Source organism: Pieris brassicae, chromosome 10, assembly GCF_905147105.1.
Source record: "Pieris brassicae chromosome 10, ilPieBrab1.1, whole genome shotgun sequence".
Classification (NCBI taxonomy): Eukaryota; Metazoa; Arthropoda; class Insecta; order Lepidoptera; family Pieridae; genus Pieris; species Pieris brassicae.
Genome location: NC_059674.1, coordinates 1903316 through 2033941, shown reverse-complemented (window position 1 = coordinate 2033941; position 130626 = coordinate 1903316). Strand labels below are relative to the sequence as shown.

The window sequence follows — 130626 nt, the reverse complement described above, 5'->3', positions numbered from 1 at the left end:
TATTTAATATTATTTTCGGCTTTCCAGTACTTTACACCACATTATGGTAACTTTTACGTATAAAGAGTCACTGGGATGGTCACCAAACGTTTTACTATTGGAAACAGAATTACGAACGAAAGATCCCTTACTAACTAACAATTTTATGAACAGTGGGTTTGCGACGCAGGATTAACGTAAAAGTAACTTAACTGATTGAAGGGTTCTAAATTCTGAGTGACACTTCTGTGTCACTCAGAACAGTGTAGGTAACCCATTGAATATTATCAGAACAGAGAATGTTATATTACAATTTACGAGTGTGAGAAAAACTAAGGCTCCTTTTGGCTTCAAGTGGGCGATGATAGCATTTGGGTTTGCGTTTCTAAATGTTAACTAAAATTTATGTAACTCAACTAATGTTAGGTTACATAAAAATTGACATCAATAAAAACTACAAAGAAATACTTCAATACTAGCATTCCGTAGTAATATTTACATCACTAATACCCCTAATTTTGAAATAAAAGTGCAAATGCGAGTTAGGTCCGGCAGCGAATCCAATTTGCATATTTTATGCAGGCGAGTGATACGACCGACGGTGCATTGTAAGTGCAGTAAAGCCTTAAAATATTTATATTTCCCACAAATTGGGTTACGTTGGAAGTTGTGTGAGCTTTGTCTATTAAATTGATATTGCATTGAAGTTCAAGAAAAAGAAGTGGTGAGAAAGAAGAAGCAGAGCGGATTTCATGAGCTTATATATATCTTGCTCGATTGTACCAGGAAAGCCTGGCAGCAAGACTTGGAGCGAGGTATTTCACCAGGCGCGATGGAGCCTCACTGTGGACATCTTAGGCCCAACTAGAGGTCATATTTAGATAAGCAAGTCAAGCTCTTTTCTTGATTATTGGGTTGGTAAGGTCTTAAACACCAGTGAGTTCTAAACCTGACCAACAATCCCGATCGTATTTGCTGGTACATTATGCTGGAAGCCGAAATGTTGGCAAATGAATATTGGCAAATAACATCTCCGTTGGGCTAGGGGGGTGTAGGTTACAGAAGAGCACCTGCAACATCTGAAGATGAAGACCACATGTTCACTGTTTGTTCTACCATTTAGTCAGACCTAGGCCAGTATACCATATTCAAGCACAGAAGCTTTTAACATTAGGCGGGTATCGGCAGAATATCGATTTATAAAATATGTTGAGAATTTTTTGAGGGTCTTGATTTAAGTTAAAAGACGGACGAACCGTTAGATACTTTTATTGTAACTGAAACTTTAAAATTAAACAAAGTTATTTGGCATTAAAACAAGTCACTTGAGGCATTATTATTGATAAACATCACCGTTCATAGAATACAAATATTTGTATACAATGGAGGAATCGGTTGGATTAAACGAAAATTGCATTGTTCATTTTATTTGAGTGCGGACGTCGGGTCTCGTACCGGAATTATTTACTACGTAACACCACATGCACTTTACTTTTTTTTTGTTTCAAAAACCATTCCCTCGTGCAGGGATTAATGTAGCAAATAATTTAAGCGTACTCACCCGTTCTCTGAGTCGGTAATTAAGAGTTAACTTAAATCTAATTGGCGTCGTAATTTTTCTACGTATACGACAAGATCTCCGACAAGAATTCATCTTTCCACCTTAAGTACCCTGATGTGAGATAGTGTTTTACAATGCGAAACGTCGGAAAATTTTAAATTATCTAAATAATTATAAGTTTATAATAATAATACATAGCTTCAATCCGTTTAAAAAGTGTTTTCTTAATATTATTTATGTGCTAAAATGAACTGCCGTACATGTTCGCACATTGCTACTTCCGAATTTGAAAACATTATTGTGTTAGTTATTGTCGGGGTTAAACTATTAAAACTGATTTAAAAATAAAACATGCCCACTTGTAGTATATTTCTGAATTTGGAACCTAAACTTCTTAACAACTTAATTGGTTTGGAAAAGCTCATGATAAATATTTTTTTTTGTTTTTCGAGCGATGTCAGTGATCCTAATGAGTGGTTTAGGGAGATTTTACTATCAAGACCTTGACAACAGAACAATGGAAGCAAATTTAATTGTATTACCATTTAAATAATAAAACACCATCTCGATATTTTCATTTCTGATAAATTCATAAACAGACAGTTACGAAATTTAGCACATATAAGTCTATGTGCATTACTAAGTATTGTTAAGTAGTGTGTGTATTAAGTATATACAAGTGTATATATAATATCTTGATTCAATAGATGTCTGTTAAAAATAACATTCCAGAGAAATCAGGTGAACACAACAAGCATTTATTTCGCTTTGATAGGTTTTCTATTCAATAAGGACAATGGACTGAAAACATTTTATCGACTGAATTCTTGCATTCACGAAAATCAGCATCGCATTTATTATGGGGAAAAGTTCATAATTGAGATAACTAAGCTTCCCTAATGTAGTACCCTGATGAGTGATGTCATCTGAATCTGAAGAAATCTGAAGGATAATAAAGTAGGTCAAGATCCGCTATGCAGCAGTTGAGCTTGCGTGCGACTCTCAACCCTGAATATATCGAGAGGAATGCTTAGACCCAAAAATTGCTGTCAGGAACTTCTGTAGTGGATGAATAATGTTCAGAGTTGTTCGGATAAATACCTGCAGCTGAGCTTTACCATTGGACGTCGAGGTAGGATGCAAAATTCCCTCCGCATCACTTTGACATCCGCTGTTCCTTTGACATCCGCCTCGTACCTTCACTATGAGGAAAATTAGGGTCCTACAAGAAATTTGCGTACCCATTTTTAAAAGGTCTGCAACGTGAACCTTCTAGCAACAGGAGTTAACATGGGTGGGAGTATCACTAACCATCAGGTGAGGTGTTATAAAAAATGTATGCAATTTATTATGATTTATGAAGAGCAATGCAGTCACTGTTAATACTTGATCAGCCGCTTTATAGGTTTGCCATAAAATATCAAAAGCCTTTTATTAATACTATCATACTTTTATTATTTACAACCAGATTCTATATCTAAATGCTACCAGTCGATAATTGTTCTATTCACATAGTTATATTTTATTTTAATGAGATTCGAACTCAGGTACTCCGTGCTATATGCCATGTGTTCAGCAATGGAGGGGGAAACAATTACTGTACGCATACAAAATGTTTAGAGTTTTCAATGTTCCCATTAAGTTAAACCAAAAATAATACGCTCACTAACACTTAAGTATAAATTTAGTTTACAATAGTGTCTAATACATAGATATCAAAATACAGTTTAAAACTAAAATCGTCGGAGGTTACTGTGATTATGAAGAATAGTAGTGAAATGTAATTTCCTCTGTGTCAGCACCACTCTACACGTACTGCGTCAGTTAACGTATCGACTTGGCTTTGGATCTAGAAATATTATGCAGTTTTTATATTTTTATTCCGGTGTGAATAAAACCTTCGCGCACTAGCCTCCTTGGTTGGTCTTGTTAGTCTAGATAGAAAACAATGACAAGCGTTGCCTAGCAACGGTTTAATTGGAGGCAAAATGTATTACTTTTTTCATAGTAAATTTATCTATTTCACGTATTGTTTTAAAATACACACGACATTTAGACACAGTTTATGAAAATAAAGATTTATCTGTACAAAAAGGAGCATTTTTTTTAGTCCAAACATAATTGTAAATTCTTATAAATGTAATAACGTCTGTGTTTGACCTTCTACTTTAAATTAATAAGAATTACTTGCGTCTACTTGTCTATGAAACAAATTTAATATGCCCCATCCTATATTGTATAGCTTTTTTGGAGCGCAAAAACGGCCCTATACGGAATAAACTGGTGTTGCATCAAGACATTGCTCCGTGTCACAAATGAAAACGATGTTATAATTTCATGAATTGGGCTTTGAATTGCTTCCGCGTCTACTGTATTCTTCTGATTTTTCCCCCAACGACTTTTCCTTATTCTCAAACCTCGTGAGAATGTCTCGCTGGACTTTTGCACTGATGAAGAGGTAATCGCCGAAACTGAAGCCTATTTTAAAAAGACAAACCGTACTATAAAAAATTGTAAGGGTTGTATCGGCTATTGAATAATCAAATCAAATTCTATTAAAAAAAATCTATGTTAGTCTACAAACTTTTCAGCCCTGTTATGGATATTGACGATGTAGATAGCGCAATTTGCATACGAAATCATCAATTGGACTTTGGCATGTCGTAAGTAATGTTTTTTATTTGAATTGCCTTATACTGTTTCGAGACAGGTTTTTTTATAGAACAGGGGCCAACGGGGCCGGAGGCTCATCTGATGTTAAGATATGCAGATGCAAGGGCACTGACGGCGTGTTAAGAATTGGTACGCTCTTTTCTTGAAGGACCCTAAATTGTATTGACTTACAATACTTCAGTGGGCAGCTGCTTCCACTTAGCGATAAGCTTCATCTGGAATACATAAAGTATGAATATTTCATAACACCTTTTATATGTTGCCTTCATTACCTTTATCCATTCCGTGAAAAAGACCTAGAATCTAGAAACCTCAAGTTTATAAGGCGCCAGATTGAATCGCATTGAGGTGACATGGAAATGATTTCAATCGAGCGCTGGCTCAGCATAAAATACGCCTCCAATTGACATCTTTCCATTTGAAAGCCAAGAAAATATCATTGAGCTTAATTCTATAGACTGCAAGCGAAATCTTAGCGGGAAAATGAGTATCGAAATGGATTCCATTACGTCTATGTTTGAATAAAGTTTAGACGTTGTTATAATTTGATGAATTGTTACAGATGAAAAAATTGTGTGAAAGCATTTCACATTATTGGATATAATTGATAAAAATACACCAATTATAATAACTTTTTAGATCTGGGACTCATTGGCTGAATCTGTTTCATGATCATTTGTAGGTGTATCACCCTCCTGTGCCTGACATGCCGTTGACTTTCTGGGTCTAAGGCTTGTCTTACCTCACCATGTTGTCCATTACCGTTTGTGCGAATGTTAAATGCGTATATATACAAAGTCTATTGGTGCACAGCCGGACATCGATCCTACGTCCTCTGGAATGAGTCGCATACTGAACCAATAGGCCAACACAGGACACTTTATATTTAAAAACTTTCTTACGAGTTGGATGACAATTACTTTACACTTTTATTCACGAAGAGAAGGATATGTACAAGCATCAGCCAACTGATACACCAATAGATCCATACATAGAATAAGAGTTTCAAATGAATAACACTGTTACATATGGACAAACATTACATTACATTAAAAATATACTTATATGTCACAATGGTTTGGTTTTTGTTAATAGTGTCCATTATAGTGACTTCTCTTCATGAACTCTCTGTAAGCTGGGTGATATAATGTCTTCGCAAATCCTTGGACTTGCAAGTTTGATTAGACCTTGTACTCGTAAATGTTTACGATCGCTAGATTTATCCCGGATTTTATAACTTACCTACACATTTAAACGGAACATTTCACTGTAACTACTATTTACTGAAATTATTTAACACCAACAAAAATATATTAAGAATTTTCAATACTTAAAATTATTTATTATTGTTTGGAATTAAGAAACACAAAAACTACTGGACCTATGTGATAGCCGAGCCTCTGGAAGGTGCTAGGCTGGATTAGTTAGCCAGGTATTTACGAACAACGAACTATATGAGCGTGTTAGTGCGTAAATTGAATCGACTGGTATAACTGGACCGATTTCAAAAATTCTTTCACCAATTAAAGATTTTGTTCGAGTAATAAATGCTGTACATTTTTTTATAATGTAACGAAACAAGTAAATTAAGTCTAACCAAATCTACTAAAAAGTATATTTACATAAGAAAGTATCCAATAACACTTCATACAGTCTCTATTGCAGGGAAGATACTCTGTTCTTGTTCTTCACTCACAGTTTAGCACTTAAGACTTACGCACTAACACTAATCCAATAGTTGAAAAGGTTTTGCCCTTTTCAGTCTTCTCGCCATTTGACTAGCCTCGACATTCACGTGATGGTGAAGCCTCATGTCCGTGGGCTGCAGTATATACTCTATACTATATGTATGTATAGCATATGCTATACATATATTTATTTTTATTATTAGCCATTTTACATAATAAGCATCTCTAAGAATTCTCCTCAACGATCTGTCTCTTACTATTCAAAACCAAATGTGTCAGCAATTTCATCTCTTTCATATCTAGAATACAGTTTACATGAATCTTTGCCTTTAGTAGTAGTTTAAGTCACTCAGTCCGCCGGATCTTCGACGAATTAGAGTCCTTCAATATAAGAGCATACCAATTCTTAAAACGCCGGCAACGCACTCGCTATCCCTCAGGCCGTTTGCCCCCTGTTCTATGATAATAACCACCTCGACTTCTGTCTTTTATTGAGAATACTGCAATCCATTTAGTATTGATAATAACCATTAAATGTTTACTGTACAGCATTACCTGTTCACATCGTACCCCTAACTCTAGTACTAACTGATCTAACTGAAATTATCGTGATTCATGTATGTTATTTTACTGTCCATTGTGTATTATTTTAACAACTTTGTTTTTTTTTTTCATTATTTTTGTCTAAGTACATATAACGTTGTTGCAATAACTTCATTTTTTTCTTCACTAATGTCATTATTTTTGTTCGAAATACATCATTTCAATTTAATAATTTTTGTTGATGGTGATCGGTGGTCGGCCGACCGTCACATTTATTAGTTGAGTCGTTGTTGAGATTTACTCGGGCTACGTTAGACACATTTTTATTTTGATATATAATTTTTGTTAATTATAATTGATAATAGGTACGTCCACTATTTAGAATTAGCATCAGTCTAACCTCTCTTTGTTCCCAAACTAATAGAATTTCTCCAAATCCTTACGGCTGATAATTTTGTGTGGGTTTCTTCCTGGTAAGAAGATATTGTAACGAGGTACGTACTCAGGACTTATTATTCTAGTATAAGATTGTGTATCGACGGCCACCGAACCGTTCATTGTGGTACAATTTTATTTGTACTTTATTTCTTAAAACGAAGTGTAAATAAATAGATAATATTCATGAATCCCACAATACAGCAACGATAGATGAATTTTCTCACAACCTATTTGACGTGAATAATGTTATTATTAGTTTTAAAAAACAAACCCGCTAAAATCATTGTTTTTATTTATATACTTTTTATAGCAAAAAAGTCCCTATTCAATTAACAAGTGACCTGTTTGCAAATTTATCGGTGCTTTGGTTTCAAGTTATGTAGACATGGTCGAGCGGTCACTAAGCACGACTCACTGAATAGTTCCCTCGATAACTCGTTCGTCAAAAATGTTTGAAGCCTAAATGTCATAGTCTATATATGCTTCTGAATTTTGGTTATAATATTGGAAATATGATATGTTTAAAAGCAAGTCAATCTGACGCAGTTGAATCCACGCTATGTAGAGTGACAGATGTACTCTCGTTTCCTTCTTGTTAATTGCGTTTATATTATAATACTAGCGGACCCGACAAACGTTATCCTGCATGATAATTCAATGTGTGATTAGGATATTAAACAAAGTATCAAAATCCCGACTTCAGCGCCATCTGCCTGGCTGCTGGGTGAATCTAAACTATCCAGGGCTCCACACAAACGCATACAAAAAAAAAACATTCGAATCAGTCGAGCCATTAAAGATTAGTTCAGTGACATACACACGTCCAGTAGAATTGTATATATATGTATGCTATCCTATATTTTAAGTTAGATCAAACTGCACACGGTGTGCCAATTTAATTGTAATCGGATTAGTAGTTTGGATTGTTAATAGCCATATTAGCTTCAATTAACGAATTAAATAAATACCGGAGGAAAGGAATAATTTGTGTAAAAATAGATTTATGTTCAGTAACTAAATGTAAAGTATATATATCTAATAGAAAAATGTGGTATGTATCGCGATTTAATTCGATAAAAATTGTTTAGTATATGCCCTTGCCCGAGTTTCTAGATCGGCGAATGAACTCGTTATGAACTCATCTTCGGATGAACGGAGTTTACGGACCACTGACCGCTTTCAAAGGGCGGTGTGGTCTGTGATTATTAATAATTTTATTATAGATGCCATTTAGATTCATATTAAAAATACATTTTGATGTACTATATACGTTATCGTTAGTTATTTCTGTATGACGAGTTTGACAAAATTCTTATTTTCGACTTATTTTCGCGCGTAAAGTTATTTAAACAATTATTCGAGATTTAAATATTTTTCGGTAAAGCGGTTCATGTATATATGTCCATTCGTAATAAATCTCCTTTTGCGGACTTTTCCTCGAATGTGATAATTGATCCAAAATCTCGAATTGCGGATCTGCTTCTTTTTATAGTAGTAGTAAGATTTTATCTACCACATTAATAAAATCAGCTTTATATAAAAAATCTGATATAGTAAAATCGCAAAAACGTCTTGATGCTACGAAGGGCTGCCCAATACTGGTGCTCAGCTCGCAAAAGGACGCACAACCTCGCTGGATGGAGCCAGAACTAGTCAGAAAATGAATGTCATTAATTTCCCGCTTCCCGCTCCGCCTAGATGGCCTCGTTGGCTGTGGAAAGCGAAACAAATTATATTAAAAGCTCTTTCTTAGTGGAAGACAAAAACTATTATCATTTCAAACCCCGTGCCACCGGTCAACTATTGCTCGCTTAACACTTGCGCAGTGGAAGGCATAAGTGATTCAAAATCGAAAGAGCGAACTATGACTCCTGTCATAATACAATTTGTTTGACATATGGGACTGATGTCCTTAGGATTTATCAACTGAAACTTATGAAAAACACTTTTTGAACGGATCGGCGTGCGTGAAAAGCACGCGAAACGTCGGAAAAAATTTAAAATTTAGAATTATGTAAATAACTATAAGTTTTAATAATAATACATAGCTTTAATCCGTTCAAAAAGTGTTTTTCTTAATGTGTAAAAGCTATTTTAACAAAAGACAACTGAAACTTAATTTTAGATAAATGATGTAGGTAATTTATTCGCATTTATGACAGTTAAGTTTAAAACCGAAGATTAATTACTTTCTTAGAATATTAATCGAATTTCGAAACCTCTAAAATCGAATTAAAAAAAATGTTGACATTTTAGTCTAATTTGTTCTTCTCTGTGGTTCAATGACATTTACTTCAAAAATAAAGACTGACATTATTATGTAGGTTGTTTAATATTTTACCTTTTATTTTACATTTTTTTACAAAAATATTATAATTTTACGTTTTTATATATTTATACAATGGATGATGAAGATGAGGTTTCCAAGAGTCTATACGAAGGTGGACATTGGGTTTGGAATGAGGAGGCAGAGGAATTACAATTTATTAGGTAAGATTGTATAGTCTGTTGGCCTTGTGGCTAAAAATTGTTAAAAGCTAGGTCCTGCGTTTGAATTAGGGATGTGAGTAAAGAATTTTTATTACCATTAATGGAAACAACATGAGGCATTATATACATTAGATATATAGGGCTGGTACAACCCAGAAAAACAATAAAAAATTAAAATCTGTTTTTCTACGAAAAAACAAAAGCTAATGGCGCTGCCCTTGATCTGTTTCTGATTTATTTATAGGTAGTCGATCAGGCCTTAAAAAGAACTAGCTAGAATACATAATTAATTTATCGACAAATAAACAAACTCTTCACAATATTTTGCCAATTTGTTTGTTAAAAAACAGGAACTTCTTAAAAAATACATAAAATTAATTTTGTATTTAAATTAATCAATAGTTTTTGTGTTACAGTGATTTGAGGGTGGTAGAAGAAAGCTTAGAACTGTTACCAACTTCTGTAGCCAATGTGGAATTCAAAGATGACATCGATTTATTGGAACAGGTTTTTTATGGTTTAAGCCAAAACGGAGAGCTTAGACAAGATGCCTTAACAGTACAGACTGTCATATTCACACAAATTAAGTTTTTGACATTCTACATATACTGTTAAATGATCTTGACTAAACCCAGAACATGTCTTTATCACAGAATAGATAAAAATAGTCTTTGACGTAGGTATCGTAAGTAGATTAGAAAAAAAAAGGAATAGATTTTTTTTAATATATTTTCTACCTAATTCCCCTTCTATATTGATGTCGAAGGTATTAAATAACTTACGTATATGTACAACGTAAGTAAATAGTATTGGTAACCCAGATTATTAAGTACTACCTATTTCTTTCAACAACATTTACAGAAAACTCCAGAAAGATGCCTCTTTACCTAATGTTGAACATTATTTCTGTCAGTTTGTTACTTTTATTCCCATAGCTTGTTCAGTGTTATACCTGTCGTATCCATACATCGAACAGTCGGTCAGAACATGTAATACCGTCTCTTCAGCTGTATTGCTACAAGGACAGGCAGCACTTTGTCTAACCTTGAACCTAGGAGTAGAATTATTACGGAAAACAAAATGCTACTTTTAGTACAATTTACGTATATTATATAATATAGTATATTTGTCGTATATACTTTTGTGAATAAGAAGAAGATAAAACTAATGTCGTAACTCGTGTTTTTCAGCAAAAATTCCGAAAATATCTACAAAGGAAAACAGAAGAGATCGATTACGTGACACTTCAGGTATGTGTTATCTATACATCATTTTTATTTAGAAATCTAGAACGTCATGATAAAAATAGAATTATTATAATCAAAAATGGTGTAAATGTTTATCTACAATTAATTTTTTGGATAAGTCTTAATATTATTCAGCACACTGTGCACGCTATCAACCCAATCCAAAAGATATAAAGTCAAGTCAATAATTGACATGCTTTATGTACTGTCGTTTGTCAAAGTCAAAACTGACATTAATGTTTTGACTGTTGGTTAAGGCATCTTGACAGCAGCCAGCTGGCAGCCCATATTGACATAATTGTCAGTTCTTTATACGAAATTGTATCTTACGATTCGATTCGAGCAGTCTTCCTAGTCTGAGCAAGTCCTTACATTGCTTACGTTGAGATTAGAAGTTATAATTATAAGAAACCAAAATAACCAGTGGCACTACAACCATTTTTTAAGTCTGGGTATTAGATTACTGTATCTGTTTCATGGTCATTTTTAAATCTAATAGGCAATGGGATAAGCCTCCTGTAACAGACACACGCCGAATTTTTTGGGTTTAAGGCAAGCCAGTTACCTCAAGATGTTTTCCACCGTTCGAGCGAATGTCAAATCGACAAAAACTCTATTGATTCAGCCGGGGTTCGAGCCTACGACTTCAAGGATGAGAGCTGAATAAATATAATTTTATAAAATAATATGGTTATTTAACTACGTATATATTATTAAATAATCTCTCTTAAGGATGTAAAAGACGTTGTTCTTTTCACTGCGCCACTAACGGTTATGTCTTCATCCCTGATAAAAATGATACATCATTGCACCACGGAACGGTTCTTGAGAGCATTGATCTTATATACGCAGTACTATTTACAGGTAAGTCTTTTTCTAACTTAAGTTAACTTAATTAGGCACTTATCTGTCTCGTCAGCAAATCTTAGGCCATTGAGAAACCAAACTAAGTGCTAAATATGAGTCCTGTATGTCAAAAATGTATTGGCTTTTGACAAACGCTCATTCTTGACCCTTAATGTTTATTTATTTATTTACACACTAAAACATTGGTACAAGAATAATAAAATACAATACTTAATGTGACAAGCACTTATAGGCTAACACAGCAACCATGAAGAGATAAAAAAAAACAAAAAATTAAATAAAAAAAAATTGTTTCAAATTACAATTTAATGTTGCCAGTTTGGTTAATTTAACCGCGCTCGTTGGGAAGTTTATATAAGACAGTATGGCATGTTTTGTTTGATTGTGATTGGTCAAACGGAACGATGGGTTATGTCATGTGTCTGTTTTGGTCAAGACTGATTAAATAATATTCCTACGTTAACAATAGAATGTTAGATTTGTTATATATATTACTTATATCTTGTTACTCGATATCTTTTCGTTCTTCAGTAACATTAATCGGAACACCTCTTTTAGCTGGTCCAATTTCTGTATCCATGACTTTCTTTCTCCAACTGCTGCTAACGATTCTATATCTTCTTTCCATCTTTTTAGAGCTTCCTCTTCACCTTCCCATTGATCTTTTCCATATAGAGGTTTAAAGTCTACCTTTTTTATATCTTGCTGTATACCCCGCCCATTGCCACTTCTGTTTTATGCAAGAATGACATTCAGATCAGTACTTTAAATGTACTGCACGTTGAAACAATAAAGTATATTCTATGTGTAAGATCCAGAGTCTACCCTGAACAAATCAAACGACTGAATATCATAAATGCAATAGGTTTCTGTCATTCTCAGTGCTAAATCTTTACTCTATAGATTATAAATACATTCATAACCTATGATTTGTTTCTGACAAGTCTCAGCACGAGTTCATCTGTCTATCAAAAATCATTTTTATAGGTGTTTGTTTTGTTCAGACTTAGTTTTATAGTGTGAATTTTTGGAACTTCTTTAATAATTTTAGCATATTTTTAGATTCATACAATGCCACATAATTTGTTTAGCCGGTAAGAGCGTCGCTGTCCTGAATATTAGTATTGCCAGTAATTAAAAATTAACCATTATAAAGGGAATAATTTGAAATCGTGCAAGCTAACTTAATAATTTATTGAAATGTCTTAATAAAACAGTGTATACTAGTATCTAGAAAATACACTTAATAAATGTAACACAAACTTAAGAACAACTGATATTATAGGTTTTGTTACCTGTACTATTAATATCATATCTTTTATGATACCAAGCAATTAGAACCGTTCGATAATTAAAACTTTGAAATTGTAATTAATAATGCAAGGAATAAAAATAAATACCTTTTAGTTGGATTTTTATTAGATGTTGGTAGATAATAAAATTCTTTATTGTACGCACTAAGAAATTACAGGAAACAAACAATATTAGTCTGACATTTCAAAATGGCGACGGTAGTATCAATTTCAGCCGCCAAGAAAAGTATGTGCCACTATACATTTATAGAATAATTTCAAACCAGGTTTCAGATGAAATGAGTCATCGTACGTTGGAATTAGAAACGAAAATTCGGACTAAGAACAGCGATAAAATCGAAATGAAATACCGAGAAGACCTAGAAGATTTACGGCTTTTAGTCGCAAAGGAATATTGCATCATTATTTTAGGTACACTCTTACGATATTTAGCAATTGAGACATTAGCTTGTCTTAATGTTTGCATTTTCGTTTAATCATATATTGTTTCTTAGATTCATTACGATCGTCTTCTGTAAAATATATGACAATTAAGGTAAACATAAAAAAAAATTAACTGCCAACTGCTTGAAACCTGCCAGTGTCATATAGACACGTAACAATGTTTTTTTTTATATTGATCCGCCCACTACCGAATATGCCTAGCTCTGTGTTTATTCTATTATATTCGCGAATCATTCGAATGAGAGGTCTGAACTACTAGGCTGTTTTTCTTTTCAGGAGAAATAAATGATGGCAATGCTACTACTAAGATACTAAGTACATTATATATATACATAACATATAGTATTTACTGTAAATAGAAAATAACGAAATATATACAATACAGTAATTTATCTAATAAGACAAAATCGTTTACAATTGTTTCACTATTTAAACATAATTACGGACGACACAGTAACCGTACATTAGACACGGTTTTGACGAGTTTCTAGAACGTAATAATTGATTACCTACCACTCTCTCGTAGAAATATTATGTCCTTGGTGAAACATAGGTATATCATACCAATCTTGTTCCTCAGGGCAAGCAATATTGTATTGTATTTTTCTAAGGTTAATTGCATTTGTATCATCTACAATCTCAGAAACAAAAATATATGTTTTCAGGTGAAGGAAGCCTAGCGAGGTATCACCACATGGGCGTGGCTAAAACAGGTTCACTGTCAAAAAAGGATGCAGTCTTATTTGAGACACTTATACGGTTTTCTATACAAATTGTCTGGATCACCCTCGGGAGGATAAGCTACAATCAAATTGGTATTAAGATTTATGAATGTAATAAAACTAAAATTTGGAAAAACATACACAGTTCAAAGACGTTTATTTCAGGAACTGTAGATATTATTTGTATGTTGTACAGTCCAAAGCATAAGCAGTGGCTTGTACCTTTAATCACGTTACGACTAAAGGCAGGCGAAACCGCTGCCAGCTTCAAATAACAACATATATTTCTTTCAACTAAACCAGTGTTGGCCTAGTAGTTTCAGCGTGCGACTGTCATCACTAAGATCGAAGGTTCGATCCCCGGCTGTGCAGCAATGGACTTTTCTATGTGCGTATTTAACTTTAGCTCGAACGGTGAAGGAAAACATCGTGTGAAAGCCGGCTTGCCTTAGACCTATAAAGTCGACGGCGTGCCAGGCACAGAAGGCTGATTATTTACATAAAACAGATACTGAAATCTGAGGCCCTGACTTAAAAATGTCGTAGCGCCAGTGATTTGTTTCTTGCAACCTATATATGTTCCGAATATGACAATGAAAATATGTGTTGTTTTAATACAAAGCCAAAAAAACAATATACGAGTATATGTATATTTTTTAAATAATTCGAGTCTATCATTTAATTATTTATTCCGTCATTTATCTTTAACATTGATTTTTAACAGAGGTGGAGATAAATCGACTACTCAAGTCCGAAATATTTAATTCAACGGAACATAAACTACATATTAATTATTACAAACACATCAATGAGAGGGAACGACGGGTTTTACTTGGTCATTGTGTGAATCAAGGTCAAAAATTGACGACACATTCGCCATTACAGAACGAGGTGTTTTGCCCACGTGATATAGATTTCCGGCAGTTTGGAATTGGAACTATTAAATATCCTGGGTAAGTTGGAAGCCCAGTTTAACAATTATTCAGGTTCAAAGTTGTTTTTTTTTAAACTTAAAGAAATGCGTCGCAAAAAATATTGTATCATAAGTTTATAGCACTAAGTGTGCCTGCTATACCTGTTATTTTTTTGATAGATATAAAACAAAACACTTTGACAATATACAAAGCCTAAACAGGCAATAGAACAATATATATGAAATGACATTCATAGACAAAAATAAAAATAATGAAAGAAAACTGAAATTTAACATTAAACCAACAATAATTCATACTTAATATTTCAAGATCATAATTAAAATTACTTTATTTGTGTCAATCTACTTAATCAATAAGTACTTTTTTATGTGTGAAGATTTTTATTGGCGCATATAGTTGTTTATATTTAGTACATAAGTTGTAAGCTGCTCGTTTATATATAAAGTTCAGTAGACTAGTTTGTTGCACTTCCCCAGACGTATTCGTCGTGAACATAAATAAGATTCGAAAGGTGAGATCGATATGTAAGTGTTTTTCAAAATTTTGAAAGAAAAAACAAAGAAACGTTAATTTCACTAAAGCAACATACCCAAAAAGAAATACAAAAACTCAATCACTGACGTTTTGTGACCTAATGGGGTCATAGTATATTTATTCATTTTTTTAGTTATCAAACAATGCGTATACATACAATTATACAAGAAAATGTGGCGTCACAAATTTTACACAGATACACGTACACATTTTATTAGAACATAAGCAAACTACCAAGAGTAAAAATTAAACAAACAACCACACAATAAAAAATAAAGACAATTTTACAAATTGTAAATATTATAATAACGAAAACTAAATGTAAACATAAACCTTATTAAGAGCATGATAAACAAAGCTACGTTAAGTTAGAGGATTGTTGCAAAATTTATCAATATTTTCATCAAAGTAAGTAATCAAGTTGTGAGAGCGAGAAAGTGTATTCACTGGACGATTAAAAGTATAAGCGAGCCATAGATACAAGAATTTTAGTTCTAGTAACTCTATTACTAAGAAAGGAAAATTTTGCTAGGAGGTTAAAGATTTTATACAAATAAACAACAACAAAGAAGTTACGTCGGAGTTTTAGATACTGCTAATCGAGTGGGTAAAAATGTAAATAAAAAGGTAATAAAGCAGTCTAGAATTAATATTTTACAATACGTTTTTATTCAAACGTCATGCTGCAAATTGAGCTCTAATTTGTAATAATTATGACAAACTATAAACACAAGAATTCGTCGAACCAGTTGCAAGTGAAATTTTTGTAGGCGTTAAATATCTTTAATAAATGAATACTGAATGTACTGTTTTTAATAAGTCCTAATTACTTAAATGGCGTCGTGTTTCGTTCGTGTCGGTGGAATATAATCGAATCATCGTTCTGATTGAAAGTGGAAATGAATTTGCATACAGGAATTTATAAAATTGGCGCTTTATTAATTATTCATTGTTATCCTTTGTTGGACACAATGCAGGGAAATTTCTATTTTTATACGTATTTCGTTATGACGTAAAAAGCATCTATTCAAATACATAAATACATTTAAAACAATTTCACCTTTTATAACGTTTGCGCGGCAACTTATGCTTTGACAGTTGACACTTGACATTGTGATTGACAGATGCGCGCGCATTATTTGCTAAATAAATAAGTCAGAATATGACCACAGGGCATTGAAAATATAAAATTGCCACAGATTAAATATGTTTTAAGCAGGTATATATAGACTAAATAGACTTTGCAAAAATTTACGATTTTCAGAAAGAACCTTCAAGAAGATTGTTTTTTAGGTTATGTGCACAATACATGTAACGATAATTTATCATTTCAGATTAAACAACCGTCTTCGTCTCCTTGAAATATATTTGACGCAACCAGAACAAAATTTTGAAGAGTTGCGACTTTCGATCGGTATTTTAGGATTACCGAGATCAAAGTTTGATATAATGTTGCGAGAAATAAAGACCACTTCAGCCTCAACAGCAAGTTCTACCTCAGGCATCGCCCGTTACTCTATAGGTCATAAGTAAGAAATTATTTAATTAAAATTATATTCCAAATCAGTTTTCCTACTACTGACATAAAATAAATTAAGCTTTTTAGCTTTGCTGGCACTATGAATAAAAGTTCTCGTTGTTAACTGATAATTGTTAACCACAAATATAAAATCGATGTGGGCCTTCTTGCCTAAAAATAATACTTTAATAATAAAACAATGCAATAGATTCTTCAGTAAAAGAATCGAAGCGCGACTCATTAATCATATAAAAATTATAGTTACATCAAATAGTTTATAATATTTTAATTCAAGGGCATCAAGACAATCCAGAACTTCACGAAAAAGTGTTGGCTCTGTCCTACCTGAAAAATTATATCCAGACATATATCTTCCTGAACAGACTGAAATTACGTGAGTTACAGCACTCTCCGTCCTTGGTTCATATAAAGCATTTAGATTGAGGTTATGCGTTGTTTTAACACTTCGTTCTATTAGTTATATGGCACTATCGCTCAAAGCGATTGTCTCTTGGTAACCAATATAAGGAATAATAAAACAAATATTGTAAGTGTTGAAATACAAAACCATATTCTAGTTAAACCAGATCCTCTGTACATCGCATGATTTTTCCAAGTATGTTATCAGCAATATGTTTGTGCACGCTGTTCGCACCTATTACCGAGGACATGGCAAAGTTTATAACTTTTTCTATCATGTTTTTTGTATTCATAAATAAATTAGATCCATTTATTACAACTAACTACATAGTTATATGAGTTTTAATCATAATATTTATTTACCAACAGTATGGAATACGACACGTTTCCGGAAGGAGAAAAAACGAATGTAGTGAGCCAGAGATGCCAACGTGCGAAATGGTTGAGGTTTGCCGCAGTTCGTAGAAAAAATAAACATAAAAAATGAGACGAGTTTTATTCCCACCTAGTCTAAATATTAGAGCAGTGTTGGCCTAGTGGCTTCAGCGTGCGACCCTCATCGCTGTGATCGTAGGTTCGATCCCCAGCTGTGCACCAATGGATTTTCTTTCTATGTGAGCATATAGAAAGTCCACCTATGCAGACTTTCTATATGAGCATTTAACACAGCATTTTCGTTCACCGTTCGTTCGGATTGCCTCAGACCCAAAAAGTCGAGAGTTACAGGCACAGGAGGCTGATCCCTTACTTGCCTATTAGATTAATCATTAAACAGATACAGAAATCTGAGGCCCAGACCTAAAAATATAAAAAAGTTGTAGCGTCACTGTTTTTTTAGTCTATATTAAATACATGAAAAGAATGAAACTTGCGATTAATTTATATATTTGTGATCAGTTGATTTAATAGAGAATCACAATTTTTCGTTATCTTTTACATTGGTTCGGAAAAAAATAGATGGTCTGTATTATCGTACAATGCGTGTTGATAGATCATATCGACGAATTACAAATTTTATTCCACAATGTGATATGATCTGTTACGTCGTCATTTGTTTTTTTAATAGAGTGACATGCCTATTAAAAAAACAAATGACGGCTTTAAGCGTAAAGCAACTGGCGAAGTCATGACTTACGTTTTCACTTCACGTGTTAAATGCGCACTTAAGTAGTCCATCTCAGTGATGACAGTTGCACGCTTTAGCCACCACTAATCGTCTGCGTAACATCTAACGTAATTCCTTGTCAAGTCGTTATAAATGCGCATTTATTTAAGTTTTGTAGAGAAATAAAGTGAAAAGACTATAAAATTAACAATATTTAATAAACAGCTATAGAGGTAAAATGTAAATAGAAAATTATCTCCCATAAGGGTGGAGGAGCTTGACGAGTCTTGTTTGCCATTTTCGTCTTTGTGTTTCACTGCAGGGCCGGATGTATTCGGGGTCATCGGGGAATGACGGTGGTAATGACAGACTAAAAGCAAATAAGACATTATGGTGCCGATGATTGAAGTATTTTCGAACCAATTCGACTTAGGGTCTGTACGAGCACCACAAAATGTAGGATTCTGGATGGCTCGAAGGACCAAAATGTACGATTCCTGAACGAAACAGTTTGGAGGGGACTATCTCAGTTTCCAGGGTCCAGCGTACACAGAAGGCCATCTATTGCCTTCTGTGTTAACAACCATGATGAATTTCTATAGGTTCTCATCGCCTCCGCGCGTATCATAACATTATAGCTATAGGAAAACATTATATGACTGAAATGACTTATAAAATATACATACATTCTAGACTCCTTCCGCGGAAGAACAATGTCGGGATATATCTTCTGAGCTGTTGTTTGGCTTTTTCTCATTGTACTACTAACACTCGATTTAGATGCATGACTTTGAGATCGTGAAGATCTGAAATTAATCATTTTATAGTATTGTCTTTTGTTAACATAGCTTTTACACATTTAGAAAACACTTTTTTAAGGTATTGAAGATATATATATATATTATTTATAATAATAAAACATAGCTTCAATCCGTTAAAAAAGTGTTTTCTTAATCAATCTTTTTATCATTAAACTTTGCGCCGTTGTCAGTGCAGTTAGCGCAATATTATATGCCTCAATGACAGCCAGTTCCTGAAAACAATTAAGGGTGAAATTTATTTGAGGGTTGTATTGTAAATCTACATTTATTGTTTAGTATTTTTTTTGTAAAAACATAAAACGAAATTTACAGTCCAAGTCTCAAATCTCCAGTTGCTAGAAGCAAGATGAAACTTTCAGGCAAAGTAAAATCAAATTATTCAATATGACGAATTTAATGATTTTAATTTCAATTAAACTTTAAAATTGACTATTAAATCAAACCAAAAATTACAAACTTAAAACTCAAATTGTGCAATGCCTAGAGGCTTAAACAAGCAATTCCCTACCCTGTCATGATGATCATGTTATCGAAGGCTTTGCACTAATAGACTTTTCAATGTGGGTATTTACCACTAGTACTGGAAATCGGAGCGCCTTCGACCAAAAATCGACATGCTTTGTGTATGCTGGTTGATCACTTGCTTAATAAGAAAGAAGAAGATTAAGAAACAGATCGGGTCGAGTGCCATCGGTTTAAAGTCCAAAGACACTCTCCCTCTCTTACTCATCTCTAGAATTTACTATTTCTAAACCACTCACACTGAAGCTTTTGATTTTCCTTCGCTAGCCGTGGGTAAAGGCTTCAACATTGTATCGAATGAGGACCGATGCATTCCAATTATACCCAACACAATGCCAAGTTCTCTTAATCTTTCTTCAGGGCCTGAGACTGCTTCTTTCATGTAATGAAGCCGAGGTGTCAGTCTATTAAAATACTATATATGAATTGACGTCGTAACACACTCAACAAATTTAATGTGGAATCGGACCGGTCACATGCCCGCTGTGATAACAGATAAGTCAAAAAGACCCTGGAATGGCCAAGTGAGAAAGATTGAAAAATAGTTGCGAGATAAGATAAGAGAAAGAATTTGGAGGCCTTCACTCCATCGAAGGTCCTGATTATGTATACGCGTTGAAATGAAGTCGACCGCTCATATGAACGCAGTCAACGGAAAAACTACCGAATGGATTTTCGTAGGAAGGACCGAAGGACCAATAATATGATTTCGAAGGAAGGTTTAGATCCTTAACATCTGGCGTTCCACGACAGAGACGACGACTTTTAAGACGAAGAGAAGAACGTACCTTAAATATCGGAAACGCAGTTACAAACCTGTGTTTCTAATGTCCATGGGCAGCGGTATAGACTTAACTCGTTTGCCTCTTCTCCCGTAAAGAATATATTATTATGTCTCTATATGAAGTGACTGAAATACAACGAAAGCTATTGAAGAGGACACAAAATTATAGAAATCTTACCAAATTAAAGTAAAAAAATAGCAATTTTAACGGGCTTAAAAAAGGAGTTCCCAATTTTAAAAAAATAATAACTTAAGAAAGATAGTGACACTAGACTAGACACCTTATTCATAATAATAATAAATTAAATAATAAAAAAGTCAGTATTATCTACTAACTTCCAATAGCGAACCACTATAGTATTATTGTTACTATAATTATTAGTACTATTACTAACACTTTCGTAACTTTTGTGGAAAACAAATAAGTACCAGGAGATAGTTAAATAATAAATAATATTCAAGTTACAATCCTCAAATCGCATCTGTATTTTGATCATTTTTATAAATAAAGTCTAAAGTATTGCTTGATTTTTAGACATCGGTTAATATAAAGAACGACTAGTGAATAGCCGTGATTAGAGTCCGCCAGTAGACACAGTTTGATCCGATATAGTTATAAAAAAAAATGATCTTACAGAGGACACTTTATAACTCCTAGCCCCATCAGACGATAATCAATCTCCCTGTGGCAGAACACCTCATTCATTAGCGGTGAACATGTATTCAACTTCTTGTCATGTCTCAAACATCTGCCGAGCAACACTGCCCGCTCTTCCCGACTCATTTTATTTATATAGCCAGTGTGAAGGTTATGCTCCACCGCGTTGAATATCTCCGATTTGAATACGCGGTTGACTTCCAGTTCTAGTAACAGATGAAGGGTAGAGTCTCAAATGTTATGTTTTTTATTACATTAAACATTACGATCTTACCTAACTTAAGACTAATAAGTCATTTACCAAAGGATATTTAACATAAGCGTCTAATAACACTACCTAAGGTACATTAAGGGGAAGATACTCTGTTATTGTGTATCTATTTATTTTTTCATTTACGACAATATTTACTTGTACAGTTAAGTTAACATACCAATAATTATTGGCTAATCATTTTGTATACTAGCAGTGTTGGCCTAGTGGCTTCAGCGTGCGACACTCATTCCTGAGGTCGTAGGTTCGATCCCCGGCTGTGCACCAATGTATTTTCTTTCTATGTGAGCATTTAACATTAGCTCGAACGGTGAAGGAAAACATCGTGCGGAAACCGGCTTGCCTTAGACCCAAAAAGTCGACGGTGTGTGTCAGGCACAGAAGGCTGATCACCAACTTGCCTATTCAATTCACAAACGATCATGAAACAGATACAGAAATCTGAGGCCCAGACCTAATACGTTGTAGCGCCATTGATTTTTTTTTAAATCATTTTGTATAGGCTAGATTGTCATATAAAGATAAGTGTGGTAAAAAAACTGATATACAAAAGCATATACACAAATATATCTTGTATAGATGTCTATCTTAACTAATATAGATTAGATTTTAATTTAAAAAATAAAAGTTAAGTAAATACTGTGCCTGACAGGTTTCTCAAAAGCAACGGCTCCTTTGGATTGGGAGATAAAAACTAAAATCCAGTTACACCGTTTTAATTAAAGCACTCATTTGTCTCTTTTTATCACAATGCAAACACAATTTGTCAGAAAGAGACGAAAGAATACTGTTATACCTTAAAATGCTACAATTTGACTTGTCGTTTTTATAAATGATGGAATCTGTTGGTTATTAATTAGTTGTCTTTCTAGTCTATGTATTTTAAATATTTCTATATTATCTTTTATCATAGACTATAGTTAAAATATGGTAATTAAAAAAGAAATATCGGATAGTTTAGGTCACAGGCTATAAAACATTACCGTGTGGCAAAGCTAATCTATATGGAATCTATTGGTTATTAATAAGTCGTATTTCTAGTCTGTGTTTTTAATATTCCTATATTATCGTTTATCATAGACTATAGTTAAGAAATGGTAATTAAAAAGAAATATCGGATAGTTTAGGTCACAGGCTATAAAACATTACCGTGTGGCACAGCTAATCTATATGGAATCTATTGGTTATTGATAAGTCGTATTTCTAGTCTGTGTTTTTAATATTCCTATATTATCGTTTATCATAGACTATAGTTAAGAAATGGTAATTAAAAAGAAATATCGGATAGTTTAGGTCACAGGCTATAAAACATTACCGTGTGGCAAAGCTAATCTATATGGAATCTATTGGTTATTAATAAGTCGTATTTCTAGTCTGTGTTTTTAATATTCCTATATTATCGTTTATCATAGACTATAGTTAAAATATGGTAATTAAAAAAGAAATATCGGATAGTTTAGGTCACAGGCTATAAAACATTACCGTGTGGCAAAGCTAATCTATATGGAATCTATTGGTTATTAATAAGTCGTATTTCTAGTCTGTGTTTTTAATATTCCTATATTATCGTTTATCATAGACTATAGTTAAGAAATGGTAATTAAAAAGAAATATCGGATAGTTTAGGTCACAGGCTATAAAACATTACCGTGTGGCACAGCTAATCTATATGGAATCTATTGATTATTGATAAGTCGTATTTCTAGTCTGTGTTTTTAATATTCCTATATTATCGTTTATCATAGACTATAGTTAAGAAATGGTAATTAAAAAGAAATATGGGATAGTTTAGGTCACAGGCTATAAAACATTACCGTGTGGCACAGCTAATCTATATGGAATCTATTGGTTATTAATTCGTCTTCTTTCGAGTATTTGCGTTTTAAATATTTGTTATCTGTTATCATTTTATCATAGATTATAAGTCTCATTTAGCTTATAAAAAAAATATATATCGGATGATAGCGACAACAGGCTATATTTTATGTTACCGTGTGGTCTGTACCATAAAGTATATGACCGAAATACCACCACATGGGAGACAGATATATAGCCAGTAAGATAAATGGATCTCACCTATCTGATTGAACGACTTACGACCAAGAGCCAGCCACACAATTTGGACACACATACGTAACAAAGTTTCAATAAGTCGTGCGTCTTTGTCCGATAAAGATCGACGCTTCTTCTGAGGTCCCATGTGATGAAATTTTTTCATATCACCGCCACCTGCATAGACACTGTTACTTAAATTTTATACACCAACAGCTAGACTATATCCATCCGTTTTCTTTAACAGCAGTCATTACGATTTCAAAATTATTGCTGTAAAAAAAAGACGCAACTTTTCCATAGAACAAAATATAATTTTTTTGCTAGAATTCTGGACTACCACACGTTTTATAAAAGTCTTTTCGAATTCAAAATGATTGCTGCAAAAAATACAAAATAGTTCGTTCCAAAACAAAATATTTTTATTGTTAAAATCTCAACACTAGACAGTGTTGGCTGTGAGTGCATAATGAACAATTAGAATTTCCATTCAATCACTTATGAATATATAAAAAAAAACCATTACAGTCTCAAAACATATTTATACTAACCAATCAACATAGTACTATATTCCTTAGCAACCAATAATCTTAAGTCGGACAAATTGTCTCGGAACTCGCTCTCAAGGATTTCGCACTGAGGCGTTCTCACTTTAGTCTCTAATTCAATTATACGGTTGGCCATTTCATCTGCAATCTGGAGCAGGAGTTTTCAAAAGACTTGCTTAGAAGAATTTTAAAAATGCAGAAGGTAGAGCTACGCAGAAAGTGATAGAGGAGGCCACAAGAGGGGCCCATATCCACAGGCGACTAACATTAAGCTATTAATAAATGGTGAAATAAAATAGGGCTTTATTACTATTCTCATCCCTGAGGTCGTAGGTTCGACCCCGGCTGTGCGTCGATGGACTTTCTTTCTATGTGCCCTTTTAACATTCGCTCGAACAGTGAGATATAGAAAGGAAAACATCGTGAGGAAACCGGCTTGCCTTAGACCCAAAAAGTCGACAGCGTGCGTCAGTCACATAAGGCTGATCGCCTACAGAACAGAACATATACAGAAATGTGAGGCCTAGACCTAAAAAGGTTAAGCCATTGAAAAAAATAGGGAATGAAGTCTCTCTTCGATGGTGGCGATTCTAAACACTGACGTTATGCGTTCGAATCCTAAGCTGTGCTGGGACTGATTTAACTGACGATAATTATTGTTAATAATAATAATTATCGAACAAAAATTACATTTAATAAGCACACAACTTAAAGTCACTAAGGCAATAATTATTTATTTATTAAAAACTTCGTTAAATTACAACTCAAAACAACAAACATAAAATATTAGCGATACAACGGACTATATCGCTAACATAGTAAAAATGCTCAGGAAGAGCATAACTAAATTACCAAAAATTTACAATAAACAAAAACCAAACAATGTATAATAAAATAAAAAATAACTAAAAGCTAAAAGCAAAATGCAATACAAAATAATAATAATTACAAAAGTCACGATTGAGCAGGATATCGTTAAGAGGTGTTTATGTAGACTTTTCTCTTAGGATTTAGGAGAGTTAACATTACTACTATAATAATCACAAACAAAAGCAAATTTAACAGGATCTGACACGCCAATTTCAAAACTAACCGTTTGCAAGTGTTACGCGCAATCTATTGGTGCTCAAAACACACGCTTACTTATAATTATTAAAGCCTTTTATTCATCTGACTGTAACAATCAGTGTTACAGTCACATAGGCCAGTTCTAACTTTCATTATTTATTACACTCCCGCAACTCTGTGCCACAGAACCCACCCGTGATTTCGAGATTGTCCCTCCATTCTTATATTCTGATCTATCTATCCACATATTTTTGGTTTTTTTTTTTTTTTTTTAGTGAATAGAAAAGAAACAAAAGTTACCAGGCCATAAAATTATTAAAAAAAAAAAAAAAAGAAACAAAATAAATATCCATTTGTAAATAATACTGACATCAGTCATCCCTTATGAACCGTTCAGTAATGGATGAATCCCAGACCATCATATTTCCAGATCATCCCCCCCTCCTTGTCTGAGCTACCTCATTTTTTAAGGAAAAGAAAAGGACCAATATATATACTCACTTGTAAATAATACTGGCAGCAGAATGTAAGAGCCCTAATGAACCTCTCCGTAGTTGGAAGATGTAGTATATTTATTAGTACGGGGCTTAAAATGCTGACTGGGGCTGTGTATATTGCGATATCCTTCACATCCTGTATAACATTAGTACTAAATAACTAGCACCTATTTATAAATGTTTATTTTATTTATTTATTTACTATATGGTGAAGTTTGTATCACCTACATATATTTGTTTATTACAATCATAACAATCTTTTAAACAGGCCAATGAGATCGGGAACTAAAATGAAACACAAATTTCTAAAGGCTATAAATATATGACAATCAAGTGGCAATTTTTTTTATTGCTGTTATTATTTTGGCGCGTTAAGGCTGATTTATATTTGCTATAAATTCCGTGCTAATTAGCATGGTTTTTTAGCATGCTAAACTAAAGGGGTGCTAATTAAGATGCCGATATACATTTGCTATGCTATTTTCATCACAAGTTGTCTCAAAAGCGACGAAAGCACTCGCATCGCAAGTAGAAAATATGGAATCTCTAATTATTTTGCAAGCGTTATCTCTAAGAATTTTGTTTTTTATAAGTTTCACTGCACGAATCCCATAAGCAGGCATGTTTTTCGTATTCTGATAACAATTTAGTTGTCAGATCCCGTGTCCACTTCACTTGCGACGCCATTTTAATAACCGCACTTTTTTAAAACCACAGATAACGATAAAAAATCTGACGGTCAGACAGATTTTTTAGAAAAGAATGCTAAAAACGTGAAAAATTAGCAAATGTAAATCAGCCTTTAGGTAAAAATTATGAGAGTAAATTTTACGATGCGCGCGCGCACCGTCACAAACAACCGACACCCTGATGATAGCATAGTCAACATTTTTAAATAAAAAATGTTAATTTCTTTAATTATCTAGAATTATTTGTTTTGTGATATTTAAATAAATTTTATTTAATTAGATAATGCGTTATAATAAAACTTTCAATGTATTAAATACCTTTTTCTATTGTTAGTGTCGTTTCTTCTACAAACGTAGAAGAAGGCGACAAATATTTTTTTAAAAGATTTTTATCCGGTTACGCCAAAGCATTCTACGCGTATACATAAGTACATACAAATATTTTTTTTCATAAAAGACAGCTAGTAACAGTTCTCATAGGAAAATTCAATTGTCGTCTTTAGTATGTTTCTAATAAGAAAAATAAATGATAATTTATGTTTCCCGTTTAAACCTTCCCAAAACTTCCAAATATTTCAAGATTATAATTATTTCATTCATATATATCACGCTTTTTTCCTGAAGCGGTAAACAGAGACCATGGATCTCCACTTGCTACGTTCCTAACATACTCTCATTTCATAACATTCACCATGCATAGTACGTCCTGGATTTGGTCCAGGCATAAGGGATACCCAACCTGAACTCACCATCCACGTATTCGTAGGCCGCTTCTCATCATCTCTATATAAAATGCATGTATAACACATAAAATTACCGATATTAAATATTTTAGCTAAGTGGTAAATTCTGAAATTTTTATTAGAATTAGTATGGATGTTCTCACTTGAATGGTGATGATGTCAGGCTGTCCTGACTTGAGCTTCCGCTGGTAGCGTCTTCTAAATCTAATCTTAAACGAAATCATAAGGTAAATAAATTGGGAAGATTACGGAGAAGTCGGTTTTAGCAAATAAACAAGTAAAACTAAATAAACGCGAAGTTTTTACGTTTCCAGTGCTTTACAGCAACTGCTATCAGCGAGTATATATACACAGCTATTCTGATATGTTGAATTTTGTAAACAGTACGTGATTATATTAATAAGATATTGTAAAAATTTATATGACATTAGCGTACCTATTTATATAAGGTCTAACCTAATCTAAGTGGATCTAACCACTGAACCACAAATAAACAAATAAATGGCAAATAAACGATTATTATTAAAGCTCGAATCAATACAATTTTTTTACGACTGCAAAACGTGAGCGTAAATATTTTTTTCGACTTATTTAAGGCAAATAGTTACAGATTGTATAATACAGTCCATGTGTTTCCCAAAGTGGGGGGAGCAAAATGCTAAGGGGGGCTATTCAAAAATTATTTGCCAATTGAATTTCAGTTTTACATTATATTTTAAAAAATTACATACCGTGTCCTATAAACCTCTCTTTAAGAGTGTGAGTAGGACATTCTTCAGTATACAATTTTTTTCTCTAATAAAAATTATGTATGTAGATAGTAGGGGGGGAAAAGGGTTGGAAAACAGCTGTATGCAATGGATAGACTCTTGTAATCCATGTGATATAGATAATCCCAAAAATAGAGTAATTATTTTTGCAATTTTTCTTTATATAGAGATCTTACTTGTTCTATGAGGTCTACGTCATCCCTAAATTCTACTGTTCCTGTTGGTGCTTTTATAGGGATGTGAATAGCTTCGACTGGTTTTGGTGGGAGGTCACTGCAATAATTAGTATTAGATATTTTAAATGTATTTTCGTTAAGACATAAATAAACCAACGTAAGGCACTTCGTCGCAGCTATGAGACTCCGTGGCAAGACTAAAGTGTTCAATGAACCATACGTAATTCTTCAGACCTCATTGGGGTGTTACGGGAATTAAAATACTTCTTCTGAAGAACTAATAAAAGCGACTATGCAGTTACATATCTTGAAAACATCGACCCCTATTAATTAGATGAATAATATTGAGCAAATTTACACACTAGACTCTATTGTCAATGTTTATTTTTCTAATGTCATAGGAGAATTGTAGTCATTTAATTAAAACATGTTGGATTAAAAATTACCTCACAAAAACTAAAGCTTCGGTTTTTTCATCCCAAGCCCAATGGCCATCTTCATAGAGACCACCGAAGCCTCCTTCATCATCGTCATCAGCCATCTGTTTTGTTTTCTTTCCATATTACTTATTCATAGTATCGGTACAAGGATTTTTATAGATTAATAAACTTCGTAATAATAATAAACTTACCCCAAATAATACTTTGCGTAAATATTATAAAAATTGACACATGTCCAAAGGCATAGATAATAAACTTTTTTGACCGTAGACTTACTTTTTATTTATTCACCATAGGGTACGAGAGAGTGAACTTCTTTCGCTTCTTCTGTCATCAGTCGCGCCCTTCATTTATGAAGGTTGTGTTAGTTGTACCGCACAACTTCCTCTAATCTGCCCTATCTTCAGTAATCCTCTGCGCCTAGGTGAGGCCCTGTAAGGGCCTTTACTTGATCGGTCCAGCGAGTAGGTCGCCCTCCAAGTCTGGTGATGTCCACTCTCCAAGTCACGATGAGTTCTAAACTTTCTGGATCTCTACGTGTTTCCAAGAAAGCTTTTGTCAAAAGACGATTCTTTACTTATAACCATCTTAGTATGGACACGTATGTTTCCTTAGTTGTCCAGGGAATCCTTAACATCCGCATCCATCACCACACATCAGAGCATCTATATTCTCCTTTCAGATGTCCATATTGTCCAGGATTCGGAGCTATAAAGGAAAATCGGAGTCTCAACCAATTTCTTCTTTGTTTTTAAGGAAATGTTCCGGTCATTCCATAAACCCAACAGTTGTGTCATTACGTCTTTAGTCATCTGGGTTTTTCGCTTCCTCTTTGACTGCTTATCAGGGTACGAGAGATTATGACCTTCCTATCTTATTAACCTTTAACGTTTTTGTTCCTAGATCCTATATTATACGTACCATGGGTCTCAAATAACTACTGAACATTTTGTTCAACACTTACATATTTTTTGCATATGTATTCAATTAGTATGTGTGACTTTATAAACTTATAATTTTTCCTTGTCTTACCATAAAGACCGGTAAAGCACTTGCTTGGGTACATGTGGATAAACACTAAATCTAAGTGCTCGATTGCCTCCTGTCCCGTAAAAATAAATAAAAAATCCTTAGACGAATAAATAAGCATTTCTGCTGTATTTTCGTCTAAAAATCCGCGCATACAATATTTTAAATTTACGATTCAATTTATTTTATTTCCGGAACTTCAAACAACTATTTTCTTAAATCTATCGTAATGCAATTCATGGTCGTAACTTGTGATTCGAATTTTCATCGCCATGTTTGTAAGTTTAGCAAAATTTACGACGTCAACGGTAACTTCGCGACGCCACAGCATATAAAGTGATATTAATTTACCAAATGCATGGAATTTTTATATAAAACCTTAAAGTAAACAAAGTTTGTGTATTGATTTATTAAAAAAAAAAAATTACGGTCGGGGCCACAGATTATGTATCTGTTTCATAATCATTTGTCAATCTAATAGGCAAGTAGGTGATCTAGGCTTAGGCTTATCAGTTTTCTATATATCTTTTCCTTTACGGTATTAGCGAGTTTTAAATGCGCACATACACAGATCGAACTTAGGACCTTAGGGATTCACAGACCTCTAGGCCAATACTGCTCAGTCAATTATTGATAGCATTAAACGCTAATTACAAAACTTTAACATAGATCCTACCGGAAACTAAATAATAATAATACAGTTATAAATTAAACCACTTTAAATACTTGTAAATTAATAAAATATAACATGAATACTTACTTATTTAAAACAATTCATTATTAAACTCAGTACAATTTATGATAATTAAATAATAGGCGGCCTTATAACTCAAGCGACAACGTCCAGCAACCGTTTAAGGAAAAAATGTAATGCTAAATTACATGTAATCATCATAAACATAAAGGAAATTTCTAAGTTATGAATACGATACGGACTGCTGCAGTAGATATTTAAAGGAAGATAGAGAAGGAGCTTATCACTAAATTTTCCTCTCCAGAAATATATGGATGCACATACATCAAAACCGGTGGAAAGAAGTCCACCAAATATACAAAACCAAGAACGGAAAGGAAATTTTTAATTAATTTAATTATGATTGGAATTAAAATTTAAAGATTATTAATAGTAATATTTTAATGATTAATGCATGCACATATTATGTAATAGTTACTCATATGATATACTTGTTAAAAATATAGTATTCATTATGGAAATAAAAAACCTATAATAATGATAACAATATCAACAACTAAACCGATTTTTGTTAAACTTTACATATTATATAAGGTTAAACAGGTTATGTTCCTATTACAATACACCTGATTTAACTATTCTAAGGATAATTTCTATATGAAAAATTCAAGAAACTTGTATACAAACGCACTTACATCAAACCTTTCCCTGTAAAGGTCAAGCAGATTGACGCTTTTTATGAGTTACTCGCTGCCTTTTATTAATCAGCCGTTAACTTGAAAACCTTTTATTTTCGTTTGACCACAATCCCACCTGACGTTAAATGAAATGTCGCTGATTGGAGGGCACGCCCATCCAGGAGATGACTATTTAAAGAACGCTTAAATGAACCTGAATGAAGAAGGAAGGATGGGTTAAACCACTCGTTTGCTGTTTTTACAAGAAGCGACTATCCAGTGCAGTGCGGCACCTGGGGATGTCAACAACGAATGGGTAGAACCTGTCGTTTAGATGAGCGTTATTTGAAAGGGGATGTCTGGATCAATTCTTTTACACAATTTATATTGACACATATAATTATTCTGGTTTTTCCCTTGTTCGGTAATACACAGATGGCTCCGAATTAATTTTTAATGTTGTTTGTCTCGTTGCCCCTTGTATTCAACGAAAGGGGCTTTCGCAAATCAAAATTTCCTTGATAAATGGAATGATTTTCCAATGCCACATGAGGTGGATTCAGAAAAGGATTAGATCAGTGAAATAGAAAATCATCTAGATTAGAATAATACCGCACAGGGACAGGTGCTAATTCATTGAATTCACGTTCACAGCCGATTGCGCACTCCGGCACACAAGGCGCCGTGCCAAAGCCCTTTGATCATGCCCGTTGTGCCATGCCATCAGATCTTTACTTAGCGCAGTGTTCCGGCAAAATTCGACATTTAAGTATATGTACCCAATTTTGCTTTGACGGAAGACTAATGAAATGTTACTATAATCGTCAAACCAATTTTAAATAGTACAAATAATAAGGAAATGGTCTAATGCGTTAATAAGAAAAGATTGCCAACATACTAAACATGGCTAGCGCACTTTAAGATGAAGTCATTGGAGAATCGTATAAAATTGATATATTTAATCATCTACTATCGCTGAAGGAATCAATATGTTCTCCCTGGCCTAGAGGCCCGGGCAACCCGTTGAAACTCCTTCGTGCTGGGGATTGGGGTTTGTAATTATCCCTCATAAACGAGGAATTCCTAGTAAGCGCGAGTCATAAGCTCGCGTTGATTAAGTCGCTGCCCTTAGTACACACCGCCCGTCGCTACACACCTTCATCTATTATCGTTTGCATTTAAGATATTTAGGATCATATTGATTGCCCCAATCTTTTAACTTTCTTTAAATTTCGTGTACCCTCTAGATACCGGCAGGCCATCATCAGACTTTCCTCCTTTCAGAAGAACGAGTTTTGGCCAAAAGTCACCGATATTCAGTTGGAGCATTCTGATAAACGAGCTAGGTCTAGCTTCAGTCACACATTAAAATCAATTTTTCTTTGGTTTTTTATCTCTTCATGTTTTTTTGGTTGCCTATAAATGCTTGTCACATGAAGTATTGTATTTGTCTTGTATCAATGTATCAGTGTGTCGAGCGTTAGCAAGCTTTTATAAATAAATAAATATCATCAACATGTTCGTAACAGGAACAAGTTGAAAAGGGTAAACCTTTTGAATAACTAGTAACGCATCTTTGACACACGAACATAATGTCAAAACGTTAGACTATAATAATTGTATAGATTGTAATTCATGTACAGTCGCACTGTTCTGTGAAATATAAATATAAATCTCCTGTCACGATGTTTGTCCGCGATGGACTCCTAAACTACTTAACCGATTTTAAATTAAATTGGCACACCGTGAGTAGTCTGGTCCAACTTAAGAGATAGGATAGCTTAGATCTTTAATTATAGTCTCAATTTTATTTTATTGCAAATTATTTGTCTATAATTAATTGACAGTCACAATTATCTATTAACTCCAAAAGATTCTAACAGATGTCAATATTTTCGACTGGATTGAGTAAGTAATCAATATATGGCACTGCTATGGTAAACCGACAAACGTGTCATATAAACTACAATTCAATATCATGATTACCACGTGTTATTGAGGCTAAAGTATAAATTAAATTTATTTTGTAGTAAACGAAATACCGTGAAATTCAATTATTTCAACTTTTTTAATTTTTGGTGTTAGCATATAAATTTAATATTCCGTGAGCTCACAGCTTGTTTTAACTACTAAAGCAACGCTAGATCCATGCGTCCAGATAAATACTTGCTGTTTGAAGACCTTTAACCTTCCACAAACTTTGAACTATAAAAAAACTCCAACCAACGCTGGTGATTATGAATAAAGGTCGACCATCTTCCCGAAGTGGGATGGTCGAGTCGGAGGAGGGAGTTGTGATTATAAAAGAGGTTGTGACACATGCGCACGGGCCTTTTCTTTGTACAAGTTTGAAGTTATACAGTTCACGTAAAATCAGTGAAGTAAATTATAGTGAATTAAGTCATCATTGAATTGTTTAATTTCCTACCCTAAGAACTAAATCAACTACCGCTAACAAAATTATAGGTATCGAATCAACGCCTTCATAATACGATCAATTAACAGTATAATCTCAATAAAACTACTCCAAGTAGGTACTATATGAAAGTACACCGTATCAGCTCGAGCCATTCAGTATTGTTGGTATGAAACTCCCTACGGCAACGCACACTAATCGGAATCGTAACGTAATCGCCTCGTCTCGAAACTGGCTCCGAACTGCGATGCGAGAGTGATCAACTTGTAGTTCCCGCGCTCACGTCTATCCGTACCCAAACTCGCGTCTCTTTGTCAACTCTTGCCCCCGTCCCCATCCTCTTCATCAGGCTCTATAGCTATGATAGCCATCTCAAGTATTGTAAACCGGGACGTAACAGTGCGCTACGTTTAACGTTCGTATTCACGCCGAGTTGACGTACAGGAGCTGCTGATACGCTTTAGTTACCTGCATACTTTAGGTTGACGGCGAGGCGAAAGGCGATATGGTGTCGATCCCTTTCCGCGTTAATCTGTGCTTAATCGACACAGTAGACATTTTTGGTAACTTTTCTTTTGTGTACAGAAATTGACGTTTACACTATTATGTATTTCAGTTATACCAATCATTATTCGACCACTTAAGCCGGTTGCAGACCGAAAACTAAGCTATGCCAAGGCTAAACTAAGCTATGCCAAGCAAGCTAGGCTAAGCTATGCTAGAAATAAATAGCGTGCACACAAACAGCTAAGCCAAAGCTCACTTAACGATCATGCGTACAACAAAGAACACTGGACAGCACTGGCGAAGGATGTGCGGGGCAGGGGGAGGCTAAGTTAGTTTAGGGGTAAGCTAAGTTAGTTTAGCTTAGCTCGTGTAGCTGCGCATCGGCATACACAACTAACTTAGCTTCGCATATTTTAGTTAGCTCACATAGCTTAGTTAGCATAGTTTGACTGCACACAAGTATGGAAAAATGCGTCAGCTATGCGAGCTAAGCTAAACTAACTTAGCTTAGCTCTTGGTCTGCAACCCGTATTAAGGGCGGTAAGATTAATAACTTCCAATTTCATATATATATATATATTGATTTTTAAAATCTAAAATACAGATCTGAGTACAGCTAACGAACTATTCCATTTGTTTTTATCAGGTACAAAAATAAAAGACTAGTAGTAATAAACATTTATTTTAAAAAAACTCTCAATACAAATAGCATTTAATTATATCAACTAATAAATACAAATGAGACATAACAATTTTACCCTTATATGTATAAATCAATTAAGGACGCAATTACATTAGGATTTGGAACATTATTTCCCCTTCCTGTGATACCTTAAAGTCCTTGCGGTTAGTAAAGTGGGAACTCGGCTTACGTTAAATGTTAAAAAATAATAATAATAAGTCAGCCAAGAATACAAAACACCGGCCGAACAGTACAACGAGGTTATCATTAGTGGTAAAAAGGGAAATCTTTTATCAAACCCTAAAGACGAATGTAATATATCATAGATAAAAAGTAGCAGAAAACCATACAAATATAACGATTCATACCAATTCAACATTGGCAAAATCATAAAGCCACGCCTCCTAGGCTTTTTGGTCTTCGGGTCGTCGTACAATCTCGGTACGTTGACGAACCCCATTGCACAATGCGTCAACAGTAAAAATAATTTTATCGCCCCGAGATTTTTTGGATACAAAAGCGGAAAGAGCGAGTAATGTCCCACAGTTGACAGTATTAAGTAAGATTTTCCGTCGTCTTCGCCTAACACGGAGAGGAAACTGAAAAATAACATATATATATATATATATATAGTTATGTTTTATAAATCCTAATCCACACGCGTTGAGACCGTACTCATTCACATTTTAACACAGTATATGTCGCAGTAAAGTAGTTAAATCAGAGAGTTAATTGAATCTCTAGACAGTTAATTAAAGATCGATATTCAATCAAGTCGCTAAAGTTCCGTCAGACAAGTGAGTGAACGAAATGTTTAAAGAGTTTCCTAAACGTTATCCGGATTTTTTTAAAGTATTTCTTTTTAATTATTATATAATAAATACAAATCGATATCACGAGCCAAACTATTATTAAGTGTGGATTTCAGAATATTTACGGAGACTAGACTTTTGTAAGTAATTCGTGTAATTAATACCCATGAAATATTCTTTCAAATTCAGTGCATTTGTCATTTTTACTACATATTTATTTGATTGTAAGATAGATTATCGTATTACTAGTAACGGGATGTTCAATTTATTTAACAAATATAGAGAATAAACTTTTCCAAAGCCATCGTGTTCAGGTCGTCGAAATGGTGATGGTGAAGGAATCATCCGTGGAAAAGTAATACCACAGACCAGAGTAAGTAATCGACCGTACGATGTGAAAGTGGAGGTATGTATTAATTACAAATTGAATTCATAGTTGACTAATAATCTAAACAAATATATTAACAGCAACTTTTCAACCAATATATAAACGGAAAATGAAGATATATTTCTTTAAAGAAATCTATATATTGAAGGAATAAGTATTGTTCGGAAATGTGGAACCGATAATAATTTCATTTATTTAAATTAATCACGATTAATATTCTGCTAGTTTTTTTTGTGCATGTATTACTTAATAACATGGAATACCGTCAATACAAAAATGATTTTTGAATACGGCATATTTTGTTTAGCAATTCCTGTTTGTACATACACGTTAGTGTTTGTGTGCCTTTTCCCGCTCTTCCCGTTTTCTTTCCTTTCCTGATTGTTTTTCAAGGCGCGTTTATCGGTTGCAAACATGTAGCAGCGGTCTGCATTTTTATAAATAATGAATGTACGCAATCGAAAACCGATCAACCGCAATGTTTGGAATCAGCCTCGAGAAAGTCAAATAGAAAAATATAAAAAAGGTTGCACTATCGCTCAAATGTTCTCAGGTAAGGAACATCTGTTTGAACATTCAACTGGTTGAATAACGTAAACCGTACAGCTGATCACAAGCGAAACGCCCACGAGTTGCCTAAATCTGCCACAACGCCGCGCCACTAGCGTTATCCAAGAGGCGTATAAAGATGAATCATATATATCTTAATCTGACGCGCCTGAGTTTGTCAAAATGGCGAATTCTTTTAATGACGACAAGTTTGCGTCACCTCCAAATCGGATTATTAGATGAGAGCTTTCTTTTAGGTTCACTTAACATCCCCTTTTTTACGACCAGCCCCACCATGCAAACAATCAGATTAACATACGTACATTACTAAAAATACGTAGGACATGGAAGCTATCAAAATCTGACGCGCCTGAGTATGTCAAAATGGCCAAATTTTTTGCGAATTCTTTTAATGACGACAAGTTTGCGTCACCTCCAAATCGGATTATTAGATGAGAGCTTTCTTTTAGGTTCACTTAACATCCCCTTTTTTACGACCAGCCCCACCATGCAAACAATCACATTAACATACGTACATTACTAAAAATACGTAAGACATGGAAGCTATCAAAATCTGACGCGCCTGAGTATGTCAAAATGGCGAAATTTTTTGCGCATTCTTTTAATGACGACAAGTTTGCGTCACCTCCAAATCGGATTATTAGATGAGAGCTTTCTTTAAGGTTCACTTTTTTCCTTTTTACCTTTTCCACCCTTACGTACAACCAGCCCCATGCAAACAATCACATTAACATACGTACATTACTAAAAATACGTAGGACATGGAAGCTATCGAAATCTGACGCGCCTGAGTATGTCAAAATGGCCAAATTTTTTGCGCATTCTTTTAATGACGACAAGTTTGCGTCACCTCCAAATCGGATTATTAGATGAGAGCTTTCTTTAAGGTTCACTTTTTTTCCTTTTCCACCCTTACGTACAACCAGCCCCATGCAAACAATCACATTAACATACGTACATTACTAAAAATACGTAGGACATGGAAGCTATCAAAATCTGACGCGCCTGAGTATGTCAAAATGGCGAAATTTTTTGCGCATTCTTTTAATGACGACAAGTTTGCGTCACCTCCAAATCGGATTATTAGATGAGAGCTTTCTTTAAGGTTCACTTTTTTTCCTTTTCCACCCTTACGTACGACCACGTCCACCATGCAAACAATCACATTAACATACGTACATTACTAAAAATACGTAGGACATGGAAGCTATCAAAATCTGACGCGCCTGAGTATGTCAAAATGGCGAAATTTTTTGCGCATTCTTTTAATGACGACAAGTTTGCGTCACCTCCAAATCGGATTATTAGATGAGAGCTTTCTTTAAGGTTCACTTTTTTTCCTTTTCCACCCTTACGTACGACCACCCCCATGCAAACAATCACATTAACATACGTACATTACTAAAAATACGTAGGACTTGGATGCTATCAAAATCTGACGCGCCTGAGTATGTCAAAATGGCGAAATTTTTTGCGCATTCTTTTAATGACGACAAGTTTGCGTCACCTCCAAATCGGATTATTAGATGAGAGCTTTCTTTAAGGTTCACTTTTTTTCCTTTTCCACCCTTACGTACAACCAGCCCCATGCAAACAATCACATTAACATACGTACATTACTAAAAATACGTAGGACTTGGAAGCTATCAAAATCTGACGCGCCTGAGTATGTCAAAATGGCGAATTTTTTTGCGCATTCTTTTAATGACGACAAGTTTGCGTCACCTCCAAATCGGATTATTAGATGAGAGCTTTCTTTAAGGTTCACTTTTTTTCCTTTTCCACCCTTACGTACAACCAGCCCCATGCAAACAATCACATTAACATACGTACATTACTAAAAATACGTAGGACTTGGAAGCTATCAAAATCTGACGCGCCTGAGTATGTCAAAATGGCGAAATTTTTTGCGCATTCTTTTAATGACGACAAGTTTGCGTCACCTCCAAATCGGATTATTAGATGAGAGCTTTCTTTAAGGTTCACTTTTTTTCCTTTTCCACCCTTACGTACAACCAGCCCCATGCAAACAATCACATTAACATACGTACATTACTAAAAATACGTAGGACTTGGAAGCTATCAAAATCTGACGCGCCTGAGTATGTCAAAATGGCGAATTTTTTTGCGCATTCTTTTAATGACGACAAGTTTGCGTCACCTCCAAATCGGATTATTAGATGAGAGCTTTCTTTAAGGTTCACTTTTTTTCCTTTTCCACCCTTACGTACAACCAGCCCCATGCAAACAATCACATTAACATACGTACATTACTAAAAATACGTAGGACTTGGAAGCTATCAAAATCTGACGCGCCTGAGTATGTCAAAATGGCGAATTTTTTTGCGCATTCTTTTAATGACGACAAGTTTGCGTCACCTCCAAATCGGATTATTAGATGAGAGCTTTCTTTAAGGTTCACTTTTTTTCCTTTTCCACCCTTACGTACAACCAGCCCCATGCAAACAATCACATTAACATACGTACATTACTAAAAATACGTAGGACTTGGAAGCTATCAAAATCTGACGCGCCTGAGTATGTCAAAATGGCGAAATTTTTTGCGCATTCTTTTAATGACGACAAGTTTGCGTCACCTCCAAATCGGATTATTAGATGAGAGCTTTCTTTAAGGTTCACTTTTTTTCCTTTTCCACCCTTACGTACAACCAGCCCCATGCAAACAATCACATTAACATACGTACATTACTAAAAATACGTAGGACTTGGAAGCTATCAAAATCTGACGCGCCTGAGTATGTCAAAATGGCGAAATTTTTTGCGCATTCTTTTAATGACGACAAGTTTGCGTCACCTCCAAATCGGATTATTAGATGAGAGCTTTCTTTAAGGTTCACTTTTTTTCCTTTTCCACCCTTACGTACAACCAGCCCCATGCAAACAATCACATTAACATACGTACATTACTAAAAATACGTAGGACTTGGAAGCTATCAAAATCTGACGCGCCTGAGTATGTCAAAATGGCGAATTTTTTTGCGCATTCTTTTAATGACGACAAGTTTGCGTCACCTCCAAATCGGATTATTAGATGAGAGCTTTCTTTAAGGTTCACTTTTTTTCCTTTTCCACCCTTACGTACAACCAGCCCCATGCAAACAATCACATTAACATACGTACATTACTAAAAATACGTAGGACTTGGAAGCTATCAAAATCTGACGCGCCTGAGTATGTCAAAATGGCGAAATTTTTTGCGCATTCTTTTAATGACGACAAGTTTGCGTCACCTCCAAATCGGATTATTAGATGAGAGCTTTCTTTAAGGTTCACTTTTTTTCCTTTTCCACCCTTACGTACAACCAGCCCCATGCAAACAATCACATTAACATACGTACATTACTAAAAATACGTAGGACTTGGAAGCTATCAAAATCTGACGCGCCTGAGTATGTCAAAATGGCGAATTTTTTTGCGCATTCTTTTAATGACGACAAGTTTGCGTCACCTCCAAATCGGATTATTAGATGAGAGCTTTCTTTAAGGTTCACTTTTTTTCCTTTTCCACCCTTACGTACAACCAGCCCCATGCAAACAATCACATTAACATACGTACATTACTAAAAATACGTAGGACTTGGAAGCTATCAAAATCTGACGCGCCTGAGTATGTCCATGGCAGTTTTTTTTACAGTTATGAGATTATCTTACCTCAATGGTATAAGTGCCATCAATATCGCTTTTTCATGGACATGCCAACCAAACATGAACGCACATGTTGCACATATTGTCAAACACCTTAAAAAAATATTTCCTTATAATAAAAATTAATTATATTGATTCATTATTATATTTATAATGGTAACTATGTACACATGTGACCGCCTATATTAAGAAAAGGGTCTTAATTTACATTGCGAGTTGCCAAATCAAAAGTGTACAAAAAAAAAGTCTCGGCAACACTTTTTTTTTATAATACGGGAAAAACGGGCAGGGGGCTCACCTGATGTGATGTGACCTGATTAAGTGATATCGCCGCCCATGGACACTCCAATGCCAAAGGGCTCGCGAGGACGTTGCCGGCCTTTTAATTGCCATCAATTAAGAAATGAAATTGCAATTCAAGCTGCTGTTTGTTTATTGTATATTTTAAAATATATATATGAAATATTTGTATTCTTCCCAGAATTCATATATATATTGATATGTACATAGCACTAGTATATGTTGTATGTTTACTGCTGCATGCGTCAATATTAAGACCCTTAAAAATAAAAGAACTTCCCTTTTTGATAGTTTTATATATTACAATCAACGGGACAAATAAAATATACAGAGCAGACTTATTTGCATCAGCCTTCTCTGCCAACCATAACAGAAAATGTTTTGGTGTAAATCAATGCGATAGCAGATTAAAAATGCATATTAACCACTAAGTCCGGGTAGAAAGCAATGAATTACCTTATAAAACTCATATTCCGATACCTCCTATCTGCCCCAAGGTGCCATAGTTTTATCAATGCTGGTAACATTGACATAAGTGTGAATAGAAAAGTGACACTTGGTCTTACTGTCGGCAACACTGAATGTTCAAACTCCTGTACAAGACCGCCAGTCATAGAAGCCACATTACTGGATGATTTGAATCCAAATTTTTTCACTAAAATTAGATTAAAAAATTTACATCTGTAATTGTTGTTTACATATGGCAATAAAAAGCTTTGTTAGGATGGCAGTTATGAATGTAATGCTCCTCTTTGGTTGTGTCTGCTAAGCATCTAAAATATTTTTATGTCTCCTGTATAATGTCTTATATGACTCTATAGTTTTCAAGCATAGACAATGTGCAGATGATATGTGTAAGAAAGTAAGACATATAAAAAAAATCAAAGACTCCCCCCTATAGTGCATATGAAATACTTGAACAGTCGCAATGTTAATCATATCCTGACCTATAAACTGGATTATTATTATACAAATAATAAAACATATTTATACTTACATATAAATAGCAAAACTTTATCAGCAAAATTATACAATGCCCAAAAGTTTGGAGCCCAGTAAGCATGGCACAAGCCTCTTTTGAATGGAAACAACCTGGAAAATAACTGAAGAATAAATGGCATTAAGAAATAATTATTCACATAATAAAATTTCTAGATATTTATCTCTTACCTGTGGTAATTGGTGAATAAAAGGTCCAAATGAAAGTGCAAACACAGCAATTACTGTAGTACCTAACTTTGTTAGATTAGTGAATGAAAATGAGTACCAAGGTGTATGTACACCATCCTTAGAAGATACCGTAAAGCAGTAGGCACGCAGTAAAAATACAACATATACTGGTGCTATGTACATATAAATATGCTTAAAATTTAATAAAATTGCAAACCATAATGCTGTCTGTATAACATTACCCTGAAAATATAAAAATACAAATTACCAAAGTGATGTAATGAAAAATAGATAATGTACATTACATAATTTACTTACTTTAATCATATGTGAAATGGAAATTAGCATAAGTCCATATAAAAATCCATTATACTGAAAATGTATATGGTCAACCATTAATAATCCAGGATTAGCAACCAATAATATAAATACCAGTAGCTTCCCATTGTCTAGCAAGTCAGAACACCTGGAACATAATTATATGATTTTTAATGTTTCTATTAGAACTAGATTAGATTTAAAAACTAGGTTAGTGATAATAACATAAACTTACTGTTTCACGCCGTAAATATAAAATAGATCTAAAACAATAACAGATAATCTCTGAAATATTACAGTCACCTCTGAGGCATAATATAAATTTTCAATCTTCAACATCTCAGGGTCAAAATATTTTGCTACATGTGACAAAGCATACTCCAACCAGGCAAAAAACGGAGGATAATCTAGAGTCCATTCCGAAGTTGATTCAAAATACCACTGATCAATAGACTTATTGTGGGTAATTGCTAACCAATTTCTGTGAACCTCAAAATCTGTTGAACGACTGAAACACGGTAAAAGGTTTAACATAAATCTTCTAAAATATTTGTTAAATATATTATCTATCGATCATATTTTAGAACAACTTACTAAAGCGGCATAAACAATAATTTCACCGCAGTTACCATTAACGTTACTTGAGTTATCATGGTGCACTACTGCATTAGCACACCAACCTATTTTTGAACTCTGAATGACCAAACAATTGTAACACTAAATGTTTCATACACTTAAATTTTAAAATTTTCTACTAATATTTTACATTGGTAAATTCTGTTTATGACATGCCGGTTGGAAAAATCGTAATATTCATTTACGTTTAAGATCCTCAACTGACAGGTATGTTGACACTCGACAGTGGACAAAATTGAACATAAAAAGGTATGTACTCAAGCCGCGCCAAAATATCAACGAAAGAACATATCGGTCCTTTATTTCAAAAGCGTAAAGGCCCATTGAGATGGAAATAGTTTCGAACAGTAATCGTACGCGACTATCGCCAGCAATAATCGCCATAGCATTATCGTATATAAATCTTTACATACAGACAAGAACCTAATTCTCGCCTACGATTATGTCAATCGCGAATCGCTAAAGATTTATCGCTAGGGCATAATTCCCTGCGTCTGTTCACACATCGACATTTTAGTAAGAAGATTATTATTTACGAGAACCTCGACTAGTATAAAGTATAAACACGATTTCGTATGAATTTTTTTATGTTCATGCGAGTATCGTACAAATTGGTTTGAACCGTTTTGAGTGCGATGCTTCATTCCGGTTTAGTGAGTTCCATTAAATTTTATACAAAAAGTTTGTTTTCTGATATTTGCTAGTACTTCTCTATTCTAAGAAGAGATGGTGATCATGATCATTAATATTGATAATTCAAATAAGTAGCCCACACAACAAAAATATTTAATAACGATAATAATAATAGTAATAACTCTATTACAATTAAAGAAATTCTGTTTTAGTCTTAGTAATAAGGGAAAATAAAATAATTGTATTATTTGTATTCATGTCTATGATAATAAAAGCCTTTTGTTGAACTTTATCTTATTTAACTATATTTAACCAATTTCTGTAAAGTTGCATATAGTAGATCATTTTTCGAAAAATAATGCCATAAAGAAGTTTTACCTCCTACGTGTGTACACTAGTGCACGCCCACTTTTTTTATAATGATTGTTTTTTATAATGATGGTATTTATTTTTATGTCGATTACATACATTTTAGGTTTTATCGGTTCGATTCGATATCGATAATTCTATTATTCAGTTAAATCATCAATTAAGAATGTTAACTAATTTTGAATATTAGCTCTCCATATTCTCTGTTAAAAAGAAAAAATACAAGTGAAAGAATTACTTTGGTACGTCGATTATTTTCTGATTAATAGAAGTAAACGTGCGATGCGCACTCGTACTCGATGGCGTGACGGTGTGATGTCATCGCACAACACTGGCTCAGTCCGCTCGCACTCTCAGCACGGTGTTGTCTAATGTTTCATTAGAAATAACAAGTATGTATTTTCAAAAATTATACTACTACTTGTTCATAAATAATGGGCAACCATTACTGCATCTATTTTAGGCAAATTATCCGATTGCCCTTTTTCGAACCCTTCATCCATTTCGTTAATCTAATATGAATACTTAACGTAATGCGAGACTGAAAACAAAACAAAATACTGTGCAAGCTCTAGACTTGCTACTAATCGGAGCGTTGTAAATTGACGTCAATACGGGTACGTGACGGTAAGCGGGATTTGATATTTATCATAAGTTTAATGATGATGATATTAATTTATCCCTAATGGGAAAGGCAAAGGACTTCCAGTCAGTCATAAGCTTAAATACTTTTGAAATCAAAACAAATGGGTATTTTTGACTTCCACAAAAACTCGTGTACACTTTCTTAATTATAAAAATATACCGCTGAAATATAATTCTTTCTTTTTTTTCGTTACGGCCGCTATGGAATTTTAACTATAATTAAGTACATCTTAATGATTTTGTAAGATTTGAGATATGCAAACTTAACTCTGATTTTAATTATAAAGTTTCATCAGTGAATCTTGTGATTATATTGTAATCAAATAACGTTTACATTGAATTGACGACTATTCGAAATACCTACTTTGATGATATTTTAAGACTTAAATTTGATAAATAACCTTTATGCATTAGTCAGATAACTGATTACGATGTAAAATACATTATTTTATATCTGTGGCTCACAGGCCACGGGCTGTGAGTCTTGTACTGTCTATGAGCACTAGGCTGTGGACTGTTGGCCTTATTTGAGTTGTTTCAAGTTTGATGTTTGTAAATTTGTTATTTTCAATTTATTTGAGATTATCATGAAACAAAGATCAACGTTAAATCATGGGTTAATTACAGTGACTTAATAACCTCGAAACATTTAAATATCAAACCCCTTTGTAAAACCAAGGGATATTGTAATAATCCAGTTATGGCGATATTGCATCGGGCTCTTTTTACTTGGTTTATTTTCTTAGTATTTCTAATACTACTATGTTTACGGCTAGAATCAAGAACGCATTGGAATTGGTTCATTGTCTTTATTCCTATGTGGGTTTATGATAGCATTTTATTAATATATGTTATCTTCCACATGGTATCTCACTGTAGGAACGGCATTGAAAGATTTCGTGGAACAATAAACAAAAATGTTTGGTACATTACTGCCATAGGACTGAAAATGGCTGCTCAAATTATTATATGTATTAAATTAGAATATACGAAAGTAAATCTTCCAATCTATGTTGTAATGACACCTATCTGGATGCTGCTGCCTGTTCTGTGTGTGGAGGTTTTCATGCACCTATTAAAAAATCCAAGTAGAAGTAGTAGATACTAAGTTTATCTACTTCCTATTTCTGAGGACAACTGGTATGAAATTATAAATAATTACCATGTGACTTTGAGATAATTTTAAACTTGGCAGAGATCCATTGACATCAGTAAGATGTTTGCACAAGTTTTGGGTGTTTGTGGTGATATAACTATACCAAATAAGTGATTTAATTTGTATTAAATGCCATCAATCATGAGTAATCTCCCTGATGTGAAATCAAGTATGATTAAAGAAGTACCTGTGGGAAGTACTGCGGTTTTGAACTGCAATAGCAATGACTATGAACATAATTTTATGTTCTGGCTATTTGACAAAAATACAGTAATTGGTCCAGGGAATAATCACAACGAAAAGAAGTTCAAATATGAAGTTTTATCAGGACGACTTCACATTGATGTAAGTTTCTTCCAAAATTTATCAATTCAAATATTTTACTTGAGGGCCTTAAGTTAAGCTGTAAATATAATTTCATACTTTATAAATGTGTGAAATGAAATGATCAGGGTGCCAACACCAGTTATTAAGTCTTTGTGGTCCAGTGGAGCTTACAAAAAAATCACTTAATAGATTCCGAAATGTTTGTCTTCACATGCCTACTTTTTATGTTTCGAGCATGATGCTTTCCTCTCTGTACAATCAAGTGTTATATGGGCACATAGAGAGAATAGACCAAAGTACAGCTGAGATTTGAAACTACAACCTCAGGGCTGAGAGTGCCATGCTCAAGCAAGTGTCAAAACAAACAGTAGTGACTCCATGAAAGGTCATATTTCTGTAATTGGAATGAGCTAAAGTTCATTTAAAATTATTTATTACAGAAGGTATCACCAGCTGAGTCCGGTTATTACAAATGTGTTTCCAAGACCCTTGATGGATCTGGTATATCTGTTGGTGAAGTTGAAATGATAGTCAAAGGGTCAACATTCTCATCCATGGATGCTGTGAAATTGGTTGCCATTATTATATCAATCCTTGTGATTATAGCCTGTGCTGTAATCTATTATAGGTTGAGGAAACAGTGGAAACAGTATGATGGCAGAAAGGTTGTACCAGGTTTGTGAAATTTATTATCTTTCTTACCATTGTCTATTAATTTATTCAGTATGACAAAATAATGTTTCTGATATTGGGGCATATGTACGAACAATGATCGCAGAGAGTCCCATAAAATGTAAATGTATGTTGTAATTATAACATAATAATATTTATTTGTAACATACATGAAACGTCTTTCTAAAAGACAAAATTTAGACAAATTAAAATGTGTTGAATACTCTTTATATTTTTTTCGTATTTTTAGTGGATGATGATGAAGATGAAGATGGCGATGAAATTTACAATCGTACAACCACAACAATTCCTGAACCCGTTGCTGGTCCCAGTAGAAATCCATCATCAGAACAACTTTTGTATGGTATAGATAATCAAGGTTTAGATACTGATTTTAATTCAGTGTTTGAAAATATCCAGATAAAATCACCACAAGCCAGCCTAATATAGTTTTATGTATAGTTTATCTTTAAGCCTATGACTTGGATAGTCTAAATATTGCATCTGTTTAACTGATCATGAGATAGCACATATAATATATTAGCATAATATAGTCCTGTCAGAAATATAGATTTCATACAACTTATGGCAAAGTTTTTTAAATTGTAATTAATAAATTATAACTACTTAATTTTAATAGGGGTAAGAAATAGGTGTAAAATTTTTTTAAATTTTGTATTGTTATAATTGAAATTTTAAATTAAAAAAAATTAAGGATACTTCTATGCATTTATTTATTTATTTAAAATGAAATATTTTCCCTTGTAGAGTTCTTATCAGTGGTCTGACTAGTTTCACCTTGTGTAATATTTGATTGAGATGTAGAATCAAAAATATCATCATCTTCTTCTTCACTATTAATTTCCATTTCAAATATTTTCACTTTTCTTTGAATATTTGATAACACTACAGCAACTTTTCTTGCTCCCGAAACAGCAATTTTTTGTCCATAAATTTTTTCCATAACTTTATAAACACTAGGATCGAGAAGTGGAGCAAGATCAGTAGATGGTAAATCTTTATTGAAAATTAAATTTTTACATTTCATATTAAATTCCTCTGCATTTTCCAAAGCTACTTTTAAAGGTAATTGAACAAATAGTGTACTATCCTCAGAAGATGGATGTTTCAAAAGTAGAGATAAATTTTCAGAGGAATAAAATTGTATGTCTAATATGTCTAAATTTTCAGTTTGATCACTATTGTCTTTAAGCAAACTAGTTGAAAAAACATATTGACGTGTTGTTGCAGAGTATCGCTCTTTTACACTAACAGACATGAAATATAGAATTTGAGAGTTACCCTTAGTATTTACTAAAGCCATCATAAATCTCTGTTGCTCTACATCAAATATTTGTGAAGTCTTAAAACTATCATCAACTTCTAAAGGGGCATTTGCATCATAACATTTAATGTTAAATAGGGCCGAGAAATTTTGTGCAATATCTTTATGGTGTATATCAAATACTTCTTCAATGTGTTTTGTCATATGGTTTTGTTGTTGTATAAGAGAATACTTTTTAAATTCATCTATGCAAAATATTGTATCATTATCTTTGGACAAACACAAATTCTCTTTTAAGATTTTATGCCACGGATTGTCATCATTGTCTGGAAGAATTGTCAATTCCTGATCCTGTAGATATTGGCCTAGTCTTTCTAAATTAAACTTAACGGGTTTATCTGTTGACTCCGATGTGTCCACTTGAACGTTATCAAAGTTGTATAAAAAGTCTGCTATATGTGTAAGCTCCTGCTGAGTTATCTTAACAATTTCACTGGGAGTTTGTTCATCTAACAGACGAACAATGACAACAAACAGCCACCGGAAAAATGCTTTGTAGTTTCTCATTGATACATCAATTACTTGCTGCAGTTCAAGGCATTTGTTCAAAAATGCAAAGCAGGCTCTTACTGCAGCGGTCACCTTTTGCTCATCTAAACCCAATATCTAAAAATTTATAGATGTTATATAAATTTTAATAATGTTCCAAGTTTCATTCCAATAAAATAGATTAATATTGAAAATCTATAATGGATTCATTGGTCATTGCAATAAACATATATCAAGCTGCTAAAATATATACAATCTAATAGAATGAATAGTATGCAAATTTTTAAATTCCATATTACAGTTAAAAATTACTAACCTTATATCTATCAGGAATTTTTGCATGACCTCGTAACTCAGACAAATGGTATACAAGATTTTGGCCAATAATATTTAGTTTCTTCAATACCAGTTTTTGAATTGTTGAATAACTTAATTCAACAGAGGTACCAAACTTCTTAAGACCTTTTGCTGTTAAATCTCTTAAAAGAAACCCTTCTAAATCATCAGAAGGTACACCTAGAATTAAAATTGGGCTTCAAAATTTTAAGTATGCTTAGTAAGAAACTGAAATCTATTTTTAATATTTAATAATATTAGCCAACTTATTTGCTCCCATATTCAATTTAAGCAACTAAAATGTATATACCTAACATTAATAATTCTAATAAATCGGCCGAGACACCTCCTTCTGGAACTGTAGATGCATATAAAGCCATTTTGGTATCCATTTCGAGAAGAATATGTTCCCAAGCTTCTGTTACAGCTTTCATAGTACGAGTCAGACGTGACAATAATTGATATATTTGTATCTGTGAATTGGCTACTATTGACAGCTCTTCTGAATATGCTGATAGAACACTTGTGTTGATAATTGACACCATAATCCTATTACTGCATCTCTCTAAATATAAAACCTGCATTATACTGAAGTCATCAGAGAGTTGGATGTCAAGAATTTTGTAGTTGCCTTGGGGATCATTTGTAAATTGCGATAAGTGAACACTTCTATAAGGATGTCTACCAAATACACTTATAAATATCGTGCCTGTACCATATGCAACTATTAACAAATTTAATTGATTAAATTGTTCTGAACTATCTTTGAACTCTGTATCATTTTCATTGGTATTTTGAGTTTTGTAAGAAGTATTTGGCATAGGTGGATTTTGTAAAAACAAGCTGGAATCATCCTGAAAACATAAGACTTATAATATACTTAAATTATAATTTTAAATAATGAGGAAACTCAGTAACTTAAAAAAGGTATTAAACCTCCATATTCTAAGTTCTCAATATTATAATTTTCTTTTATAGGCTTTAAAGAAAAAATGTGAAACAAACAAGAATGTGGACAGTGTCCTGTGGCCAAGAAGTAATAGGGCTTCAGTTATAAATATTCAACATACATAAATATTATATTCTGTAGTGCTTTCCAAAGTACCAGATTTAAGAGCCCAGCATATGCATGAAATACCATATTTCTTAAATTCTGTCTCATCCTTAAATTCCTGTACAAAGTCATATTTATCAATAACTGATTTATCTTCAATATCAATAACACAAACACTTCCATTATTATAAGCAATAGCTAATGCCTGAAAAAGAAAATTATTTATTAATTCTTAAATATTGCCGGTATCATATTATACATTTTTTTTAATTTTTAAGAACACATTTCAATATTTACTTTCCCATCAGGTCTCCATGCCATAGAATCAACTTTTGTGTTTTCTTTGGGTGGTGGTAAACTCCAAACTTTCTGCCAATGTAATCTATGTACCTGCACTTCACCTAAAAATAAAAAGAATTATTTTTAGGTGAAGTGTATTGCATTATATTGATTTATTTAAAAAATATATTTGAAACCGAGTTTTCTTGATATAGGACTAAGCATTTGAGTTTTTATTGTTAAATTTAAGAAACGGCAATTTTAACTTACCTTTCAAATTACTTATAGCTATTAAATCCAATCGGTGACTCCAAATCATAAGATCTATTTGATTCGCTACATGCCTCTCTTCCATTTGTCTCATACCAGGATTATACATTTTTTCGCAGTTATATTTATAACGTAAATATTTCGTAAAAGTTGTAAATGATTTCTTTTTTTAATTCAATTTATACGTTAACTTTTACATACAAGTGTATTATTATTAAATTTACCGGTACCTAAGATCTATAAGATTAACATTTCATAGTCCAAATTCATACATGCATCAGTTTAAATTTTTATGAAACATTGTAATCATTTTTGACACTTGACGTATACAACACTTACAATGTTACAACTTTGTTCAATGATCAATCGAATTTATTATTTTCCTTATATTCACCCTATGACAATTGACAACTATAACCATATGTCATAATCATAAAGTACATTGCCATAACTCGAAATGTGAAAATTCACGACAAAAATCAAAATTGGTAAAATCACAGATATAGTAGAGGTAAAAATTGTGAGTGTGATTTGTGAATGTTTTAAAATGAATTATTGAGCGTTAAATTGTGGTATAGGACTAATTTAATTGCATATTTCACTAACAAGTCTACTGCATTTTATATAAATTCTAGACTTATTAAAGAATGGCTTCGCCGTTGGAACAATTTGTGAACAATGTACGGACCATTTCGGCTTCAGGTATTTGAATTTTTGTATGTTTTTATTATATATTTTTTATTCGTCTACGTGTATAATGAAATGTTATTTTATCAGGAAATTTTCGTGAACTTTGTGATATAATATCAAAATCAGATGAAGTGCTTCAGAGGAATGGTGCTCATCTAAACATAGTTCTTGAAACCCTTGACATTCAACAACATTCTTTAGGAGTTCTGGCTGTTTTAGTTGCAAAGTTTTCATTACATCAGGTAAAGTTTTCACTACTATGCTATGTTTGCTGTTACAATTATTGCATTTTAGTTTTTCAATACTGTTAATTTGTGTAACACATTTCATTTGAACAATATTACTTTAAGATGATTTACAATTATGATATTGTCTCTTATATTCCAGGGTTCGAATGATGTGGATAGATCAGCAATGTATCAACAGATCTGTGATTTCATAAATAACTGTAATGGAGAACAAGTTAGGTTCTGCCCTGAATTATGTAAGTATGTATGGCAGGGTACATTATTATTTCAATCATAACTTTAAATATTTCATATAGATGTGCTAGAGCATCTGCTCTACATATCTATGTACTACCTATTGGTGTGTTCAATATGAATAAGGCGACCTAAAGTAAAAAAAAATCTTTGAAGGTACATTGTGCCTTTTCTTAAGTGCATCTAAATGTTGCTTACTTAAGGTAATCCTTATTATCACCAAATATTAGGGTTTTATATTTAATAGGATCAATTCTTGGTGATGAGATTGAAGTGTTTTTGTAGTTTAGTTTTCAATTGGACTAGAATAAGGTTGCTTATTAAGCATGCCAGTAATATTTTTCTGGCTAGAATTAACTGAACAATGAATTCTAAATATATACTTTTGGTGTACTATGGTTTGTTTGCTGCTTAATCCTCAACAGATTTTGAAAGTTCTATATTACAATGTCATATTTTAGTGTTTTTAAAACTTAGACAAAATTAGTTAATATATGTTTTTACTAGTAAGTCATGACAAAATTTTTGAATATAGCTTGTGTAGAATATACACTATATAACAATGCAATTTCTAATTTTCAATATTAAATCTATGTTATAGAAATTGCATGCATAATAATGAAAACTAATCAAAGTCAAGAAATTTTAATTTTATACTGTGTGTGACATTAAATTTAGGGTTAGTTACTGTTATTTAGAGTGTTGATTAAGGTACTTTATGAAAAGTATATAGTTGCAGAATTATGTCATTTGCTGACTGATCATTTAGTGGAATTGAAGCAACCCATACGAGGAATAGAGATATTGAAGAAAGCAATCAGAAAAATACAACTATTTGATTCTCAACTAACATCCATACATGCAGATTTATGCCAATTATGTCTGCTGTCAAAGTGTATGAAACCAGCTCTTGAGTTTTTAGAAACAGATGTTACAGGAATCGGATCAGAGGTATTTCTATAACATGTAAATTAACTTTGATATATAAGTAAACTTCGTCTCAGATGGTGTCTAAATTTTATTAATTTTTACCCAGTACATTTGGGATAAGTGTATTTCAAATTGCCTCATTAAAAAAACCCTGTGTCGCCCTGGGCCTTAGCTTTTGTAACTGTTTTGTGATTAGTTTTTTTCTAACAGGCAAGTGGCCTTCAGTGTGTTACAAAAATTCAATATAGTGATATGACTAACTTTTTATTTCTTTTACAGCTTGGTGGAAATAATGACTCAAAACACTTTCTGCTATATTATTATTATGGAGGAATGATATATTCAGCTTTAAAGAATTTTGAAAGAGCGTTGTACTTCTTTGAGGTTGTTGTGACTGTTCCAGCCACGGTGGTGTCGCACATAATGCTTGAAGCCTACAAGAAGTACATTTTAATTTCACTTATTTTGCATGGAAAGGTATGTATAGTCTATGGTTTATGCAAATACTCCTTCTATTCTATATGAGCCATAGAATATAATAAATATATTGATGTTTAAAGAAATTGATTTGACTTTGATAATTTATTATAAAATGTCATTTATAAATTTATGTATTGCCATAAGTGAACCCAACATGATATATTACCATTATTAAATGCAAATATTATTATTTCAGATATTATTAATGCCAAAATATACGTCGCCTGTGGCGTGTCGTTTCTTAAAACCTTTATCAGTTGCCTATCATGACTTGGCCACATCACAACATGCAGCGGCGAAACATAGAGAGACCTTTGTAAGAGATAAGAATATGGGACTTGTTAATCAGGTGAGTTTTGTTCATCCATACACACACACACACACACTTTTATTTGTAGTTTAAAAGTTAATTTAGGTTTGTTTAGTGAAACTAGTGGTTTATTCCAAGGGTTCCCATTTTGTTTCCAATATTTATTTTTAAGAAGCATGTGATACACAAATACAATGCCTAGGCTTGCCCTTATCTGCTGATAGGTCACTCTCTTATCTTCCTCCATCATGCGTCGCTCAGCACTGATGTTATCTTCAGTAGTCGCTGTTAAAGGATGTCCCTCATGCGGATCATCATTGAGATTGCTACATCCACGCTTAAACTCGTTAAACCAATTGTAAATAGTAGCACGGAGGGGGTTTCAATAAGAAATGCTAATCACAATCTTTCATAGGTTTGTTCTTGAGTAAACCCACAACCAAAGTCATAATAAATCATTGACCGAAAATTTTCTCGCGTTTGGTTAATTTTCACATGTAACAAGAGTTTTAGATTTGCCGCCAATTCAATGACAAATGACAAATTAATGCAATAGACTACATTAGGGTACCAAAGAGTTTTAAAATTGAAATTTAAAAAAATAGTTTTTTATGTCTATGTGTAGAAACAACTTATATTAAATTTATTATATATATAAAAATATATCAATAAGCTGTACTTTTGGCGCGTTTTGGTCAAAATTTTATTTAAAATCTATTTAGAAATACTATTGACAAAATGGTTAAAATTTATGGAATATACATACCAATGTTTGCCTCCTGGAATCAGCTACCCACTGAAGTATTTCTGAACCAGGGAGAACCAGCCCTCTGGCATTGAAAGTATATATATATGTATATGAATGTATCCTCCTGCCCGTTTGCTCGTATTTAAAAAAAAACAGCTTTGTACAACATTGACCCATCGTTGCTGGGTATTTTAAATTTAAAACAAAAGACAATATCTTTGTCTGTAACAAACAGTCAAAATCTACTTAAAATTAAAAATACTGTTTGGTTTAGCTTGTCTTCTATACAATAATGACACTCTCAATAACGAAAGCAATTGAGTAATAAAATACTTTTTAAGTTGCGCTAATAAGTAAAAACTGCGCAGCTGTGTAAGTTCTTTGGTTGCTACATTCTCCTTAAGCGCAATAAACTTGACTGTCGGCATCATGCATACGTTCTTAGAAATTCGTTATTTTGTTTACAAATTGGGATTGCTTGCACCTGTAAACTGTTGTTGACCATGACTAATAAGTAGGAGTCATGGATTATCTATACTTTTCCTTCTCTCCATGTAACGACAACTCTCTATAACGCCATAAAATGTCGGTTCCTTCAGTGTCGTTATATAAATACCAATAAAGTAGTTAAATCAGAGAGTTAATTGAATGTCGATACTCAATCAAGTCGCTAAAGTTCCGTCAGACAAGTGAGTAAACGAAACGTTTGACGAGTTTCCTAAACGTTCCTAGGTAACAAGACTACCCTAACCTAACCATTTACAATAAATCAATACACGGAATATCCAAGCTCTCAGTTCTTCACGATAACACCGAAATAACAATAACAAATGAAATAATCATGGCGGAGTCTTGTTTTCCATTTTTAATCAACTCGCTGGCTTTCGGTCAGATAGATAGTTAACCGTTTTCGACGCTGCTTTTGATTCAATATCGATCTTTAATTAACTGTCTAGAGATTCAATTAACTCTCTGATTTAACAACTTATATATCCACTGTACACAGCGACATATACACTGTATAAAAAAAATATCTAGGAGATATAAATACTATATTTTTTTTATGATATGTTTATGAACTTGCACTTTTCCAATCACATTTGTTTTTTCCTGACTTGGGTTGCCTGGACGAGATCGCTTGTTAGCGACAAGGCCGCCCGTTGCATCCCTTATGATTTTTATGGATTATTTGTTTTTCTATAAATGTAACGAAATTAAATAAATAATCATTTTTCTTTTTCAGGTCATAAATTCAATGTACAAAAAGAATATACAAAGACTAACGAAGACATTTTTAACTCTGTCCCTGAGTGATGTCGCTTCTCGGGTTCAGTTATCCGGACCGGCTCAGGCGGAGACTTATATTTTGAATATGGTATGTCGTAAGTGTATTTAAAATATTTGACTTTTATTATTTGATATATATTATTGATATTATATTGATATTATTTGATTTGAATATCTCTAAAACTACTGAATCATTTTTTATGAAACTTGAACTGCTTAGTCCCCGTCTTTGAAAATTTTGGTGGACAAACATATGAAAACTTGTACTCATACTACAATCGATTGTAATAATTACAAACTATAGAGAAATTTAATAGAAACAAAATAAATTATATTATAATTCAATCAAAAGTTATAATAAAAATCAACTGTCAGTTGATCCACGCATTCCCTGACATTTATTATGTAAAGCGCCATCTGTTAGATGATTCCATAGACAAAGTCCTCTATAGTATTGTCTTTTGTTAACATAGCTTTAGCACATTTAAAGAAAACACCTTTTTAGTGGATTGAAGCTATGTATTATTATAAACTTATAATTATTTACATAAATTTAAATTTTGCGGACGTTTCGCGTGCTATACAGCGTGCGTGGTCACGGTGACTAAAGACAAAAGGTGTTAAATGTCAAAAGTATCACAACTGTAGAGAAAGTTGTGTTATCTGTATTTATTTCCCCGAAGTTGATATCGACTAAAAGATGACGGGTTTTTTGCAAAAAATGACTCACGGTGTCCTCTATTTTCGCGGATTGTTTGTTTTGGGGTTTTAGTCCTCTATAGTCATATTATTTAGGTAACACGTTTCCTTATAACGCGGAGATTTCTCAAGTTATAATTATTGGGTTCCTTTGCATCTGTTTCAATTGTGTTTAGCGAAATAACTGTAATCACGTGTCGATAGTTTTTGAAATCTAAAAAAAAAACGGTCTTACCGCTACAACGCGATTTGTTATAACGCGGTCTGTATTTGTGGATTTTGAGGTACCGTTATTATTTTAGATTGAAGAAGGCGAAATATATGCTATGATCAATCAGAAAGATGGAATGGTCGTGTTCCTGGATAGTCCTGAGAAATATGCTTCACCTGAGACGTTGTGTGTTTTGGAACAGCAAATGGCTGCTTGCACCAAACTTCATCAGTACATTCAAGAAATGGATGAACAGATACAAGTCAATCCTCAGGTAATATTCCATCAATTGTTTACCAGAAATAGAATTTTGTACTTTGTTAAATAAATTTAGAATTATTGATAATTAAAAACAGATGGCGCTGTACCAAGTTAGCTAATGCAACGGTTCGCAAAGTTCGTGGGCTGTCACATAGATGGCGCTTTTATCAAATTAATATTATTTTATGCTATTTAGTACAACAGGCTTAGTTTGTAAGATAGTATTTTGAGTGACGGAACCTTTGTTTTAACAATGGATAAAAAGTAATTTTGTTTGTTAATAACTGCTTTAAAAAAATACTATTGAAGACGAGGCTTGGGTTGATGAAGTTGTTCGCGACTTTATACCAGAAACATTCGTTCACAAGTGGTTTGCTAAACGAAAGCACCGAGGAAGATGCATTACTCGAATAATAGAGGCTTGGAACAGAATCACTTTGTCACAATTGTGATCCAATCTTGGATCTCTTGCTACACCCTTCCTTGCGTGGGGGGTGTTTAGACCCGTTCGGGGTATATACCCCCTTCGGGTGGTGTTTTTGGTCGCGCCCTGTTAATGGGACGAAAACGGGGACGGTCTAACAAACAGCGTGACAAAGCGTGAGCTAATGTTATTGTGGGCCATGTAAACAGATTTGGTGGTAGTGGGTCATAATTGTTGCAAAGTGATTTCGTCTCGAGCCCCAAATAACGTTTACGAATGATTAAGATGGATTTAGTTCATTTTAGAACTTAAGTTTATGACATTAATTTCTTTGAAATAGCGCCATCTATGTTTAGCGTCAACTAACTTGACACTTCGGCGTTAAAAGTTATGTTTTATGAAACATTCTTGTCTGTTATCTTTGAGTGGTTTAAAGAAAATGTATTTGAACCGGGTTTATTTTGCTAATGTAGTTTTTATTGCCAATATCTTTTAGGGTGTTTGGTATTTGGAAGTCTTTGCTAAACATAAGTAATAATAATAAAAACCCGTTTTATGTCCAATTATTACAAAAATATAATATAGCGCTTAGAGTTGTTATATATGTCACCGGAATATACCAAAATCAGCAAGTTTATAAATTTGCTAGAAATTTTATCTATAATTGGCGACATCTCGTGGTAAATTTATAAACTAACGGATATCCATTCGTAACATTCTTAACGGTTAGGTTAGGTTACTTACTTATTATTTTACGCGTAAGTTCGGTAAGTCTATCAATTTGCGAAAATGTGGTCGTAAGTAATACATTTATTTCCACACATTATTCTACCTTAACAGTTTTAACTAATTCGATAGATCGTTAAAATAATACCTACACCGATTATCGTACAAAAAAACATAAAAAAAAATATATTTATATGCCTAAATATAATTAACAATATAGCAAGCAACTCTTGTAAACTCAGCCAGTGGACAAACGAATAGGTCTTCATCTCTCGTTTAGAATCTAACGGGAAATATAATAAATTTATAAACTTTCGGATTTTGTTATATGCCGGTATACGTTTTCCTGTTATCGTAATATCCTAGCTTCCTTCAGTACCTCAGAACGTTTTCAGCCTCCAGCGTTTTCCAAATGTCTGTTGATATTACGAGCTAGGGGATCGGATAGAAAATGCATCAAGGGTTTATTCCTTGAAAAATCAATGAGGCATTTATGGGCACAAATTAATTGCAGAAATGCACTAATTACACACACCAATCACTAATTACTTCACTTATGCACACTTCACACAGTACTTTATCACTTGTATACACTTTATCGCCTATCGTAGTGGAAAAATCTAGAAACATTGCAGTCGACCCGTCTTCGTAACAATATTATTTCTCCAAACTTACATATAGGAAGTATATTTTTTTAAATTGCCATATATATTTTGGTATTGGATACAAATAGCTATTTATTTCAGTATATTAAGAAATCAGTGGGATGCCACGATGAAGATATGCCAGCGACAAGTCAAAACTCAAAAACAACATATACAATGTAAAGAAATTTATTAATAAATGCTAAAAAATAATCTCTATTTTCTTTATCCCAAAATTATTGTTGGTTTAAATTTATAAAATGTATAAACATAATATTGCTTTTTATATAATTACGTCTGATGTTAAGTGATTCAATCACCCATAGACACTCACATGGTTAGAGGGCTCGCAAGTGCGTTGTCTAGCTTTTAGTAGCTGTTAAGCTAAGTCGAATTGGTCTGCAAATACTTTAGAGGGCAGCTGGTGCCACATAGTGGAACAATGCACGTCTAGTTTGAAACTCAGCTGCAGTTATTACTCTGAACAACTCTTCTGGCAAATGTGGTAGAAGATGCAGATATACCAGACATCTTCACGCAACTTCAAGAGATCGAGCTGCTCACTGGTCGTCGACAATGCGAACCAAGTGGTAGTGCTGTATTTTCCCATAGATTAATAAGATAATCTTAATATATATAAATCTCCTGTCACGATGTTTGTCCGCGATGGACTCCTAAACTACTTAACCCATTTTAAATTAAATTGGCACACCGTGAGCAGTCTGGTCCAACTTAAGAGATAGGATAGCTTAGATCTTTAATTATAGTCGCAATTTTATTTTATTGCAAATTATTTGTCTATAATTAATTGACAGTCACAATTATCTGTTAACTCCAAAAGATTCCAACAGATGTCGATACTTTTCGACTGGATTGAGTAAGTAATCAATAGATGGCACTGCTATGGTAAACCGACAAACGTGTCATATAAGCTTCAATTCAATATCATGATTACCACGTGTTATTGAGGCTAAAGTATAAATTTAATTTATTTTGTAGTAAACGAAATAGCGTGAAATTCAATTACTTCTACTTTTTTTTTAATTTTTGGTGTTAGCATAGCCAACCACGTGTCACTTAGACCGAAGTGTAAATCAAATTCAAATTATAGTGACGATAATACAGTGAAATTATGCTTTCGTGTCACGGTATTAAGGCTGACTAAAACCACATTAAGGAGAAATGAAGTTCACGGGGGCAGCTAGTATTATAATAGAATGAAGAGGAATTAGTTTTTCTATGTTAAAATGATAAATATCTTCAAATTGCCATCGGTATTCTCATTGACTAGAGATAAATAAATAGTCGGGTGAAAATAATATATTTAAAGAAATTAGTTCACATCTCCACTGTTGGAGACGTACGAGGAAGGCGCTGATAAGAAGCATTGACGATACATGTTATTATGTTTACGGCCTGCCCTAACCTCTTCGCTCTCATTCAAGAATCTGTTCCGATAAATTCATCTAATAGGGGTTAATAATGTCCCTGCATTTCACGTGATGCGGAAAATGTGATATTGTTTATATTCGAGTTTATTTTTCAAGTTATAGATAGACCTCTAAAAAATAATGCTAATTGATATTCCGATTTTTTAAAGAAGATTTTAAATGCGATTTGTTTGCTTCGCAATTCATATAGATCTTTCCTAAACAAAGATTACTGAATCTTATGAGCTTTTCAACAAGTTCTACCATTTTTTTATAGCAAAAATTAACTCAAAAGTATATTTTAAGTATACTAGAAGTTTCGTAGTTGTATGGTTCCTAGTTAGCATGATACGTGAATAAATGTGCATGCATGCTTTCCGCTTCGCGTGAAATGATTCAGCAACTGGCTTGTGATATTGATTTGTACAAACGCTAATTTATTTTATTTGCTTATTCATTTAGGAAATAAAACAGATAATATCTCTAAAAGTAAAAAAAAAAAACAAAAAAAAAATCATAAAATTAACACGTGGGATAAATCCACAAAAAGTTTCACTTATAAAAAATAAGATATATAGCGAAACAAAACAAAACAGCATAATGTTATTTAAGTAGACAATACAATATAAAATTTATAAATCTGGAGAACGACAAACATACTAGTACCTACCTATATACTTATACCTAAAGAAGAAAGATACAAGGGTTAGGACTTTAATAATTGTTTAACCTATTCTTAAATGAAGCAGTAGCGAAAAAAGGTCGATATTAGTAGCAGAATCCAAAGTAGAAAACACCTGTGAAGAGGCTCACCCAATGTTCTGGAAGTCGGGAAGTTAAAGGTTCTGTGCGAGCGTAGAGATCTGGCAGGAACATTGAATGTTTGGAGTTCGAGAAGATCAGTACAAGTTAGTTCATGTACGCATATTTTTTTTATAGCGACACAATCTACCTAGGTAGTACTCAAAGAAAGTAAATTATATTTTTTTTAAAGTTCCTTGTATTTAGCCCCTTATTCATCATTTTTTTTGTACAGCCTCCAGTTGTGTGACATATATAGTGTTGTAGGGATTCCAGATTGGCCAAGCATTGTATTCAAACTGATACTGCGCAAACGTCTGATAGAGGTAAATGTATGTGGTTTTGTCTTTGAAAGGTTTGGTGACACGCGTTATTAAACCCGACATACGGTAGGTATCCTAAATTAAGAAAATATTTTTTTAAACGGAAGGAAGCTATGTATTATTGTATTTATGTGGTCACGAGTTTTCGTTCACGCACTTTACAGCGTTCACGCACTTGCGTGACGCACGCTGTAAAGCACGCGAAACGTCGGGAAAATTTAAATTTATGTAAATAATTATATGTTTTTAATAATAACACATAGCTTCAATCCGTTCAAAAAGTGTTTCCTTAATGTGTAAAAGCCGTGTTAATAAGAGACAATACTATATCCTAAATAACTTTGTTTTAGAGTAGACGTGTATTTCCAAAAATGTTTGATGTTAGATTTTAGCGGTAGTTCGATCCCTTCTATATGCGATTATAACAAAGTTTCATAAGACTTTTTACACGCACCCTTAATAAAGAAAACTCTTGATAGTCGAGCCAGCCTTTATAGGTCTCCAGCGACACCAGACTTTCTTCTTAGGATTAAGAGCTCTAATCATCCCTCTGCTAAACTAAACTGGATACTAACAGGATTTAGGTTTAGAGACTGTAACAGCATCTTTAGGACGAGGCTAGTAGTGTCATCTAATCTAAGGTAGATTGGATGACACTACTAGGTTCGAGGTGGTGGGATTATCTCAAAGCTATCGGGTAGGCTGACCACGATAATTAAGGGCTTGAAGTAATCTTCGCCACTTTGAGAGGAAGCGATAAATGAATACGACAGAGCAATATTCAAATCTGATTTATTGTTCAAAGACAATATCTTAAATACTACTTAATCCTATTCACAAATACATGATATTATTTTAGTGAGCTGTTGGTGTATTGCGCATCTTCAGCTATTAACATTTTGGAACACACGTGTCAGCAATTGCTTAATATTCGAATAAAATATAATTCAAAATTACTCTTCAGCTAATAATATTTGGAACACACGTGTGTCAGCAGTTGGTCAATGTTGAAATGAAATCTGAACAGGAGACCAGCATGAGATGGCAAGTGAATGTATATTTCCTCCAAATCCGGGGCTTCAAACTCAGCCAATCTGATAGATTTAATTCCTCTTTTCACCATGACTAAAACTCCACCGCCACCTTTTTTACGAGAGAACTGGAGGTTTCTGTCCCGTCGAAATACATCATCACCACCCGAATGCAGCTCTCCATCAAAGATAGAATCCACTAACCAAGTCTCTACCAGAACAATAACATCAAAGTCGCTAAGAAGAATACTCCTTTTGAGTTTATCTATTTTACTCTTGATGCCTCCACAATTTTGATAGTAAAAATATAAGGCATTTTGAGCCCTCATCCATAATCAAAAATATGAAAGATCCAGTTTCGCACTCCACACCGCAGTAAAACAATATATATAGATCATATATAGACAATATAAAATTTGAAATTTAAAATTTGAATACAATATAAAAAAATATGTAAACTATACAAACGGGAATTTAGTCATACTAATTTAGCTAGATCATTGGATTGGCTTTAGCTTCATCAGTTTTTCTAGAAAAAATACAACAGTTTTTTATCCATGCATACGTGTACCCTTTGCAAGTTGTCTGACCTTACTGAAAAGTTTTTTTTTCAAGGTAAGGTGCTCATTGATGTAGAATCGATTATAGTTTGTAATGCCAGAGATAGTCGTAGATCTACTGACGAATTGATTAACAGTTAGAGAGCCACGCACGCGCGCGGGCGCGATAAAATACAGTTTTTATGTCTTTTAATTCGACGCTTTGTTCTAATTTCCCTGTTTCATAATTTGATTCCGTAATAAGAAATTAAAAAAAATAGACTATAATATTTAATTACGTTTTTCAAAACAAGTTTTTGCTTAGAAATTATTGAATTTTGAAAACGTTCCTCAGGGTAAATGATATGCTTCTGCTTATCAGTGACGCCATCACACTATAGCCAGAATGACATAATTTCGGTATATTTTTATATAAACATTGTTGGTCTATTACATTAATTGTCTGTGGTCCTACTAAACAATTTGAATGACACTTAAATTTTTTTCCAAATTTGAAAATAAAAAACAAAAACGATCAAATCTTTGCATGGATTCCAAGTCACTGTGGGATTAAAGGAAACGAAAAAGCTGATGAGCTTGTCCCATACATGAATTAGCTGCTCTTCCCAAAACCCATCTTTGGGACTCATGAAATGATGTTTGGTTGAGAAGCAGCAAGTTCAAAGGCAAACATTATGCTGAAATTCAACCTAGGATCCCCAAACCATGGTTCTATGAGATTAAAAGTTCTAAAATTGTCACCTCTATCATATCTAGAATGCGTTTATGACATGTATGAACACCTCATTATTTAGCAAGGCTTCGTATTGTCGATAGCAATATTTGTGAGTGTGGAGAAGATATTGGTGACCTCGACTATATTTTTCCTATATTTATATATTCCTTACAATTACCACATGTTCCGTCTCCGACTACAATCTCCTGCCTTTTGCTTTATCCTTTATTGTATTATGATGTATTCTTTCATAATCAATAATAATATTAAGATGTAATATGTTTATGTTCATATTTTGTTTTTGACTAGCTTATCCCTTTGTTTACTTTTGATGTCTTTATTTTTTTGCGCGTGTAGTTTCCCAACCTTTTACTTGAAACTGGCATAAATTCAACACTATTGCCACAATAAAAAAAAGATGAACTTCATGTGACAGCTTCCGAAAAATCATGGACAAACATAACTTGTGATCCAATTCCAAACAGACTTTTGAAGTCGTTTCAAAACGTGACGAATGTTTAAATAAATAAATAAATCAGTGCCACTACCACCTTTTTAGGTGTGGGTCTCAGATTTTTCATCCGTTTTATTATCGTTTGTCAATAGGCAAATAGGTGATAAGCCTATGCCTGACTCTGGTTTTCTCAAGATGTTTTCATTCACCGTTCAAGCGAATGTTAAATGCGCACATAGAAAGAAGGTCCATTGGTGGACAGCCAGGGATTAGGATGGGGAAAGTCGCATGCTGTAACTACAGACCAACATTGCTTTGACGAATATTCGTAAATCTATATAGTTTTATCCAAAGAATATATAACAAATGAATTTTATTTAAATAAAATGTATACATAATTGTTCTTCACCCATATATATGTGATAACATTATAAACATAGACTATATTGCTTCATGGACACCTTCGGTGAACGCTGTCATGCTCTCCAACGGCGTTTGAGGAGTGATCCCGTGACCTAAATTGGCAATGTACCGCCTTTTACCAAACTTTTGAACCATATCTCTCGTCAAACTCGTGATTTCCTCCTGAAATTTGTAAATAGATTGTACTTTCTTGCTTATAGTCTGTATGTTTCAACTGCGTAAGTTGAACTTGACACATGACGCAAAACGTCAATGGGGTTTGACTAATTGTCAAATTGAGTGATATAGAATTGTCAATATAATTGTGTTGATGAATGGAATGTTATTATACTTTGACGTTTCTTTTTTTTTTCAGGAAACAATTTTTTTTAGAACATTTGTAAACCTAAGCTAATTTTAACTGTTTTTTCAGCAACGCATTTGTTTTCAAATCCTTTATAACTAATTTGACGTAAATGTTTATAACAAAAACCTTACTTAACCGATATTAAAAGTTAACTGAGCTAAAAGTCAGAAAAAGAAAGTCAAGTCAATGAATTTACTTCTCCCTCAAAGGCCGGCAACGCACCCACTAAAAATAGGTGTCCATGGGCTGCAATGACTGCCCCTTTTGGGCGCCCCTTGGGCTCGTTTGCCCCTCGTTCATTTTATTTAAGATTAAGTTTGATAATTATACAATTTCAGTGTTACTAGTCATTTTAATTTTGTTAATTCTTTTATGCACTTGAAATTTACGCTTCATATTTATTTTTTAGATACTCTCCTTACTAGGGTTGCCTGTAGAGTCATCGATACGCCATTTTACCGAAACCATCGGTATCGTATACCCATACTTTTTTAGAAATATCAATACCCATACCAACGCTTATTGAATTAACATTAAATTAAGTTAAAAATATTAAATTTGGTAATGTTTTTAATTTCTATTAATAATAATAAACAGTCACCAACTTTCAATAAGATAAGTAAGAGTAATAATTACATTAAATAACTTAATAATTATAATTAACACTGATAAGCTTTTTTTAAGAAAAACACTTTTTGTGCCAACTTCGGGGCAATAAATACAGATAAAACAACTGTATATGCAGCTGTGATACTTTTGACATTTAACACCTTTCGACTTCAGTCACCGTGACCACGCACACTGAAAAGTACGCGAAACGTCGGAAAAAAATTTAAAAATTTAGAATTATGTAAGTAACTATAAGTTTTAAAAATAATACATATCTTTAATCAGTTCAAAAAGTGTTTTTCTTAATGTGTAAAAGCTATTTTAACAAAACACAAGCTTTTCTTAATTCTGTATTTTATTAATTTGGTATCGAAACAATACTACGCGCGATAACAGTTAAAAGCCAACTAAAGCCAGCCAAACTGAACAAAACGCGGGAATTCCCCGGGCATAGATAGTCCGTGCCTCGTTTACAACGAACTAGATCAAACAAGATGCACGTTTACATTACTTTTTTTAAGTATTATCCCCAGTTGCCTGGAAGAAATCGCTTGTTAGCGTTAAGCCCGCCAGTTGAATCTCTTATAATTAATATTACTTGATTTTATTTGTAAATGCGCCCACGAACTTTTAGTACTACCTGTTTAGTAGCTACCGACCAACATTTGGAACATTTTGCTTTAGACTCTTCCGTGTTCCGGAATAAAAAACCTAAGTACTAAATATAACAATTTTTGTACAAGTTTTCAATATTTATCTCCATACAAACGTTCCTGCATAAAAAGAAATAAATAAAATAAAAAAATACTTTAATTTATCTAGCCGTCATTGTGTTTCGCACTCATTTTTTGATTTAATTTTTATTTATAATACATTTTTATTTTCATGTATCCTTTTAGTTCCTGTTTAGCTGTCTTAATAACTATATGTAATATGTATTTTTGCCTTTCTTGCCTACCTTATCTAATTTAATACATTTATCACAGTGGTTGCCTGGAATCGCTCGAAGGCGATAAGGCCGCCAGTTAGTTCATTTCATTTAATTTTTATATTGTAATGAATAATACTCACTGGGGTTTTATAAAGATCTTGTGGATCGAGATTCCCTTGCAATGTGATATTTTCACCAACGATTTTCCTCGCTTCAGTTGGATCGACTGTCCAATCTAAACCGATTGTTTCGTATCCCATCTTTGCTTGAACGTCCAAAGAGTGACCTCCGCCTTTAGCGAAAACCGTCTGTGAAAAAAAATCTCACTAACCAACTATTCTATACTATTTGTGACAAACGAAGATCTCTTTTTATATTAGCATTGTAAAAGATGGCTACTACAAAATCTGCATATGGCAATCTACATTTGTATACAACAGGGGGCAAAAGTGATACTGCTGTGCACACTACAATGCCAGTCGCGAGTGCATTGGCCGGTTTAAGAATTGTACGATCTTGAAGGACCGTAAGTCGTTTAGCTTGAGTTATTTTCATAATTTGTAATATTTAAATCTTTTTTTTCTTAAGTAAATTTTAAATGTAAAATTTCTAATGAAGAGAAGACAAATGTTAAATATCTAATACAGAAAAGGTAAGTGTACACTTTCTCATACAGAAAAGTAAGACAATACATATGTCGCAATAAAGTTGTTAAATCAGAGAGTTAATTGAATCTCTAGGCAGTTAATTAAAGATAGATATTCAATCAAGTCGCTAGCATTTTGATTTAAATAAAGCAGCGTCGAAAACGTTTAACTATCTGTCTGACCGAAAGCCAGCGTGTTGATTAATAATGTAAAACAAGACTCCGCCATGATTATTTCATTTGTTAATGTTATTTCGGTGTGATCGTGAAGAACTGAGAGCTTGGAGATTCCGTGTTTTGTTATATTGTAAATGTTTAGGTTAAGGTCTTGTTGCCTAGGAACGTTTAGGAAACTCGTCAAACGTTTCGTTCACTCACTTGCCTGACGGAACTTTAGCGACTTGATTGAATATCGATTTTTAATTAACTGTCTAGAGATTCAATTAACTCTCTGATTTAACTACTTTACTGCGACGTATATATCGAGACTTATTACGGAGCCTTAGTGCCTATGAAAGCTAATAAATCCAGTGGCGCTACAACCGTTGGTCTTGGTCGCAAATATCATTGTGTTTCGTGATAATTATTTTCTTATAGGCAAGTAGGTGATCAGCCCTCTGTGCCTGACACATGCGGGTTCCCGCACGACGTGTTCCTTCACTGTTAAATGGTCATATACAAAGTCCATTGGTCCATTTGCCAAACTTTCCAATGCAAAGACAAATTTCTAATACAGAAACGATAAATGAAAAAACCTCCCCCCTATAGTGTGACTTCTAAGTCATGCTGGTGTACTTACGATGTGTTCCTTCAACGTACGAACGAGTGTTAAATGGTCACATACAAAGTCCATTGGTCCATTTGCCAAACTTTCCAATACAAAGACAAATTTCTAATACAGAAACGATAAATGAAAAAACGTAATCACCAGATAAGAAAATCACAGGAAACGCCCCCTACCACCTCCCCCCTATAGTGTGACTTCTAAGTCATGCTGGTGTACTTACGATGTGTTCCTTCACCGTACGAACGAGTGTTAAATGGTCACATACAAAGTCCATTGGTCCATTTGCCAAACTTTCCAATACAAAGACAAATTTCTAATACAGAAACGATAAATGAAAAAACGTAATCACCAGATAAGAAAATCACAGGAAACGCCCCCTACCACCTCCCCCCTATAGTGTGACTTCTAAGTCATGCTGGTGTACTTACGATGTGTTCCTTCACCGTACGAACGAGTGTTAAATGGTCACATACAAAGTCCATTGGTCCATTTGCCAAACTTTCCAATACAAAGACAAATTTCTAATACAGAAACGATAAATGAAAAAACGTAATCACCAGATAAGAAAATCACAGGAAACGCCCCCTACCACCTCCCCCCTATAGTGTGACTTCTAAGTCATGCTGGTGTACTTACGATGTGTTCCTTCAACGTACGAACGAGTGTTAAATGGTCACATACAAAGTCCATTGGTCCATTTGCCAAACTTTCCAATACAAAGACAAATTTCTAATACAGAAACGATAAATGAAAAAACGTAATCACCAGATAAGAAAATCACAGGAAACGCCCCCCACCACCTCCCCCCTATAGTGTGACTTCTAAGTCATGCTGGTGTACTTACGATGTGTTCCTTCACCGTACGAACGAGTGTTAAATGGTCACATACAAAGTCCATTGGTCCATTTGCCAAACTTTCCAATGCAAAGACAAATTTCTAATACAGAAACGATAAATGAAAAACGTTATTACCAAATAAGAAAATCACAGGAAACGCCCCCCACCACCTCCCCCCTATAGTGTGACTTCTAAGTCATGCTGGTGTACTTACGATGTGTTCCTTCACCGTACGAACGAGTGTTAAATGGTCACATACAAAGTCCATTGGTCCATTTGCCAAACTTTCCAATGCAAAGACAAATTTCTAATACAGAAACGATAAATGAAAAACGTTATTACCAAATAAGAAAATCACAGGAAACGCCCCCCACCACCTCCCCCCTATAGTGTGACTTCTAAGTCATGCTGGTGTACTTACGATGTGTTCCTTCACCGTACGAACGAGTGTTAAATGGTCACATACAAAGTCCATTGGTCCATTTGCCAAACTTTCCAATGCAAAGACAAATTTCTAATACAGAAACGATAAATGAAAAACGTTATTACCAAATAAGAAAATCACAGGAAACGCCCCCCACCACCTCCCCCCTATAGTGTGACTTCTAAGTCATGCTGGTGTACTTACGATGTGTTCCTTCACCGTACGAACGAGTGTTAAATGGTCACATACAAAGTCCATTGGTCCATTTGCCAAACTTTCCAATGCAAAGACAAATTTCTAATACAGAAACGATAAATGAAAAACGTTATTACCAAATAAGAAAATCACAGGAAACGCCCCCCACCACCTCCCCCCTATAGTGTGACTTCTAAGTCATGCTGGTGTACTTACGATGTGTTCCTTCACCGTACGAACGAGTGTTAAATGGTCACATACAAAGTCCATTGGTCCATTTGCCAAACTTTCCAATGCAAAGACAAATTTCTAATACAGAAACGATAAATGAAAAACGTTATTACCAAATAAGAAAATCACAGGAAACGCCCCCCACCACCTCCCCCCTATAGTGTGACTTCTAAGTCATGCTGGTGTACTTACGATGTGTTCCTTCACCGTACGAACGAGTGTTAAATGGTCACATACAAAGTCCATTGGTCCATTTGCCAAACTTTCCAATGCAAAGACAAATTTCTAATACAGAAACGATAAATGAAAAACGTTATTACCAAATAAGAAAATCACAGGAAACGCCCCCCACCACCCCCCCCCTATAGTGTGACTTCTAAGTCATGCTGGTGTACTTACGATGTGTTCCTTCACCGTACGAACGAGTGTTAAATGGTCACATACAAAGTCCATTGGTCCATTTGCCAAACTTTCCAATGCAAAGACAAATTTCTAATACAGAAACGATAAATGAAAAACGTTATTACCAAATAAGAAAATCACAGGAAACGCCCCCCACCACCTCCCCCCTATAGTGTGACTTCTAAGTCATGCTGGTGTACTTACGATGTGTTCCTTCACCGTACGAACGAGTGTTAAATGGTCACATACAAAGTCCATTGGTCCATTTGCCAAACTTTCCAATGCAAAGACAAATTTCTAATACAGAAACGATAAATGAAAAAACGTAATTACCAAATAAGAAAATCACAGGAAACGCCCCCCACCACCTCCCCCCTATAGTGTGACTTCTAAGTCATGCTGGTGTACTTACGATGTGTTCCTTCACCGTACGAACGAGTGTTAAATGGTCACATACAAAGTCCATTGGTGGACAACAGGGAACACTAGGCCAAAATAGCTATATCTAAATCTAATAAAGCTTATAAAATACCATAGGCACTTGATCCAAGTTTTTCTCTTGTAATTTTTTCTGTACACCGTCCCTAATATCCTTCAGATAAGGCGCGGACACGTCAGCGAATTGTTCCCTTGTCAGGTGATCAGCACTCGATTCAAATACTTGTAAAAGTTGGGCTCCGCTTTCAACCTAGACATGAATTTATAAAGAATCTTATTTAGATATTTAATTATGTTAATTACTTTATATACTTGTAAGGATCCTATTATAATAGTAATAATTTAAAAAACTTGGTTTGGTTTTTTAAGGTCGGTTATAAAGTTTGAATGGAAAGATTACCATAATTATAAAATTGGTTTTCATTAAAAAGAAAGAATTACCAAAACTGATTTGAAATAAGTTGTACATCATATTAGTTAAATAATCATATTATCTATGAACAGTTCAATTGTTAATTTTATTTACTTTTTTATCATATTGGCATAGTCTTTAAGGATAATGTATGTATGTCTGATATAAATAAATAAAAAAATTGTTTTCATTTAATAGAAGACTGTTCTGACTGTGTCAATTTAAATTTAAAATGAATGGGAATGGTGTTTATAGATTTATACAAAGCAAAAACATAATTCAATTTCAAATAAAGATAATAATGGCAATGTCATTGTCATATTTGCCAAATGTCATTTGATTTGTCAATGTAAATTTCTTAAGTATGCAGATCAATTTTCAATCTAGCTTTCCTATACAATTAACTAATATACAACCTACTTAGCCAATCAAAGCAAATCTATTATATATTTTTTTATAAAAATTAAAAAAATTGTTACCTGCATAACTAAATAGTCTATAATAACCCTTGTCAGTAACGCTAGGAGCCTGTGAACATCTTTAGGATATTTCTCCAACCATTCTTTTGTTTTCGACATAGTTTTGCTTCCACCGCCTTCAATCATATATCCCATAAGTGTGAACTGCAATTAAAAATTATTTATATGTATTCTGATATATATTTGTAGTTGTAAGTTTAACAAGCTCTTAATGACATTTGTTGGGACAAAACAGAGTAAATTCTAACGTTAGTTCCGATAATTGGTAATATGTATGCGGAATTGTGTCCTGCTGGCCAATTACATCTTACTGACATATAGAATAAACTTTGTTACATACAAGATAAGCTTAACACAAAAGTAATATGCATAACCTAATGTATAATATACATAAATTTAATATTTCGCAAGTTATCTTAATTAGAATTAAATTTGCTATATCCTGCACAGACAAGGTTAGCATAATTTATACACTAAAACAAAGAATTTATAGAGATATAATTATAACATAATTGATATTGTGAACGATAAATTAAAGAAACTTACAGGAGCACCAGTAAAGCCAATTAATGGGACCTTTCCATCAATTTTGTGTCTAGTTAAAGTAATTGCCTTTCCCACATAAGCCAGCCGGGACACTGCACCATCTTCCTGAAGCTCATCAATTTCAGATGGGCTAGCAAGTGGACTTGGAAAAACAGGTCCCTATAATTTTTAGTTGAATATATTATGTGACATGACTGTGCATAAATTAAAAATTATTATGCAATAAATGAGGTACCTGACCAGGATGCATTTCAACTGTCATTCCTAAAGCCTGTGGGATAACTAGTATGTCACTAAATATTATTGATGCATCTAAATGATCATATCGCCGCAGTGGCTGCAATGTTACTTCACAGGCCAATTCTGGAGTACGGCAAACAGTAAAAAAATCATGTTTTGCTCGTACTTCTTGAAATTCGGGTAAATATCGACCAGCCTGGCGCATTACCCATACCGGCACTTTGTCTACCTCTTTTCCATATGCAGCATCCAACAATCTCGTATTTTTTAGTGCCGGGAAGTCCTATAATAGATAAGTACTTGATATTTTTTTTAAATTTATGTTAATATTAAAGCGATAATAATTGAAATATTTTAACCTTGTTTGAGTATTCCATTTTTAAGAGCACACGGAATCGCTTATAAATGCAGAAACAAACTTGTTCTTGACTTGTTTAAGACCTAAGTGTATTAAAAGAACTGTCTTATCAATTTTTTAAAATAATTATATTCATTCAAAACATTCCGTTCCGAAGTTTTAAAACAGCAGTCAGAACTCGACGAAACTCAATGTCAAAGTCATATTTCACGTTTGCCCGTTGTCATACCGTGACATTGACATAATAATTTATTTTCGAAAAAGATCTAAAGTAACTTTACCTATTAGGGTACTTGCTTATTTAAATTAATTTCTAGGATTCTACTATATCCAGAACGCTATTTTGAAAAAACATATAAATATTGTTAAAAGCGCCATCTTGGGGTACATTGTTAAATATTACTTATTTTCGGTAATGGTTATAATTCGTTATAACCATTAATGATTACAGCTACTGTTAAATCCTTATATTTTTAACTGTTTCTAATATTTCCTTCGTTTTCTACAATACCGATTAACAATATTAATCTTTATCAAGAAATTTTTCGGTTGACGGTTAAAATAATAACCACAATCTCATAAAAATCAAAAGTATGTCACAATAAAAAATTAAATTTAAGTCAACAAAGTTTGCAAGATTCTACCTGCCGTCACATATTTTTAGAGGTAAAAAATCCAAATGAGAGGGGTTCAGCGTAGTTTTTGTTACAATCCAAATGTTAAAGCAACCTATCACTGTATATATTTTTTATAAAGACCTTTATTCCAGTTTCCCAATAAAGTTTATTCGACTCAAAGGAACACGGTTGTAACTCTGAAGGTTATACTTATTAAATTTGTTTATTTATTAAAATTGACCACATCATACGTAGTGCTAAATCTACGTAATATGTTACACATTCATCTTAAATGTATAACAATTTATGTTTGATAAAGGTTACAAATAAAAAAAAACTTTATAAACATATACCAGCAAAAAAGCGGATTAGGTTCGACATATGCACTTAACATTGATTTCTTCAAAACCGATCAGCTCACTACCGAATTTATCCAGCTCTGGATGAGTACTGTTTAATCCTTTAAAATCGCGACGGATTCCAAAGAGAGGTGCCTGGACTCCTAGGACTAGGTTGGTTTTTGCAGGAGGAGTTTGGAATAAGTAAGGGACGAAAACTGTAATATCCTATTAGACGACACTGCTCTGCTCTGTGCTTGATTGTTTAGCAATTTATACAACAAAGTAAGACCGGCTTAATTTATTAATAAATTAAATAATATTCTGTTACGTTTGAACGCTTATGAACTTAAATCAAATAAAAGCCGTAGAAAAAATGAAAATTAACAACAAAAAACATCCACTACTCATTATTATAACTTCCTTAAAGATCGCTTTTAGAATACCTTGGTTCTAAACTATAGTCTATGGTACTGTGTGTGTGTATTAGGTTTATATATATTTACGAATTAAGTAAGAAATGAAAACACCTTAGCAATTTAATGTTTTTCGTAGCTTTGAACACAACAACATCGGAACTTTATTATAAATAGGTTGCCAGTATAAAATACGAATCATTCTATTTTCTTCTTTTAAATTAAATGTTGACTATTAATTTTTCGAGAGTTACATCTTAACAGTAGTGATTAAATATTGCATTAACAGGTTAGCGGGGGTCGCCTGAGACACTCTACACAGGTGCCGAGGTGACTTGTGCATTCCAAAAGTGACAAAAAATATATCGAAAAGACTAATTTCGCGGGAAAATTCTAACCAAGACAGAAAACGATTTAAATTTTTTTTTTCTAATATTTCACATATTTTCATGTATAGAACAGTTCGTATGTCTGCTTCATGCATACACCAGGCGTTATTGGACTTAATAGAAAACTCAATTTATAGTTGCCTAGTATACGAAAATGGATATAATTTTTTCTCATACATACTTATGAACGTACATAAAAAATCAATATTCTAAATTTACTTCTCAAATGAAGGGCGTGGCAATTAAGGACTGGAATCTCCGCCACAGGCCACCGTTTTCAACCGCTAAGATTCAATTGTTAAGAGTCACGTCTTTACTTTAACTCATTTCTTGAATTAATCTGTGAGCCACGACTAAGTCTACATAGACTTGATAACATAACTCGTGTCTATAGACGAAAAAAAAAAATACTTTGTAAATGGAACAAAAAGTTTTTGCATATTATCTATGATTTTAATTAACGATGAATTCGCCCTTTTTCTGAAGTTCGGTGGTCACAGTTGGAGGTATTGTATACATTATAAAAAGAAATATTGCAAATCATTATACAGGTAGGAGGTTTGTAAGGTCAAAGTTTAAAGAGGTACCGCAATAAAATGAGGGGTTTTGTGGGGTAATTAAAAACGTTGTATATTGCAAAAACCAAATTTCTCGCCCATTGACCCGTGGATTATTTCGTGAGATAATAAAGTCTGGTGCTGCGAACTGGCTTATCAGAATTTTAACACGAACGCTTAATTTTGTTTACCACAATTTGCTCAGAATAATTAACTAAAAACACATTTATTATTTATACTTTGGGCCCTTGAGTTTTGATTTCTACTTTTGGCGCTTCACATAGGTAATTTAGTAGATATAGTGGGCCGAAACGTTCGTAGGCTAACAGGGTTTTTTTTTATTGCATTGGATTTGACTAATGCCTTCGAGAGCGATACAATTAGCGATCACACAATTTTTCGATAGCATTTCTATACGATTTGTTCGGTGGATACCTCTTCAACACCGCAGATTTCAAGTCAAATATTAAACCGTTATAAATAAAAAAAACGAACACGAGGCTTTCAAAAGCTTTAATAAACATTCCCTTATTAAGATATTCATTTAAGTTGTCCTATAATATAATCACCGTATAGCTTAAATTGAGATTTGAAAGAAAGTATATTTGTATCTTTATTATACACAATATACAGGATATTTAGGTAATGTAACGTGCACTGGCACACTAGGATTGTGTTGTGGTGTTTAAAAGTTAATAACCTGTTAGCTAAATCTTTACCTATAACTTATTAACTTATAACCTATCCCTTACCAACAGAAGACGTTAACTCTATGTAGTATTCAATTATTCGGACGTTAAAATTTCAGAACAGATTCATCTTATAATTAGGCATATTATCATTCAAATACAATAGCGTACGTGGTCTATAACGTGAAGGTTACGAACTGCATTCAAGGATTTTCCTGCCAACAGGCCGTTGACATAGCATTGTAAACAGTTCCTTATCTATGAGCTGATGTTTCGCTTTATCTAAACCACTGTAGCTAACGTTTAAGTTGTGATTTTAAAAACCTATTACGCTGGCTGTTTTATGGACAAACTATAAGTTTTTGGATAGCAACACTTTCAATACGCTGAAATAAAACTAGATAAACACAAAGAGACTTAAGACTCATAATATACTCTGTAGATACATTAGGAATAATAATTAAATTCAGACATTTCAATAATAATAACTTTTTATAATTAATTATGTTATTTAAAGTGATTTTAGAGGTTAAAACGCTTAACTTATAGTAAAATTGCGTAGAACTAAAACAAGGTACCAAATAATAAAAGTTCTCAAGGAAAACATTCTTTGTGGCTGTGGTAATTGTCAAAATTAATGACACTTCTGGTCATAGATTCCTGAAGTCAGAATAAATAGGTTTAAATGATTTTTATATTTTAAACCGTTGATTTCGACACTGTAATTAGTAACTTCTGGCCGTGACCACGGTGCGTAGGCGGCGAGAGGTTTCTTTCTTTTTTTTTGTCGTTCCTGGCTTCGTTTGCTATATGTATGTACATATATTTAAAGCAACAGATGGTTTTGCTTAATATCTATTTATAAAGTTTTAATTTAATTTTTTCAATAAAAGTAGTGAGATACTTTACATATAGACAAGTATGTAAATTATAAAAATATTCGATATGTCAATAAAAAGTGTAACCAAAGACAATTAAGTTGTCTAAGTCTATAATACTTATGCTCATAGCCAAGCATACTGCGTAGTAGCAAACTTTTTTTAACGATTCATATTTATTTTAGTATTATTAAATTACATTATAAAAATATATATTAACAAGATTTCGTGGTTTATGATGACATTCAGCAATTACCGTAAGATGATGTCAAACTGAAATCTATTCTCAAAACATTCCACGCCATTCTTATTTACGAAGTTGACAAGTTTTCGCGCTCAAATAAGATTGTACCTTGGCTTTATAAAACTTTGAAGTAATTAATTATTATAAGGAAAATTACAAATGGTGTAATTATATGCATGTACTGCATATATTTAAATACTAATTTTCGTTCATATAAATCACTATCTAGTTAAAATATATAAAAAAAACTTCAGTTTTTAATAAAAAAATCAAAGCAAGTTTCGGCGTTGTTTCTTGTGCATACAAAGCACTAAACACACGACTCGTTGAAAAAAAACAACAATCAAATATCCTTTGCCTGATCGCGTAAATGTTGCCACACACAGGGGGTTTTATGGTTAGTGACGCATTATCTTATAAGAACGTCAGTTGCATCGCAAGAAAACCGTCAGTGTGCAGTGGACTCCGGAATTTGGGTTCGGGGTGAATACCCTCGTGTTGGTAAAAACTATTTTCAAGGTTAGCACGACGCGCAAGGAGGGGAGCGTCGCGGGTTGTGGGGCACAGATTGTGTATTACACAGAGACTGAACTTTTTGTATAATCTGTTCCCGGCCATTTTAATTACCGATATAGGTGATTGCTGAACATTGATGATAAAACAAGCATGGTTTTGTTTATTTCTTGTATCTAAGATTCAAAGGTTTGAAATCTTTAAATTCTTTAAGTTATTTACATCGCGGTTTTATATAACTCACGACCTTAATTAACTTATAACATAGCAAATCCTTTTTACATCTTGATAATGCTTTTATAGTATAGTTTATAAACTGATAATAAATATTTAATCGTATTTAACAACGATTTCATTATCTCTCATAACCTTAACATTTATAATCTTTATATACGTTATCTCTGTATTTCACAGCGCTGTTGTCGCGGGTTGTGAGGTGCAGGGCAAATTCGTCGCGGGGCGGAGGGGAGGACCCGCGGACGCGCCGAAATGCTGATAGCCCGCCGCCCCGCGCACCCCGCGCCCTCTGCCGGCTTCATGCAACTAAAGTCTATAATAGTCTATGCATAAATATAGTCTACAAAATGATTCACTTCGCTAACAATGCGTTAGCTGTGACTTCTTGTTATGTAATGAATCATTGGACGAAGGGGAGATTATGACTAATTAAAAATTATATGCATCCGAATTGGAATCAAATTGGAATTATTAGTTCTGTATTAGGACTTTTAATTTTTATATAATATACTTACTATAGAAAAGCAGATATTGCCATTAATCTTTAGCCAACTTTCTTTCGCCTTACTTAAGATTGTTATATACCTAGGTCCATTTTTGAATAGGTATTAAATATAATGAAGGTAAGGGCTTAGGTTTTTTATAATTTACACATTTTAACTAAATAGTATAAAATATTCATTTCGTTTTTCATAAAACAGAAATAACATTCAAACATAGGTCCAGTCCCCTTCGTGTAATTCGCCATTATTTTAACGTTTGTTCTTGGCTTTTTACCTTAATGAGACTCCCCTATTTCTCGTGCAACGCACACGTAAACAAAATTAACCAATGCGGCCCGCGGTGTACGAAAATAATTATTGCGTTTGTACGAATTAATTAATCCATTCAATTTGCCATTATTATTGTTTTTGGTGAGATTGTCTTCTATCTTACGACATATTAATACAAATTATAAAGTGTTTAATATACAATTAAAAGACTCATAAGCTATGAACCAATATTTTTATTTTAATTATTATTTATGGGCTTTGGTAAAATGTCTCTCTTACCACAGATTTATATCAAATTTAAGAATTCCAAATTCTCTTTTACCATAGATTTATGTCAAATATGGGAATTCCAAAATTGAAAAGTAGAATATCACATTAAAATATTTTTAAGCTATGAACACATCTTTTTATGTTCTCTCTTACTTACAGAATTCCAAATTCAAAAGTGAAATTGAAATAAAACTATTAATATAAACCCATTTTTATTTCCATTTAAACTTTATATTAAACATCGTTAACCACCTGTTTCGTGATAACCTAATCACTCTGTCGGACGATGAAATAACTTAGACTTAGATTGGGACTGTCAAATGCTTTGTCAATTGTCAAATATTTTTTTCTTGGCTACTATTAAGTGGCCAGTTTGATAGTGCGTGCACTGGGTGCGTGTGATAGCGATCTGCTCCCCCCTTCCCTTCACCAAAACAACATTCTGAATAAGAGGGTTTTTTGCGCGAGGCCCAAGGGTGGCGGAGCGTCACGGCACAAAAAATACTATTAAATAACTCAAGAGAACCGCGGGGCTAGTGCGTGATCGTGATACAGCCGAATTAACGCCAAATACAAAACACGAACTAGATTTGAAGCAGCAAGATTACGTTTAACTGGGAGTTATTCAATTGATAATTTTTATTAACACACCACATTTACTTACTAAGAAATGAAACGATTATATACGATTAAAGGAAGTTACTTTAAAGCAAAACGCATTCGCGAGTCCTTTGACATTGAGAGTGCTCTCACTTAACATCATATGAGCTTTCTGCCCGTTTGTGCCCTGTTCCATTAGTTCCTAGGGGTTTCAGGTACTGCTCCCATACGATCCTCGGCTGCTCATGGGCAACTTTGTGAGCTTACATACGCTCGAACGGTGAATGAATACATTGTGAGGAAACCGGCTTGCATTAGATCCAAAAATTCGACGGTTTGTGTCAGGCACAGGAGGCTGATCACCTACTCGCCTATTAGATTGACAAATGATCTTCTAACAGATATATAGTAATAGTTAATAGCAATTACATTATTTTATAGTATAAAGGGGCAAACTAGCCCATAACGCCCACAAATGGCAGACATCTCAGCCCATGGACACGCATTTCAGTGGGTACGTTGCCGGCTTTTATGGGTGGTATATCTGTTTTTAGAGAATTTAAGGTATTATTTCCCAGGGAAGACACCCATCGGAGTCGATTGCACAGCTCGCTATGAATTTTTCTCAGCATCTGTCAGCTATCTGACAGCCGTACGTCAAAATGTTTTGGATCATACGGGTTGAAAACGTACCCCTTCATTCAACTTACAAAGTAGCTTCTTGTACAGATAAGAAAATATGGTTTTAAGTTGTTCTTGTTGAAGTTATTGATACCACATGCGCCTGGCTTAAAAATATTCTGCGCTAATGTTTGTACAGCAGTGAGTAAAGTAATTTAATTGTCTATGGGTACTTAATATGTCTATGTATAGAATGTATTTACAAAATTAACGTTCTTTTATTGACAGCTTGGAGGAATTACTTTTAATTATATATACCTCTTGTGGAGAAGTTACGTACAACTCTTAGATCTAATTTCACTGTTCTGATCCACTGTCTCTTTTCATCACTGCGTTAAAACAATGTAGCAGAAAGAGACGAAAGCATGTTTGAGTAACAAGATAAATTTTATGTAATATATAAAAACTATGTAATACGGGGTATGAAAGTTTGTTTATGATTAATTATTTGCCGAGGGAATGAGTATGTGTGTCTTTAGACATTACTACTCAAGAGCTTCGCCACGCGGATAACACGCTTCATGAATTCTTTACAGAAAACAATAGATTTGAGTACTCAACTTCCCCTTATAACTTGCATCTATAGCCGAACATCTAATCCCGATTAGAGGGCGGAGTTCGCGAGTTGCGAATATCCCACAGATAACCAATAGGTACGTGAAATGCACGCATGCGTCATTACGCTATTTGTGATTTAAAGAAAACTGAAATGGTTTTTAGAATTAAAAAATCACAAATATAGTATTGTCTTTTGTTAAGATAGCTTTTACACATTGAAAAAAAAACACTTTTTACCGGATTGAACCATAATTGTGACCACGCACGCTGTAAAACCCGCGAAACGTCGGAAAAAAAATAAAAATTAAAAGTGGTTTCTTTCAATGTGTAAAAGCTATCTTAACCAAAGACAATACTATATTTGTGATTTTTTAATTCTAAAAACCATTTCAGATTATTATTAGTGTCTATAGTGTCATTACGAGTTGGAATTGCGAAAAAACTTATGCACAACATTAAACAACGGAAAGTTGCATACCTAGGCCACGTGTTGCGCCAAGACCCCTATCACCTCCTTTAATTAATTATAATGGGTAAAATCCAAGGTTTTACCACCAATGGTTAAACGGTGTGAATGTAGAAGGAAGATATCATGGATTCGCAACTTTAGGGAGTTGAAGTATTGCGACTACAGAAGAGTTGCTGGATCTGGCACAGAACAAAACAAGCTTTAAGAGACTGACAACCAATCTCCAGTAATGGAGATGCACTAACAGAAAGATGAAAAAAATCTAGATATTTTTAATTTTATCAAGCTTATAATTCTAATCTTATTGGCTTAAAAAAATCAAATTAAACCATCTTTTCAAGATCCCGCCAAAACGCTCGCAAGATGGCGTCGCATCACTCCGTGTGACGTTTCATGTAAACATGTCAACAAACATCAAGGCTTCGGTAATAATTATCATTCTTAAATTACACATTTACTCTTTTTCGATTGAAAACAGTCTCCGAACTTAAACTCCAAGACGTCAGGATTACAGACGAAGTCATTATTTACAAGCACGAACGGAATCTTCGATTCGACAAATTTTGTTGTCCCACGTGATTCACGTAAGCATTCATAATAATGGAATTTTCATAACTATTGATTTAAAATCCTTTTTAAGCCATGTTTTATCCAAAAATGTCACTAACACTTTATTTCTCATACTGTCTGAAAGCCTATTTTAACATTGCGTTACACATTTGCCAGTTCCGAGCGACGGAGGCGATAAGAATAATCGATATAACGCTTCGCTTTGACTACACGGCACCCAAAATATACTAATTAAGTTGCTTACTATGTTTGAGAGTTCACTTATGCGTAGCGAACCTATGGAAGGAGAAATTTGGAAAAAGCTGGAGGATGCCTTTAACCGTGAAAGAGTTCCGATCAATAGCAGTCAGGAGGATGTTGGGACAACTAGTAATATTAAAAAATATAACAAATTTAAACTGTTTATTTCACTTTTTGGTAGTACAGTCCTACCGTGTTATAACGCGGTAGGAAATCGCGTTGTAGGAGTGTTCTCGTATCACAAGTATAAAGTAATTTAGTTTTATTTTATAATACAATTGTAACATGTACGCAAAACTAATTATGGACTTGACAAATCATTATAAATTTCACACTACAGCAACATTACTTGACAAACCTCCGCGTTAAATGGGGGAAATACCGCGTAATATGGATCGCGTTATAGTTGTACCATGTTATTGGGGGATTATTGTATATCTATGTCTATATTAAACCATAGAATAAAAAAAATACGCACATAAAAACAAAAAAAAATTGGGCAAAATATATTATGGTTAAGTGCCTTTTTTATGTAACAGGAGGCATGGATATCACATGGCTCGAAAGTGCGTTGTCGGCCTTTTAAGAACAGTATTTTTTTTTCGCTTTTACATTGATTAATGATATTTGAAATTCGCTAAATGCACGTGTAATTGAGTGATTAATGGCTTCGACAGTGACGAAAGAGTCCTGCATTTACAACATGTGTTCTGGGTCAACGATTTGGCAACCAACTAATGATCTCGTTAATGATTGAGTTGAGCCATTAATTATTCCATTAATTGCATATGTTTAAGCTAACCTTTTTGTAAAGCTAATGTCAATATTAGATTCATACCACAATTACTGAAAATCAATTGAAACTTGTTGTAAAAAATGTATGTTTTAATAAAAAAATTGTACAGCGACGCCAGTTGAAATGGATAGGCCATACAATCCGAAGAGATTCCACCGGTTTTTCAGGAAAAGCGGTTAACGCACTAGCGAACTCTCGGGCATTAAGAGTGTCTATGGGCGGCGGATATCACTTAGCATCAGATAAACCTACCCGTGTTTTATTTCTTAGAGAGCACATAATTTTTAGGTTTTTATATGATTAAATATGTATTAGTTATAATATTTATTATCATTAACAGTTCTATTTAACTATATAATAACTATGTGAGTGTGTGAGTGACATATTATGTCTATGTTATATTTTAATAAGTAATTGAATGTAGTCTGTGGATAACAGCCCGAAACAATATGTATTTCGCGGGTTCAAATTAATTGAACCTAAAAGAATTCAATACGCTTAGGTAATAAATAAAAAATATGTTCAAACATAATAACATTGCGATTATAATTAAACAGTTAATATAATTAGAATTATCATAATATATTAGTTAGTCTACTAGTAATTAAATATATTGTAGAACGAAAAACATTATAAACTCTTTGGTGTAATTAAAAATGAAACAGCCTATTTGAATTAAGAATGTAAAAGTTTGCGCTAATATCACAGATAATCTGTCGGTGAAAGAGTGCATGCTAATTAATGAGCTCGTATACGAGAAACGATCTCATTATATCGCTTATGTATTCTATGTGAAAGCATAAACCAGTTTGCATTCCACCTGCTATATAATCCGCGCTGTTTCGCAACTGTACCTATCGGTATCTATGTCACACCGAGAAAGAGACAGGTATGCTTATCATATACGTTAGAGCGGGATGGATGTACGCGCCTCTCAAGAGGACGGAGGGGCCGAGCTCTGTACTTCGCTGTTCGCGAATATTCTTGCGCAACGTACAATAGGGAAAATAGGTTTCTATTAACGAAAACATGTATATTGCAACACATGACCTCATTACACACCGATATCCTTTACAAAGGGCTTATCGGCGAGCGATTGATCGAAATTCGGAATCGTATTTGCTATTAATAGCGAATTAAATGACAATTACGAAATCATTTATTGGGTTCGTTGTAAGTGTCGGAATAAATATCGTTATTTCTTTGATATAATAATAAATGGATGTGTTTTTATAACTTTTAAATTAATTTATTAAGACAAGACGTAAGATAAATAGCAATCCGATTAGATTTTATTTAAAATAATTGTTTTATGACATACCTACTTATTGTCTATAGGTTACAACTTATACCTACTACCACAGCTGTCGTAAATAGGTAGCTTATGCTTTAAATGTCTTTATGTCTCAATTGTCACTCATTAGCTTTATTCTAGGGTTTCGGTTCGATTTTGAAAATTAAACATTTTGGGGGTCAAAAACTGTTTGACAGTAGCCTCTAGCAAGTGATTGGTTAGAAAGTATTTATGGAAAAAAAAGTTATTCATGTATTGTACAGTAGTTCTAATTTTGAATTTGGCATTTAAATTGCAAAACCGCGGTAAGAACCAGAGACTACAAATGGATAATGCGCTAGTTCAGAGCAACCGAAGATTTGATTTATAAATTTCAATTAAAGATTTATCGATTACGTTTCGCTCACTATAAATCCGAATTGCGATATAATATTGAGTTTTAGTACCGCGTGATCGCAAATTTCGAATGGAACAAAAAACTTGAACTAGTTTTTTTGAAGGGCTGCATGTGTGCCTCTTAATTGTGTAAATAATAGATTTATTTCATTAAATCATCGTATAATTTAAACTGCTAATTACTTATAAGACTTTAATTGTGGAAATTTTTGAAGTAATCATCTATCTCTTTTCTTTATATGGTAAACACAAAGAGATAAAGTGAGAGAAAGACACGAACTGTTACTCTAGTTGATTTTTATGAATTATCTGGAGGTATATGAGGTAATTTAATTATTTTATATTCCTTATAGTTTCGCTTAAATTCCGATAACTCGTTAAACGTTATGTCCAGACAAACAAGATGGTTACGAAACAGAAGTTAGATTCGCGCTCCATTACTGCGCCAACATGGCGTCCACGACGTGTCATCGGCCTCCACGATGCGCTTGCGCAACCACGCGCGAATCTCAACAGCAAAATAATGTTTATGTGTGTGTATGTTTGCTTGTGTTTGAAGGTTCCTCTCAAGTATACTCATGATTTTCGTTTGCATATATATTCTTCTATATTGTTTGTTTATTTATATTATTTTTATATACCTACTTAAAACTTTGACTCACACAGTAGGAAAGACAACTTTTTAATATTTATTTTAAATATAGTTCTAATACCTCTATGGTACTTCATCATATACTATCACATACCTATAATATTTCTATACACGATTTATTTAGCCTTCGCTGGACATTCTTAATATCTTTGGAAATATTCACTACACACGAATAATAAAGCATTGTAAACGTAAAAAAAAAATATTGCTCACTTTTTAAATTATTAAATTTAGACGAAAGTCGATAGATCTGCTATGTTTATAACTATTTACACATACCCAGTTAAAAAATTCATTGTTTTTAGGTCACACGAGGTATGGCAACATTCGGCGATAGCAATAAAGATGTCAACCGAATCAACGGGACTGTTAGAAACTGGCAAACTTGTTGACCTGATAATCGAGCCGTTAAGTGGCTTTTAGGTAAGTGTTTAAATGCTTTAAAACTATATAATAATAAAGTACTATAAACACTAATAAAAGCCGGTTAATTTGTGTTTTACAGCTTGTACATTCTCTTCTCTAAAAGCTTCTGCTCATTCACCCACGTAGTCCTAGAATACGAGGCTGTGGCTAAACCTCGTCCAGAAATCCTCGGAGCAGTGAAGTGCTTCTGAAGGAGCTGTCGGGCTCAGTTAGCCAGGAGTTTACGCACAACGGACCTAAAGAGAGTCTAAGTGCAAGAAACTGTGTCCAGAAACCTTAAACCTTTAGACCAAATGGAGACATATGACAAAAACTAAAACGGTAATTCGATTTTATGATTTACGGGGCAGTTGAAGAGTCGTCGAGAAAAAAAAAACGATATTTGAAGATTTTTAATTGGCCCAAATTGTTATATATATAGATACAGCTATTTCTGTATAGTGCTGTTAATCTTCTTAATAAATAAATAAAAAATAAATATTTTTCTTCTTAAAATTTTAACCCACTTAAAATTGGCAATTGCGTACAAATATAACCTTGTTTGTTTCTTTTAAATAAAATAGGTTTTTCGAATTTTAATAGTTTTATACATAGGAGCTGCAATGTAGAACAAAAATACTTTCGTATTTACATACAAATAAACAAAATTAAAATATGAATGCTCTAGTGGACTGCCTGAGGAAGGTCATCAGAGTTGTCGACCTTTTTGGTACAAACATTGATTATAAACACACATTAAAAAATAAATCAGTGACGCTACAAACTTTTAGGATTTGGCCTCAGATTTCTGCATCTGTACGTGATCAGATCTCTGTTCTGACCCACGCCGTTAACTTTTGGGGTCTATGGCAAGCGATGTTTTCCTTTACCAAGCCCAAGCCCACATAGAAATAAACTCCTTTGACACAGCCGGAGATGGAACCTACGATCTCCGACATGAAAGTCACCGTTGCTAATTTAAACATATCTTTATGTATGACTGATTCTCTTACGGATACCAGGAGACTAGCCACAAAAACACGTCTTAACAATTATCTTTAGTCAACGTAATACACATATAAAACCTCTTTACGGCTTAAAACAACGTCTTCCACAGACTACTTATAGCATTCGAAAGGAGTTTCTATTTCTAAATCATCAAAATATTTAGTTAAACGCCCAGTTTTTAGGTTCCCTGAGCCCCGATAAAAACAAGTAATTAATTTCCGCAGTACGTCATGTTATGGTATATAACTTTTCAATGTTTGTTTCTTGCGAATCGGAAGTTGTGAAGAGGTCGACAGACACACGTGTAACGCTTGCGCAAGTAGACCTTGCGCTCGCGAATAACATTCTGAAGAATTTGGTCTACGGCTCGTAGATTGACGCGTCATTTGAAGCGAAAACCATCGTAATTGTAGTATATTAAACTAGATTAAAAACGTGAGAATTAACATGCATTATTTTTAAATATAATTTTATCTAATATAATGAAAAAGTAACGACCTCCTCCAGATTTTCAAAGTTAAAATTGGGCATAAGTACCAGGAACACATAAACGTTAGGCAATATTCGCCAATTCAGCAGTTTCAATAAATCTTCAGTTACGAAATTCGGGAATTTTAAATTAGTATTTGATTTAAAATCCGATAAGATGTCGAATGAAAACCTCCTTTCGAAAAAAAAGAAGTTTTGGCGTAAATAAAAAAAGAATCTTATGTAACGTAATTGCTTATTTAATTATTATATAAACTCAATTGTTAGTAGCGAATCAAAGGGCCTCGAACGTATACAGAGAAGGTCGTTAAGACCTTCCATTCGTCGTTTACATTGATAACAACACTTATGCAAATTGTTTTAAATTTATTTACGTTTTAAAATTGTTGTACCAAAAGAGATTTGAGCCAAATTAACAATAATTAATAAGCATAGCGTAACTAGACATTTGTTTTATTGTTACTTGTATAAACTTTCACAAAGATATGGCGATGAATAATGCCGCTGATGGAATTTTCAAAATAGTTTCGTTGGTCTACAGACTACATATAAAGTGTCAAATTAAAAAGTGTTAATTCCTCGGCATAAAAATATTAGTTCCCCAGAATTAGTGCCCAAAATGTAGATTCAACGCATTACATAATAAAATTATACAAAAAATACTCAAGTATTTTATACCTTATTATTACCAAGTATTATTTATTGGTCCTCAAATATTATTTTTCCACTTGCAACCCTAAACCTGTCACAATGCCACATTCCACTACAGATAGCGAAAATGTAGTCAAAATTCACCATTAATTTTATATAGCATTTTATACCTACAACTTCTCTTCGAATATCGATGGAATGGTTCAAGGAGAGCCCTGCAAAGGGCCGCGTCACGCGCTGCCATTGACCTAGTTGCTGCGCGGCGTGTGCGCTGGTACAGTCGCCGATAAAAGCCCTTATACGCTCGTGGGTCACGTAGGCGTATTCTGGCGGAGATTTTCGATGATAACTCAAAATTCCCCCCCCCCCCCCCCCTCTTCCCTGGGAAATACGACCTTGAACTGTTTAAAGGATCTCCATGGGCTGCAATATTGAGCTACCCTAGACACGTTAATCCCCTATACCATAAAACATTGAAGTGTTTATGAGAATTTGTTGACTGGATTTTCGATCAGTGATTCGGAATTGAGATTTACTGTATATTTTTAAACCATTAAATGTATATTTACTGGCAAACTTGTAAGTTCCCTCTCCTATTTAAAAAAACAATATCGAGAATTAGATGATTGATTAGGGACTATATAAACATCGACTGATGTCCAGGCTAGGAATACCTTATAGCACTCTCTATTCAGTAAATCAAACTAAATAGATAAAGAGAGCAAAAATAGAGAGAACATTCATTCGAATATTGTACCTAATGGAGCAGAAAAACACTTGCGCACGCGACTGTGTTCCATTTCAGCAGTTGATGTTTGTGGTGCGTCAAGGCGATGGTGCCTCTGCCGCAAATAATTCTGCTATTGTGAAACAATCTTATCACCCATTACCTTGCTCGGATCATATGAATTACGGTCAAGTTGACGATTTCAAGATTAGGTATAATTTTGATATACATTTTCCTTGGCTGATTTTTTCAAGGTTACAATTAAGCCCATATATCAATTGGAGCAGTAATGGCTTTAGCGTCCGAGTCTCATAACAGAGGTCGTAAGTTCGAACCCCGGCTGTGCGCCACTGAACTTTCTTTCTATGTTCAACAGTCGCGGTTCGTGTGTCAGGCTCAGGAGGCTGATCACCTACTTGCTTATAAGATTGACCAATGAAATTAAAATCTGAGGTAAAGATACCTAAAAGGGTTTTAGCGCCACTGACTTATTTATATTATTAGTCGGAATAAATTCAACTTTTAAATTAAAATATGAATCTGTGGTTTTTATTTTGGACATGGCAACACAGTTTTTCACAGAACGGAATTCGAATTTTAATTTCAAGTACACATATCTATGGTAATAGACCCATTTTTTATCTTAAACAACATCTAATTTGGAATTCGGAACAACATCTTGTTTTGAATCTGAGTTAATGAGTCTATGGTTTTAATATTGTCATTTTTTATCTATACCATCGAAGTTAAATATTAAAAGTTCTATTATCACCTCTGGGTGGGAGCTCCCCAGGGTGTATCACTTAACATCAGATGAGCGTACACATTGGCCTCCTGTAAATAAAAAAAAACTCGTCTTCCACAGATTACTTATAGCATTCGAAATAAGTTATATCCGTTTTATATTCATCAGTGAAAATGTAGGATTCTAATCGTGAATGAAATTTCTATTCGTTCCAGAAGTTTCAGTTTTATAGTCTCTCACTCAATCAAATCATTTCTCTTTATACAGGCGCAATAAATAAAAAATAAGAAGACGACTTAGAAGGTGGGTAGACCAAATAAAGAAAAACGCAGGTACATGGTAGAGATATGCGGGATTGACAAAAAACAGCACACAGATACCTAAAAATTATATGATAGATATGTTCAAGTGTCAAAGTAACTGAATTAAAAGGCTATTATTATTATATGCATGGATGTTTTACTAAATTCACGTAACCCAGACACAAAAAAAACACATGCGTTATTCATCAGTATCTCTCGAGGGGCATACCAGCGATAAATGCGTCGGTTTTGGCGTCAATGCACTCTGCAGCATGCTAGGTCAGTTCCCTGTGAGTCAGTGAATGCACCGTTAGAATATTCATTTCCTTATCAATGTAATAACATTGAGTTAACTGATTTTTTTGCATGCAACTGAGTGCTTCTTGGTTGTATCTTTATTGGGTGGGAGATTGCTGGCAGGTAGAGATGCTTTAAAGAAAGGGAAAACTAAATTTGTTGCAAAAATCTAGACCGACTCAAGAAACTCCCGTATAACTTAAAGAATGTATTGTTACTTTTAAAACAAAAGACGGTAATCAATTGCGATCCATTTAAGAATCTTTCGTCACGATTCTTAACTTGCAAAGAGACAAGATCAATAGCTATTTGCAGTAAGAAATCTTCAAGGAAAAAACTATATCAAATACGATTCTCCATTTAAGAATTGTGTATTCCAACTTCGAAGAGCTTTTTAAAATGGCCGTTCATTGTGAAATTTTGTTTCAGTATTGCTAGCACAAAAATCGCTGCTAGACAAAATAAAAGCGATGCACCAAATCTTAACAGTGTTGCCACGGCATAGTTAATGACATTTTGGTTATAGAATTTAATATTTATGATGGAAATAGCAAACGGTAAGCGCGCTTCCTGTCCTGTGTACGTATTATGATTGTTAAGTACTCTTTGAATATAGTAGGAACATTCTAGATCAATGCTTTTGAATTTTTTAAAGTGAGACTGAAACACAAAAAGTATTTTCTGTGTATCTATTTATTTTTCAAGAATCTCTTTATGTCACTAATAATAATTCAGTGATGCTACAACTCTATAAGACCTCAGATGTCGTCTTTTCATTTTCATAGGTGACCTTTTTAGGTCCAGGCCTCAGATTCTGTATAATAATAAGAATAAATAGGTGATTGTGTCACACACGCCGTCGACTTGTTTGGATCGAAGGCAAGCCGATTTCCTCACGATTTTTTTTTACAGTTCGAGTGAATGTTAATTGTTCACATAGAAAGAAAATGAACAGCCGGGGATCGAACCTTCGATCTCAGAGATGAGAGTCACACTTGCTTGTATACATTAACAAATCTATTTACATTCAAAACAATTCAATATCACAAACATTCAAACGAATGCTATTAAAGATTTAAATATGTTGATTGTGTAATCGAAGACTTGGACATCTGTGAAGCAACCCTTCCTGGTCACCCTTCGGACATAGATTTTTTATCGCACATTAAATAGAATTAATGAGAAATATCGGTTAACGCTTCAAATATTTGATGTTCCTTATGCAAGTGCTTATATCCTGTATAGTGGGTAAACACAAAGATGCTATACTACAAAAAGATATAATAATAATAATTGACTGCAAGAATATGGTACAAAAAGTTGGTACAATTGTAAGTTCGCATATTACGCATAATGGTACGCAAATTTGCCTTTAAAGGAATTTTACATGCATTATTGGTCAATTATATTATTTGTATCGTACATATCATGTCATACGTTATCAAATTTATATCAATTACAGTGTCTCGCGCAAATAATATTACAAAGACTGTCTAGCTAAAGCTATCATTTACAAACGGATAGCAAATAGTCTCGACTGGTAGGGAGGAGTGATGGCAGAGACAATCGGCTCAATAGGGTATTGAGACAAGTATGGATCTCTATCCAAGCCAAGATAAGCTGAGCATAGAGTTGTGTGGAGGCAGCAAGTCGTATTGGTTAGGGATCTTCAAGACAGCACGACCTTCAGTTATGAAGGTTTCGAAGAAAAATATATATTACAAAAACAGATTTTTTAGAAAATTGTGTTTGTTAATGTGGTTTGTTGTGGAATTCTACAAATATAACCCCAAGTTGGTTAACATATGTGATTTTATTCTTAATCGTTTGTTATCTTGCCTACAGGTACCGGCAAACTTCTTGAGCGTTAAACACGTGAGTGGGGGAAAGTTTGCGCATCGTACACAGCGCGGGACACAAACGATTTGACACGCGATCCACGCGACCAATTCCAATTCAAAATGTTTGACGGTATCGGTACTCTAATTAATTATTCAATTGTTGGTTAATTATTTAATTAAGCTCCGTCTAATGATAACGAAAGAGATACATTTGAGATACGGTGTAGCTCCCTTAAACATTTTTGCCGTCTAACTGACTAAATAAAATACATATTTATTTAATAAGAAAACCATTCAAATGCCTCTCACCGAGAGCGCCCTTAAATATATACAAATGTTACATTAGAACACTATTAGAGTATGCCTAAATCTTTATTTCATAAAGTATATTTATATTTTTTAAACAGGTTCAAAGAAAAGCCACGAAAGTGGTCAGAACAAAGGAACAAACCTTGCAATGAGCGTCTAAAAGCTCTTACTGATTTAGGAAGTAGGCTATTATTATATATTATTAATAGGTAAACTCATCTAAATCTATATAATCCTTACTGGAATAATTTGCCAGGAATTGAGAAGGTCTCTATTTTAATTGAAATTCATTTTTAGTTCTTTAAACCTGAACTAACTAACGAACTACTCAATATAATACAAATTTCCTAAATAACTTTCTCCCAAACCGAGTAGTGGCTGACTGGAATAGGCTTCCGGATAGTGTAATTTGTGCACACCCTTTTAATATTCTAGTGTGTATCTACATAATAATATAATGAGTTATATGCTTTACTTATAAGTTCTTAATTTAAAAATATTACGAATATATACAACCTCCTTCGTAATTTTAAACAAAAAGCTGCAAATTGCAGTCCACAGTGAAGGGTGAGCAGATGTAAAAAAACGATTGGTAAAGAAATAAGTATATCATGATCTGCGTGTGCATTGGTGCAGCTTTTGCCGGCTGACCAATGGCGAGCCAGTTCGCTGTGGGGCAAGAAAGCCCTCAGATAAAAATACGATACATTTAGTTAACGCCACCGTTTTAATAGCTTGTTGCACCTTTCTTTTTAAAGTCAACCGCTTAAAATTTTGTTTCATATAAGATTGTTAATATTTCAAATGAGATATACTGAGATTCATATAAAAAAATGTCCAACTTAATCTAACTAGAATCACTTATACCCGAAATAATAATTTATTTAACAAATGTTACTATTACAGATTACATTTTATATCACATGCTAAACAATATAAAAACAAATAACACAACATACATTTATACATTAAAATATTTACATCTGTTTCTTAGTACACGAAAAGCTATTTGCAATAATAAAAGACAACTTTTTTTTCAACCATTTAACTTACTAGCTTTCTAACATATTTGAGTACAACTTCCTGATGTCAAAGGATATTTGGCATTAAGCCTCGATCCGCTTAGACACATAGATCAAGCAAGCTGTAAGGCACAGGAGGATCAACTAATAATAATAATATAGCCTTTATATTCCGAAACTCTGTGATCTATGATCTTTAATATACTTACACTATAGCATATCTCGGGGTTCGGTGGGCCGCTTGGCAAAGGCCTCCTAAACTTTTCTACTATTCTCTGTCTTTTGCAACTTATCTAGTTGTAGCCTGCTGTTAATTTGAGTTCGTCCTCCCATTTGCGTTGTCGGCCGTCTTAATATTTTGCTCCATTTTTCATGGGGCTCCATTTCATTTGGGCTATCATATCGAACCATGAGCATCTCTGTCACACTGGTTTTAGCTGGTTAATTTTCTTATGCCTTTTTTATTGGAGATGAAGGTTTGTCGGGATGATCACTTACTTGCTTATAAATTAGACATGGATGCGTCTAACTCATTGACATTATGACTTACGTCAATAAAACTATTAATTTTCTGTCATATGTCCTATCATCTTAAAAGATGATCTATCTTCTTCTCTATTTTCTTCTCTGTGCGTGTTTAACGCTCACTAGTACAGTGATGGAAAACATTGCGAGCGAACCGACATGCTTTAGTTCCAAAACAGCGTTTGCCAAGCACAGAAGGCTAATCACAAGTTCTTGCTTATTAATTTGAGAAACAAATACAGAATTTCAGTGACTGGCGTGTCTTAAATGTTAATATTCCTTTGTGGACGCTGTATAATTTGGTAAAAAAGTATTTTCATGTAAATTTAAAAACGTAGATAAGGAAGAGCGGAAACATTTTGTTTAGGGTTGCGATTTATTGCGGCCCGAAACGGTCAACGGTGAGCTCTTTATTTTAATTGGCTACAAAATGTTTTATATGCGAAGTCAATGTTTAAAACGAGTGACTGGGTACATGTGATAATGTCGCAACTTCTCATTCAGAATGCAAACTAATAATAATAATATACGTACGTTACTTCCAATAAATTTGGGATTTGAAAAATACAGAATATCAGCGCTGTATCTATACAGTGCAGTCATGTAGTCACGAAATGTTAGACGTTTTCGATGCGTGCTTTTACAACCATAATAATAGAGTTTTATTTTACACTATATTAACCACTCGCGTACAACAATAGAATAGCGTAATTAAATGTTAATTGCTATGTAACGAATGAATGCAATGTAACAGTTGAAGAGAGTGCGTCTGGCTATACTCTCGGGGCGTAAATCCGACGATTTAGGAAATCGCAATGCTTACACGTCTTGGTTAGTAAAGGCGATATCTATTTATATAAAAAATAAATCAATGGCGCTAAAACCTTTTTAGGCTTGTGTTGCAGATTTCTGTATGTGTTTCATGATAATTTCTTAATCTAATAGGCAAGTAGGTGACTTTTTGGGTTTAAGGCAAGCCGGTTGCCTCACGATATTTTCCTTCACCGTTCAAGCGAATGTTAAACGCGCACTTAGAGAGAAAGTCTATTGGTGCACACCTGGGGATTGAACCTATGACCTCAGCGATGAGAGTCGCACGGTGAAGCCACTGCTAAAGATCCTTATAGTCGAATCTAAGACTTTCATGGAGCATTTCGTGATGTATGGCTATTATAACTGCAAGTTATTGCGTGTATAAATATGAGTAGTTTATCGGTTCGAGTTTAACTTATCCCAAACTTATAATTAGTAATATTATATAATAATAAAGTTTAATAAGTTCGCAAGTTATCATTTGCTAAACAGTTTTCTAACTTCTAAACCTAGAATTCGTTAAATTCCTTTACACGTCATCTACGCTGAAAGCTTATAAGCTCAGCGGCATATTTGCATTCATAGACTGGTCAGAGCTTTGGAGGGACACAATATCTTTTTCCCTGTATATAAGTTCGTCGATTTAGTATGAAAGGAAAGTAACAATGCATTGCATATTTAATATGAAAATGCGGATGGAGCAAAAAATAGGAGAAGATTGCATTATATCCACAATAAATCTAATGACACGACACCGTCTATAAATATAATCGAAACAGGTAGAATTCGGTGGTTGAACAGCGAATCGGCGTAAGTGGTTTCAAGATTGACAAGGGATTTTCGACTCTGTCACGTTACGATTAGGTTTATAGCTATGTGAGGGGGCGTAAGTTCATCTTTTTGTGATGCCAGAGGTCGGTTGCTGAAAGGGTTGTGTGGGAACGGAGGGCACCTGCATCTACACATGGTGCTCAGTTTTTTATTCCTTCGCATAGAGCAGTCTAATGCAGTTTTTTACCCATCTGGCGTAGAATCAACATAATTTTTGAATAACTACACCAACGTACCAAGAGGTCATTACTTAATTTTGCGTTGAACATTTAAAGGTGGGATTGTGATTACTTAACACTTAATTTAACAAGACACACTTTCTTGCGATGATCTTTTCACGGATATGAACAAGATATCTTAATTAATATGATTTTGAAAATGGAATTATGATTTATTAACACTTAATTTAAAAAGAAACACTTTGTGACAAACATTTCGCCGCTATGAACAAGTTGTCTTACTTAATTTGATTTTGCATGATTTTGAAAATGGAATTATTATTACGTTAATTAATTTAACAAGACACACTTTGTGACAAACATTTAACCAGTATGAACAAGTTGTCTTAATTAATATTTTATGCATGATATTAAAACGAAAAGAAGACACACTTTTCTCCTATATGCTTTTACTTTGATTTATGTAAAACCAAGCCAGTTATTTCCTAGTATGAATAAAGGATGCAGATAAGTTGAGATCTCCTATTGAAGATCTTACACTGGACGGTTCATTTAATTCAGAGTCCAGACAGAGTAGAAACGAAATCCTATTGCAAAATGTTTATTAGTGATTGAACCTTCCACCTCCCAAGTTTTCGGGAATTTCGTGCGTATTTTGAGACTCCAAAAAGAAAACCATTTTTTTATAGAAATGAGAGTGAAACCTATGGGACTCCCACGAAGCATTTAGTAGGTTGCTTATGAAGGAGTGAACTTTTACTTTAGTAAGAGTTCATTCCTTAGAGAGAGAGTAAACAACTGGAGGTCGTATCTCAAATGAAAGAAACCGGGAAGCGATTCCACAGTTCGCTAGTTCGCAAAAGGATGTGTCAAAGTGTCAATTTAAAGTGAATAATATCATTAAATTCGCATGACATATTCAAGGAAGGACATGAATGCAAACTGTCCGTTGCAACTGTTTGCTGTGGCATTATCGTGTTCATTACTTGTCATTAAATACTATCCAATTTATGTAGAACCGTGAAACCATTACAATCACATGTCTCACCAGCTCCCCAGTCCCACCACCACTGGTCTATGAATTATTAAGTTGCGTGGTCGTTACCTGCCCCTATTTCTCGCCACTATTTATTCATTTCGCAACACATTACCTGTCGGCCTTTTCACCCTCCTTGGCTGTTGCTTCGCCAATGAATTGTTAATAAGCCTTCGTTAAAGGCCGCAAATTCATGTAGAACTGTCGACGTAAAACACGCAAACGACATCAATAGTGGAAATGTTATTGATTGGTATGTCAGACATTTGTTTTAAATTACAACTCTTTATATAATAGCTTATATAAAAAAACAAATCAGTGGCTATCCTATTTAGGCCACAGATCTGTGTCTGTTTCATGATCAATTGTCAATGTGATCGCGGTTCACTGTTTTGGTCTAGCTGGTTTGCGTTTCCTCACGATGTTTTCCTTTACCGTTCGAGCATATGTTAAATGCGCACATAGACAGAAAGTCTAGTGGTGCATAGCAGCGGATGAAACCCACGACCTCATGGGTCTGAAGCTACTAGTCCAAATGCCAGCTAAGCCTTGTGTGCCTGATGTACGTGCATTTTTGGGTTAAAAAGTAAGTTACACTCCCGCTAAGCATGACTCTAGTACATCAATGTACTAGAGTTTGACATTCGGGAGCCATAACGCTGTCACATTTGATTACGCAGGTCTCTTTTAATAGCTCGCAAATATAAATGCGCAGTCGCAAACAGATTGTATCAGCAAGCTACTGTTTTAAGTTAACATTTTTTTATAAATATGCAAATACTGCAGCCTTGCTCAGTGCTCGGCCTCTACAATTATCTTTATGATAATAATTGTATGCGTTCAACCTAAACGAAGGTTAAAACAAATAAATGCTAAGGGTAATCAATCTTAAGTCAAATTTAATATGTTTAAGACATACAGCCTTAGACCAGTGTTGGCCTGGTGGCTTCAGGATGCGATTCTTATCCCTGAGGTCGTAGGTTCGAACCCTGGCTGTGCACCAATGGAATTTCTTTCTATGTGCGCATTTAGTCGCTCGAACGTTGAAGGAAAACATCGTGAGGAAACCAGCTTGCCTTAGACCCAAAAATTCGACGGCATGAGTCAGGCGCAGAAGTCTGATCACCTACTTGCCTATTCCATTAACAAATTATCATGATCATGAAACAGATACAGAACTCTGTTCATGGGCCATTAATTTTTTTAGACATATTTTTTTTTGTATGAGGTGAAAATGCGCTTGCGCAGGCCCGCGCCAAGGATATCGAGCTTGACATGGGGACTGTGGGGCTGGGTCTACACTCAAATCCCTCTGCTATTCAGAGGGGTAGCGAGACCCCACCTACTAAAAGAAAATCAGCCCTTCACACGCCCTTAAGATGGGCTCTCGGGCTTCGCCAGGCATTCTACCCAAGGGACCCGGGCTTTTTTTTATTTTTTTTATAGACATATAGCCTAAGTTCCTCTTACTCTGTATGAAACAGAGACTTATTCATAAAAATCAGTTAGTTGTCTGTAACTAAATTGTTTACGCTGCGATGAAAAGAGATTAAATAGTATTTTAATACTTCATTCCATATGCATAAAACCTTTGACCATACCAAACTTGGTCATAGCCAAAAAATAAATAAAAATTGAGAGTGTCAGCAAGGGAGCGAACGAAGCAAAATGAGAGACAGAGTAACTAACATCATTAAGAAATTGGACGAAGCTATAAAATATAGGATACAGAGTGAAACAATCAAAATGGTTATGGGCAGGTCATACGATACACTACAGGTAACTATGTACCTGAAGATATTGTAATGGTGACCATTGAAAAATAGCAGGCCTGATATGGAGAAAGACGGCCTCGGAAATACTACAGTCGGAAAATCCGAAGGAGGCCTATGTCGTAAGACAGGCAAGACGAGGAAGATTGAGTTGATTAATTATATATTAAAAAATATGTAAATTCATAATACCTTCTTTATTGGTAATCATAATAGTCACATATAATAGTTTACAATTTTCTTAACCTATACGGTAATAATACAAATAAGAAATTAAAACAAATTAAAAACGTTTGGTTCCTGTACCTTTGACGCTGGCAGCAGCTCCCTATTGCGATACTTATTAATTGAACAAGGAAATCGACAGGTCAAAATTAATTTATAAGATTCGTTATTACGCGTTAGAACTGGGTTAGAAATAAGGGATTCACTCATTAATTCAATATTTTCCTGATGTGTGCACAGATAAAGATGAACGTAAAAAAACGCGTTGGTAATTGAACATGTATTTATTTCAAAGTCAAAATCATTTATTCATTTAGGTAATACAATGTATACTTATTCATATTCATATATTTATTTGCATTCCATAATGTTACAATAGATGTTTAAGAGGCTTAAAGCTAGGTACAATATTATGGACCCTGTTAGGGCACAGCAAAAGAAGCCATTACAAAATTTATATTACATAATTAATAGTAACAAAATAGTACATAAAATCTTACATTTCAGGTTAGTATTAATTATATAGAATAACATTTTTTCATTTATTTAATTTAGAATATTTAGGGATTAATAATTATGAAATTAAACTATATTTTTATCTTCTAGGTACTCATTAACGCTATAAAAAACATTTACGTATAAGAAGTTTTTTTAGTTTGTTTGTAAATATATGTATCTTTTTTTCATTTCTTAGTGTCTCAGGTAGTTTATTATAAATTTTGCTAGATGCATGTATTTGTAATCGCAAATGTATTTGTATGGGCAAATTTACAGATTTCCAATATGTATAATGAGGGTAGAATGATAATGTTTAGTTTTATGAAATGTGGTTTGCAGCTGTCTGTTTGTTCTATGTTAACTATGATCCGAATTAACTTTTTTTTGAGTTGTGAATATACGTCTTATAAACGTCAAGAAAGAAATGAATAATCCTAATTTACATTTACTTATCATATTCATTTACAGTATACTAAATTTCAACAAAAAATATTGCTTGTTGATGATGGACTGTACGAGAAAATTCATATCACAAAGATTGTCTCCGGCCGCGGAGATAATTGTCCAGGAGGTAGTTTTATAAACTCTCGTGACTATGTAGAGCTTACTCTTATCTTATGTGCGGATATAACGTTCACTTGTACCGTGAAACAATTACCTTGAGAAAACAGACATCTAGACGCAACCGACTAGCCTTAAACCTAAAAGTAGAATCAATCATATAAACAAAATGTAAAACAAAAGATAACGACACAAATACAATCTAAGCCCGATACCTAAAAGGTTGTGGACTGAAACTTATAAAGACTTGCTGATAATACATACACACACATATATAGATGTTTATTATATATATAGTAAACATATAATAAACATCTTTAAGTGTTATTAATAAATATCAAACGTAACAAAGGAAGTGTTCAATTGACTCGAAATAAACAACTGTATCACAAAATTGTCACCTCCTCTGTTCTAGGCCCCCATTAGGAAATATTTATTAAATTATTATTTACTTATATATATATATATCCTTTTTTATCTGCATAACAGTATGTAGGGAATTGGAATGGAAACTATATTCATTTTTACAACAAACTCCTAAATGAAATCAGAAAATTGTAATTCGTACAACGTAAATTAATGAATAACACTTTATATAATTCTTTTAAATAGTGGCGGACAGTTTCTTGCCAGTTCTAGGCCCATGACTTAAGAACTGATAAATGTAAATTTAACATCTTTTCTGTTGACGTTCATAAGTGTATTTGGTTACCTATACGAATATTTTGAGTTTGAGTTCAAGAAAAAAGCGTACCAATTCTTACAAAGCCGGCAACACACTGGCGAGCCCTCTGGCAATGAGAGTGTCCATGGTCGGCGGTATCACTTAAGATCTGGTAAAAAAAAACTTTACAACATAATCAGTCGCCCAAATTTCCATATATGCAGAGTAGCACAATTGAACTAAACACTTTATACTCTAAAACCATTCTGTGTAGTGTTAATCGGATGTTTTTTTGCATCAGCGGATAACCCTTTTACCTGCATTGAATGAGCATTGTATGCAATTCAGTTGTGCAAGGGTGCACAGGTCGCATGCGATGAACCATCGTTAATATATTTCGAAATTTTTGGCTTCATTTTAATCGATTATGCAAGTTTTAATAGATTTGTTGCTTGTGATGGAAAATACGTAAAACTCTATGTTTAAGCTAGATTATGAATATACAGTTAAATAAATAAATAATCTTTATATTTAGACAAAAAAGGCTGACCAATAGAGAAATGAACCAGAAAGAAATGACCAACCGACGATATCAAAAGGGTAGCTGTCAAAAATTTGATGATGACGGAAATCCCGGAAGTATCTCGGAGTAATGAAATTGCATAATATATGTCGATAATGTTGTACTAATAATTTACTTGATGATGTGTGTCATTGCGTGTGTGTTAATCTTAAATCTGTTCGATTTGCTTATTTCCTTATATAATATGCGTTTGGAGATAATATAAAATATAGGCCGTATTTTATAAATTAACATTACGTGTTTTATACTTTAAACAGAGGGTGTACTAAATTAGCTCAGTATGACGAATACTATAATCAATTAAGTTTAATATTATATGATGTACCAAAGGATATATTAAACCAGTACAGTAAAAGTTTGTACGCCATTGTATTGTTGTATGTAGAAATTGATAACAGAAGTGGTTGCATGGAAGAGATCGCTTGAAAGTGATAAGGCCGCCAGTTGTCCTCCTTTTCATTTAATTATTCTGCAACGAAGTGTTCTCTCGTACGTGTTTCCTCCCGATGTTACTTCTATTCTCGAGATTATCGGATTGGCATATTACATATGTAATAATTAATAAATCAGTTTGAATTTCAGACTGCTGCTTAGCTGTATTGTAAAAGAACGTAAAACTTCGTCACCCTACAATCAAAGTTTTTGCTTCAAGCAAAAAATGAATTTTTCTAATGCAATATAGGTCAGGTGCGCAACCCTTTCGTATCGTGGGAGTGTGTTTTTTTGCCAAAAAAAATACATGATGTTTTGTGCGTAACTTTTTTCTATTGCAAAGTGTTTGTGATAATTTGTTCCCACAATTTTCAATAGATTAGGGAAGCGATGACAGTTATACTAATCTATAAATCGGCTCTTAACGGTTAAATCAGCGTATGCATTTTTTGCTTTAAGTGAAAATACAAGTTTATACAAAATCCTTTTTGTTTAATTTATTCTTGACAACATTGGGATTGTATGGAGTGTAATGGAGTTCGCTCGTGTTTTAATAGGAAAGAAATATACATTTTTCTGCAATATAAATATCCAACTGGGATTGATTTGCTCCAGTTCAAACAATTTGTATTAAAAACTTGGCGATTGAAAATGAGTGGCGGAAAGTTTCTTGCCAGTTCTTCTTACCCGCTCTACGCCCTTCACTTGCGAACTGGTTGTAAGTGTAAATTTACAGTTAATTTAATTTGTTTTTCTTGACGTTCATAAGTGTACATGTTTACCTATGTTTGATTTGATTTGAACTGTCAAAGTTCGAGTTTAAACTTAACACACAATAAGGGTAAGATTCTAAGTCGAGACATAGCCGAGTACGATTTCCGATTGACAAAAACTTATTGAATTTTGACACACGGAAGTTATAGTTTTCACAAACATTTATTAAAATCAAAATTCAATGCCGCTACAACCTTTTTAGGTCTGGATCTCAGATTTCTGTATCTGTTTCATGATCATTTGTTTATCTAATAGGCTAGTAGGTGATCAGCCGTCTGTGTCTGACGTACGCCATCGACTTTTGGGTCTAAGGCAAGCCGGTTTCCACACGATGTTTTTCCCTACCATTCAAGCAAATGTCAAAAGCGCACTTAGAAAGAAAGTCATTGGTCAAGCCGGAGCTCGAACCTACGACCTCAGAGATGAGAGTCGCACGCTGAAGACACCAACACTGCCTTTTATTACCAAACTTACGGTAAAACAAATGAAGTCAAATCTTTGCTAAAATTAGCAATACTTTCTTAGCAAGCAAAACAGTTCTTTTACCAAACAAGATTTTTTATTACTTAAAACACCCCGAATATAAACTATTTAACTAACGTTTTCCTGCATACTATTTTTACAGTTATAAGAACTAATGGCTCAAGTCAAAACGTATTTGCTGAAAGAATAATGATAGTCGCGACGGGGAGCCGGAAACAGGCATTCGCATTAACTTCCTCTCCGTATGTTCGAATGTTGAATTTAAAAAAAAACGTCTATCAAATCTAATAACAGGTTTACCCTTCCGCAATTTTAAAATTCGAATTCGAACAAAGTGTTTTGATGCGTCAAATTCGCTGTCTATTGTGCATAGAGTTTTGTCTGTATATAAACTAAATACAACTTAGACACTATATGTATCTTATATTATTTTACATTAAATGTATACTATAGATTTAATATATATATATATATATATATATATATATATATATATATATATATATATATATATATATATATATATATGTATCGTAATAATCATAGCTTAAATACTGGATTAAATTCCGTTATTTTTTTAATATATCTTTAATGGAAATATATAACATAATTAATTTAGTCAGAACTTAGCTGTCGATTTAAAAATATTAATGCTGAGCCATATTCAGCCATACTACTACAATCAAGATCGTATTATCGTGAGAGCGATAATGCTAAAACAGTAAGGGTGATTTTTTCAGACAGGTTCAATGAACTATGTGTGTTACAGACAGTCTAAGCACAGCATCATTTATATCGAGTAGTTCTGTCAAACTAAGAGATGAAAGCTAGACAAAGGAATGCGACAAATTCTCTTTTTTTTGTAATGTACCATTGTATATTCTGTGTTATTACTGTAACTATACTAGACTATACAAATAAACATAGTACAAATCTTTTATTAGTACTGCACATTGAAATGAAAACATTATTTTAAAATTCCTGCTTCTAATAAGATTGTGGTGGGCAGATAACAGAATCTTTGTCATAGTGTACAAATGAACTACTTTCGTGTAAACATTAACTACTACAGTTGACAAATGAACTACTATCTTAAAAAATAACTACGATCATGTAGAAAACTATTGACGTGTAAAAATAAACTGCTGAGTTAATTTACGCTTGTGACAAATGTACTACAACCGTGTAAAAACAACCACTACAGTTAACAAATGGATTACTATCGTTTACGAATTAACTACTACAAACAACTACCGTGCAATTACTAGTTATTTTTTAGGCACCATTTCTCAGTTTCAAAATAAACTTATCACGTTGCATTTCGAACTTTTTGTGGTTGTTTTTGCACAAAATTCCCTCCAACAAAAACACATTTGAAGTTAAGAAAATGTTTGCTTAGTGACAAAGCAAACTTGAAGATCATATAGGATTAATCTTTTGAATTGTTACCGTGTGGTAAGCGGCTTTAAATTGCGATTTTTAAAACTTTTAATCTTTTTCACTCCTACTGCTTGCGATATATTCATAGTAGCGGACCCGATAGGCGTCGTTTAAACTTTTAAAAATATCTTATTGTAAATTTGAAACGTAAGGAAAAGTTTAATTACAAACCTTTATTAAAGATTATTGTTATGAACAAGAAGGTATCTGTTTCATGATCATCTGTTAATCTAATAGGCAAGTAGGTGATCAACTTCTGTGCCTCGACGACGTCGACTTTTTGGGTCTAAGGCAAGCCGGTTTCCTCACGATGTTTTCCTTCACCGTTCGAGCGAATGTTAAGCCGGGGATCGAACCTACGGCCTCAGGGATGAGAGTCGCACGCTGAAGCCACCAGGCCAACACTGCTCATATAACTATATATACTTATTATATACATATCGAAGAATAAATTATAAATGTTGTTGACTTTATCGATTCGGGTTTAATAAATAAAATAAAAGTGTCTATAAGTTGTTTTTTGACACTGGGTTTTTGGATGCGGTTAAAAAGTTATTTTATTTTTTATAAATCAATTAACACTGACAATACAGAAGGGTTATCCAGCTGGGATTAACGTGTCCCCTCAAATCGTGCGTAATCAATACGGCTGTTCATCAATGGTCGTTCGTACGGTGAAGGAAAACATCATGCCTTAGAATGACATTGGCATGTGCCTGGTACAGGAAGCTATGTCACTTATTTGTCTAGTAGAAACAAAAACAAATGCTCACAAAATAGATACAAAATTAGGCCAGGGGATTTCCTATTGAAGCCTGCCTGAACGTTCATCCAATGGCGCACGTGTAATACTAACAATCTAATACTTTATTTTTTATCCTTTAAAAAAATGATAAATGGCCTGAATCGCGAAGTACAGTTATATCAGAATCCCTCCCATGCTTTTGCACACTTTCAACGCAAAAAACGATGGAATTTTATAAGGTTTTCCTACCTGCTCGTGTGGCTTGCAGATTTGATATCGTAGAGGATTTTTTGCTTTAATTTGTGACAATTATACCGGTTGGTAACTTTTTACCTGCCTTTTATTTGACAGATTTTGCGAATGCAACATTTACTGTTATGGGGAACAAAAAATATATCGAATTTCTGTGAGACGCCTATTCCTAATTAGATTTAGCTGGAGATGTTTTTTAATAAATAAATAAAACACTGCTACAACCTGTTTAGGTTTTGACCTCGGATTTCGGTGTTTCATGATGTGTCAATCTAATGGGCAAGCAGGTGAACAGCCTCCTGTGCCACACGCCGTCGAGTTTTTGGTTCTAGGACAAGCGGGATTCCTCACGATGTTTTCCTTCACCGTTCGAGCGAATGTTAAATGCACAGCCGGGGATCGAACCAACGACCTCAGGGATGCGAGTCGCACGCTGAAGCCACTAGCCCAATACTACTGCGGATGCTTTTTTATAGTTGTCTTAAACATATAAAAACTCCTTGGATAGTTATGTAATATAATTGACAAGTGACAGTCTATGTGACCTTTTTCGCTGTCATTCTACAGTTCGAAATCTTTCGATAATTGTAGTGTTTATTTGATAACAAATAATCTAGCTTCCAATGTATTTCCGAATCGATTCGACTTAGGTTCCTTCAAAAAAAGTCGTTTGACGTTAGTGATTAAGAAAGAATAGTATCTTGTTTTTACTGCTACGAGCCCTCTGGCAAAATAAGTGCATGGCGGCGGTATCATGTGCCTCCTGCCAAATTTCCTCCACGCAATCGCAAATAAGCAAAACTCACCATTAACCTATAATTGTCTCTACTTTGCACACAGGAAATCAATGAAATCAAGAATACTTGAATTTTCGGTTACTTAATAAACACTTTTAGTAAGCAGGGGTTCCAAATTACCCAGGATTTTTGGGTTTAAACGTGACTAACCAACGGCGGTATTCCTAATTTAACACATATCAAAGGCCATGCATACATTTATTTTAGCCGTAAATCGATTAGGGACGATCTATTAAAACGAAAGGAAATTCAGGTAGAGTTTGTGATATTGCGTTTTATATTGTAAAAAACGCGATCTCTCTGCATGTGCCATTTAAAAGGGAACGATAAAAAAACACGGGCAAAGAATGGCTGCGGGAAGGGTTAAACAAAAGTAGGATTCGGCAAAAAAATTGATAAAATACTTATCTAATACTGTTCAAGTGCGACGGCCATTTTTAATATACGTTAAGAGACCTTTTATTTTAGATAAATTAAAAAGGGTATGTTTTCTAATTTGAATTTCTTATTCCATCAAATCTAATAAATGTTATATACCAGTTGAAAGCCTCCTTCAAGGATCTCATGATATCAGTCATATGCTGCATCCAGCTCGAGGCAGCCGTAATGCCAGCATTTTAGGGCTTTAATAATGCTTCTTATCTTTGTGTGTTTTATTTCAGACACTTTTACACTTAAACACATTTATGTATCTCATTCTTTTGAGATAAATTTGTCCTTTTTAACAAACGCCTCCTGCTAATCCTGCCATCCCTTACTGCATCACTCACTGCCATGTACCAGCTATGTTGTCTTTCTCATTTTCGTTTAATAAACACCCACATTAATAGTTTAAAAACACTACAGAAAATATTAAAAAAATCACTAAAATAAAAATTTCTTTCTTATATTACTAAATCATAAAAAAAACAAAAAACTTAAAGGGGCCAACCTACTGCGTCCGTTTTATACCTCCTTAGAGTGTAGTACAAATTGCAGGCAATAATCAAAGTTTTGATGTGGAAACAAAGCTTCATAAAGGGTGTTTTTTGCGCCGCTTTCACAACATATGCAATCAACAATCCTCTATGACCCAGTTACACACTTCCTCTGCATTAAACCGTTTAAGATATCCGCATGAACACATTTTGAATTTTTTTATAAGGGTTACGTTGCGTTGAGATGTACTCTGCGTCACTCTGCATCTTCTACTGCTTTGACCATAAAGAGTTCTGAGGAGTTGTTCGGATTAATATCTGCAGCTGAGCTTTATCGAGGCAGATTACGAAAATCCACAACCGAGCATTTTAAACCAGTATTCCTGAACCAATTCGAAGTAGGAAACAAAAGAAGCCTATCAATTCTTAAAAGTCTGGCAGTCCTTTGGCATTGACAGTGTCCATGGATGGCAAAGACGAGCTACGAAATCTGGTATTTTTCAATAATTTACCAGCTGCCCACTGATGTATTTCCGAACCAATTCGACTTAGGATACTTCAAAAGAAGAGCGTACCAATTCTTAAAAGGCCGGCAACACACTTGCGAGTCCTCTGGCTATGTGACCTATGGGCGGCGGTGTCACTTAGCATCAGGTGAGCCTTCTACCCTTTTGCCGCATGTTACATACAAAAAACTTTACTACGTGTATCCATTAGTACTTGTATAGTAGAGTTTCTAGAATGCCTTTCTAAGCAAGTCTTTTTCTAGTTTACGAATTCGAATACTACTTACTAACTGAATTTATTATTTCCCTCATCAGTTGAGTAACCATTTATTCTAAGCTAAGCTTTGAGTCTTCTTGTTCAACCGAGTAGGGCCAGTAGTCAATACAGTATGGGAAAAGTATAAGTTGCTTAAAGCTAGTGAAGAATTTAAGGTGCTGAATGTTATAACGTTAAAAAAAAATCAATTCGGCTAACCGATTTCATACTTGAAGGAGTTATAAAGACGTAAGCTTTCAAAACTTTACACGACAAAGTATTTTAACACAGATTTAATTGCCATTATAAACGCGGTGGGGTGTCAAGCTCGTGGCTTGACAAACTGACAGCTAATTGAAAAAGCATCTGCACTGTTTTTGCTTGAAACTGGAGGGCTAATCTTGGGAACCCTTCCGCGATTCTTATTTTACATTTGGGGATGAATTATGTATCCAAGAGAGCGATTTGTAATATTGAGATGTTAGCCGTCAGTGTTGGAAGTGTTGTCTATTGCTACGTATTGCATTTATTTCATTAATAGATTCTGATCTGTGGCGCGATATTATGGAATGCCAAAATCTATTTAATTTAAGACAAGAAATGTCTTGTTTTTCATCTATAATTTATGCAAACACAATTTTATTGAGAGCTAATAAGGCTTTTATACGTGTTTTTTAAACATCTGATAGAATGAATAGAAGTTAATCTTAATCTATATATGTAATATGTATTTTTGCACTTCTTGCTTACCTTATGTAATTTAATACATTTTTTTTCGTTACTCACAGTTGTTGTCTGGAAGAGATCGCTCGAAAGCGATAAGGCCGCCAGTTGCCCTCCTTTTCATCATTCATTCATTATGTTACAATTTTTATATTGTAATGTAACGAAGTGTTAATAAATAAATTATAAATAGAATAAATAAGTTCTTTACCAAACATTTCCAGCGATGTCAAAATATTCAGCGAGCCAAGTGGGTTTAATATAAAAAGACTATAATTATTTTATTGTAGAAAACGTAAACATGATAAATACGTTAGTCCACGTTTATAATGCTAAAAGGCCGAAACAAACCTTAAATGAAAGGCCATTTTAAATGTCAAATAGCTGTGAAAATGTGTATTTAGGTTTTTATGCATTAATTAAACGTCGAGGTAAATAACGCACAGATTCAATTTAATTGTTTATTTCATATAGTATTGTCTTTTGTTAAAATAGCTTTTACACATTAAGAAAAAAACGTTTTGAACGGATTAAAGCTATGTATTAAAAACTCATAATTATTTACATAATTCTAAATTTTTATTTTTTTCCGACGTTTCGCGTGCTTTTCAGCGTGCGTGGTCACGGTGACTGAAGACAAAAGGTGTTAAATGTCAAAAGTATCACAGCTGTAGAGAAAGTTATATTTTCTCTATTTATTGCCCCGAAGTTGATATCGACTAAAAGATGACGGGTTTTTGCAAAAATGACTCACGGTGTCCTCTGTTTTCGCGGATTGTTTGTCTTGGGGTTTTAATTTGGATGTCCAAATTAAAACCTTTTGTCTTCAGTTACCGTGAGCACGCACGCTGAAAAGCACGCGAAACGTCGGAAAAAAATTAAAATGCAGAATTATGTAAATAATTATGCATAAGTTTTTAATAATAATACATAGCTTTAATCCGCTCAAAAAGTGTGTTTCTTATTTCATATTGTTCAATCGTAATTTTGTAATGACATTAATATTCCTTACTTACTTTCTATCCATCTATCATTCCATAACCTCCAGTGTTAAACAAACATATGTTTTGAAGCGTTTTAATGGTGTAAAGGGTTGCACCCACTTTGGCCAAAATAGATACTTCCCTACACCAAATTTGAAATTGTAACTAATCCTCTTATCCGCGTTATTTATTTATTGAAGTTTACCACATCATGCATTTATTTACAGTATATAATACAAGGTATCTTTTCTAACAATATCTGGCAGTAAACATAAAATAAAAATAACCAAAAAAAAATCCTATTTATTTGTTGCATTACAAAGTAAACTTAATACTATTTATTATATATATATTAAGAAAATAATTTACAATATTTTTTTCCTATTTTTACCCTTCCAAAGGTTAACCCTTTCTCCAAGGATCTTCAGGTATCTCGGTTTTGGGTGAGTTGCATCCAGCTCGAGCCAGCCGCTTTAGCAAGGTCGTCCACCCATCACGTGAGCGGTCTTCCTCTGTTTCATTTCCCACCGGGTTACCCTTATAGTCTATGGATCGTCAGAGAGTCTTGCTACCTGCCCTGCCCATCTCCATTTCATTTATTTATTTATGGCATGGGCTATGCATGGCCAAAATCTAACTAAAAATAACATAAAACTAAAATAAAACAAATTAAGGTATTTACAAAATTGGCAGTAAACCTCTAATCTTTTGAGTACATTTTTAAATCACCGTTTATTCAATGTAAAATTTTGCTCGTTTTAAGCAAAAACAAAATTAAGAATACTTATAAAAAACAGCAAAACAGCGGATTAGGTGCGAGATAGGCATTTAACTTTCTTTAAAATTGATCAGCCGACTCCTGAATGTGTCCAGCTCCGGATATATACTGTTTATTCCGTTGTAATCGCGAAGAATTCAAGAGGCCTATGTTGGTTTTTGCAGACGGAGTTTGGACAAATTCTGCTGATTTTAAACGAAAGTATGAATCGTTTCATTTTATATTTAAATAGGACGTTTTATACACGGATATTGGTACTAAATATATTCAATTTACAACCATTATTATACACTTCAAATACTTGTCAATTGTTTACCTAGCTAGCAGAATATTATATAGTATTGCTTTTTGTTAACATAGCCTTTACACATTAAGAAAACACTTTTTAAACGGATTGAAGCTATGTATTATTATTATAACCTTATAATTATTGACATAATTTTAAATTTTTCCGACGTTTCGCGTGCCGTACAGCGTGCGTGGTCACCGTGACGTGATGTAAATAATTATAATTTTATAATAATAAAACATAGCTTCAATCCGTTTAAATAGTGTTTTCTTAGAATATTATATACCAGAATGTGTCTCTCCTGGATACCGAGGACTCATATCTATAACTACTGAATCGTTTGTAAGCCTTAATGGATGGTCTCAGCATGTAATTCGCTTATTGAGTCTGTTAAATATTTGACAAGGTTCTGTTGACTTTATTAAAAAAATATAGACATCCAATACCATACTTACTTAAACTTATAATATACTTTTATAGTCGGTTACATAGTCGTTGCGTTTGATGGTAATTAAGGCATGGCTACATTATATTATCGATGCTCGATGCTTCTTACTAATAAGACCTATTTGTTTGTACACTGGCTGAGTTCAAAAGAGTTGCTTGCTATATTATTAGTTATAAGGATTATCGGTGTAGGTACAATTAGGGTAGTATCGCATTAGTACTAACAGTTAAGATAAAATAATTATGTGGAATTAAATAAAAATCTTATTATAATAAGGGATTATTATTTGAATGCACATTAACAAAAACCTGAAGCTTTTGTTTATTAAAAGGGTTTGGGCTATGACTTAAGTTCAAACCGAAACCATTCTAGTAAAATTATATTTCTTCAGAATTTATTACTTTAAGTACCTAAGTATTTATATTTTTTTATGGAATTTACAATTAAGTTCGTTATGGACGAGCAGACGAGTATTTTATATATTAAAGGGTTCGCAAATCTTAAACATTATATGTCAAATGATGCCCACGACATTGGGGTTTCTAGTGGCTTGGATCGTTTTTATTAGGTGTAATAAAAATCTTCTTTTTCTATTATATATTCATTCGGTATTAACATATACTAGAGCAGTATTGGCCTAGTGGCTTCAGCATGCGACGCATCCCTGAGGTCGAAGGTTCGATCCCCGGATGTGTACCAATGGACTGATAATATGCGCATTTAACATTAGCTCGACATCGATCGATCGCTCGATCAACAGCGCGTCAGTCACAGGAGGCTGTTCACCTACTTTTCTCTTAGCTTTACAAAAGATACAGAATTCTGAGGCCCGGACCCAAAAAGCTTTTAACGCCACTGATTCATTTATTTATATTTAGATAAACATTATATTCAAGTACTTCTATTTATTGTTCCCATATAAGATTTATACTAGTAAGTATACAATAAGATTATTTATGTAATTAGAATTGTCACCTCTTAGCCGAACAGGACTTTTTTAATGAGAAAGACGGTAGGACCTGAATCTCCTTTGCATTATAAAGAGCGTGTATTCAGTATTGGCATTATGTTGTTTGTGAAATCTTCAAGAAGATTTGATACGAAATCACAATCACTCAAAGTTATGGCAAAATTGGCCAATGCCTCAAGATAGATTTTACGACTGACAATCCTAATTGTACCAAAAATGAACACCAAGAATTTATATCTCGTAAAAATCTAATTCAATACTATATAAGTACTATCTTGACGTTTATATACCTATACTCACGAGATAACATTCCGAATACATAACCGCCAATATATAATTGTTGAATGGTGATAAGGTACGGTTGTGCTAAATATATTCGCTACACGAACTCTTTTCTGATTGGTCGACGCGCGGAGGGCGATCCTCCTCTCGAGTGATACGCGAAATCCGCGCGTAACAATGGCGAATCGTATCCTTCGCTACTCACACAGAGATTTCTCTGAGAAACCGGTATATACCAGGCTGGCATAAACGTTTATATACAGTATACCGTACAGTATATTTTGTTGTGTAAGGTCAGTGATGAGACCTGTTTGAATTGAACGTATACTATTTTAAATTTGGAATTCTATATGCAAATTTTAAAAACTTTAATGCCGAATCGTCCTTCGCGTTTTAATTAGGTCAGTGATGAGTAATGAGACGAATATTTTAAATTTGGAATTCTATATTCGATTTTTTTTAAATCTGAAAACCTAAGAATGGCGACGTATCCTTCGTATTAGGTCAATAATGAGACCTGTTTGATTTGATTTTAGATTCTATTCTATATTCGAATTTTTAAAATCTGGAATGCGCACTAGCTTTGGCGAATCATATCCTTCGTATAATGTCAGTAATGAGACCGGTTTGAAATGAATATTTTAAGTTTGGTACACAATATTCGATTTTTAAAAATTGATTTGTAGTGCAAAGACTTCATCATTCTGTTTGTAGTCGCGGATTGTAGATGACGCTACAAAAGTATATTTAATAAGATAATCAACGAGGAGCGGATTTGAATCGTCGGCGACCTTACCGTGCGGCATGATCCCCTGGCTATGCGTGGAGATGTTCAACAACTCAGCAGTTAGAAAATTATTAACACAAACATAACGGTTAACTGTGAGAAACTTAGTGGTCAGTGCAAAACTCTAATGATAGGTTAAACAAATCGAACAAAAAAACCCGAACAATACAACAAAACAATACGAACAATGGCCTAAGAATCTAATTGCCCTTCTCAAACTAGTGAAGGGTTTAATGTAATAAGCTTATTGTAAATAAAAGGAACTGACCAGTGTCCATTCAATATTGTAATATGATGTGACATAAATACAATTTCCCTATCAGATTGTAATACACACCTTTTCAGTGTATTTATCTCTATACATAAATATGAATCCCCATTTCCCTTGGTCACGGCATCACGCCTGAACGGCTGGACCGATTTGGCTAATTCATTTTTTTGTTGTGTTTGTTATTGTCAGGTGAAAGTTGTTATGTAAGAAAAAATTGAGAAAATTGCGCAGAAAACTGGAAAATTTAAGAATACTTAACTACCTTATTAAGTAATCATGACTTTTGTTACAATAGCAAATTGCAAGTGCATAGAGCCTTGACAATTCAATATCGTGATTAAAATGAATATCGTTTAAAATAAATGATTCGATTTATTATATTGATAAAATACATTTAAAATAATTACAGTCGCTAAGTGTTTGTGGCTTTAATCTTGAAAATGTGTTTCACATGGCCAGTTATATGTCGCCTGTTCCCGTGTCGTAATACCAACAAAACTATTTATCTACGCGCCAGAAAAACAAATTAAAGATGTTGAATATTTTTAAGTTATTATACCAATTACAAATTAAAATTCATAGTAAAGACAGGATGTCTGTCGGGTCCACTAGTAAAATAAATTAATAAGAGGCGCTAAAAGATTTTTAGGTCTGGGCCTCCGAGTTCTGTATCAGTTTCATGATTTGTCCTTCTGTGCAACACGCCGTCAACTTATTTGGTCTAACGCAAGCAGATGTTTTCCTTCACCGTACGAGCGAATGTTAAATGTGCATATTATCAGTCCATTGGTGCAAAGCCGGATATCGAACCTCGGATCGAGAGTCGCACGCTGAAGCAACCAGGCCAGAGAGTTTCCAAGTCACAAATATTACTTTCAATATTTATAACCTACATAAAGGGTTTTAATTTTCTATTATTATTTTATAATTGCATTTGCATTTCAAAGTACTTAGCGTGTATGGATACTTATTTATTAATTGGGAAACTCATGGGAAATTAATAATGAAATGATTTTATACTCATAATAATGTTAGAGCTTTTTCTTTCGTTAAGGAAATATGAAAGTCTTAAAGAAAAGTAACTGTTTCTGTGTTCTAATCCTCTTTCTTTATCTTCTTTTGAAGTAAGTGTTTCAACTACAGATGTACTATAGATGTATACAGATGTAACTACAGTGTGTTTGCATTACAGCCTAAATAATGTCACAAAGGAGGCTTTCCCAAGGAGATGCGACTTATAAGTATCATTTGTTATTTTGAACATATTTTCGATGGAATTTGTTATCCAATAATTGCTGAATAAACGATTGGCAATTACTCGTAACGTTTTCATCATTGAGAAGTCGGTAAAAAATAAATTATGAAACATCAGTACGAACTACCCTCCGCATTATTTGCTTTGTTATGCGTAAATCTCCAGACGCTATCGACTGGTCAGGCGTGGGTCATAGGTGACGAACGGACAGACAAACCTGTATTTTAACGATCGAACTTTTTATTTTCTTAGTGAAGGGTCTCAATTTTTTTGAGCACTAAGCGAATTTAGAAAAGTTTCCAAAGAAAAGCAAATCTTTTTAGACTGTACTGTAGCTTCGATTGTTGTTAAAACAACAACTTTGATGACACTAAACGTAGTTTTAGTCTAAAATTTGTCTTATATTATGTCTATACAAATTTTATTAAAAGCTAAATACATAGAAAAAAGTCTGCAAAGCAATAGAAAGGGTTGTCGCTACCTGGGCACTTAAGCCATTCGAAAATGCGCCTTAACACAAAGCATTAAAGATGCTAATGCAATAACGCCTCTAAACGGTAGTGGTCACTAAGGGTTGATGTGAATTCGCAAGACAGTCGTTGGTCACCTCTGACCGATGACCAGTGACCCCATGAGACCTAGAACTTGATATTGAACTTGCAATTTAAAGAATATACAAGTTTTGAAGTTGGTTAAAAAACATCTATATTTGGGCTATTAAAAGAAGAAAAGAGGCGTTGAACAGAAACCGGTGGAAACAGATTATCCACTCCAGATGTATCCTTGCTGACCACGCTCAGACATGAGGTACTGACTGAGAGAGAGAGACAAAATACTTGACAATCTCCAAGGAGGTTTTGTGTATGTTCCTCAGTCTGTACAAAGGTCCAACAGAAATATAACAATAGACAACTTTCAAAGTTGTCTGATAGGATTATCATCATGGCAGCACAGCCCCTTATGACCTCTGGATGAATCTTTATCGTGCTCTTGCGTCCAATTTCGAAGTTTTAATGTATAATAAATATAAATAAAACTTTTTTTTAATTATTTTTGTGCATTTTGGAGTAGATTACATAGATATATTTTCAGTTTTTTTTTTATAAACGCAAATATGAAAGTTACACAAAAGAGGTCTTTTTATGAAAAGGCGACATTTCAGTGCCAAAACTACGAGTTAAAAAATCAGTTTTCGTGGATGCTATTTTTTTATTTTGTATGAATGTATCTCTTTTGATATGGATACAAACAGGTATTGTTAATCTAGAAATTGAATTTGAATTGAAATCTGAAAATTGACCTAAATGGTGAGGTGACCTAAATGTTTTTACACCTTGCGTTATATAGATACCTTCAACCCTAAATTGCGGGGGTATGTGCAGCTCGACCCCCACCAAAACCACCAAGTAGGTCCTACAAAGCCGCTCAAATACCTCCTGTAATGAGGAGATGGGTATATCTTCTATTTAGTCTTCTTCTCATATAGAAACATTTTCAAAATGTTCATCAGAGTTCGTAGGGTTCTAGGCGAAATAAATTTTCGAATCAGTCCTATAGTTTTGGAGGAGGCAAACAAACTATTAAATTTTTACTCATAATCTTCGTGTAGATAAGGTTCAAATTGTGTTGTTAGGGTTGGGAAGGGTGGATGTAAATTTCGCAAGTCCGGTAGCCGTTGCTAACCTCTGAACTATGACCACTGACCTAATGAGACTTAGAACTTGACACTGAACATGAATTATCAATGCTAAATTATTATTACAATTTGACGTACTATGAAAAGCTTTAAAAAATGTAAATTATTGTCATTAATTGTAGCTTATTAATAATTTATTTGCAAGTATATGATTCTAAAATATTATGGTGATACAATCTAAAGTTCGTGTATTCTACATATGCATTTTTTCTTATAAAAAAAGGAAGAATTTTACACATATACATTACTAATTATATTATAAATGTCAATTCTAATATTATTTCATCACATTATTAAAAAAATATTTATTTATCTATTATTATTTATTAACACTTCGTTCCATTACAATATAAAAAAAAATTGATCATAATAATTAAGCCTCATTTATTCCTTGAAAATTTACAAAACAAATACACACATAAAATAATTTTTTTTTTCATTTTTTTTCAAGGACCTCTTATTGAGTATAGGCCTGCTCCAATTGGCTCCATCTCTCTCTGTTTTGAGCATTTTTCTTTTTTAATTTTTTTAAAATTAAGTTTACATATCACTTCAATATTAGTAAATTGATTTTTCTATTAGTATGTATATGTAGTATGTAGTCTATCTGGGTCTTAGTCCTTTTTGGAGGAAAGCAATGTCCATATTTTTTTAGTATTTTTTTTAAAAATACTATTAATAAAGGTGAAGTTATTTTGTTGGGCAAAATGAACAAGACTTTCTCCTCTTTTATTCCTTGTACTATAACAATATTGACCTATAACGCGTTCTTCATTTTTTTGACCGCTGTTGACCGATAAGAACGATTTTGTCGCTTTGATCAGTAGCGTGTTGGAGTTGGTCGTAAAACTACGACAACTCTGTATCATTGGCATCGCTAGTAGGAGAATATGCTTGAATAATTGAAATATATTCGTCATACAAAGACTAAATTTATGACACATACTCGTTCTGAAATTGCTATAAAACTATCAAAATATGGTTTTAGGTTTTTCCTTATTAGAAAACCAACGCCATATAATCCTTTAGTTTGGCCGTAGTGACAAAAAAATATGCTCTTAGTCTTCAAATATATTATATCCTATTCTTCGAATCTCAGAAAGCCCGATAATATCATACTTTATTTTTGAAATAGCTTCTTTAAACTCATTAAGTCTCTCATTTAAAAGAAGTAATCTTGCGTTGTAAGTGCAGATAAATAGAGAGTGGAGTGGAGGGTGGTCTGGCTCTCCCGCGGGGACCGGCCGTGGTGGGAGAGGTGGAGAGGGCGCTGGTAATTGTTATTGTATTGTTTGTGACAAATGGGATTGAGTTGCGGTGGCATTTGGATAGCGATGTACTCCACTTGCTTTTGCTAAGGAATTTTCTGGGAATATTTTTGTTTGCTGTAACTTCTTCGCGTGCTGGTTAACAGTCTTATTTATTTTATGCTTGGTTCTCAACGATTCGGGAGATTCTGATAAAATTCTGAACATAATTAAATCAAAAGGAGGGCAACTGCTTTCGAGCGATCTCTTCCAGGCAACCACTGGAGAGTAAAGAAAAAAATGTGCATTAAATTACATAAGATAGGCAAGAAGGGCAAAAAATACATTACATATAGTAAAGAAGTAAAGAAGAAACTAAACAGGAACAAAAAATAAACTAAACTGATACTGGACGACGGGAAAAACAAGAAGTAAAAAGTGCACATAAAAATGTTCTTACATTATCAAATTAATTTTATTACATAATGATAAAAAAATGTTGTATATACTTCATATTTGGTGTGTGAAAATAAAATTTGGTGTTGTCTTCTATGAAGTATAAAAATCATTATTTTAAATTTTATTTTATTTATCAAAAAGAAAATTAAAACAAATTTAAAATTTTGGTCCCAGCTCCAGCTCTGGGGGTCATACATTAGTTTTTGGTATCATCCGAAATGTGAATACAAAATCTTATTTTTTGTAATGGATGTTGTACTAAAAAATCTCATAATACGTGCCGAATTAATAATTTTATCTATTTAACAAACAACATAATCCACTTTGAGCCACGGTCATCGTTTCATTCGCAACCCCTCGTAGTGACCAACCGTTGGTCACCTATGTCCGCTGACCGCTGACCTCTTGGGATAGACAACTTGTTCTGGCTTTGCCAAGTTCATATGACATTGAAAGAACTCAGTCGAGAAATTTCTTACCTCATAAAAGATTGTTCTATTTTTATTAGATTTCTTGCAGCAGATAGTACACTTGTCGCGCTCCTAAACAAGACTGCTATGGTTAAATTAATACAAACCACAGCGGTTTTCTAATTTAACATATTCTGATTATATTATTTTGTATAATAAAGAGAAAAAAAAAGAATCTAATGCTGTTTGCCTGCCGCGTCGATGGCTTACCACTATTACCACATTATGACACACTGTGTTGGGACCAGACGCCTCCGAGGTTCAATAAAAGAAGAGAAACTTAGTAATACATATGTGAAGTAAAAGAAAACCAAATAAGCAATGATCCAAAAAAATTGTTAGTGTGCGTGATTGATGATGTGTGTGGATATGAAAATCTCCGTCACCGTAGAATCTTTGACTGATTATATCATTTAGTTCTTTCGTAATCTTTAATAAACTATAAACATCAAAACACAAATATACTAAACATATATAGGTTTAAATATTTACGAATCAAAATCTATAAAAATTATTACACCTAATTCGGCTGTGCTGTGTGATGGTGTGAGGGTATGTACCTGAGGGTGTGTATGTGTATGCTTATGATGCAGGTGATTTAGCGCTATGGATATTTTTAATGCTCCATTAAAGCATATACCGCTATAGCTCACACTTTCACGAGTTAACCTTGGATCCTTATAATATTTTTGTACAGGAATTAGTCAATGTATGTTTTTTTTCTTAAATAACCCCCCCAATACAGCTCACTATTGTATGCAACTTGCAAAAGGGTTGATCCAGCCGTTATTCACCTGTGAACTGCGTTATTACCATAATAAAGCATTTGAATACACATGAGATAAATCTCGATTTTGTTAAAATCGAGTTTATTTACTAACAAAATATAAGTTATACGTAATTCTTCGTAAACTTACGATACGGCGCTTAATGAAGTGCTATTTAAGACTTTGGATCACATCAAAACGTGCAATGTTCACCGATATCCAGCATTTTGATAGACGAGCTAGGTCTGGATACTTGCCTTCAGACTTTAAAATAGATTTTCGTTTAGTTTTTGTAATTTTAATTGTTTTGTTTAATATTTCGTGAATGTCATGTTTGTCTGAGGTGGCTTGTCACAATAAATTTTTACATTGTGGTTATTTTATCAATGTAACAGTGGGCCGAGCGTTGGTAAGGTATTATCGATAAAAATATGTATAATTAAATTTTAAAGGTTCATATAGAGATGGACTTTTAAGGCCGAATTCATAAGAAGAATTAATAAATTAGGTGATATCTGTTGTATATAGATGTCCTAGTATAAGTACGATTGTCATGTAAAGATAGAATTTTTTTTTCTGTAATTTTTAATTGGTTTCAAATTTTATTAAATATGGAATAAATGTTATATTCAATAGTACTGATAGTTATAACGTTAATTTAAATAAAAATTGCGATTGCTGGAACTTGAAAGTTTTTTAAAGATTTTTATGAACTACTGCCTTGTACCAAAGACAACAATATAGAATTTTCCTTCATGGTGTCCATGGGCGGCGGTATCACTTAACATCAAGTAAGCATCCAGGACGTTTGTCTCCTATTTAAAAAAAACAATTAAAACGAAGTATAAATATTTGCAGTTGAAAGATGGGACACACAAACTGTCTTAAAAATAAGATCTGGCCAACTTTTCAAATGACAATTGGCAATGACTTACTGTCACTGTCATTTTGAGATTTTTTTAAATGTAATAGCAGTCAAACGGGCAGGAGACTCACCTGATGTTTAGTGATACCACCGCCCATGGACACTCACATTCCTAGAAGGCTCGCAACTGCGTTGCCGGCCTTTCGAGAATTGGTACGCTCTTTTCTTGAAGGACCCTAAGTCGAATTGTTTCGGAAATACTTCAGATGGACATCTACACAAGATTGTAATGCAACAAAATGGGTTAATACCAAAATATAGCAATAGTAAAATTGAGATTACATTACAAGTGTCGTTTATTATATACTTGAAGTGCCAAGAACCGTTATTGGGTGAACAAAGTCAATTTCGCAATACGAAACAATGGGGTTCATTGTTCGCCATTTAATTGAATGTAAATTTTCTTACTCATTTGCGACGATTCGAGTGTTTTAATCATGGAACTGTAAGGACATCTTTATATATTTTGTTATATATATAACCCCTTGATGGGACAGAGGGCGTACACAGTGAGTCTCCAGCTCGTTCGGTCTTGAGCCTGGTGTTTCACTTTGCTTCAAGTCTTTCCGGCTCTCTTTGCCTCGTCTGCAACTGTATGGCGCCAGGTTTGCTTAGGACGGCCACGCTTCTTCTTCAATCAAGCGCCTGCTTGGGAATATGATTGAGATCCCTTCGGAGTGTATGGCCTATCCAATTCCATTTGCGTCGCTTGATCTGCTGGCTGATCGGGTTCTCTCGACAGCGCTCTCAAAGTTGCTCGTAGGTGATCTTTTCAGACCAGTAGATGCCCAGAATACGGCGAATATAAAATAAATGAATTAGTGCCGCTACAACCTTTTTAGGCTTGGGTCTCAATTTGTGTATCTGTTTTATGATCATTTGTCAATGTAATTGGTGATCAGCATTCTGTGCTGTGCTACGACTTTTTGAGTATAAGGCAATCCGGTTTCATCACGATGTTTTCCTTCACCGCCCAGCGAATGTTTTTGCGCACATCGAAAGTCCATTGGTGCACAGCCGGGAATAGAACCTACGACCTCAGGTATGAGATTCGCACGCTGAAGCCAACACTGTTCTATGCTATGCCTTTAACATTTTATTTGTGGAAAGGTTCTTACATAAAAATTGAGAAAAATTTAGTCTTAAATTTTGTATACCTACTATTTTCTACCAAATAATATTAAGATCTGATATAAGGCTATATAATGAACATTTTCTATCCGAGATGGAAGGCTGGTGACCTGATCACAGTACTTCTATAGTCCACTACCAGCCACAAAGGTCAATAACTGTGTGTAAACCTGTAAAGACGTAATAATTTGTCGCGGTCTGCTGCGCTGAAGTCTGTATTTTTTACGGCCCGTTTCAGAATCAAACTGTTTTTTAACTCAAATTCTTAAGAATTAAGACAAATCATGCTTTTTTGTCAAATTACATTGAACTACAAGCTACACTTTAACTACTAAATACTACTAATAAATACATTTTTTTAATACTTGATGAAGAGTTCGATTACAAAATCCTTGATATTTTAATTAAAATTACATTATTTTCGTAATTACACTGCTCATCGAAACACCAGGAGGCTAAAAGAGACATTGGAGAAGTAGGAACGTATTCCTAAAACGTTATTAAAAAGATTGTGGAAAGAAAAACGTATTCAAGTAATTGCAAAGTTACACTCGTTATTAGGCTTTTATATTTGTAACTTTATCTTCAATTTATATAAAAATGAATCCCTTGGTCACGGCATCACGCGTGAACGGCTGGACTGCCGAATTTCGCGAATTATTTTATTTGTTGTGTTTGTTATTGTCAGGAGAAGGTTATTATGTATATTACTTAACCACCATATTAAGTAATTCTGACTTTTGTTACGATAGCAATTTTTTTTGCATAGCGCTTTTACAATTCAAACGTTTTTCATGTAACATTATGGCGTTTGACATAACATTGATAGATTGCTTGCTGCAAATATCGTCAATGAGCATGTAAGAAAAATGAATATCGTTAAAAATAAATGCTTCGATCGGAGTTATTATATTGATAAAATACATATAAAATAATTACAGTCGCTAATTGTTTGTGGCATTAATCTTGAAAATCCATGTTTTTCACTTGGCCATTTTTTTTTAAATATTTATATACGCGCCAGAAAAACAAACAAAGAATATTGTATATCATAAAGCATTTCAAGTTAATTATACCAATTCGAAATCAATATTCATAGTTAAGACAGGACAACGTCTGTCATAATAAAAGTAATGAAACCGTCTTTACTGTGGACAATTTCTTATTGATTGTAAAAAATTCATCAAAATTAATAAATTTCCAGAAATCACTTACGTTTATACATGTTAATTAATATTTACACAATAAGTATACTAAGTCAGAAAATTAAATCTCGTTTAACTAAAATCGATATTTAACGTAAATTTCATTAGGTGCCCGTTGCAAGTTTGCTTATTATCTTATCTTTATTATATTTATTGCCAGTTCTTCCGTTCTACGCCCTTGATTTGAGAACTGGCAGTAAATGTAAAATTAGAAGCATTTCATATACTTCTATTTGTGACGTTCATAAGTGCACATTGTGGTACCAATATGAATAAATGATTTTAAATTGAGTCATCTAAGTAGATCTCTTTTTTTTCGTAAACATTTTGCTCTTTGACAAAGACTTCCAAATATTCCAATTTTTCCAGATCTATTTGGCTCCAGTTTGGGACAGCTATTATTTTCAAATCATCCCATTGAGTCATCTAAATATACAACGCTATAAATAATAATTAATTATAATTCATGTAACCTAAGAAGTGATCAATTAATGAACATATGAACGGAGGTGAGCCTGAAAATAGTTCACCTGAACCGGAACTTAATCTTTTTATATTATTTTATTAAACGAATTAAAAACCATAGACACATTAGTAAATAGACTAGTAGCTTATAAAGCATTTTTGTTGAACTTCATTTCTTCACTACGGGACCGTTCAAGTATTACGTAAGACGATTTACTGTAATTTAACCCCCCCCCCTACTCTTGTCAGAAAAAGAAAAGCTCTCATAAATTATTTTTCCATAAAGATATAATAAAATGTATGGTAATATGTGTAAAAAAGTGAATATTTACTGTTGACTTTATCACCAAATAAGAAAATCAAAGAATAGTGCTTACGTAATACATGAGTTATAGTTTTGATGTAAAATTATATCCTTTTTATATACAAATAACTTAATAACATTGATTAGTTTAAATATTCACAAAAAATATCTGTATTGAAATTAAATAATGTGTAATCATACCCAAATTCTTTGCTTATATAACGGAATAAACACTACTTATCCAGAGTTTGACATTTTCTATAGTGAGCTGATCAAGAAAAACATTGTAAAATGTCAATCTGATACCAAATTCGCTGTTTTGACTCTTAACTATAAGGATAAAGATACTTGTTAAATTTTTAATTTTGAGAATTTGTTATATTTAAGCGCAAACTAAAAACAACTTTAAAATTTGGAACACGTTAGTCTATGGCCAGATAGTCTATATTTATTTTATCTATGTCACCTAAATATAATCTGTATTAGTATTTACCGGTTTGAAATAATAAGCCGCATCGCACATGTTGCGTCGCTTTGCGTACAAGGGTTCGTGGGAAGTCGGAAACTTATATCTTTTTATTGGAAGCTGTAATTAAGGAAACCACTGTAATTACAGGGGCGATTGCTAAATATAATTGAACTTTTTTAATCCCTTCAACGGTATTGATTTGATGTATTTTTAATGACGAACGTGGATCGTGTCGTCCGCGTAATTACTTTGAAAATATATGTACAATTTCATTAACTGTTTAATTATGTTATGTCTGGTTAATAATCAAGTAAGGCGGTCAAACTTGAGTGTTTAAAGTAGGACAGGTTTTAAATATCCCTCCCTCAAAGACCGGGACTAAAATGCTCACATATCCTATTTTTTAAGGTAACTTCTATTCTTGACAGCTCGAACGCGGTCAACTCGCATAATTTCCCTATTTATGTTGCCTTTTATTTATTCACCCATATTACATCATATCTATATGAAGGCCTATTAAAGATTGCTGAGTTCTTAAATAAGATTCTCGTATAAAGTGGAAATGGGCCTGTCATATTGCCAGTGTTTGTAATGGGTCAAAAGACTTACATGGATTGACCCAGTGGGAAAAATATAAAGAGGACGCCCACCAGAAACCTGGAAAATAGCGAAGATGAGAGAAAAACTATAGAGTTTCAATCATCATCATCTCCAATTTGGAGGAGGCTTTCACTTCGTCGTAGGTCCTAATATTAAATATAATGACATAAACTTAACGTAACCCTTATTATAATTCTCGAATAAAGGCTTTTTATATTTGATTATGACAAAAACGGATCAGGTTTTGACGTAATCATAAATTGCGACACTGAATTTAACCTACAAGCTTTTAGAAACGTTTGTTTTTATTAACCTATCTACAGTTATATTTATTCTGTATCAGTAAATATTGTTTTAAATTAGCCACTGGCCATTTAAAGGGCAATTTGCATAGACAGATAACTTATCAACTACACAAACATGGATCGGAAGTTAAGGGCTGGCTAAAGTTCATTCTCGATTATACGATGATGATAAATCTGCGAAAGTGTAATTCTAAAACTAAATAAGTTTATCCTATGGCATCAGTGTATGGATTTTGCTCTCCGAACATTTTTTGTTGATAAATCCGGTGGAACCCTTGGTCTTGGCTTGTTTTAAGTGATAACTTCTATAGCAACGTTGTTGGAAGTCGTTGCGAAAACGACAGTGAACAGAGAGACATAAATTCATGATGTTAACGTTAAAATGAGATTAGACAGTGTATAAACTCTATAAGTGTGCATTTATCGTTATCTGAATAAAAAAACATAGGTGCAAAAAATCAATAAGAGATTTCTTCAATTCATTACCTATAAATTTGTTTTATAAACCATTAATTATAAAAACTTTTTTTTAAATTTTCAATGTCTGTTTCACAATGTTCGTATAAGTTTTACATACGTTCCAAATAAGCCATTTATTATTTATTGGTAGGATAAACACTATTGTTACGTTTCACGACAGTCAGATAGTGCTTCGTCACATAAAGTCCATCAAAAGTTTGAGTCCGATGAAACGCGAAGTTTCTTAGGAACTTTTATTTCCAAATAATTTATGTGTTGCATAGCCATGTGGTACCTTATCCATACATTGTGAGACAGACTCTAAAAGTATAAATTGATATTAAACTTGAAAATAAATACATTCGTCTCATTATGTTGAAACCAAAATGTTTTAAGGTTTCACTTCTACCAGTTGTGAATTACACATATGTTTTTTTTAATATAACATGGGGCTCCCCTGACCGTTTGCCCCGTGTTATGTCTGATGTGCCTCATTGCCAGTGGTCTCTTAAGCATTGCCGGAGTGAAATGGTACGCTGTTTTTTTGACCCGATTGGTTCGGTACTTCAGTAGGAAGCTGGTTTCACATATTGAAGGAAGTCGAAGCGATATGGGTGAAGGATTTAATTAATTATGTCAATTGTATTATACAGTACATGCAACGTAGTGTTAATAAATAAATATTCATAAATTTTGTTAGACAATTCTTGCCCTCTGTTATAAATAGGTTGACAATTACCGTAGTGATATTGACTAATGTGCAGTTTAAGGCCAGCATCGCAATTACTAGCAATCTGGCAATGTGAGCGTTTGCTATTGCATGAAAAAAACACATTTTGATTTTAGGCATCGACGAAAGCGAAAATCATTTCACGATTTTTGCGTCGTGTTTATTTACGCTCCAACCGTTGGGTATTTCACAATCATTAATGTCATTTGTCATTTCCTATCCACTCAATTAGCTTGTTAATGTCTAATCTAATATTTATAGAACCTATCTCAACATTCGACCTAAATATTCGTCGTAATTAAACAATCGCAAATTAATATAGTTATTACGTCTTACAATATTTTATTATACCATACCAATATCCCTGACTCTTTTGGTGCGGGACCTTTGATACACACACATATATGTGTATATACGAGTTCAGTAAAACCCGCTTAAGACGATTACTCAGAGACCCAAGCAAAACGCGTCTTAAGCGAGGAGGCGTATTATGCGGGATAGGAAAAATAAAAAGTACTACATACTATTATGTATTATGTCTTAATTTTGGTATATATAGGTATTAAATTATACATTTATGAATAACATTAAATACGTTTTGTAATTATAATTACATTGTTTAAAATAATCACTTATTTTGGTTTGACAGAAAGATTTTGATGCAATTAAAACATTTTCAATATAATTAAAATTTTGCAGTGCATCTTCGCTTTGATCCAAAGAAGCTACATAGCATCTTAAATCATTAACAGCTGATAATGCTTGGGCATTTGACAAAACCGGAGTTGACTCATCTTCGTCTTCACTATTATCACTGAGGGCCTCGTTTTGTGATTGAATTTCATACAACATTGTCATAAATGGAAGAATATCCAGGAAAACCATGCAGTATCTCGGGTTCTTCACGTGCCCCTTTCTGGGGGCTCGCGTTAGAGCGCTCGGTTAGACCTCTCGGCTCGAACTTGGGCGTATTAAACGGGATGACAAATCGTATTAAGCGTTAAGAAATGTATGAAAATATATCTCAAGTTGCAGAGACTGGAGTAAAGTGGCGTATTATGCGAGAAATCGTATTAAGCGTGATCGTCTTAAACGGGTTCTAACTATTACTATATTCGCCGCTATGCTCTGCTGCAATGATTGATTATCTACTGCAGTACTCTTCTAGTTGCTAATCTTCTTAATATTTCGTGTAAATGCTACTACGTCTAACATTCAATTCGGTATTTGCATTTGAATAGAGAACTTTATAATCTATATCGATTGGCAGCTGAATCATAACATCAGTCCATAGACTAAACAAATTTAAACGTGGAATGTAGACAACAATTTAGCTGTTTTACGCAGTTTGTAGTAACACAGTTTTTTAAGTAACTTGTGGTAGGAAGCTCATTTGGATCTCATGGACACTCACTCACATTGCCAAAAGACTCTACGCTAAGAAAGTTCGTTGCCAGCCTTTTAAGAATAAAATTGTTTTATCATATTTATTGTATATTTATAATAATAAATAACAAAAGCGCGATTAATTCCTTTGAATTTGTTGGAGGTCAAAGATTATCTCTCTATTAAATTGTACTTCTAAAACTGTTGGCACTTACTGGCTCCAGTTGGCTTTTATAAGGGACAGATAGCATTCCTTGGAGAAGACTTACACGTGTGAAGGAGGTTCCTACTAAAATTGTAGCCAATTATACCATTCTCGAAACGCCTTAAAAATACTTTTACAACTAATCAATATAATATTGAACATATTTGATTCAGCGGTTAGACGTAAGCTTATCATTTATTACGTAAAATATTCTAATTGTCCAGTCTTAAGTTTGTCTATTCGAACGCCAGGAAACTACGTCACAGTTGTGCGTGGCTCGATGCGCGGGAGTGCGGGACGCGACTCGGTGAATGCGCTGCACGTTGAGGCAGGCCCGCCATTACTTGTACGGTTAGCAGCGAAATCTTATTTAAATTTAGTTTAAAAATGTAATGTATCAGAACCGAATACGGTCGCAAAAATATAACCTATACCGGAGTAAGTATTTACAGCTAGTCTCCTGAGATACGGGAAATAGTAGTAATGGACCTGTTTCGAATACGTTTGCACTGTTGTTGGTAGATAGCCTCTAAGTATCAGCTGCCCACTGAAGTATTTTCCAACCAATTCAACTAAGGGTCCTTTAAGAAAAGAGTGTACCAATTCTAATTATTATTGTTACTGTTTGGGTTAAGATCATTCAGTATCTTAAAAAAAAGTGTGTGCATGTACTAGTGTACTCACGTAAGAAGTAAAATTTCTTTATGACCTTATTTTTCGAAAAATGATCTACTGTATGCAACTTTACAGATATTGGTCAAATAAAGTTAAATTAGATAAAATTTAACAAAAGGCTTTAATTATTTCATTTTACCTTATTACTACTAAGATTATTACAGAATTTCTTTAATTGTAATAGAATTATTACTATCATTGTTATCGTTATTAATGGCTTCGAATCTCTTCGAATCAATCGTGGTAGACGTGACGCGTAACTGAAAAATGTGACGGTATTTCTTTTCCAACGCCGATAAGGAAGTTTCAATTCAAAAATAATAGAGATAAAGATTTGTATTCATATACAATTTACATCTGGCCTATTATGCTAACGCTACGGAATCTCGTCAAAGTACATATAGCTACAAGTAACGGGAAGCGCTCGTGGGTGTAAAATTAAGATGATATGGCGCAGACATTTTAAATCGAGTCGTTTTATTTTATTTAATAGAAGAATATTAACGTAACGCAAGTAATATTTTATGTGAAATAAAAATCAACTTTTCTATCGAGTTTAAAATTGGAATTGCTTTCATTGCATTAAAAATGATATTTGTTTTAAATCTTTTTTGGTTGGTTTAAAATAAGCGAAATAAGATACCGAGGCGTTGAGAACTTGGTGATACTGATCGTGGTTGGTAAAACAAAAGGCAATCATCACGTGACTGTTCACCAACCAGAAGGATTATAGTTGTCTTCTTGGTATGATACTCTAGATACATTAACGATCTAGAGTCGCTTAGTAAGGATTTCAATACGTTCTGTGTTCTTTCTTAGATCTGTCGTTACAGAATTTACATTCTTTACATACACTCTATGGTCTATTATTATACGTAATTATAATGAACTATGAGTATCACTATCTTAAATGGTAGTACTATATAAATGTATAGAGATATAGTACTATAGAAATGTGTAGAGATGTCCATGCGAATGGTATTCTAATAAAATTTATCGTCCCAAAATGGGCGACTAAATAGAAAAATCCGGTCGGCTATAATGGCTAGCAGGGCAAGGGGTGGGGGGAAGGACCCGCAGAGGGGGGGAGGGGAAGTGCAATGTCCTCGCCAACATTGCCAGAGACTCGCTTATCTAAACGAATTAAGAGAATGCGTTCTTAGACGCATTGAAAAATGTTTGTGTTTATAACGCTTGTGTTTCGGGATACATATAGTTATATACAGTAGAGTAAAGTGTATTTTTTTAATACATATATAATGTATTAAGTGTAATACACATATTGAAGTACTGAACAACTTTTCTTGCTATTTTCGCAACACGATGAAGTAAATTTACCGATTAACTGACTTTTCAGAGCCGTGACTCGTCAGTCAAAAATTTTGACACACAGTCATACTTAGTCTTGACTCTATATATCCCTTAGTATTGATATATGTCAAGTTAAGGCACATGAATTCTAGGCATTATGGTTTTGGTTAAATTATTTTTTGTCAAGTAAAATTTAGTAACGACAAAACATTCAATAGTTTTGTTAATTTGATAAAAGTGAACAGTAAATTATGTAACTTGATAATGATCCCGTTTCTATATGCATAATACGAATCGTATTTCCTACTAAGAGGAAACAAGACAAACTAAATCTGACTTTCACGCGTCAAAAATGTTGGATTTTGACTCGTACTTATTCAACTGTAACAAACTATTCGCCACTCCAATATATCCAGAGACAATTCTAGTTAGCGGACAGCTGTTTATATAAAATACTTATTAAGGTATTTAAAAAGTTAATTATGTTGGAATTAAGGATACGGTGTCGATGAACAAAGGGAAGTGGAAGCCATAAAAATTTGTGGCGATTTGTGAGTGACCAAATGAGGGTGCATAGACGAAATACAGTTAATATTGTCTATTACCCGGTATATTAACGTTGAGAAGCAATTTTCTTTTACCAGAGATTATACATATGTCCCATTTATCATATTTTAATTTATGATGGAGCCCTGACACAGGTATTTACAACTTAAAGCGGTTCCCAAATCTTACACACTGAAATACATTGTTAATATGAGGAGACATGTGCTTTTCTTAAATAGCTATAATAATAAAATTTAAATAATAATAATTTTTTTATTTATTAGGTCAGTCTGATAATGTAAATTCCTAGTTCTATGTAATTTATCTGGAATGAGTCGAGAACTGAGCGCAATATGATGCTGTTATTTTAATATATCTATACAAATTTTACAAATATGAAAGTACACAGTATTACATAGAAAAATACTAGACCATTACGATACTAAATTTTTTAAATAAATATATTTGTAAAATATCCAATCATTTGAGTTATTTATACGTAATCTTACAGCTACATATTGTAAATGTTGTTCAACATATATACGGAACAAAAAACATAAATCAATTAAGTACATTAATAGGTAAAAAATAGCTGAAATATAACTAAATTAAACATAAATTGAAGAAAATTTATAAATAATCTCACACATATACATATTATAAATGAAAACAGACAATGTATGTATGTGTGGACTCTGTTTCCGCACTTAGACGCTCAATAGGTCCATTGTGCGTAAAGTCCTGACTAGCTAAGCCAGCCTAACTCCTTCCAAAAGCACAGAAGCCTCCTGGGCACTTCGCAGGCTTCACGGAGCGACCTCACTGTTCCGAGGATTTCTACACGTTGTTTAGTCACAGCCTCGCATTCCAGGACTACGTGGGTGACTGATTCCTCTGCGCTGAAACAGCCACGAAAACAGACAATATACAAAGGCCAAAAACAGATTCTCTAGTAAAATATACGAAACAGAAAACATAAGTGTACATGATAAAAAAAATCTGATATTAAACGCCTTATTGTTATGAGATATTTTGGTAATCAAAATACAGCGAACAAGCATCTTATCGCAATTTCGAGCTAATTGCCGACGCGCATATCATTGTTATCGAACACTGTATTTGCAATTAAGAATCAATTATTCGGTCACGTTTGCACATTAACAGATAACTGAGAATATTGATGCGTCAAACCGCATATTATTATTATTTAAATTATGGATATAATCGGCCATTTTGCGAAATTATTGTCACTTAAACTTCGCGTTTGAAGCTATAATCACAGTATCTACTAATGTTAATATATAAAACTATAGTTTGTATGAACGGCTTAAAGGATTTTCACGGCTTTTGACTTGGATTTGTCACGAATAAATAGAATTATCTCATATAAAATGTTCCTGGGTTTCGTAACTCTGAGAGATTTAATATTATTATTTAATTTACGTAGATTAAATAATGGAGCAGTGTTGGCCTAGTGGCTTCAGCGTGTGACTCTTATCCCTGAGGTCGTAGGTTCGATCCCCGACTGTGCACCAATGGACTTTCTTTCTATATGCTCAATTAACATTAGCTCGAACGGTGAAGAAAAACATCGTGAGGAAACCGGCTTGCCTTAGATCCAAAAAGTTGACGGCATGCGTCAGGCACAGAAGGCTGATCACCTACTTTTCATTTGATTATGAAACAGATACAGAATTCTGAGGCCAAGACCTAAAAAGGTTGTAGCGCTATTGATTTATTTTTTATTTATATTTAAAAATAATGTCTGATGAAAAAGGATTGATATTGGTGGTCAAATCTCAAATCAAACCTATGCGTTCAGAAATTTATTTAGCGTAAAACAAGGAAAATATACAAGGCTACTTAATATTACAAATCATGGTGATTGTAGTTGACTTAAAGTTTATTTTGTATTCATTATTTTCATATATCACACATTAAGATCTGCTAATTTAAAACATGAAATTCAGAGACTGTTAGGCGGTACGGAAATATTTTTATTAGCAAAGCGACCAGGACAAATATTTTCGCCCAGATTCGCCTTAATTCATTTGTCCGAGTCCCATTTTTATTCGAAGCGTATTGACGGTTAAATGCAAAGGCGACGAAATGATTCTATTGTCTTTTCCACTTTCACGAAGTCACACATTTTTGGTAGTCTGTTACATTGATTTAATCTATACTATTTTGAAGTAGTTTTATAGGTTTTAAACAAAGAAAAACATAATCTACTCTGATTGGCGAACAGTCTTTGGGGATACTTCGAAGCTTCGGATTTTCGGATTAGTACATAAACTTACAAGGCCTATTAACCGAGTAAGAGCGGGCGTGGTAATGTGACAGCGGTGTGGTGGGAGGGACGGGCGAGTCTTGACCTTGGAGAAGGATCGAGGCGAAGCACGCGGTCCCTGACCTGACTATTTCGAGTGGCAAGTGCACGCTGCGCTGCATGCAATGTGCATACCGAAATAACCGCTCGGACGCTTGTCTTGGCCCCGCCTACCACACTCAGGATACTGGCTTATATCATTATATTTTTATAGACACGTTCCATATTTGAATTTAGGCTAGCAGTTAATTTTGATATTACGCGTTTTTGCAAGTGTTATGTTACAACGGCTACTTTTCTCGCTGAGTTTAATAATTTCTTACCTAATAAATAACTTAATGTATTTAAAAACGTAACTATGGTATACCAGCTGAAAACCTCGTCAGATTAAGGCCTCACTACTACTCACTGTGCTAGAAATAAATGC

General features: G+C 33.7%; 8 protein-coding genes across 15 annotated transcripts; 4 read left to right on the top strand and 4 right to left on the bottom strand.

The window, feature by feature from the left end:
• The first annotated feature begins 9222 nt into the window (after window positions 1–9222).
• Window positions 9223–17860, top strand: LOC123715331. Of its 2 annotated transcripts, XM_045670297.1 has the most exons (10): window positions 9223–9372; window positions 9789–9879; window positions 10563–10622; window positions 11352–11483; window positions 13066–13210; window positions 13909–14058; window positions 14690–14918; window positions 16769–16963; window positions 17249–17347; window positions 17743–17860. In XM_045670297.1, the coding sequence occupies exons 1-10, from the start codon at window positions 9284–9286 to the stop codon at window positions 17858–17860; spliced, it is 1308 nt and encodes a 435-aa protein (XP_045526253.1). In that variant the 5' UTR covers window positions 9223–9283. The 2 variants fall into 2 exon arrangements, with proteins under 2 accessions (XP_045526253.1, XP_045526254.1); XM_045670298.1 differs by lacking the exons at window positions 17249–17347; window positions 17743–17860 and having other exon boundaries at window positions 14851–14918; window positions 16769–16843.
• A 435-nt stretch (window positions 17861–18295) lies between these two features.
• On the bottom strand, window positions 18296–28781 carry LOC123715237. 3 transcript variants are annotated; one of them, XM_045670172.1, is made up of 11 exons: window positions 28709–28781; window positions 28524–28618; window positions 28078–28174; window positions 27275–27340; window positions 25704–25835; window positions 24138–24282; window positions 23611–23763; window positions 21241–21469; window positions 20061–20225; window positions 19165–19284; window positions 18296–18848 (listed from the first exon to the last, which is right to left on the bottom strand). In XM_045670172.1, the coding sequence occupies exons 2-11, from the start codon at window positions 28616–28618 to the stop codon at window positions 18731–18733; spliced, it is 1320 nt and encodes a 439-aa protein (XP_045526128.1). In that variant the 5' UTR covers window positions 28709–28781; the 3' UTR covers window positions 18296–18730. The 3 variants fall into 3 exon arrangements, with proteins under 3 accessions (XP_045526128.1, XP_045526129.1, XP_045526130.1); XM_045670173.1 differs by having other exon boundaries at window positions 28524–28630; window positions 28709–28732; XM_045670174.1 differs by lacking the exon at window positions 28709–28781 and having other exon boundaries at window positions 23632–23763; window positions 28524–28698.
• Window positions 28782–34536: 5755 nt separating this feature from the next.
• Window positions 34537–42590, bottom strand: LOC123715368 (probable dolichyl pyrophosphate Glc1Man9GlcNAc2 alpha-1,3-glucosyltransferase). Of its 3 annotated transcripts, XM_045670349.1 has the most exons (8): window positions 42341–42589; window positions 41982–42254; window positions 41747–41894; window positions 41429–41671; window positions 41256–41361; window positions 40715–40913; window positions 39965–40051; window positions 34537–35121 (listed from the first exon to the last, which is right to left on the bottom strand). In XM_045670349.1, the coding sequence occupies exons 1-8, from the start codon at window positions 42397–42399 to the stop codon at window positions 34650–34652; spliced, it is 1587 nt and encodes a 528-aa protein (XP_045526305.1). In that variant the 5' UTR covers window positions 42400–42589; the 3' UTR covers window positions 34537–34649. The 3 variants fall into 3 exon arrangements, with proteins under 3 accessions (XP_045526305.1, XP_045526306.1, XP_045526307.1); XM_045670350.1 differs by lacking the exon at window positions 42341–42589 and having other exon boundaries at window positions 42050–42185; XM_045670351.1 differs by lacking the exons at window positions 34537–35121; window positions 39965–40051; window positions 40715–40913 and having other exon boundaries at window positions 41260–41350; window positions 42341–42590.
• A 1782-nt stretch (window positions 42591–44372) lies between these two features.
• Window positions 44373–45140, top strand: LOC123714917 (transmembrane protein 60). The gene has a single exon (XM_045669582.1). It carries the CDS (start codon window positions 44730–44732, stop codon window positions 45135–45137), a length of 408 nt encoding a protein of 135 aa, XP_045525538.1. The 5' UTR covers window positions 44373–44729; the 3' UTR covers window positions 45138–45140.
• A 29-nt stretch (window positions 45141–45169) lies between these two features.
• Window positions 45170–46856, top strand: LOC123714916. The gene is made up of 3 exons (XM_045669581.1): window positions 45170–45530; window positions 45953–46187; window positions 46435–46856. The coding sequence occupies exons 1-3, from the start codon at window positions 45315–45317 to the stop codon at window positions 46632–46634; spliced, it is 651 nt and encodes a 216-aa protein (XP_045525537.1). The 5' UTR covers window positions 45170–45314; the 3' UTR covers window positions 46635–46856.
• A 43-nt stretch (window positions 46857–46899) lies between these two features.
• On the bottom strand, window positions 46900–50268 carry LOC123714914 (anaphase-promoting complex subunit 4). Of its 3 annotated transcripts, XM_045669577.1 has the most exons (6): window positions 49958–50268; window positions 49706–49809; window positions 49425–49613; window positions 48665–49208; window positions 48335–48534; window positions 46900–48135 (listed from the first exon to the last, which is right to left on the bottom strand). In XM_045669577.1, exons 1-6 carry the CDS (start codon window positions 50064–50066, stop codon window positions 46927–46929), a joined length of 2355 nt encoding a protein of 784 aa, XP_045525533.1. In that variant the 5' UTR covers window positions 50067–50268; the 3' UTR covers window positions 46900–46926. The 3 variants fall into 3 exon arrangements, with proteins under 3 accessions (XP_045525533.1, XP_045525534.1, XP_045525535.1); XM_045669578.1 differs by lacking the exon at window positions 49706–49809 and having other exon boundaries at window positions 49958–50066; XM_045669579.1 differs by lacking the exon at window positions 46900–48135 and having other exon boundaries at window positions 48404–49208; window positions 49958–50267.
• Window positions 50269–50415: 147 nt separating this feature from the next.
• LOC123714915 (COP9 signalosome complex subunit 3) lies at window positions 50416–58062 on the top strand. The gene is made up of 9 exons (XM_045669580.1): window positions 50416–50659; window positions 50735–50889; window positions 51035–51131; window positions 51863–52080; window positions 52339–52536; window positions 52736–52888; window positions 54841–54972; window positions 55886–56068; window positions 57952–58062. Exons 1-9 carry the CDS (start codon window positions 50605–50607, stop codon window positions 58030–58032), a joined length of 1272 nt encoding a protein of 423 aa, XP_045525536.1. The 5' UTR covers window positions 50416–50604; the 3' UTR covers window positions 58033–58062.
• Window positions 58063–63521: 5459 nt separating this feature from the next.
• LOC123715607 (uroporphyrinogen decarboxylase) lies at window positions 63522–71638 on the bottom strand. The gene is made up of 7 exons (XM_045670776.1): window positions 71469–71638; window positions 71105–71392; window positions 70870–71028; window positions 70324–70467; window positions 69527–69682; window positions 65613–65780; window positions 63522–63748 (listed from the first exon to the last, which is right to left on the bottom strand). Exons 1-7 carry the CDS (start codon window positions 71484–71486, stop codon window positions 63605–63607), a joined length of 1077 nt encoding a protein of 358 aa, XP_045526732.1. The 5' UTR covers window positions 71487–71638; the 3' UTR covers window positions 63522–63604.
• Between the last annotated feature and the right edge of the window lie 58988 nt (window positions 71639–130626).

Excerpts from the sequence above, each read along its gene's own strand:
- LOC123714916 (XM_045669581.1), top strand. The coding sequence starts at position 45,315 with ATGCCATCAATCATGAGTAATCTCCCTGATGTGAAATCAAGTATGATT. Across the intron at positions 45,531-45,952 it reads CAGGACGACTTCACATTGAT|AAGGTATCACCAGCTGAGTC; the intron begins GTAAGTTTCTTC and ends TATTTATTACAG. Across the intron at positions 46,188-46,434 it reads TGGCAGAAAGGTTGTACCAG|TGGATGATGATGAAGATGAA; the intron begins GTTTGTGAAATT and ends TCGTATTTTTAG.
- LOC123714915 (XM_045669580.1), top strand. The coding sequence starts at position 50,605 with ATGGCTTCGCCGTTGGAACAATTTGTGAACAATGTACGGACCATTTCG. Across the intron at positions 51,132-51,862 it reads TAGGTTCTGCCCTGAATTAT|TTGCAGAATTATGTCATTTG; the intron begins GTAAGTATGTAT and ends AAAAGTATATAG. Across the intron at positions 52,081-52,338 it reads TTACAGGAATCGGATCAGAG|CTTGGTGGAAATAATGACTC; the intron begins GTATTTCTATAA and ends TTTCTTTTACAG.
- LOC123715368 (XM_045670349.1), bottom strand. The coding sequence starts at position 42,399 with ATGATAACTCAAGTAACGTTAATGGTAACTGCGGTGAAATTATTGTTT. Across the intron at positions 42,255-42,340 it reads TTATTGTTTATGCCGCTTTA|TCGTTCAACAGATTTTGAGG; the intron begins GTAAGTTGTTCT and ends ACCGTGTTTCAG. Across the intron at positions 40,914-41,255 it reads TAAAGTTTTGCTATTTATAT|TGAAAAAATTTGGATTCAAA; the intron begins GTAAGTATAAAT and ends ATCTAATTTTAG.
- LOC123714917 (XM_045669582.1), top strand. The coding sequence starts at position 44,730 with ATGGCGATATTGCATCGGGCTCTTTTTACTTGGTTTATTTTCTTAGTA.
- LOC123715607 (XM_045670776.1), bottom strand. Across the intron at positions 69,683-70,323 it reads TAGACTATTTAGTTATGCAG|GTTGAAAGCGGAGCCCAACT; the intron begins GTAACAATTTTT and ends ATTCATGTCTAG. Across the intron at positions 65,781-69,526 it reads ACTTGGATCAAGTGCCTATG|ACGGTTTTCGCTAAAGGCGG; the intron begins GTATTTTATAAG and ends TTTTTTTCACAG.
- LOC123715331 (XM_045670297.1), top strand. The coding sequence starts at position 9,284 with ATGGATGATGAAGATGAGGTTTCCAAGAGTCTATACGAAGGTGGACAT. Across the intron at positions 9,373-9,788 it reads GAGGAATTACAATTTATTAG|TGATTTGAGGGTGGTAGAAG; the intron begins GTAAGATTGTAT and ends TTTGTGTTACAG. Across the intron at positions 17,348-17,742 it reads CCTGAACAGACTGAAATTAC|TATGGAATACGACACGTTTC; the intron begins GTGAGTTACAGC and ends ATTTACCAACAG.
- LOC123715237 (XM_045670172.1), bottom strand. The coding sequence starts at position 28,618 with ATGGCTGATGACGATGATGAAGGAGGCTTCGGTGGTCTCTATGAAGAT. Across the intron at positions 21,470-23,610 it reads TAAGTCGTTCAATCAGATAG|AACTGGAAGTCAACCGCGTA; the intron begins GTGAGATCCATT and ends ATCTGTTACTAG. Across the intron at positions 18,849-19,164 it reads CCGCGGAAGGAGTCTAGAAT|TCTGTCATTACCACCGTCAT; the intron begins GTATGTATATTT and ends ATTTGCTTTTAG.
- LOC123714914 (XM_045669577.1), bottom strand. The coding sequence starts at position 50,066 with ATGTATAATCCTGGTATGAGACAAATGGAAGAGAGGCATGTAGCGAAT. Across the intron at positions 49,810-49,957 it reads AGCTATAAGTAATTTGAAAG|GTGAAGTGCAGGTACATAGA; the intron begins GTAAGTTAAAAT and ends TTTTATTTTTAG. Across the intron at positions 48,136-48,334 it reads AAATTCCTGATAGATATAAG|ATATTGGGTTTAGATGAGCA; the intron begins GTTAGTAATTTT and ends ATAAATTTTTAG.